Genomic DNA, 144179 nt, shown 5'->3' with positions numbered 1-144179 from the left:
TATTAGATTCAGATGCACCATTGCAGGTTTACTGTACCCCTTGGACCTTCAAATCTACGATGAAACACAGAAATTGCATCGATATTGAATACAAAAGGCAAAGTGTCGTCTTATTTATAAGAGGAGTAACTCTTCTAATAGTTCGTGCTTTGAACCTTTCCTGGGACAGCAGTTATAGATTCCGATGCACCATTGCAGGTTTACTGTATCCCTTGGACCTTCAAATCAACGATGAAACACAGAAATTGCATCGATTTGAATACAAAAGGCAAAATGTCGACTTATTTACAAGAGGAGTAACTCTTCTAATAGTTCGTGCTTTGAGCCTTTCCTGGGACAGCAGTATTAGATTCCGATGCACCATTGCAGGTTTACTGTATCCCTTGGACCTTCAAATCAACGACGAAACACAGAAATTTCATCGATATTGAATACAAAAGGCCAATGTCGACTTATTTACAAGAGGAGTAACTCTTCTAATAGTTCGTGCTTTGAGCCTTTCCTGGGACAGCTGTATTAGATTCTGATGCACCATTGCAGTTTTACTGTATCCCTTGGACCTTCAAATCAACGATGAAACACAGAAATTGCATCGATATTGAATACAAAAGGCAAAGTGTCGTCTTAGTTATAATAGGAGTAACTCTTCTAATAGTTCGTGCTTTGAGCCTTTTCTGGGACAGCAGTATTAGATTCCGATGCACCATTGCAGCTTTACTGTATCCCTTGGACCTTCAAAACAACTATGAAACACTGAACATGCATCGATATTGATTACAAAAGGCAAAATGTCGACTTATTTACAAGAGGAGTAACTCTTCTAATAGTTCGTGCTTATAGCCTTTCCTGGGACAGCAGTATTAGATTCCGATGCACCATTGCAGGTTTACTGTATCCCTTGGACCTTCAAATCAACGATGAAACACAGAAATTGCTTCGATATTGAATAAAAAAGGCAAAGTGTCGTCTTATTTATAAGAGGAGTAACTCTTCTAATAGTTTGTGCTTTGAGCCTTTCCTGGGACAGCAGTATTAGATTCCGATGCACCATTGCAGGTTTACTGTATCCCTTGGACCTTCAAATCAACGATGAAACACAGAAATTGCATCGATATTGAATACAAAAGGCAAAATGCCGATATATTTACAAGAGGAGTAACTCTTCTAATATTTCGTGCCTTGAGCCTTTCCTGGGACAGCAGTATTAGATTCCGATGCACCATTGCAGGTTTACTGTATCCCTTGGACCTTCAAAACAACGATGAAACACAGAAATTGCATCGATATTGAATACAAAAGGCAAAATGTCGACTTATTTACAAGGGGAGTAACTCTTCTAATAGTTCGTGCTTTGAGCCTTTCCTGGGACAGCAGTATTAGATTCCGATGCACCATTGCAGGTTTACTGTATCCCTTGGACCTTCCAAACAACTATGAAATACTGAAATTGCATCGATATTGAATACAAAAGGCAAAATGTCGACTTATTTACAAGAGGAGTAACTCTTCTAATAGTTCGTGCTTTTAGCGTCTCCTGGGACAGCAGTATTAGATTCCGTTGCACCATTGCAGGTTTACTGTATCCCTTGGACCTTCAAATCAACGATGAAACACAGAAATTGCAGCGATAATGAATACAAAAGGAAAAATGTCGACTTATTTACAAGAGGAGTAACTCTTCTAATAGTTCGTGCTTTGAGCCTTTCCTGGGACAGCATTATTAGATTCAGATGCACCATTGCAGGTTTACTGTACCCCTTGGACCTTCAAATCTACGATGAAACACAGAAATTGCATCGATATTGAATACAAAAGGCAAAGTGTCGTCTTATTTATAAGAGGAGTAACTCTTCTAATAGTTCGTGCTTTGAACCTTTCCTGGGACAGCAGTTATAGATTCCGATGCACCATTGCAGGTTTACTGTATCCCTTGGACCTTCAAATCAACGACGAAACACAGAAATTGCATCGATATTGAATACAAAAGGCAAAATGTCGACTTATTTACAAGAGGAGTAACTCTTCTAATAGTTCGTGCTTTGAGCCTTTCCTGGGACAGCAGTATTAGATTCCGATGCACCATTGCAGGTTTACTGTATCCCTTGGACCTTCAAATCAACGATGAAACACAGAAATTTCATCGATATTGAATACAAAAGGCCAATGTCGACTTATTTACAAGAGGAGTAACTCTTCTAATAGTTCGTGCTTTGAGCCTTTCCTGGGACAGCTGTATTAGATTCTGATGCTCCATTGCAGTTTTACTGTATCCCTTGGACCTTCAAATCAACGATGAAACACAGAAATTGCATCGATATTGAATACAAAAGGCAAAGTGTCGTCTTAGTTATAATAGGAGTAACTCTTCTAATAGTTCGTGCTTTGAGCCTTTTCTGGGACAGCAGTATTAGATTCCGATGCACCATTGCAGCTTTACTGTATCCCTTGGACCTTCAAAACAACTATGAAACACTGAAATTGCATCGATATTGATTACAAAAGGCAAAATGTCGACTTATTTACAAGAGGAGTAACTCTTCTAATAGTTCGTGCTTATAGCCTTTCCTGGGACAGCAGTATTAGATTCCGATGCACCATTGCAGGTTTACTGTATCCCTTGGACCTTCAAATCAACGATGAAACACAGAAATTGCTTCGATATTGAATAAAAGAGGCAAAGTGTCGTCTTATTTATAAGAGGAGTAACTCTTCTAATAGTTCGTGCTTTGAGCCTTTCCTGGGACAGCAGTATTAGATTCCGATGCACCATTGCAGGTTTACTGTATCCCTTGGACCTTCAAATCAACGATGAAACACAGAAATTGCATCGATATTGAATACAAAAGGCAAAATGCCGATATATTTACAAGAGGAGTAACTCTTCTAATATTTCGTGCTTTGAGCCTTTCCTGGGACAGCAGTATTAGATTCCGATGCACCATTGCAGGTTTACTGTATCCCTTGGACCTTCAAAACAACGATGAAACACAGAAATTGCATCGATATTGAATACAAAAGGCAAAATGTCGACTTATTTACAAGGGGAGTAACTCTTCTAATAGTTCGTGCTTTGAGCCTTTCCAGGGACAGTAGTATTAGATTCCGAAACACCATTGCAGGTTTACTGTATCCCTTGGACCTTCAAATCAACGATGAAACACAGAAATTGCATCGATATTGAATTCAAAAGGCAAAATGTCGACTCATTTATAAAAGGAGTAACTCTTCTAATAGGTCGTGCTTTGAGTCTTTCCTGGGACAGCAGTATTAGATTCCGATGCACCATTGCAGATTTACTGTATCCCTTGGACCTTCAAAACAACTATGAAACACAGAAATTGCATCGATATTGAATACAAAAGGCAAAATGTCGACTTATTTACAAGAGGAGTAACTCTTCTAATAGTTCGTGCTGTTAGCCTTTCCTGGAACAGTAGTATTAGATTCCGATGCACCATTGCAGGTTTAATGTATCCCTTGGACCTTCAAATTAACGATGAAACACTGAAATTGCATCGATATTGAATACAAAAGCAAAATGTCGACTTATTTACAAGAGGAGTAACTCTTCTAATAGTTCGTGCTTTTAGCGTTTCCTGGGACAGCAGTATTCGATTCCGATGCACCAATGCTGGTTTACTGTATCTCTTGGGCCTTCAAATCAACGATGAAACACAGAAATTGCATCGGTATTGAATACAAAAGGCAACATGTCGACTTATTTACAAGAGGAGTAACTCTTCTAATAGTTCGTGCTTTGAGCCTTTCCTGGGACAGCAGTATTAGATTCCGATGCACCATTGCAGCTTTACTGTATCCCTTGGACCTTCAAATCAACGATGAAACACAGAAATTGCATCGATATTGAATACAAAAGGCAAAATGTCGACTTATTTACAAGAGGAGTAACTCTTCTAATAGTTCGTGCTTTGAGCCTTTCCTGGGACAGCAGTATTAGATTCTGATGCACCATTGCAGGTTTACTGTATCCCTTGGACCTTCAAATCAACGATGAAACACAGAAATTGCATCGATATTGAATACAAAAGGCAAAGTGTCGTCTTAGTTATAACAGGAGTAACTCTTCTAATAGTTCGTGCTTTGAGCCTTTCCTGGGACAGCAGTATTAGATTCCGATGCACCATTGCAGGTTTACTGTATCCCTTGGACCTTCAAATCAACGATGAAACACAGAAATTCCATCGATATTGAATACAAAAGGCAACATGCCGATTTATTTACAAGAGGAGTAACTCTTCTAATATTCGTGCTTTGAGCCTTTCCTGGGATAGCAGTATTATATTCCGATCCACCATTGCAGGTTTACTGTATCCCTTGGACCTTCAAATCAACGATGAAACACAGAAATTGCATCGGTATTGAATACAAAAGGCAAAATGTCGATTTATTTACAAGAGGAGTAACTCTTCTAATATATCATGCTTTGAGCCTTTCCTGGGACAGCAGTATTAGATTCCGATGCAACATTGCAGTTTTACTGTATCCCTTGGACCTTCAAATCAACGATGAAACACAGAAAATGCATCGATATTGAATACAAAAGGCAAAGTGTCGTCTTATTTATAAGAGGAGTAACTCTTCTAATAGTTCGTGCTTTGAACCTTTCCTGGGACAGCAGTTATAGATTCCGATGCACCATTGCAGGTTTACTGTATCCCTTGGACCTTCAAATCAACGATGAAACACAGAAATTGCATCGATATTGAATACAAAAGGCAAAATGTCGACTTATTTACAAGAGGAGTAACTCTTCTAATAGTTCGTGCTTTGAGCCTTTCCTGGGACAGCAGTATTAGATTCCGATGCACCATTGCAGGTTTACTGTATCCCTTGGACTTTCAAATCAACGATGAAACACCGAAATTGCATCGATATTGAATACAAAAGGCAAAATGTCGACTTATTTACAAGAGGAGTAACTCTTCTAATAGTTCGTGCTTTGAGCCTTTCCTGGGACAGCAGTATTAGACTCCGATGCACCATTGCATGTTTACTGTATCCCTTGGACCTTCAAATCAACGATGAAACACAGAAATTGCATCGATATTGAATACAAAAGGCAAAGTGTCGTCTTATTTATAAGAGGAGTAACTCTTCTAATAGTTCGTGCTTTGAACCTTTCCTGGGACAGCAGTTATAGATTCCGAAGCACCATTGCTGGTTTACTGTATCCCATGGACCTTCAAATCAACGATGAAACACAGAAATTGCATCGATATTGAATACAAAAGGCAAAATGTCGACTTATTTACAAGAGGAGTAACTCTTCTAATAGTTCGTGCTTTGAGCCTTTCCTGGGACAGCTGTATTAGACTCCGATGCACCATTGCATGTTTACTGTATCCCTTGGACCTTCAAATCAACGATGAAACACAGAAATTGCATCGATATTGAATACAAAAGGCAAAGTGTCGTCTTATTTATAAGAGGAGTAACTCTTCTAATAGTTCGTGCTTTGAACCTTTCCTGGGACAGCAGTTATAGATTCCGATGCACCATTGCAGGTTTACTGTATCCCTTGGACCTTCAAATCAACGATGAAACACAGAAATTGCATCGATATTGAATACAAAAGGCAAAATGTCGACTTATTTACAAGAGGAGTAACTCTTCTATTAGTTCGTGTTTTGAGCCTTTCCTGGGACAGCTGTATTAGATTCTGATGCACCATTGCAGTTTTACTGTATCCCTTGGACCTTCAAATCAACGACGAAACACAGAAATTGCATCGATATTGAATACAAAAGGCAAAGTGTCGTCTTAGTTATAATAGGAGTAACTCTTCTAATAGTTCCTGTTTTGAGCCTTTTCTGGCACGGCAGTATTAGATTCCGATGCACCATTGCAGCTTTACTGTATCCCTTGGACCTTCAAAAGAACTATGAAACACTGAAATTGCATCGACATTGATTACAAAAGGCAAAATGTCGACTTATTTACAAGAGGAGTAACTCTTCTAATAGTTCGTGCTTATAGCCTTTCCTGGGACAGCAGTATTAGATTCCGATGCACCATTGCAGGTTTACTGTATCCCTTGGACCTTCAAATCAACGATGAAACACAGAAATTGCTTCGATATTGAATAAAAAAGGCAAAGTGTCGTCTTATTTATAAAAGGAGTAACTCTTCTAATAGTTCGTGCTTTGAGCCTTTCCTGGGACAGCAGTATTAGATTCCGATGCACCATTGCAGGTTTACTGTATCCCTTGGACCTTCAAATCAACGATGAAACACAGAAATTGCATCGATATTGAATACAAAAGGCAAAATACCGATATATTTACAAGAGGAGTAACTCTTCTAATATTTCGTGCTTTGAGCCTTTCCTGGGACAGCAGTATTAGATTCCGATGCACCATTGCAGGTTTACTGTATCCCTTGGACCTTCAAAACAACGATGAAACACAGAAATTGCATCGATATTGAATACAAAAGGCAAAATGTCGACTTATTTACAAGGGGAGTAACTCTTCTAATAGTTCGAGCTTTGAGCCTTTCCAGGGACAGCAGTATTAGATTCCGAAACACCATTGCAGGTTTACTGTATCCCTTGGACCTTCAAATCAACGATGAAACACAGAAATTGCATCGATATTGAATACAAAAGGCAAAATGTCGACTTATTTATAAAAGGAGTAACTCTTCTAATAGGTCGTACTTTGAGTCTTTCCTGGGACAGCAGTATTAGATTCCGATGCACCATTGCAGATTTACTGTATCCCTTGGACCTTCAAAACAACTATGAAATACTGAAATTGCATCGATATTGAGTACAAAAGGCAAAATGTCGACTTATTTACAAGAGGAGTAACTCTTCTAATAGTTCGTGCTGTTAGCCTTTCCTGGGACAGTAGTATTAGATTCCGATGCACCATTGCAGGTTTACTGTATCCCTTGGACCTTCAAATTAACGATGAAACACTGATATTGCATCGATATTGAATACAAAAGCAAAATGTCGACTTATTTACAAGAGGAGTAACTCTTCTAATAGTTCGTGCTTTTAGCGTTTCCACGGACAGCAGTATTCGATTCCGATGCACCATTGCAGGTTTACTGTATCTCTTGGGCCTTCAAATCAACGATGAAACACAGAAATTGCATCGGAATTGAATACAAAAGGCGACATGTCGACTTATTTACAAGAGGAGTAACTCTTCTAATAGTTCGTGCTTTGAGCCTTTCCTGGGACAGCAGTATTAGATTCCGATGCACCATTGCAGCTTTACTGTATCCCTTGGACCTTCAAATCAACGATGAAACACAGAAATTGCATCGATATTGAATACAAAAGGCAAAATGTCGACTTATTTACAAGAGGAGTAACTCTTCTAATAGTTCGTGCTTTGAGCCTTTCCTGGGACAGCAGTATTAGATTCTGATGCACCATTGCAGGTTTACTGTATCCCTTGGACCTTCAAATCAACGATGAAACACAGAAATTGCATCGATATTGAATACAAAAGGCAAAGTGTCGTCTTAGTTATAACAGGAGTAACTCTTCTAATAGTTCGTGCTTTGAGCCTTTCCTGGGACAGCAGTATTAGATTCCGATGCACAATTGCAGGTTTACTGTATCCCTTGGACCTTCAAATCAACGATGAAACACAGAAATTCCATCGATATTGAATACAAAAGGCAACATGCCGATTTATTTACAAGAGGAGTAACTCTTCTAATATTTCGTGCTTTAGCCTTTCCTGGGATAGCAGTATTATATTCCGATCCACCATTGCAGGTTTACTGTATCCCTTGGACCTTCAAATCAACGATGAAACACAGAAATTGCATCGGTATTGAATACAAAAGGCAAAATGTCGATTTATTTACAGGAGGAGTAACTCTTCTAATATATCATGCTTTGAGCCTTTCCTGGGACAGCAGTATTAGATTCCGATGCAACATTGCAGTTTTACTGTATCCCTTGGACCTTCAAATCAACGATGAAACACAGAAAATGCATCGATATTGAATACAAAAGGCAAAGTGTCGTCTTATTTATAAGAGGAGTAACTCTTCTAATAGTTCGTGCTTTGAACCTTTCCTGGGACAGCAGTTATAGATTCCGATGCACCATTGCAGGTTTACTGTATCCCTTGGACCTTCAAATCAACGATGAAACACAGAAATTGCATCGATATTGAATACAAAAGGCAAAATGTCGACTTATTTACAAGAGGAGTAACTCTTCTATTAGTTCGTGCTTTGAACCTTTCCTGGGACAGCTGTATTAGATTCTGATGCACCATTGCAGTTTTACTGTATCCCTTGGACCTTCAAATCAACGATGAAACACAGAAATTGCATCGATATTGAATACAAAAGGCAAAGTGTCGTCTTAGTTATAATAGGAGTAACTCTTCTAATAGTTCGTGTTTTGAGCCTTTTCTGGCACGGCAGTATTAGATTCCGATGCACCATTGCAGCTTTACTGTATCCCTTGGACCTTCAAAAGAACTATGAAACACTGAAATTGCATCGACATTGATTACAAAAGGCAAAATGTCGACTTATTTACAAGAGGAGTAACTCTTCTAATAGTTCGTGCTTATAGCCTTTCCTGGGACAGCAGTATTAGATTGCGATGCACCATTGCAGGTTTACTGTATCCCTTGGACCTTCAAATCAACGATGAAACACAGAAATTGCTTCGATATTGAATAAAAGAGGCAAAGTGTCGTCTTATTTATAAAAGGAGTAACTCTTCTAATAGTTCGTGCTTTGAGCCTTTCCTGGGACAGCAGTATTAGATTCCGATGCACCATTGCAGGTTTACTGTATCCCTTGGACCTTCAAATCAACGATGAAACACAGAAATTGCATCGATATTGAATACAAAAGGCAAAATACCGATATATTTACAAGAGGAGTAACTCTTCTAATATTTCGTGCTTTGAGCCTTTCCTGGGACAGCAGTATTAGATTCCGATGCACCATTGCAGGTTTACTGTATCCCTTGGACCTTCAAAACAACGATGAAACACAGAAATTGCATCGATATTGAATACAAAAGGCAAAATGTCGACTTATTTACAAGGGGAGTAACTCTTCTAATAGTTCGAGCTTTGAGCCTTTCCAGGGACAGCAGTATTAGATTCCGAAACACCATTGCAGGTTTACTGTATCCCTTGGACCTTCAAATCAACGATGAAACACAGAAATTGCATCGATATTGAATACAAAAGGCAAAATGTCGACTTATTTATAAAAGGAGTAACTCTTCTAATAGGTCGTGCTTTGAGTCTTTCCTGGGACAGCAGTATTAGATTCCGATGCACCATTGCAGATTTACTGTATCCCTTGGACCTTCAAAACAACTATGAAATACTGAAATTGCATCGATATTGAATACAAAAGGCAAAATGTCGACTTATTTACAAGAGGAGTAACTCTTCTAATAGTTCGTGCTGTTAGCCTTTCCTGGGACAGTAGTATTAGATTCCGATGCACCATTGCAGGTTTACTGTATCCCTTGGACCTTCAAATTAACGATGAAACACTGATATTGCATCGATATTGAATACAAAAGCAAAATGTCGACTTATTTACAAGAGGAGTAACTCTTCTAATAGTTCGTGCTTTGAGCCTTTCCTGGGACAGCAGTATTAGATTCCGATGCACCATTGCAGGTTTACTGTATCCCTTGGACTTTCAAATCAACGATGAAACACCGAAATTGCATCGATATTGAATACAAAAGGCAAAATGTCGACTTATTTACAAGAGGAGTAACTCTTCTAATAGTTCGTGATTTGAGCCTTTCCTGGGACAGCAGTATTAGACTCCGATGCACCATTGCATGTTTACTGTATCCCTTGGACCTTCAAATCAACGATGAAACACAGAAATTGCATCGATATTGAATACAAAAGGCAAAGTGTCGTCTTATTTATAAGAGGAGTAACTCTTCTAATAGTTCGTGCTTTGAACCTTTCCTGGGACAGCAGTTATAGATTCCGAAGCACCATTGCTGGTTTACTTTATCCCATGGACCTTCAAATCAACGATGAAACACAGAAATTGCATCGATATTGAATACAAAAGGCAAAATGTCGACTTATTTACAAGAGGAGTAACTCTTCTAATAGTTCGTGCTTTGAGCCTTTCCTGGGACTGCTGTATTAGACTCCGATGCACCATTGCATGTTTACTGTATCCCTTGGACCTTCAAATCAACGATGAAACACAGAAATTGCATCGATATTGAATACAAAAGGCAAAGTGTCGTCTTATTTATAAGAGGAGTAACTCTTCTAATAGTTCGTGCTTTGAACCTTTCCTGGGACAGCAGTTATAGATTCCGATGCACCATTGCAGGTTTACTGTATCCCTTGGACCTTCAAATCAACGATGAAACACAGAAATTGCATCGATATTGAATACAAAAGGCAACATGTCGACTTATTTACAAGAGGAGTAACTCTTCTATTAGTTCGTGCTTTGAGCCTTTCCTGGGACAGCTGTATTAGATTCTGATGCACCATTGCAGTTTTACTGTATCCCTTGGACCTTCAAATCAACGATGAAACACAGAAATTGCATCGATATTGAATACAAAAGGCAAAGTGTCGTCTTAGTTATAATAGGAGTAACTCTTCTAATAGTTCGTGTTTTGAGCCTTTTCTGGCACGGCAGTATTAGATTCCGATGCACCATTGCAGCTTTACTGTATCCCTTGGACCTTCAAAACAACTATGAAACACTGAAATTGCATCGACATTGATTACAAAAGGCAAAATGTCGACTTATTTACAAGAGGAGTAACTCTTCTAATAGTTCGTGCTTATAGCCTTTCCTGGGACAGCAGTATTAGATTCCGATGCACCATTGCAGGTTTACTGTATCCCTTGGACCTTCAAATCAACGATGAAACACAGAAATTGCTTCGATATTGAATAAAAAAGGCAAAGTGTCGTCTTATTTATAAAAGGAGTAACTCTTCTAATAGTTCGTGCTTTGAGCCTTTCCTGGGACAGCAGTATTAGATTCCGATGCACCATTGCAAGTTTACTGTATCCCTTGGACCATCCAATCAACGATGAAACACAGAAATTGCATCGATATTGAATACAAAAGGCAAAATACCGATATATTTACAAGAGGAGTAACTCTTCTAATATTTCGTGCTTTGAGCCTTTCCTGGGACAGCAGTATTAGATTCCGATGCACCATTGCAGGTTTACTGTATCCCTTGGACCTTCAAAACAACGATGAAACACAGAAATTGCATCGATATTGAATACAAAAGGCAAAATGTCAACTTATTTACAAGGGGAGTAACACTTCTAATAGTTCGAGCTTTGAGCCTTTCCAGGGACAGCAGTATTAGATTCCGAAACACCATTGCAGGTTTACTGTATCCCTTGGACCTTCAAATCAACGATGAAACACAGAAATTGCATCGATATTGAATACAAAAGGCAAAATGTCGACTTATTTATAAAAGGAGTAACTCTTCTAATAGGTCGTGCTTTGAGTCTTTCCTGGGACAGCAGTATTAGATTCCGATGCACCATTGCAGATTTACTGTATCCCTTGGACCTTCAAAAGAACTATGAAATACTGAAATTGCATCGATATTGAATACAAAAGGCAAAATGTCGACTTATTTACAAGAGGAGTAACTCTTCTAATAGTTCGTGCTGTTAGCCTTTCCTGGGACAGTAGTATTAGATTCCGATGCACCATTGCAGGTTTACTGTATCCCTTGGACCTTCAAATTAACGATGAAACACTGATATTGCATCGATATTGAATACAAACGCAAAATGTCGACTTATTTACAAGAGGAGTAACTCTTCTAATAGTTCGTGCTTTTAGCGTTTCCACGGACAGCAGTATTCGATTCCGATGCACCATTGCAGGTTTACTGTATCTCTTGGGCCTTCAAATCAACGATGAAACACAGAAATCGCATCGGAATTGAATACAAAAGGCGACATGTCGACTTATTTACAAGAGGAGTAACTCTTCTAATAGTTCGTGCTTTGAGCCTTTCCTGGGACAGCAGTATTAGATTCCGATGCACCATTGCAGCTTTACTGTATCCCTTGGACCTTCAAATCAACGATGAAACACAGAAATTGCATCGATATTGAATACAAAAGGCAAAATGTCGACTTATTTACAAGAGGAGTAACTCTTCTAATAGTTCGTGCTTTGAGCCTTTCCTGGGACAGCAGTATTAGATTCTGATGCACCATTGCAGGTTTACTGTATCCCTTGGACCTTCAAATCAACGATGAAACACAGAAATTGCATCGATATTGAATACAAAAGGCAAAGTGTCGTCTTAGTTATAACAGGAGTAACTCTTCTAATAGTTCGTGCTTTGAGCCTTTCCTGGGACAGCAGTAATAGATTCCGATGCACAATTGCAGGTTTACTGTATCCCTTGGACCTTCAAATCAACGATGAAACACAGAAATTCCATCGATATTGAATACAAAAGGCAACATGCCGATTTATTTACAAGAGGAGTAACTCTTCTAATATTTCGTGCTTTGAGCCTTTCCTGGGATAGCAGTATTATATTCCGATCCACCATTGCAGGTTTACTGTATCCCTTGGACCTTCAAATCAACGATGAAACACAGAAAATGCATCGATATTGAATACAAAAGGCAAAGTGTCGTCTTATTTATAAGAGGAGTAACTCTTCTAATAGTTCGTGCTTTGAACCTTTCCTGGGACAGCAGTTATAGATTCCGATGCACCATTGCAGGTTTACTGTATCCCTTGGACCTTCAAATCAACGATGAAACACAGAAATTGCATCGATATTGAATACAAAAGGTAAAATGTCGACTTATTTACAAGAGGAGTAACTCTTCTAATAGTTCGTGCTTTGAGCCTTTCCTGGGACAGCAGTATTAGATTCCGATGCACCATTGCAGGTTTACTGTATCCCTTAGACCTTCAAATCAACGATGAAACACCGAAATTGCATCGATATTGAATACAAAAGGCAAAATGTCGACTTATTTACAAAAGGAGTAACTCTTCTAATAGTTCGTGCTTTTAGCCTTTCCTGGGACAGCAGTATTAGATTCCGATGCACCATTGCAGGTTTACTGTATCCCTTGGACCTTCAAATCAGCGATGAAACACAGAAATTGCATCGATATTGAATACAAAAGGCAAAATGTCGATTTATTTACAAGAGGAGTAACTCTTCTAATAGTTCGTGCTTTGAGCCTTTCCAGGGACAGCAGTATTAGATTCCGAAACACCATTGCATGTTTACTGTATCCCTTGGACCTTCAAATCAACGATGAAACACAGAAATTGCATCGATATTGAATACAAAAGGCAAAATGTCGACTTATTTATAATAGGAGTAACTCTTCTAATAGGTCGTGCTTTGAGTCTTTCCTGGGACAGCAGTATTAGATTCCGATGCACCATTGCAGATTTACTGTATCCCTTGGACCTTCAAAACAACTATGAAATACTGAAATTGCATCGTTATTGAATACAAAAGGCAAAATGTCGACTTATTTACAAGTGGAGTAACTCTTCTAATAGTTCGTGCTTTTAGCCTTTCCTGGGACAGTAGTATTAGATTCCGATGCACCATTGCAGGTTTACTGTATCCCTTGGACCTTCAAATCAACGATGAAACACAGAAATTGCATCGATATTGAATACTAACGGCAAAATTTCGATTATTTGCAAGAGGAGAAACTCTTCTAATAGTTCATGCTTTGAGCCTTTCCTGGGACAGCAGTATTAGATTCCGATGCACCATTGCAGGTTTACTGTATCCCTTGGACCTTCAAATCAACGATGAAACACAGAAATTGCATCGATATTGAATACAAAAGGCAAAATGTCGACTTATTTATAAGAGGAGTAACTCTTCTAATAGTTCGTGCTTTGAGCCTTTCCTGGGACAGCAGTATTAGATTCCGATGCACCATTGCAGGTTTACTGTATCCCTTGGTCCTTCAAATCAACGATGAAACACCGAAATTGCATCGAAATTGAATACAAAAAGCAAAATGTCGACTTATTTACAAGAGGAGTAACTCTTCTAATAGTTCGTGCTTTTAGCCTTTCCTGGGACAGCAGTATTAGATTCCGATGCACCATTGCAGGTTTACTGTATCCCTTGGACCTTCAAATCAACGATGAAACACAGAAATTGCATCGATATTGAATACAAAAGGCAAAATGTCGACTTATTGACAAGGGGAGTAACTCTTTTAATAGTTCGTACTTTGAGCCTTTCCTGGGACAGCAGTATTAGATTCCGAAACACCATTGCAGCTTTACTGTATCCCTTGGACCTTCAAATCAACGATGACACACAGAAATTGCATCGACATTGAATACAAAAGGCAAAATGTCGACTTATTTATAAGAGGAGAAACTCTTCTAATAGTTCGTGCTTTGAGCCTTTCCTGGGACAGCAGTATTAGATTCCGATGCACCATTGCAGGTTTACTGTATCCCTTGGTCCTTCAAATCAACGGTGAAACACCGAAATTGCATCGATATTGAATACAAAAAGCAAAATGTCGACTTATTTACAAGAGGAGTAACTCTTCTAATAGTTCGTGCTTTTAGCCTTTCCTGGGACAGCAATATTAGATTCCGATGCACCATTGCAGGTTTACTGTATCCCTTGGACCTTCAAATCAACGATGAAACACAGAAATTGCATCGATATTGAATACAAAAGGCAAAATGTCGACTTATTTACAAGGGGTGTAACTCTTCTAATAGTTCGTGCTTTGAGCCTTTCCAGGGACAGCAGTATTAGATTCCGAAACACCATTGCAGGTTTACTGTATCCCTTGGACCTTCAAATCAACGATGAAACACAGAAATTGCATCGATATTGAATACAAAAGGCAAAATGTCGACTTATTTATAAAAGGAGTAACTCTTCTAATAGGTCGTGCTTTGAGTCTTTCCTGGGACAGCAGTATTAGATTCCGATGCACCATTGCAGATTTACTGTATCCCTTGGACCTTCAAAACAACTATGAAATACTGAAATTGCATCGATATTGAATACAAAAGGCAAAATGTCGACTTATTTACAAGAGGAGTAACTCTTCTAATAGTTCGTGCTGTTAGCCTTTCCTGGGACAGTAGTATTAGATTCCGATGCACCATTGCAGGTTTACTGTATCCCTTGGACCTTCAAATTAACGATGAAACACTGAAATTGCATCGATATTGAATACAAAAGCAAAATGTCGACTTATTTACAAGAGGAGTAACTCTTCTAATAGTTCGTGCTTTTAGCGTTTCCTGGGACAGCAGTATTAGATTCCGATGCACCATTGCAGGTTTACTGTATCTCTTGGGCCTTCAAATCAACGATGAAACACAGAAATTGCATCGGTATTGAATACAAAAGGCAACATGTCGACTTATTTACAAGAGGAGTAACTCTTCTAATAGTTCGTGCTTTGAGCCTTTCCTGGGACAGCAGTATTAGATTCCGATGCACCATTGCAGCTTTACTGTATCCCTTGGACTTTCAAATCAACGATGAAACACAGAAATTGCATCGATATTGAATACAAAAGGCAAAATGTCGACTTATTTACAAGAGGAGTAACTCTTCTAATAGTTCGTGCTTTGAGCCTTTCCTGGGACAGCAGTATTAGATTCTGATGCACCATTGCAGGTTTACTGTATCCCTTGGACCTTCAAATCAACGATGAAACACAGAAATTGCTTCGATATTGAATACAAAAGGCAAAGTGTCGTCATAGTTATAACAGGAGTAACTCTTCTAATAGTTCGTGCTTTGAGCCTTTCCTGGGACAGCAGTATTAGATTCCGATGCACCATTGCAGGTTTACTGTATCCCTTGGACCTTCAAATCAACGATGAAACACAGATATTCCATCGATATTGAATACAAAAGGCAACATGCCGATTTATTTACAAGAGGAGTAACTCTTCTAATATTTCGTGCTTTGAGAATTTCCTGGGATAGCAGTATTATATTCCGATCCACCATTGCAGGTTTACTGTATCCCTTGGACCTTCAAATCAACGATGAAACACAGAAATTGCATCGGTATTGAATACAAAAGGCAAAATGTCGATTTATTTACAAGAGGAGTAACTCTTCTAATATATCATGCTTTGAGCCTTTCCTGGGACAGCAGTATTAGATTCCGATGCAACATTGCAGTTTTTCTGTATCCCTTGCACCTTCAAATCAACGATGAAACACAGAAAATGCATCGATATTGAATACAAAAGGCAAAGTGTCGTCTTATTTATAAGAGGAGTAACTCTTCTAATAGTTCGTGCTTTGAACCTTTCCTGGGACAGCAGTTATAGATTCCGATGCACCATTGCAGGTTTACTGTATCCCTTGGACCTTCAAATCAACGATGAAACACAGAAATTGCATCGATATTGAATACAAAAGGCAAAATGTCGACTTATTTACAAGAGGAGTAACTCTTCTAATAGTTCGTGCTTTGAGCCTTTCCTGGGACAGCAGTATTAGATTCCGATGCACCATTGCAGGTTTACTGTATCCCTTGGACCTTCAAATCAACGATGAAACACCGAAATTGCATCGATATTGAATACAAAAGGCAAAATGTCGACTTATTTACAAAAGGAGTAACTCTTCTAATAGTTCGTGCTTTTAGCCTTTCCTGGGACAGCAGTATTAGATTCCGATGCACCATTGCAGGTTTACTGTATCCCTTGGACCTTCAAATCAGCGATGAAACACAGAAATTGCATCGATATTGAATACAAAAGGCAAAATGTCGACTTATTTACAAGGGGAGTAACTCTTCTAATAGTTCGTGCTTTGAGCCTTTCCAGGGACAGCAGTATTAGATTCCGAAACACCATTGCATGTTTACTGTATCCCTTGGACCTTCAAATCAACGATGAAACACAGAAATTGCATCGATATTGAATACAAAAGGCAAAATGTCGACTTATTTATAATAGGAGTAACTCTTCTAATAGGTCGTGCTTTCAGTCTTTCCTGGGACAGCAGTATTAGATTCCGATGCACCATTGCAGATTTACTGTATCCCTAGGACCTTCAAAACAACTATGAAATACTGAAATTGCATCGATATTGAATACAAAAGGCAAAATGTCGACTTATTTACAAGAGGAGTAACTCTTCTAATAGTTCGTGCTTTTAGCCTTTCCTGGGACAGTAGTATTAGATTCCGATGCACCATTGCAGGTTTACTGTATCCCTTGGACCTTCAAATCAACGATGAAACACAGAAATTGCATCGATATTGTATACAAAAGGCAAAATGTCGACTTATTTATAAGAGGAGTAACTCTTCTAATAGTTCGTGCTTTGAGTCTTTCCTGGGACAGCAGTATTAGATTCCGATGCACCATTGCAGGTATACTGTATCCCTTGGACCTTCAAAACAACTATGAAATACTGATATTGCATCGATATTGAATACAAAAGGCAAAATGTCGACCTATTTACAAGAGGAGTAACTCTTCTAATCGTTCGTGCTTTTAGCGTTTCCTGGGACAGCAGTATTAGATTCCGATGCACCATTGCAGGTTTACTGTATCCCTTGGACCTTCAAATCAACGATGAAACACAGAAATTGCATCGATATTGAATACAAAAGGCAATATGTCGATTATTTGCAAGAGGAGAAACTCTTCTAATAGTTCATGCTTTGAGCCTTTCCTGGGACAGCAGTATTAGATTCCGATGCACCATTGCAGGTTTACTGTATCCCTTAGACCTTCAAATCAACGATGAAACACAGAAATTGCATCGATATTGAATACAAAAGGCAAAATGTCGACATATTTACAAGAGGAGTAACTCTTCTTATAGTTCGTGCTTTGAGCCTTTCCTGGGACAGCAGTATTAGATTCCGATGCACCATTGCAGGTTTACTGTATCCCTTGGTCCTTCAAATCAACGATGAAACACCGAAATTGCATCGAAATTGAATACAAAAAGCAAAATGTCGACTTATTTACAAGAGGAGTAACTCTTCTAATAGTTCGTGCTTTTAGCCTTTCCTGGGACAGCAGTATAAGATTCCGATGCACCATTGCAGGTTTACTGTATCCCTTGGACCTTCAAATCAACGATGAAACACAGAAGTTGCATCGATATTGAATACAAAAGGCAAAATGTCGACTTATTTACAAGGGGAGTAACTCTTTTAATAGTTCGTACTTTGAGCCTTTCCTGGGACAGCAGTATTAGATTCCGAAACACCATTGCAGCTTTACTGTATCCCTTGGACCTTCAAATCAACGATGACACACAGAAATTGCATCGACATTGAATACAAAAGGCAAAATGTCGACTTATTTATAAGAGGAGTAACTCTTCTAATAGTTCGTGCTTTGAGCCTTTCCTGGGACAGCAGTATTAGATTCCGATGCACCATTGCAGGTTTACTGTATCCCTTGGACCTTCCAAACAACTATGAAATACTGAAATTGCATCGATATTGAATGCAAAAGGCAAAATGTCGACTTATTTACAAGAGGAGTAACTCTTCTAATAGTTCGTGCTTTTAGCCTTTCCTGGGACAGCAGTATTAGATTCCGATGCACCATTGCAGGTTTACTGTATCCCTTGGACCTTCAAAACAACTATGAAACACAGAAATTGCATCGATGTTGAATACAAAAGGCAAAATGTCGACTTATTTACAAGAGGAGTAACTCTTCTAATAGTTCATGCTTTGAGCCTTTCCTGGGACAGCAGTATTAGATTCCGATGCACCATTGCAGGTTTACTGTATCCTTTGGACCTTCAAATCAACGATGAAACACTGAAATTGCGTCGATATGGAATACAAAAGGCAAAATGTCGACTTATTTAGAAGAGGAGTAACTCTTCTAACAGTTCGTGCTTTGTGCCTTTCCTGGGACAGCAGTATAAGATTCCGATGCACCACTGCAGGTTTACTGTATCCCTTGGACCTTCAAATCAACGATGAAACACAGAAATTGCAGCGATATTGAATACAAAAGGCAAAATGTCGACTTATTTACAAGAGGAGTAACTCTTCTAATAGTTCGTGCTTTGAGCCTTTCCTGGGACAGCAGTATTAGATTCCGATGCACCATTGCAGGTTTACTGTACCCCTTGGACCTTCAAATCAACGATGAAACACAGAAATTGCATCGATATTGAATACAAACGGCAAAATGTCGATTATTTGCAAGAGGAGAAACTCTTCTAATAGTTCTTGCTTTGAGCCTTTCCTGGGACAGCAGTATTAGATTCCGATGCACCATTGCAGGTTTACTGTATCCCTTGGACCTTCAAATCAACGATGAAACACAGAAATTGCATCGATATTGAATACAAAAGGGAAAATGTCAGCTTATTTTCAAGAGGAGTAACTCTTCTTATAGTTCGTGCTTTGAGCCTTTCCTGGGACAGCAGTATTAGATTCCGATGCACCATTGCAGGTTTACTGTATCCCTTGGTCCTTCAAATCAACGGTGAAACACCGAAATTGCATCGATATTGAATACAAAAAGCAAAATGTCGACTTATTTACAAGAGGAGTAACTCTTCTAATAGTTCGTGCTTTTAGCCTTTCCGGGGACAGCAATATTAGATTCCGATGCACCATTGCAGGTTTACTGTATCCCTTGGACCTTCAAATTAACGATGAAACACTGAAATTGCATCGATATTGAATACAAAAGCAAAATGTCGACTTATTTACAAGAGGAGTAACTCTTCTAATGGTTCGTGCTTTTAGCGTTTCCTGGAACAGCAGTATTAGATTCCGATGCACCATTGCAGGTTTACTGTATCTCTTGGGCCTTCAAATCAACGATGAAACACAGAAATTGCATCGGTATTGAATACAAAAGCAAAATGTCGACTTATTTACAAGAGGAGTAACTCTTCTAATAGTTCGTGCTTTTAGCGTTTCCTGGGACAGCAGTATTAGATTCCGATGCACCATTGCAGGTTTACTGTATCTCTTGGGCCTTCAAATCAACGATGAAACACAGAAATTGCATCGGTATTGAATACAAAAGGCAACATGTCGACTTATTTACAAGAGGAGTAACTCTTCTAATAGTTCGTGCTTTGAGCCTTTCCTGGGACAGCAGTATTTGATTCCGATGCACCATTGCAGATTTACTGTATCCCTTGGACCTTCAAAACAACTATGAAATACTGAAATTGCATCGATATTGAATACAAAAGGCAAAATGTCGACTTATTTACAAGAGGAGTAACTCTTCTAATAGTTCGTGCTGTTAGCCTTTCCTGGGACAGTAGTATTAGATTCCGATGCACCATTGCAGGTTTACTGTATCCCTTGGACCTTCAAATTAACGATGAAACACTGAAATTGCATCGATATTGAATACAAAAGGCAAAATGTCGACTTATTTACAAGAGGAGTAACTCTTCTAAAAGTTCGTGCTTTTAGCGTTTCCTGGGACAGCAGTATTAGATTCCGATGCACCATTGCAGGTTTACTGTATCTCTTGGGCCTTCAAATCAACGATGAAACACAGAAATTGCCTCGGTATTGAATACAAAAGGCAACATGTCGACTTATTTACAAGAGGAGTAACTCTTCTAATAGTTCGTGCTTTGAGCCTTTCCTGGGACAGCAGTATTAGATTCCGATGCACCATTGCAGCTTTACTGTATCCCTTGGACCTTCAAATCAACGATGAAACACAGAAATTGCATCGATATTGAATACAAAAGGCAAAATGTCGACTTATTTACAAGAGGAGTAACTCTTCTAATAGTTCGTGCTTTTAGCCCTTCCTGGGACAGTAGTATTAGATTCCAATGCACCATTTAGGTTTACTGTATCCCTTGTACCTTCAAATCGACGATGAAACGCAGAAATTGCATCGATCTTCAATGCAAAAGGCAAAATGTCGACTTATTTATAAGAGGAGTAACTCTTCAAATAGTTCGTGCTTTGAGCCTTTCCTGGGACAGCAGTATTAGATTCTGATGCACCATTGCAGGTTTACTGTATCCCTTGGACCTTCAAATCAACGATGAAACACAGAAATTGCATCGATATTGAATACAAAAGGCAAAGTGTCGTCATAGTTATAACAGGAGTAACTCTTCTAATAGTTCGTGCTTTGAGCCTTTCCTGGGACAGCAGTATTAGATTCCGATGCACCATTGCAGGTTTACTGTATCCCTTGGACCTTCAAATCAACGATGAAACACAGAAATTCCATCGATATTGAATACAAAAGGCAACATGCCGATTTATTTACAAGAGGAGTAACTCTTCTAATATTTCGTGCTCTGAGCCTTTCCTGGGATAGCAGTATTATATTCCGATCCACCATTGCAGGTTTACTGTATCCCTTGGACCTTCAAATCAACGATGAAACACAGAAATTGCATCGGTATTGAATACAAAAGGCAAAATGTCGATTTATTTACAAGAGGAGTAACTCTTCTAATATATCATGCTTTGAGCCTTTCCTGGGACAGCAGTATTAGATTCCGATGCAACATTGCAGTTTTTCTGTATCCCTTGCACCTTCAAATCAACGATGAAACACAGAAAATGCATCGATATTGAATACAAAAGGCAAAGTGTCGTCTTATTTATAAGAGGAGTAACTCTTCTAATAGTTCGTGCTTTGAACCTTTCCTGGGACAGCAGTTATAGATTCCGATGCACCATTGCAGGTTTACTGTATCCCTTGGACCTTCAAATCAACGATGAAACACAGAAATTGCATCGATATTGAATACAAAAGGCAAAATGTCGACTTATTTACAAGAGGAGTAACTCTTCTAATAGTTCGTGCTTTGAGCCTTTCCTGGGACAGCAGTATTAGATTCCGATGCACCATTGCAGGTTTACTGTATCCCTTGGACCTTCAAATCAACGATGAAACACCGAAATTGCATCGATATTGAATACAAAAGGCAAAATGTCGACTTATTTACAAAAGGAGTAACTCTTCTAATAGTTCGTGCTTTTAGCCTTTCCTGGGACAGCAGTATTAGATTCCGATGCACCATTGCAGGTTTACTGTATCCCTTGGACCTTCAAATCAGCGATGAAACACAGAAATTGCATCGATATTGAATACAAAAGGCAAAATGTCGACTTATTTACAAGGGGAGTAACTCTTCTTATAGTTCGTGCTTTGGGCCTTTCCAGGGACAGCAGTATTAGATTCCGAAACACCATTGCATGTTTACTGTATCCCTTGGACCTTCAAATCAACGATGAAACACAGAAATTGCATCGATATTGAATACAAAAGGCAAAATGTCGACTTATTTATAATAGGAGTAACTCTTCTAATAGGTCGTGCTTTGAGTCTTTCCTGGGACAGCAGTATTAGATTCCGATGCACCATTGCAGATTTACTGTATCCCTAGGACCTTCAAAACAACTATGAAATACTGAAATTGCATCGATATTGAATACAAAAGGCAAAATGTCGACTTATTTACAAGAGGAGTAACTCTTCTAATAGTTCGTGCTTTTAGCCTTTCCTGGGACAGTAGTATTAGATTCCGATGCACCATTGCAGGTTTACTGTATCCCTTGGACCTTCAAATCAACGATGAAACACAGAAATTGCATCGATATTGAATACAAAAGGCAAAATGTCGACTTATTTATAAGAGGAGTAACTCTTCTAATAGTTCGTGCTTTGAGTCTTTCCTGGGACAGCAGTATTAGATTCCGATGCACCATTGCAGGTATACTGTATCCCTTGGACCTTCAAAACAACTATGAAATACTGATATTGCATCGATATTGAATACAAAAGGCAAAATGTCGACCTATTTACAAGAGGAGTAACTTTTCTAATCGTTCGTGCTTTTAGCGTTTCCTGGGACAGCAGTATTAGATTCCGATGCACCATTGCAGGTTTACTGTATCCCTTGGACCTTCAAATCAACGATGAAACACAGAAATTGCATCGATATTGAATACAAAAGGCGAAATGTCGATTATTTGCAAGAGGAGAAACTCTTCTAATAGTTCATGGTTTGAGCCTTTCCTGGGACAGCAGTATTAGATTCCGATGCACCATTGCAGGTTTACTGTATCCCTTGGACCTTCAAATCAACGATGAAACACAGAAATTGCATCGATATTGAATACAAAAGGCAAAATGTCGACATATTTACAAGAGGAGTAACTCTTCTTATAGTTCGTGCTTTGAGCCTTTCCTGGGACAGCAGTATTAGATTCCGATGCACCATTGCAGGTTTACTGTATCCCTTGGACCTTCAAATCAACGATGACACACAGAAATTGCATCGACATTGAATACAAAAGGCAAAATGTCGACTTATTTATAAGAGGAGTAACTCTTCTAATAGTTCGTGCTTTGAGCCTTTCCTGGGACAGCAGTATTAGATTCCGATGCACCATTGCAGGTTTACTGTATCCCTTGGACCTTCCAAACAACTATGAAATACTGAAATTGCATCGATATTGAATGCAAAAGGCAAAATGTCGACTTATTTACAAGAGGAGTAACTCTTCTAATAGTTCGTGCTTTTAGCGTCTCCTGGGACAGCAGTATTAGATTCCGTTGCACCATTGCAGGTTTACTGTATCCCTTGGACCTTCAAATCAACGATGAAACACAGAAATTGCAGCGATATTGAATACAAAAGGCAAAATGTCGACTTATTTACAAGAGGAGTAACTCTTCTAATAGTTCGTGCTTTGAGCCTTTCCTGGGACAGCAGTATTAGATTCCGATGCACCATTGCAGGTTTACTGTATCCCTTGGACCTTCAAATTAACGATGAAACACAGAAATTGCATCGATATTGAATACAAACGGCAAAATGTCGATTATTTGCAAGAGGTGAAACTCTTCTAATAGTTCTTGCTTTGAGCCTTTCCTGGGACAGCAGTATTAGATTCCGATGCACCATTGCAGGTTTACTGTATCCCTTGGACCTTCAAATCAACGATGAAACACAGAAATTGCATCGATATTGAATACAAAAGGGAAAATGTCAGCTTATTTTCAAGAGGAGTAACTCTTCTTATAGTTCGTGCTTTGAGCCTTTCCTGGGACAGCAGTATTAGATTCCGATGCACCATTGCAGGTTTACTGTATCCCTTGGTCCTTCAAATCAACGGTGAAACACCGAAATTGCATCGATATTGAATACAAAAAGCAAAATGTCGACTTATTTACAAGAGGAGTAACTCTTCTAATAGTTCGTGCTTTTAGCCTTTCCTGGGACAGCAATATTAGATTCCGATGCACCATTGCAGGTTTACTGTATCCCTTGGACCTTCAAATCAACGATGAAACACAGAAATTGCATCGATATTGAATACAAAAGGAAAAATGTCGACTTATTTACAAGGGGAGTAACTCTTCTAATAGTTCGTACTTTGAGCCTTTCCTGGGACAGCAGTATTAGATTCCGAAACACCATTGCAGGTTTACTGTATCCCTTGGACCTTCAAATCAACGATGACACACAGAAATTGCATCGACATTGAATACAAAAGGAAAAATGTCGACTTATTTATAAGAGGAGTAACTCTTCTAATAGTTCGTGTTTTGTGCCTTTCCTGGGACAGCAGTATTAGATTCCGATGCACCATTGCAGGTTTACTGTATCCCTTGGACCTTCAAAACAACTATGAAATACTGAAATTGCATCGATATTGAATACAAAAGGCAAAATGTCGACTTATTTACAAGAGGAGTAACTCTTCTAATAGTTCGTGCTTTTAGCGTCTCCTGGGACAGCAGTGTTAGATTCCGTTGCACCATTGCAGGTTTACTGTATCCCTTGGACCTTCAAATCAACGATGAAACACAGAAATTGCATCGATATTGAATACAAAAGGCAAAATGTCGACTTATTTACAAGAGGAGTAACTCTTCTAATAGTTCGTGCTTTGAGCCTTTCCTGGGACAGCAGTATTAGATTCCGATGCACCATTGCAGGTTTACTGTACCCCTTGGACCTTCAAATCAACGATGAAACACAGAAATTGCATCGATATTGAATACAAACGGCAAAATGTCGATTATTTGCAAGAGGAGAAACTCTTCTAATAGTTCATGCTTTGAGCCTTTCCTGGGACAGCAGTATTAGATTCCGATGCACCATTGCATGTTTACTGTATCCCTTGGACCTTCAAATCAACGATGAAACACAGAAATTGCATCGATATTGAATACAAACGCAAAATGTCGGCTTATTTACAAGAGGAGTAACTTTTCTTATAGTTCGTGCTTTGAGCCTTTCCTGGGACAGCAGTATTAGATTCCGATGCACCATTGCAGGTTTACTGTATCGCTTGGTCCTTCAAATCAACGATGAAACACCGAAATTGCATCGATATTGAATACAAAAGGCAAAATGTCGACTTATTTACAAGAGGAGTAACTCTTCTAAAAGTTCGTGCTTTTAGCCTTTCCTGGGACAGCAGTATTAGACTCCGATGCACCATTGCATGTTTACTGTATCCCTTGGACCTTCAAATCAACGATGAAACACAGAAATTGCATCGATATTGAATACAAAAGGCAAAATGTCGACTTATTTACAAGGGGAGTAACTCTTCTCATAGTTCGTGCTTTAGCCTTTTCTGGGACAGCAGTATTAGATTCCGAAACACCATTGCAGGTTTACTGTATCCCTTGGACCTTCAAATCAACGATGAAACACAGAAATTGCATCGATATTGAATACAAAAGGCAAAATGTCGACTTATTTATAAGAGGAGTAACTCTTCTAATAAATCGTGCTTTGACCCTTTGCTGGGACAGCAGTATTAGATTCCGATGCACCATTGCAGGTTTACTGTATCCCTTGGACCTTCAAAACAAATATGAAATACTGAAATTGCATCGATAATGAATACAGAAGGCAAAATGTCGACTTATTTACAAAAGGAGTAACTCTTCTAATAGTTCGTGCTTTTAGCCTTTCCTGGGACAGTAGTATTAGATTCCGATGCACCATTGCAGGTTTACTGTATCCCTTGGACCTTCAAATCAACGATGAAACACAGAAATTGCAACGATGTTGAATACAAAACGCAAAATGTCGACTTATTTACAAGAGGAGTAACTCTTCTAATAGTTCGTGCTTATAGCCTTTCCTGGGACAGCAGTATTAGATTCCGATGCACCATTGCAGGTTTACTGTATCCCTTGGACCTTCAAATCAACGATGAAACACAGAAATTGCATCGATATTGAATACAAAAGGCAAAATGTCGGCTTATTTACAAGAGGAGTAACTCTTCTTATAGTTCGAGCTTTGAGCCTTTCCTGGGACAGCAGTATTAGATTCCGATGCACCATTGCAGGTTTACTGTATCCCTTGGTCCTTCAAATCAACGATGAAACACCGAAATTGCATCGATATTGAGTACAAAAAGCAAAATGTCGACTTATTTACAAGAGGAGTAACTCTTCTAATAGTTCGTGCTTTTAGCCTTTCCTGGGACATTAATATTAAATTCCGATGCACCATTGCAGGTTTACTGTATCCCTTGGACCTTCAAATCAACGATGAAACACAGAAATTGCATCGATATTGAATACAAAAGGCAAAATGTCGACTTATTTACAAGGGGAGTAACTCTTCTAATAGTTCGTAATTTGAGCCTTTCCTGGGACAGCAGTATTAGATTCCGAAACACCATTGCAGGTTTACTGTGTCCCTTGGACCTTCAAATCAACGATGACACACATAAATTGCATCGACATTGAATACAAAAGGCAAAATGTCGACTTATTTATAAGAGGAGTAACTCTTCTAATAGTTCGTGCTTTGAGCCTTTCCTGGGACAGCAGTATTACATTCCGATGCACCATTGCAAGTTTACTGTACCCCTTGGACCTTCAAATCAACGATGAAACACAGAAATTGCATCGATATTGAATACAAACGGCAAAATGTCGATTATTTGCAAGAGGAGAAACTCTTCTAATAGTTCATGCTATGAGCCTTTCCTGGGACAGCAGTATTAGATTCCGAAGCACCATTGCAGGTTTACTGTATCCCTTGGACCTTCAAATCAACGATGAAACACAGAAATTGCATCGATATTGAATACAAATGGCAAAATGTCGGCTTATTTACAAGAGGAGTAACTCTTCTAAAAGTTCGTGCTTTTAGCCTTTCCTGGGACAGCATTATTAGACTCCGATGCACCATTGCATGTTTACTGTATCCCTTCGACCTTCAAATCAACGATGAAACACAGAAATTGCATCGATATTGAATACAAAAGGCAAAATGTCGACTTATTTACAAGGGGAGTAACTCTTCTAATAGTTCGTGCTTTGAGCCTTTCCTGGGACAGCAGTATTAGATTCCGAAACACCATTGCAGGTTTACTGTATCCCTTGGACCTTCAAATCAACGATGAAACACAGAAATTGCATCGATATTGAATACAAAAGGCAAAATGTCGTCTTATTTATAAGAGGAGTAACTCTTCTAATAGTTCGTGCTTTGAGCCTTTGCTGGGACAGCAGTATTAGATTCCGATGCACCATTGCAGGTTTACTGTATCCCTTGGACCTTCAAAACAACTATGAAATACTGAAATTGCATCGATATTGAATACAAAAGGCAAAATGTCGACTTATTTACAAAAGGAGTAACTCTTCTAATAGTTCGTGCTTTTAGCCTTTCCTGGGACAGTAGTATTAGATTCCGATGCACCATTGCAGGTTTACTGTATCCCTTGGACCTTCAAATCAACGATGAAACACAGAAATTGCATCGATGTTGAATACAAAACGCAAAATGTCGACTTATTTACAAGAGGAGTAACTCTTCTAATAGTTCGTGCTTTGAGCCTTTCCTGGGACAGCAGTATTAGATTCCGATGCACCATTGCTGGTTTACTGTATCCCTTGGACCTTCAAATCAACGATGAAACACAGAAATTGCATCGATATTGAATACAAAAGCAAAATGTCGATTTATTTACAAGAGGAGTAACTCTTCTAATAGTTCGTGTTTTGAGCCTTTCCTGGGACAGCAGTATTAGATTCCGATGCACCATTGCAGGTTTACTGTATCCCTTGGACCTTCAAATCAACGATGAAACACAGAAATTGCATCGATATTGAATACAAAAGGCAAAATGTCGACTTATTTATAAGAGGAGTAACTCTTCTAATAGTTCGTGCTTTGAGCCTTTCCTGGGACAGCAGTATTAGATTCCGATGCACCATTGCAGGTTTACTGTATCTTTTGGACCTTCAAATCAACGATGAAACACAGAAATTGCATCGATATTGAATACAAAAGGCAAAATGTCGACTTATTTACAAGAGTAGTAACTCTTCTTATAGTTCGTGCTTTGAGCCTTTCCTGGGACAGCAGTATTAGATTCCGATGCTCCATTGCAGGTTTACTGTATCCCTTGGACCTTCAAATCAGCGATGAAACACAGAAATTGCATCGATATTGAATACAAAAGGCAAAATGTCGACTTATTTACAAGGGGAGTAACTCTTCTAATAGTTCGTGCTTTGAGCCTTTCCAGGGACAGCAGTATTAGATTCCGAAACACCATTGCATGTTTACTGTATCCCTTGGACCTTCAAATCAACGATGAAACACAGAAATTGCATCGATATTGAATACAAAAGGCAAAATGTCGACTTATTTATAATAGGAGTAACTCTTCTAATAGGTCGTGCTTTGAGTCTTTCCTGGGACAGCAGTATTAGATTCCGATGCACCATTGCAGATTTACTGTATCCCTAGGACCTTCAAAACAACTATGAAATACTGAAATTGCATCGATATTGAATACAAAAGGCAAAATGTCGACTTATTTACAAGAGGAGTAACTCTTCTAATAGTTCGTGCTTTTAGCCTTTCCTGGGACAGTAGTATTAGATTCCGATGCACCATTGCAGGTTTACTGTATCCCTTGGACCTTCAAATCAACGATGAAACACAGAAATTGCATCGATATTGAATACAAAAGGCAAAATGTCGACTTATTTATAAGAGGAGTAACTCTTCTAATAGTTCGTGCTTTGAGTCTTTCCTGGGACAGCAGTATTAGATTCCGATGCACCATTGCAGGTATACTGTATCCCTTGGACCTTCAAAACAACTATGAAATACTGATATTGCATCGATATTGAATACAAAAGGCAAAATGTCGACCTATTTACAAGAGGAGTAACTCTTCTAATCGTTCGTGCTTTTAGCGTTTCCTGGGACAGCAGTATTAGATTCCGATGCACCATTGCAGGTTTACTGTATCCCTTGGACCTTCAAATCAACGATGAAACACAGAAATTGCATCGATATTGAATACAAAAGGCAAAATGTCGATTATTTGCAAGAGGAGAAACTCTTCTAATAGTTCATGCTTTGAGCCTTTCCTGGGACAGCAGTATTAGATTCCGATGCACCATTGCAGGTTTACTGTATCCCTTGGACCTTCAAATCAACGATGAAACACAGAAATTGCATCGATATTGAATACAAAAGGCAAAATGTCGACATATTTACAAGAGGAGTAACTCTTCTTATAGTTCGTGCTTTGAGCCTTTCCTGGGACAGCAGTATTAGATTCCGATGCACCATTGCAGGTTTACTGTATCCCTTGGACCTTCAAATCAACGATGACACACAGAAATTGCATCGACATTGAATACAAAAGGCAAAATGTCGACTTATTTATAAGAGGAGTAACTCTTCTAATAGTTCGTGCTTTGAGCCTTTCCTGGGACAGCAGTATTAGATTCCGATGCACCATTGCAGGTTTACTGTATCCCTTGGACCTTCCAAACAACTATGAAATACTGAAATTGCATCGATATTGAATGCAAAAGGCAAAATGTCGACTTATTTACAAGAGGAGTAACTCTTCTAATAGTTCGTGCTTTTAGCGTCTCCTGGGACAGCAGTATTAGATTCCGTTGCTCCATTGCAGGTTTACTGTATCCCTTGGACCTTCAAATCAACGATGAAACACAGAAATTGCAGCGATATTGAATACAAAAGGCAAAATGTCGACTTATTTACAAGAGGAGTAACTCTTCTAATAGTTCGTGCTTTGAGCCTTTCCTGGGACAGCAGTATTAGATTCCGATGCACCATTGCAGGTTTACTGTACCCCTTGGACCTTCAAATTAACGATGAAACACAGAAATTGCATCGATATTGAATACAAACGGCAAAATGTCGATTATTTGCAAGAGGAGAAACTCTTCTAATAGTTCTTGCTTTGAGCCTTTCCTGGGACAGCAGTATTAGATTCCGATGCACCATTGCAGGTTTACTGTATCCCTTGGACCTTCAAATCAACGATGAAACACAGAAATTGCATCGATATTGAATACAAAAGGGAAAATGTCAGCTTATTTTCAAGAGGAGTAACTCTTCTTATAGTTCGTGCTTTGAGCCTTTCCTGGGACAGCAGTATTAGATTCCGATGCACCATTGCAGGTTTACTGTATCCCTTGGTCCTTCAAATCAACGGTGAAACACCGAAATTGCATCGATATTGAATACAAAAAGCAAAATGTCGACTTATTTACAAGAGGAGTAACTCTTCTAATAGTTCGTGCTTTTAGCCTTTCCTGGGACAGCAATATTAGATTCCGATGCACCATTGCAGGTTTACTGTATCCCTTGGACCTTCAAATCAACGATGAAACACAGAAATTGCATCGATATTGAATACAAAAGGCAAAATGTCGACTTATTTACAAGGGGAGTAACTCTTCTAATAGTTCGTACTTTGAGCCTTTCCTGGGACAGCAGTATTAGATTCCGAAACACCATTGCAGGTTTACTGTATCCCTTGGACCTTCAAATCAACGATGACACACAGAAATTGCATCGACATTGAATACAAAAGGAAAAATGTCGACTTATTTATAAGAGGAGTAACTCTTCTAATAGTTCGTGTTTTGTGCCTTTCCTGGGACAGCAGTATTAGATTCCGATGCACCATTGCAGGTTTACTGTATCCCTTGGACCTTCAAAACAACTATGAAATACTGAAATTGCATCGATATTGAATACAAAAGGCAAAATGTCGACTTATTTACAAGAGGAGTAACTCTTCTAATAGTTCGTGCTTTTAGCGTCTCCTGGGACAGCAGTGTTAGATTCCGTTGCACCATTGCAGGTTTACTGTATCCCTTGGACCTTCAAATCAACGATGAAACACAGAAATTGCATCGATATTGAATACAAAAGGCAAAATGTCGACTTATTTACAAGAGGAGTAACTCTTCTAATAGTTCGTGCTTTGAGCCTTTCCTGGGACAGCAGTATTAGATTCCGATGCACCATTGCAGGTTTACTGTACCCCTTGGACCTTCAAATCAACGTTGAAACACAGAAATTGCATCGATATTGAATACAAACGGCAAAATGTCGATTATTTGCAAGAGGAGAAACTCTTCTAATAGTTCATGCTTTGAGCCTTTCCTGGGACAGCAGTATTAGATTCCGATGCACCATTGCAGGTTTACTGTATCCCTTGGACCTTCAAATCAACGATGAAACACAGAAATTGCATCGATATTGAATACAAAAGGCAAAATGTCGGCTTATTTACAAGAGGAGTAACTTTTCTTATAGTTCGTGCTTTGAGCCTTTCCTGGGACAGCAGTATTAGATTCCGATGCACCATTGCAGGTTTACTGTATCGCTTGGTCCTTCAAATCAACGATGAAACACCGAAATTGCATCGATATTGAATACAAAAGGCAAAATGTCGACTTATTTACAAGAGGAGTAACTCTTCTAAAAGTTCGTGCTTTTAGCCTTTCCTGGGACAGCAGTATTAGACTCCGATGCACCATTGCATGTTTACTGTATCCCTTGGACCTTCAAATCATCGATGAAACACAGAAATTGCATCGATATTGAATACAAAAGGCAAAATGTCGACTTATTTACAAGGGGAGTAACTCTTCTAATAGTTCGTGCTTTAGCCTTTCCTGGGACAGCAGTATTAGATTCCGAAACACCATTGCAGGTTTACTGTATCCCTTGGACCTTCAAATCAACGATGAAACACTGAAATTGCATCGATATTGAATACAAAAGGCAAAATGTCGACTTATTTATAAGAGGAGTAACTCTTCTAATAAATCGTGCTTTGACCCTTTGCTGGGACAGCAGTATTAGATTCCGATGCACCATTGCAGGTTTACTGTATCCCTTGGACCTTCAAAACAAATATGAAATACTGAAATTGCATCGATAATGAATACAGAAGGCAAAATGTCGACTTATTTACAAAAGGAGTAACTCTTCTAATAGTTCGTGCTTTTAGCCTTTCCTGGGACAGTAGTATTAGATTCCGATGCACCATTGCAGGTTTACTGTATCCCTTGGACCTTCAAATCAACGATGAAACACAGAAATTGCAACGATGTTGAATACAAAACGCAAAATGTCGACTTATTTACAAGAGGAGTAACTCTTCTAATAGTTCGTGCTTATAGCCTTTCCTGGGACAGCAGTATTAGATTCCGATGCACCATTGCAGGTTTACTGTATCCCTTGGACCTTCAAATCAACGATGAAACACAGAAATTGCATCGATATTGAACACAAACGGCAAAATGTCGATTATTTGCAAGAGGAGAAACTCTTTTAATAGTTCATGCTTTGAGCCTTTCCTGGGACAGCAGTATTAGATTCCGATGCACCATTGCAGGTTTACTGTATCCCTTGGACCTTCAAATCAACGATGAAACACAGAAATTGCATCGATATTGAATACAAAAGGCAAAATGTCGGCTTATTTACAAGAGGAGTAACTCTTCTTATAGTTCGTGCTTTGAGCCTTTCCTGGGACAGCAGTATTAGATTCCGATGCACCATTGCAGGTTTACTGTATCCCTTGGTCCTTCAAATCAACGATGAAACACCGAAATTGCATCGATATTGAGTACAAAAAGCAAAATGTCGACTTATTTACAAGAGGAGTAACTCTTCTAATAGTTCGTGCTTTTAGCCTTTCCTGGGACATTAGTATTAAATTCCGATGCACCATTGCAGGTTTACTGTATCCCTTGGACCTTCAAATCAACGATGAAACACAGAAATTGCATCGATATTGAATACAAAAGGCAAAATGTCGACTTATTTACAAGGGGAGTAACTCTTCTAATAGTTCGTACTTTGAGCCTTTCCTGGGACAGCAGTATTAGATTCCGAAACACCATTGCAGGTTTACTGTGTCCCTTGGACCTTCAAATCAACGATGACACACATAAATTGCATCGACATTGAATACAAAAGGCAAAATGTCGACTTATTTATAAGAGGAGTAACTCTTCTAATAGTTCGTGCTTTGAGCCTTTCCTGGGACAGCAGTATTACATTCCGATGCACCATTGCAAGTTTACTGTACCCCTTGGACCTTCAAATCAACGATGAAACACAGAAATTGCATCGATATTGAATACAAACGGCAAAATGTCGATTATTTGCAAGAGGAGAAACTCTTCTAATAGTTCATGCTATGAGCCTTTCCTGGGACAGCAGTATTAGATTCCGAAGCACCATTGCAGGTTTACTGTATCCCTTGGACCTTCAAATCAACGATGAAACACAGAAATTGCATCGATATTGAATACAAAAGGCAAAATGTCGGCTTATTTACAAGAGGAGTAACTCTTCTAAAAGTTCGTGCTTTTAGCCTTTCCTGGGACAGCATTATTAGACTCCGATGCACCATTGCATGTTTACTGTATCCCTTCGACCTTCAAATCAACGATGAAACACAGAAATTGCATCGATATTGAATACAAAAGGCAAAATGTCGACTTATTTACAAGGGGAGTAACTCTTCTAATAGTTCGTGCTTTGAGCCTTTCCTGGGACAGCAGTATTAGATTCCGAAACACCATTGCAGGTTTACTGTATCCCTTGGACCTTCAAATCAACGATGAAACACAGAAATTGCATCGATATTGAATACAAAAGGCAAAATGTCGACTTATTTATAAGAGGAGTAACTCTTCTAATAGTTCGTGCTTTGAGCCTTTGCTGGGACAGCAGTATTAGATTCCGATGCACCATAGCAGGTTTACTGTATCCCTTGGACCTTCAAAACAACTATGAAATACTGAAATTGCATCGATATTGAATACAAAAGGCAAAATGTCGACTTATTTACAAAAGGAGTAACTCTTCTAATAGTTCGTGCTTTTAGCCTTTCCTGGGACAGTAGTATTAGATTCCGATGCACCATTGCAGGTTTACTGCATCCCTTGGACCTTCAAATCAACGATGAAACACAGAAATTGCATCGATGTTGAATACAAAACGCAAAATGTCGACTTATTTACAAGAGGAGTAACTCTTCTAATAGTTCGTGCTTTGAGCCTTTCCTGGGACAGCAGTATTAGATTCCGATGCACCATTGCTGGTTTACTGTATCCCTTGGACCTTCAAATCAACGATGAAACACAGAAATTGCATCGATATTGAATACAAAAGCAAAATGTCGATTTATTTACAAGAGGAGTAACTCTTCTAATAGTTCGTGTTTTGAGCCTTTCCTGGGACAGCAGTATTAGATTCCGATGCACCATTGCAGGTTTACTGTATCCCTTGGACCTTCAAATCAACGATGAAACACAGAAATTGCATCGATATTGAATACAAAAGGCAAAATGTCGACTTATTTATAAGAGGAGTAACTCTTCTAATAGTTCGTGCTTTGAGCCTTTCCTGGGACAGCAGTATTAGATTCCGATGCACCGTTGCAGGTTTACTGTATCTTTTGGACCTTCAAATCAACGATGAAACACAGAAATTGCATCGATATTGAATACAAAAGGCAAAATGTCGACTTATTTACAAGAGTAGTAACTCTTCTTATAGTTCGTGATTTGAGCCTTTCCTGGGACAGCAGTATTAGATTCCGATGCTCCATTGCAGGTTTACTGTATCCCTTGGACCTTCAAATCAACGATGAAACACAGAAATTGCATCGATATTGAATACAAAAGGCAAAGTGTCGTCTTATTTATAAGAGGAGTAACTCTTCTAATAGTTCGTACTTTGAGCCTTTCCTGGGACAGCAGTTATAGATTCCGATGCACCATTGCAGGTTTACTGTATCCCGTGGACCTTCAAATCAACGATGAAACAATGAAATTGCATCGATATTGAATACAAAAGGCAAAATGTCGACTTATTTACAACAGGAGTAACTCTTCTAAGAGTTCGTGCTTTGAGCCTTTCCTGGGACAGCAGTATTAGATTCCGATGCACCATTGCAGGTTTACTGTATCCCTTGGTCCTTCAAATCAACGATGAAACACCGAAATTGCATCGATATTGAGTACAAAAGGCAAAATGTCGACTTATTTACAAGAGGAGTAACTCTTCTAATAGTTCGTGCTTTTAGCCTTTCCAGGGACAGCAGTATTAGATTCCGATGCACCATTGCAGGTTTACTGTATCCCTTGGACCTTCAAATCAACGATGAAACACAGAAATTGCATCGATATTGAATACAAAAGGCAAAATGTCGACTTATTTACAAGGGGAGTAACTCTTCTAATAGTTCGTGCTTTGAGCCTTTCCTGGGACAGCAGTATTAGATTCCGAAACACCATTGCAGGTTTACTGTATCCCTTGGACCTTCAAATCAACGATGAAACACAGAAATTGCATCGATATTGAATACAAAAGGCAAAATGTCGACTTATTTATAAGAGGAGTAACTCTTCTAATAGTTCGTGCTTTGAGCCTTTGCTGGGACAGCAGTATTAGATTCCGATGCACCATTGCAGGTTTACTGTATCCCTTGGACCTTCAAAACAACTATGAAATACTGAAATTGCATCGATATTGAATACAAAAGGCAAAATGTCGAATTATTTACAAAAGGAGTAACTCTTCTAATAGTTCGTGCTTTTAGCCTTTCCTGGGACAGTAGTATTAGATTCCGATGCACCATTGCAGGTTTACTGTATCCCTTGGACCTTCAAATCAACGATGAAACACAGAAATTGCATCGATGTTGAATACAAAACGCAAAATGTCGACTTATTTACAAGAGGAGTAACTCTTCTAATAGTTCGTGCTTTGAGCCTTTCCTGGGACAGCAGTATTAGATTCCGATGCACCATTGCTGGTTTACTGTATCCCTTGGACCTTCAAATCAACGATGAAACACAGAAATTGCATCGATATTGAATACAAAAGCAAAATGTCGATTTATTTACAAGAGGAGTAACTCTTCTAATAGTTCGTGTTTTGAGCCTTTCCTGGGACAGCAGTATTAGATTCCGATGCACCATTGCAGGTTTACTGTATCCCTTGGACCTTCAAATCAACGATGAAACACAGAAATTGCATCGATATTGAATACAAAAGGCAAAATGTCGACTTATTTATAAGAGGAGTAACTCTTCTAATAGTTCGTGCTTTGAGCCTTTCCTGGGACAGCAGTATTAGATTCCGATGCACCATTGCAGGTTTACTGTATCTTTTGGACCTTCAAATCAACGATGAAACACAGAAATTGCATCGATATTGAATACAAAAGGCAAAATGTCGACTTATTTACAAGAGTAGTAACTCTTCTTATAGTTCGTGCTTTGAGCCTTTCCTGGGACAGCAGTATTAGATTCCGATGCTCCATTGCAGGTTTACTGTATCCCTTGGACCTTCAAATCAACGATGAAACACAGAAATTGCATCGATATTGAATACAAAAGGCAAAGTGTCGTCTTATTTATAAGAGGAGTAACTCTTCTAATAGTTCGTACTTTGAGCCTTTCCTGGGACAGCAGTTATAGATTCCGATGCACCATTGCAGGTTTACTGTATCCCGTGGACCTTCAAATCAACGATGAAACAATGAAATTGCATCGATATTGAATACAAAAGGCAAAATGTCGACTTATTTACAACAGGAGTAACTCTTCTAAGAGTTCGTGCTTTGAGCCTTTCCTGGGACAGCAGTATTAGATTCCGATGCACCATTGCAGGTTTACTGTATCCCTTGGTCCTTCAAATCAACGATGAAACACCGAAATTGCATCGATATTGAGTACAAAAGGCAAAATGTCGACTTATTTACAAGAGGAGTAACTCTTCTAATAGTTCGTGCTTTTAGCCTTTCCTGGGACAGCAGTATTAGATTCCGATGCACCATTGCAGGTTTACTGTATCCCTTGGACCTTCAAATCAACGATGAAACACAGAAATTGCATCGATATTGAATACAAAAGGCAAAATGACGACTTATTTACAAGGGGAGTAACTCTTCTAATAGTTCGTACTTTGAGCCTTTCCTGGGACAGCAGTATTAGATTCCGAAACACCATTGCAGGTTTACTGTATCCCTTCGACCTTCAAATCAACGATGAAACACAGAAATTGCATCGATATTGAATACAAAAGGCAAAATGTCGATTTATTTACAAGAGGAGTAACTCTTCTAATAGTTCGTGCTGTGAGCCTTTCCTGGGACAGCAGTATTAAATTCCGATGCACCATTGCAGGTTTACTGTATCCCTTGGACCTTCAAATCAACGATGAAACACAGAAATTGCTACGATATTGAATACAAAAGGCAAAGTGTCGTCTTATTTACAAGAGGAGTAACTCTTCTAATAGTTCGTACTTTGAGCCTTTCCTGGGACAGCAGTTATAGATTCCGATGCACCATTGCAGGTTTACTGTATCGCTTGGACCTTCTAATCAACGATGAAACACCGAAATTGCATCGATATTGATTACAAAATGCAAAATGTCGACTTATTTACAAGAGGAGTAACTCTTCTAATTGTTCGTGCTTTGAGCCTTTCCTGGGACTGCAGTATTAGATTCCGATGCACCATTGCAGGTTTACTGTATCCCTTGGACCTTCAAATCAACGATGAAACACAGAAATTGCATCGATATTGAATACAAAAGCAAAATGTCGACTTATTCACAAGGGGAGTAACTCTTCTAATAGTTCGTGCTTTGAGCCTTTCCTGGGACAGCAGTATTAGATTCCGAAACACCATTGCAGGTTTACTGTATCCCTTGGACCTTCAAATCAACGATGAAACACAGAAATTGCATCGATATTGAATACAAAAGGCAAAATGTCGACTTATTTATAAGAGGAGTAACTCTTCTAATAGTTCGTGATTTGAGCCTTTGCTGGGACAGCAGTATTAGATTCCGATGCACCATTGCAGGTTTACTGTATCCCTTGGACCTTCAAAACAACTATGAAATACTGAAATTGCATCGATATTGAATACAAAAGGCAAAATGTCGACTTATTTACAAAAGGAGTAACTCTTCTAATAGTTCGTGCTTTGAGCCTTTCCTGGGACAGTAGTATTAGATTCCGATGCACCATTGCAGGTTTACTGTATCCCTTGGACCTTCAAATCAACGATGAAACACAGATATTGCAACGATGTTGAATACAAAACGCAAAATGTCGACTTATTTACAAGAGGAGTAACTCTTCTAATAGTTCGTGCTTATAGCCTTTCCTGGGACAGCAGTATTAGATTCCGATGCACCATTGCAGGTTTACTGTATCCCTTGGACCTTCAAATCAACGATGAAACACAGAATTTGCATTGATATTTAATACAAAAGGCAAAATGTCGACTTTTTTACAAGGGGAGTAACTCTTCTAATAGTTCGTGCTTTGAGCCTTTCCTGGGACAGCAGTATTAGATTCCGAAACAGCATTGCAGGTTTACTGTATCCCTTGGACCTTCAAATCAACGATGAAACACAGAAATTGCATCGATATTGAATACAAAAGGCAAAATGTCGACTTATTTATAAGAGGAGTAACTCTTCTAATAGTTCGTGCTTTGAGCCTTTCCTGGGACAGCAGTATTAGATTCCGATGCACCATTGCAGGTTTACTGTACCCCTTGGACCTTCAAAACTACTATGAAACAAAGAAATTGCATCGATATTGAATACAAAAGGCAAAATGTCGACTTATCTACAAGAGGAGTAACTCTTCTATAATTTCGTGATATGAGCCATTCCTGGGACAGCAGTATTAGATTCCGATGCACCATTGCAGGTTTACTGTATCCCTTGCACCTTCAAATCAACGGTGAAACACAGAAATTGCATCGATATTGAATACAAAAGGCAAAATGTCGATTTATTTACAAGAGGAGTAACTCTTCTAATAGTTCATGCTTTGAACCTTTCCTGGGACAGCAGTATTAGATTCCGATGCACCATTGCAGCTTTACTGTATCCCTTGGACCTCCAAATCAACGATGAAACACAGAAATTGCATCGATATTGAATACAAAAGGCAAAATGTCGACTTATTTACAAGACTAGAAACTCTTCTAATAGTTCGTGCTTTGAGACTTTCCTGGGACAGCAGTATTAGATTACGATGCACCATTGCAGGTTTACTGTATCCCTTGGACCTTCAAAACAACTATGAAATACTGAAACTGCATCGATATTGAATACAAAAGGCAAAATGTCGACTTATTTACAAGAGGAGTATCTCTTCTAGTAGTTCGTGCATTTATCCTTTCCTGGGACAGTAGTATTAGATTCCGATGCACCATTGCAGGTTTACTGTATCCCTTGTACCTTCAAATCAACGATGAAACACAGAAATTGCATCGATCTTCAATACGAAAGGCAAAATGACGACTTATTTATAAGAGGAGTAACTCTTCTAATAGTTCGTGCTTTGAGCCTTTCCTGGGACAGCAGTATTAGATTCCGATGCACCATTGCAGGTTTACTGTATCCCTTGGACCTTCAAAACAACTATGAAACACAGAAATTGCATCGATATTGAATTCATAAGACAAATTGTCGACTTATTTACTAGGGGAGTAACTCTTCTAATAGTTCGTGCTTTTAGCCTTTCCTGGGACAGCAGTATTAGATTCCGAAACACCATTGTAGGTTTACTGTCTCCCTTGGACCTTCAAATCAACGATGAAACACAGAAATTGCATCAATTATGAATACAAAAGGCAAAATGTCGATTTATTTACAAGAGGAGTAACTCTTCTAATATTTCGTGCTTTGAGCCTTTCCTGGGACAGCAGTATTAGATTCCGATGCACCAATGCAGGTTTACTGTATCCCGTGGACCTTCAAAACAACTATGAAACACAGAAATTGCATCGATATTGAATACAAAAAGCAAAATGTCGAGTTATTTATAAGAGGAGTAACTCTTCTAATTGTTCGTGCTTTGAGCCTTTCCTGGGGCAGCAGTATTAGATTCCGATGCACCATTGCAGGTATACTGTATCCCTTGGACCTTCAAAACAACTATGAAATACTGATATTGCATCGATATTGAATACAAAAGGCAAAATGTCGATTTATTTACAAGAGGAGTAACTCTTCTAATAGTTCGTGCTTTTAGCCTTTCCTGGGACTGTAGTATTAGATTCCGATGCACCATTGCAGGTTTACTGTATTCCTTGGATCTTCAAATCAACGATGAAACACAGAAATTGCATCGATATTGAATACAAAAGGGAAAATGTCGACTTATTTACAAGAGGAGTAACTCTTCTAACAGGGCGTGATTTGAGCCTTTCCTGGGACAGCAGTATTAGATTGCGATGCACCATTTCAGGTTTACTGTATCCCTTGGACCTTCAAATCAACGATGAAACACAGAAATTGCATCGATATTGAATACAAAACGCAAAATGTCGATTATTTACAAGAGGAGAAACTCTTCTAATAGTTCATGCTTTGAGCCTTTCCTGGGACAGCAGTATTATATTCCGATCCACCATTGCAGGTTTACTGTATCCCTTGGACCTTCAAATCAACGATGAAACACAGAAATTGCATCGATATTGAATACAAAAGGCAAAATGTCGATTTATTTACAAGAGGAGTAACTCTTCTAATATTTCATGCTTTGAGCCTTTCCTGGGACAGCAGTATTAGATTCCGATGCAACATTGCAGTTTTACTGTATCCCTTGGACCTTCAAATCAACGATGAAACACAGAAAATGCATCGATATTGAATACAAAAGGCAAAGTGTCGTCTTATTTATAAGAGGAGTAACTCTTCTAATAGTTCGTGCTTTGAACCTTTCCTGGGACAGCAGTTATAGATTCCGATGCACCATTGCAGGTTTACTGTATCCCTTGGACCTTCAAATCAACGATGAAACACAGAAATTGCATCGATATTGAATACAAAAGGCAAAATGTCGACTTATTTACAAGAGGAGTAACTCTTCTAATAGTTCGTGCTTTGAGCCTTTCCTGGGACAGCAGTATTAGATTCCGATGCACCATTGCAGGTTTACTGTATCCCTTGGACCTTCAAATCAACGATGAAACACCGAAATTGCATCGATATTGAATACAAAAGGCAAAATGTCGACTTATTTACAAAAGGAGTAACTCTTCTAATAGTTCGTGCTTTTAGCCTTTCCTGGGAGAGCAGTATTAGATTCCGATGCACCATTGCAGGTTTACTGTATCTCTTGGGCCTTCAAATCAACGATGAAACACAGAAATTGCATCGGTATTGAATACAAAAGGCAACATGTCGACTTATTTACAAGAGGAGTAACTCTTCTAATAGTTCGTGCTTTGAGCCTTTCCTGGGACAGCAGTATTAGATTCCGATGCACCATTGCAGGTTTACTGTATCCCTTGGACCTTCAAATCAACGATGAAACACAGAAATTGCATCGATATTGAATACAAAAGGCAAAATGTCGACTTATTTACAACAGGAGTAACTCTTCTAATAGTTCGTGCTTTGAGCCTTTCCTGGGACAGCAGTATTAGATTCTGATGCACCATTGCAGGTTTACTGTATCCCTTGGACCTTCAAATCAACGATGAAACACAGAAATTGCATCGATATTGAATACAAAAGGCAAAGTGTCGTCTTAGTTATAACAGGAGTAACTCTTCTAATGGTTCGTGCTTTGAGCCTTTCCTGGGACAGCAGTATTAGATTCCGATGCACCATTGCAGGTTTACTGTATCCCATGGACCTTCAAATCAACGATGAAACACAGAAATTGCATCGATATTGAATACAAAAGGCAAAATGTCGACTTATTTACAACAGGAGTAACTCTTCTAATAGTTCGTGCTTTGAGCCTTTCCTGGGACAGCAGTATTAGATTCTGATGCACCATTGCAGGTTTACTGTATCCCTTGGACCTTCAAATCAACGATGAAACACAGAAATTGCATCGATATTGAATACAAAAGGCAAAATGTCGACTTATTTACAACAGGAGTAACTCTTCTAATAGTTCGTGCTTTGAGCCTTTCCTGGGACAGCAGTATTAGATTCTGATGCACCATTGCAGGTTTACTGTATCCCTTGGACCTTCAAATCAACGATGAAACACAGAAATTGCATCGATATTGAATACAAAAGGCAAAGTGTCGTCTTAGTTATAACCGGAGTAACTCTTCTAATGGTTCGTGCTTTGAGCCTTTCCTGGGACAGCAGTTATAGATTCCGATGCACCATTGCAGGTTTACTGTATCCCTTGGACCTTCAAATCAACGATGAAACACAGAAATTGCATCGATATTGAATACAAAAGGCAAAATGTCGACTTATTTCCAAGGGAGTAACTCTTCTAATAGTTCGTGCTTTGAGCCTTTCCTGGGACAGCAGTATTAGATTCCGAAACACCATTGTAGGTTTACTGTATCCCTTGGACCTTCAAAACAACTATGAAACACAGAAATTGCATCGATATTGAATACAAAAGGCAAAATGTCGACTTATTTATAAGAGGAGTAACTCTTCTAATGGTTCGTGCTTTGAGCCTTTCCTGGGACAGCAGTGTTAGATTCCGATGCACCATTGCAGGTTTACTGTATCCCTTGGATCTTAAAAACTACTATGAAATACAGAAATTGCATCGATATTGAATACAAAAGGCAAAATGTCGACTTATCTACAAGAGGAGTAACTCTTCTATAAGTTCGTGATATGAGCCATTCCTGGGACAGCAGTATTAGATTCCGATGCACCATTGCAGGTTTACTGTATCCCTTGCACCTTCAAATCAACGGTGAAACACAGAAATTGCATCGATATTGAATACAAAAGGCAAAATGTCGACTTATTTACAAAAGGAGTAACTCTTCTAATAGTTCGTGTTTTAGCCTTTCCTGGGACAGTAGTATTAGATTCCGATGCACCATTGCAGGTTTACTGTATCCCTTGGACCTTCAAAACAACTATGAATTACTGAAACTGCATCGATATTGAATACAAAGGGCAAAATGTCGACTTATTTACAAGAGGAGTATCTCTTCAAATAGTTCGTGCATTTATCCTTTCCTGGGACAGTAGTATTAGATTCCGATGCACCATTGCAGGTTTACTGTATCCCTTGTACCTTCAAATCAACGATGAAACACAGAAATTGCATCGATCTTCAATACGAAAGGCAAAATGACGACTTATTTATAAGAGGAGTAACTCTTCTAATAGTTCGTGTTTTGAGCCTTTCCTGGGACAGCAGTATTAGATTCCGATGCACCATTGCAGGTTTACTGTATCCCTTGGACCTTCAAAACAACTATGAAACACAGAAATTGCATCGATATTGAATACAAAAGACAAAATGTCGACTTATTTACTAGGGGAGTAACTCTTCTAATAGTTCGTGCTTTTAGCCTCTCCTGGGACAGCAGTATTAGATTCCGAAACACCATTGTAGGTTTACTGTATCCCTTGGACCTTCAAATCAACGATGAAACACAGAAATTGCATCAATTATGAATACAATAGGCAAAATGTCGATTTATTTACAAGAGGAGTAACTCTTCTAATATTTCGTGCTTTGAGCCTTTCCTGGGACAGCAGTATTAGATTCCGATGCACCATTGCAGGTTTACTGTATCCCGTGGACCTTCAAAACAACTATGAAATACTGAATTTGCATCTATATTGAATACAAAAGGCAAAATGTCGACTTATTTACAAAAGGAGTAACTCTTCTAATAGTTCGTGTTTTAGCCTTTCCTGGGACAGTAGTATTAGATTCCGATGCACCATTGCAGGTTTACTGTATCCCTTGGACCTTCAAATCAACGATGAAACACAGAAATTGCATCGATATTGAATACAAAAGGCAAAATGTCGACTTATTTACAAGAGGAGTAACTCTTCTAATAGTTCGTGCTTTGAGCGTTTCCTGGGACAGCAGTATTAGATTCCGAAACAGCATTGCGGGTTTACTGTATCCCTTGGACCTTCAAATCAACGATGAAACACAGAAATTGCATCGATATTGAATACAAAAGGCAAAATGTCGACTTATTTATAAGAGGAGTAACTCTTCTAATAGTTCGTGCTTTGAGCCTTTCCTGGGACAGCAGTATTAGATTCCGATGCACCATTGCAGGTTTACTGTATCCCTTGGACCTTCAAAACAACTATGAAACACAGAAATTGCATCGATATTGAATACAAAAGGCAAAATGTCGACTTATCTACAAGAGGAGTTACTCTTCTATAAGTTCGTGATTTGAGCCATTCCTGGGACAGCAGTATTAGATTCCGATGCACCATTGCAGGTTTACTGTATCCCTTGCACCTTCAAATCAACGGAGAAATACAGAAATTGCATCGATATTGCATACAAAATGCAAAATGTCGACTTATTTACAAGAGGAGTAACTCTTCTAATTGTTCGTGCTTTGAGCCTTTCCTGGGGCAGCAGTATTAGATTCCGATGCACCATTGCAGGTATACTGTATCCCTTGGACCTTCAAAACAACTATGAAATACTGATATTGCATCGATATTGAATACAAAAGGCAAAATGTCGACTTATTTACAAGAGGAGTAACTCTTCTAATAGTTCGTGCTTTTAGCCTTTCCTGGGACAGTAGTATTAGATTCCGATGCACCATTGCAGGTTTACTGTATTCCTTGGATCTTCAAATCAACGATGACACACAGAAATTGCATCGATATTGAATACAAAAGGGAAAATGTCGACTTATTTACAAGAGGAGTAACCCTTCTAACAGTTCGTGATTTGAGCCTTTCCTGGGACAGCAGTATTAGATTGCGATGCACCATTGCAGGTTTACTGTATCCCTTGGACCTTCAAATCAACGATGAAACACAGAAATTGCATCGATATTGAATACAAAAGGCAACATGTCGATTATTAACAAGAGGAGAAACTCTTCTAATAGTTCATGCTTTGAGCTTTTCCTGGGACAGCAGTATTATATTCCGATCCACCATTGCAGGTTTACTGTATCCCTTGGACCTTCAAATCAACGATGAAACACAGAAATTGCATCGATATTGAATACAAAAGGCAAAATGGCGATTTATTTACAAGAGGAGTAACTCTTCTAATATTTCATGCTTTGAGCCTTTCCTGGGACAGCAGTATTAGATTCCGATCCAACATTGCAGTTTTACTGTATCCCTTGGACCTTCAAATCAACGATGAAACACAGAAAATGCATCGATATTGAATACAAAAGGCAAAGTGTCGTCTTATTTATAAGAGGAGTAACTCTTCTAATAGTTCGTGCTTTGAACCTTTCCTGGGACAGCAGTTATAGATTCCGATGCACCATTGCAGGTTTACTGTATCCCTTGGACCTTCAAATCAACGATGAAACACAGAAATTGCATCGATATTGAATACAAAAGGCAAAATGTCGACTTATTTACAAGAGGAGTAACTCTTCTAATAGTTCTTGCTTTGAGCCTTTCCTGGGACAGCAGTATTAGATTCCGATGCACCATTGCAGGTTTACTGTATCCCTTGGACCTTCAAATCAACGATGAAACACCGAAATTGCATCGATATTGAATACAAAAGGCAAAATGTCGACTTATTTACAAAAGGAGTAACTCTTCTAATAGTTCGTGCTTTTAGCCTTTCCTGGGACAGCAGTATTAGATTCCGATGCACCATTGCAGGTTTACTGTATCTCTTGGGCCTTCAAATCAACGATGAAACACAGAAATTGCATCGGTATTGAATACAAAAGGCAACATGTCGACTTATTTACAAGAGGAGTAACTCTTCTAATAGTTCGTGCTTTGAGCCTTTCCTGGGACAGCAGTATTAGATTCCGATGCACCATTGCAGCTTTACTGTATCCCTTGGACCTTCAAATCAACGATGAAACACAGAAATTGCATCGATATTGAATACAAAAGGCAAAATGTCGACTTATTTAAAAGAGGAGTAACTCTTCTAATAGTTCGTGCTTTGAGCCTTTCCTGGGACAGCAGTATTAGATTCTGATGCACCATTGCAGGTTTACTATATCCCTTGGACCTTCAAATCAACGATGAAACACAGAAATTGCATCGATATTGAATACAAAAGGCAAAGTGTCGTCTTAGTTATAACAGGAGTAACGCTTCTAATAGTTCGTGCTTTGAGCCTTTCCTGGGACAGCAGTATTAGATTCCGATGCACCATTGCAGGTTTACTGTATCCCTTGGACCTTCAAATCAACGATGAAACACAGAAATTGCATTGATATTGAATACAAAAGGCAAAATGTCGACTTATTTCCAAGGGGAGTAACTCTTCTAATAGTTCGTGCTTTGAGCCTTTCCTGGGACAGCAGTATTAGATTCTGATGCACCATTGCAGGTTAGTGTATCCCTTGGACCTTCAAATCAACGATGAAACACAGAAATTGCATCGATATTGAATACAAAAGGCAAAATGTCGACTTATTTACAACAGGAGTAACTCTTCTAATAGTTCGTGCTTTGAGCCTTTCCTGGGACAGCAGTATTAGATTCTGATGCACCATTGCAGGTTTACTGTATCCCTTGGACCTTCAAATCAACGATGAAACACAGAAATTGCATCGATATTGAATACAAAAGGCAAAGTGTCGTCTTAGTTATAACAGGAGTAACTCTTCTAATGGTTCGTGCTTTGAGCCTTTCCTGGGACAGCAGTTATAGATTCCGATGCACCATTGCAGGTTTACTGTATCCCTTGGACCTTCAAATCAACGATGAAACACAGAAATTGCATCGATATTGAATACAAAAGGCAAAATGTCGACTTATTTCCAAGGGAGTAACTCTTCTAATAGTTCGTGCTTTGAGCCTTTCCTGGGACAGCAGTATTAGATTCCGAAACACCATTGTAGGTTTACTGTATCCCTTGGACCTTCAAAACAACTATGAAACACAGAAATTGCATCGATATTGAATACAAAAGGCAAAATGTCGACTTATTTATAAGAGGAGTAACTCTTCTAATAGTTCGTGCTTTGAGCCTTTCCTGGGACAGCAGTGTTAGATTCCGATGCACCATTGCAGGTTTACTGTATCCCTTGGATCTTCAAAACTACTATGAAATACAGAAATTGCATCGATATTGAATACAAAAGGCAAAATGTCGACTTATCTACAAGAGGAGTAACTCTTCTATAAGTTCGTGATATGAGCCATTCCTGGGACAGCAGTATTAGATTCCGATGCACCATTGCAGGTTTACTGTATCCCTTGCACCTTCAAATCAACGGTGAAACACAGAAATTGCATCGATATTGAATACAAAAGGCAAAATGTCGACTTATTTACAAAAGGAGTAACTCTTCTAATAGTTCGTGTTTTAGCCTTTCCTGGGACAGTAGTATTAGATTCCGATGCACCATTGCAGGTTTACTGTATCCCTTGGACCTTCAAAACAACTATGAATTACTGAAACTGCATCGATATTGAATACAAAGGGCAAAATGTCGACTTATTTACAAGAGGAGTATCTCTTCAAATAGTTCGTGCATTTATCCTTTCCTGGGACAGTAGTATTAGATTCCGATGCACCATTGCAGGTTTACTGTATCCCTTGTACCTTCAAATCAACGATGAAACACAGAAATTGCATCGATCTTCAATACGAAAGGCAAAATGACGACTTATTTATAAGAGGAGTAACTCTTCTAATAGTTCGTGCTTTGAGCCTTTCCTGGGACAGCAGTATTAGATTCCGATGCACCATTGCAGGTTTACTGTATCCCTTGGACCTTCAAAACAACTATGAAACACAGAAATTGCATCGATATTGAATACAAAAGACAAAATGTCGACTTATTTACTAGGGGAGTAACTCTTCTAATAGTTCGTGCTTTTAGCCTCTCCTGGGACAGCAGTATTAGATTCCGAAACACCATTGTAGGTTTACTGTATCCCTTGGACCTTCAAATCAACGATGAAACACAGAAATTGCATCAATTATGAATACAATAGGCAAAATGTCGATTTATTTACAAGAGGAGTAACTCTTCTAATATTTCGTGCTTTGAGCCTTTCCTGGGACAGCAGTATTAGATTCCGATGCACCATTGCAGGTTTACTGTATCCCGTGGACCTTCAAAACAACTATGAAATACTGAAATTGCATCTATATTGAATACAAAAGGCAAAATGTCGACTTATTTACAAAAGGAGTAACTCTTCTAATAGTTCGTGTTTTAGCCTTTCCTGGGACAGTAGTATTAGATTCCGATGCACCATTGCAGGTTTACTGTATCCCTTGGACCTTCAAATCAACGATGAAACACAGAAATTGCATCGATATTGAATACAAAAGGCAAAATGTCGACTTATTTACAAGAGGAGTAACTCTTCTAATAGTTCGTGCTTTGAGCGTTTCCTGGGACAGCAGTATTAGATTCCGAAACAGCATTGCGGGTTTACTGTATCCCTTGGACCTTCAAATCAACGATGAAACACAGAAATTGCATCGATATTGAATACAAAAGGCAAAATGTCGACTTATTTATAAGAGGAGTAACTCTTCTAATAGTTCGTGCTTTGAGCCTTTCCTGGGACAGCAGTATTAGATTCCGATGCACCATTGCAGGTTTACTGTATCCCTTGGACCTTCAAAACAACTATGAAACACAGAAATTGCATCGATATTGAATACAAAAGGCAAAATGTCGACTTATCTACAAGAGGAGTAACTCTTCTATAAGTTCGTGATTTGAGCCATTCCTGGGACAGCAGTATTAGATTCCGATGCACCATTGCAGGTTTACTGTATCCCTTGCACCTTCAAATCAACGGAGAAATACAGAAATTGCATCGATATTGCATACAAAATGCAAAATGTCGACTTATTTACAAGAGGAGTAACTCTTCTAATTGTTCGTGCTTTGAGCCTTTCCTGGGGCAGCAGTATTAGATTCCGATGCACCATTGCAGGTATACTGTATCCCTTGGACCTTCAAAACAACTATGAAATACTGATATTGCATCGATATTGAATACAAAAGGCAAAATGTCGACTTATTTACAAGAGGAGTAACTCTTCTAATAGTTCGTGCTTTTAGCCTTTCCTGGGACAGTAGTATTAGATTCCGATGCACCATTGCAGGTTTACTGTATTCCTTGGATCTTCAAATCAACGATGACACACAGAAATTGCATCGATATTGAATACAAAAGGCAACATGTCGATTATTTACAAGAGGAGAAACTCTTCTAATAGTTCATGCTTTGAGCCTTTCCTGGGACAGCAGTATTAGATTCCGATCCAACATTGCAGTTTTACTGTATCCCTTCGACCTTCAAATCAACGATGAAACACAGAAAATGCATCGATATTGAATACAAAAGGCAAAGTGTCGTCTTATTTATAAGAGGAGTAACTCTTCTAATAGTTCGTGCTTTGAACCTTTCCTGGGACAGCAGTTATAGATTCCGATGCACCATTGCAGGTTTACTGTATCCCTTGGACCTTCAAATCAACGATGAAACACAGAAATTGCATCGATATTGAATACAAAAGGCAAAATGTCGACTTATTTACAAGAGGAGTAACTCTTCTAATAGTTCTTGCTTTGAGCCTTTCCTGGGACAGCAGTATTAGATTCCGATGCACCATTGCAGGTTTACTGTATCCCTTGGACCTTCAAATCAACGATGAAACACCGAAATTGCATCGATATTGAATACAAAAGGCAAAATGTCGACTTATTTACAAAAGGAGTAACTCTTCTAATAGTTCGTGCTTTTAGCCTTTCCTGGGACAGCAGTATTAGATTCCGATGCACCATTGCAGGTTTACTGTATCTCTTGGGCCTTCAAATCAACGATGAAACACAGAAATTGCATCGGTATTGAATACAAAAGGCAACATGTCGACTTATTTACAAGAGGAGTAACTCTTCTAATAGTTCGTGCTTTGAGCCTTTCCTGGGACAGCAGTATTAGATTCCGATGCACCATTGCAGCTTTACTGTATCCCTTGGACCTTCAAATCAACGATGAAACACAGAAATTGCATCGATATTGAATACAAAATACAAAATGTCGACTTATTTAAAAGAGGAGTAACTCTTCTAATAGTTCGTGCTTTGAGCCTTTCCTGGGACAGCAGTATTAGATTCTGATGCACCATTGCAGGTTTACTGTATCCCTTGGACCTTCAAATCAACGATGAAACACAGAAATTGCATCGATATTGAATACAAAAGGCAAAGTGTCGTCTTAGTTATAACAGGAGTAACGCTTCTAATAGTTCGTGCTTTGAGCCTTTCCTGGGACAGCAGTATTAGATTCCGATGCACCATTGCAGGTTTACTGTATCCCTTGGACCTTCAAATCAACGATGAAACACAGAAATTGCATTGATATTGAATACAAAAGGCAAAATGTCGACTTATTTCCAAGGGGAGTAACTCTTCTAATAGTTCGTGCTTTGAGCCTTTCCTGGGACAGCAGTATTAGATTCCGAAACACCATTGCAGGTTTGCTGTATCCCTTGGACCTTCAAATCAACGATGAAACACAGAAATTGCATCGATCTTCAATACGAAAGGCAAAATGTCGACTTATTTATAAGAGGAGTAACTCTTCTAATAGTTCGTGCTTTGAGCCTTTCCTGGGACAGCAGTATTAGATTCCGATGCACCATTGCAGGTTTACTGTATCCCTTGGACCTTCAAAACAACTATGAAAACAGAAATTGCATCGATATTTAATACAAAAGGCAAAATGTCGACTTATTTACAAGGGGAGTAACTCTTCTAATAGTTCGTGCTTTGAGCCTTTCCTGGGACAGCAGTATTAGATTCCGAAACAGCATTGCAGGTTTACTGTATCCCTTGGACCTTCAAATCAACGATGAAACACAGAAATTGCATCGATATTGAATACAAAAGGCAATATGTCGACTTATTTATAAGAGGAGTAACTCTTCTAATAGTTCGTGCTTTGAGCCTTTCCTGGGACAGCAGTATTAGATTCCGATGCACCATTGCAGGTTTACTGTATCCCTTGGACCTTCAAAACAACTATGAAACACAGAAATTGCATCGATATTGAATACAAAAGGCAAAATGTCGACTTATCTACAAGAGGAGTAACTCTTCTATAAGTTCGTGATTTGAGCCATTCCTGGGACAGCAGTATTAGATTCCGATGCACCATTGCAGGTTTACTGTATCCCTTGCACCTTCAAATCAACGGTGAAATACAGAAATTGCATCGATATTGCATACAAAAGGCAAAATGTCGATTTATTTACAAGAGGAGTAACTCTTCTAATAGTTCGTGCTTTGAGCCTTTCCTGGGACAGCAGTATTAGATTCCGATGCACCATTGCAGGTTTACTGTATCCCTTGGACCTTCAAATCAACGATGAAACACAGAAATTGCATCGATATTGAATACAAAATGCAAAATGTCGACTTATTTACAAGAGGAGTAACTCTTCTAATTGTTCGTGCTTTGAGCCTTTCCTGGGGCAGCAGTATTAGATTCCGATGCACCATTGCAGGTATACTGTATCCCTTGGACCTTCAAAACAACTATGAAATACTGATATTGCATCGATATTGAATACAAAAGGCAAAATATCGACTTATTTACAAGAGGAGTAACTCTTCTAATAGTTCGTGCTTTTAGCCTTTCCTGGGACAGTAGTATTAGATTCCGATGCACCATTGCAGGTTTACTGTATTCCTTGGATCTTCAAATCAACGATGACACACAGAAATTGCATCGATATTGAATACAAAAGGGAAAATGTCGACTTATTTACAAGAGGAGTAACTCTTCTAACAGTTCGTGATTTGAGCCTTTCCTGAGACAGCAGTATTAGATTGCGATGCACCATTGCAGGTTTACTGTATCCCTTGGACCTTCAAATCAACGATGAAACACAGAAATTGCATCGATATTGAATACAAAAGGCAAAATGTCGATTATTTACAAGAGGAGAAACTCTTCTAATAGTTCATGCTTTGAGCTTTTCCTGGGACAGCAGTTTTATATTCCGATCCACCATTGCAGGTTTACTGTATCCCTTGGACCTTCAAATCAACGATGAAACACAGAAATTGCATCGATATTGAATACAAAAAAGCAAAATGTCGATTTATTTTCAAGAGGAGTAACTCTTCTAATATTTCATGCTTTGAGCCTTTCCTGGGACAGCAGTATTAGATTCCGATGCAACATTGCCGTTTTACTGTATCCCTTGGACCTTCAAATCAACGATGAAACACAGAAAATGCATCGATATTGAATACAAAAGGCAAAGTGTCGTCTTATTTATAAGAGGAGTAACTCTTCTAATAGTTCGTGCTTTGAACCTTTCCTGGGACAGCAGTATTAGATTCCGATGCACCATTGCAGGTTTACTGTATCCCTTGGACCTTCAAATCAACGATGAAACACAGAAATTGCATCGATATTGAATACAAAAGGCAAAATGTCGACTTATTTACAAGAGGAGTAACTCTTCTAATAGTTCGTGCTTTGAGCCTTTCCTGGGACAGCAGTATTAGATTCCGATGCACCATTGCAGGTTTACTGTATCCCTTGGACCTTCAAATCAACGATGAAACACCGAAATTGCATCGATATTGAATACAAAAGGCAAAATGTCGACTTATTTACAAAAGGAGTAACTCTTCTAATAGTTCGTGCTTTTAGCCTTTCCTGGGACAGCAGTATTAGATTCCGATGCACCATTGCAGGTTTACTGTATCTCTTGGGCCTTTAAATCAACGTTGAAACACAGAAATTGCATCGGTATTGAATACAAAAGGCAAAATGTCGACTTATTTACAAGAGGAGTAACTCTTCTAATAGTTCGTGCTTTGAGCCTTTCCTGGGACAGCAGTATTAGATTCCGATGCACCATTGCAGCTTTACTGTATCCCTTGGACCTTCAAATCAACGATGAAACACAGAAATTGCATCGATATTGAATACAAAAGGCAAAATGTCGACTTATTTCAAAGAGGAGTAACTCTTCTAATAGTTCGTGCTTTGAGCCTTTCCTGGGACAGCAGTATTATATTCTGATGCACCATTGCAGGTTTACTGTATCCCTTGGACCTTCAAATCAACGATGAAACACAGAAATTGCATCGATATTGAATACAAAAGGCAAAGTGTCGTCTTAGTTATAACAGGAGTAACGCTTCTAATAGTTCGTGATTTGAGCCTTTCCTGGGACAGCAGTATTAGATTCCGATGCACCATTGCAGGTTTACTGTATCCCTTGGACCTTCAAATCAACGATGAAACACAGAAATTGCATCGATATTGAATACAAAAGGCAACAAGCCGATTTATTTACAAGAGGAGTAGCTCTTCTAATATTTCGTGCTTTGAGCCTTTCCTGGGACAGCAGTATTAGATTCCGATGCACCATTGCAGGTTTACTGTATCCCTTGGACCTTCAAATCAACGATGAAACACAGAAATTGCATCGATATTGAATACTAAAGGCAAAGTTTCGTCTTATTTATAAGAGGAGTAACTCTTCTAATAGTTCGTGCTTTCAGCCTTTCCTGGGACAGCAGTATTAGATTCCGATGCACCATTGCAGGTTTACTGTATCCCTTGGACCTTCAAATCAACGATGAAACACAGATATTTCATCGATATTGAATACAAAAGGCCAATGTCGACTTATTTACAAGAGGAGTAACTCTTCTAATAGTTCGTGCTTTGAGCCTTTCCTGGGACAGCAGTATTAGATTCCGATGCACCATTGCAGGTTTACTGTATCCCTTGGACCTTCAAATCAACGATGAAACACCGAAATTGCATCGATATTGAATACAAAAGGCAAAATGTCGACTTATTTACAAAAGGAGTAACTCTTCTAATAGTTCGTGCTTTTAGCCTTTCCTGGGACAGCAGTATTAGATTCCGATGCACCATTGCAGGTTTACTGTATCTCTTGGGCCTTCAAATCAACGTTGAAACACAGAAATTGCATCGGTATTGAATACAAAAGGCAAAATGTCGACTTATTTACAAGAGGAGTAACTCTTCTAATAGTTCGTGCTTTGAGCCTTTCCTGGGACAGCAGTATTAGATTCCGATGCACCATTGCAGCTTTACTGTATCCCTTGGACCTTCAAATCAACGATGAAACACAGAAATTGCATCGATATTGAATACAAAAGGCAAAATGTCGACTTATTTCAAAGAGGAGTAACTCTTCTAATAGTTCGTGCTTTGAGCCTTTCCTGGGACAGCAGTATTATATTCTGATGCACCATTGCAGGTTTACTGTATCCCTTGGACCTTCAAATCAACGATGAAACACAGAAATTGCATCGATATTGAATACAAAAGGCAAAGTGTCGTCTTAGTTATAACAGGAGTAACGCTTCTAATAGTTCGTGCTTTGAGCCTTTCCTGGGACAGCAGTATTAGATTCCGATGCACCATTGCAGGTTTACTGTATCCCTTGGACCTTCAAATCAACGATGAAACACAGAAATTGCATCGATATTGAATACAAAAGGCAACAAGCCGATTTATTTACAAGAGGAGTAACTCTTCTAATATTTCGTGCTTTGAGCCTTTCCTGGGACAGCAGTATTAGATTCCGATGCACCATTGCAGGTTTACTGTATCCCTTGGACCTTCAAATCGACGATGAAACACAGAAATTGCATCGATATTGAATACTAAAGGCAAAGTGTCGTCTTATTTATAAGAGGAGTAACTCTTCTAATAGTTCGTGCTTTCAGCCTTTCCTGGGACAGCAGTATTAGATTCCGATGCACCATTGCAGGTTTACTGTATCCCTTGGACCTTCAAATCAACGATGAAACACAGATATTTCATCGATATTGAATACAAAAGGCCAATGTCGACTTATTTACAAGAGGAGTAACTCTTCTAATAGTTCGTGCTTTGAGCCTTTCCTGGGACAGCAGAATTAGATTCCGAAACACCATTGCAGGTTTACTGTATCCCTTGGACCTTCAAATCAACGATGAAACACAGAAATTGCATCGATATTGAATACAAAAGGCAAAATGTCGACTTATTTATAAAAGGAGTAACTCTTCTAATAGGTCGTGCTTTGAGTCTTTCCTGGGACAGCAGTATTAGATTCCGATGCACCATTGCAGATTTACTGTATCCCTTGGACCTTCAAAACAACTATGAAATACTGAAATTGCATCGATATTGAATACTAAAGGCAAAGTGTCGTCTTATTTATAAGAGGAGTAACTCTTCTAATAGTTCGTGTTTTCAGCCTTTCCTGGTACAGCAGTATTAGATTCTGATGCACCATTGCAGGTTTACTGTATCCCTTGGACCTTCAAATCAACGATGAAACACAGAAGTTGCATCGATATTGAATACAAAAGGCATAGTGTCGTCTTAGTTATAACAGGAGTAACTCTTCTAATAGTTCGTGCTTTGAGCCTTTCCTGGGACAGCAGTATTAGATTCCGATGCACCATTGCAGGTTTACTGTATCCCTTGGACCTTCAAATCAACGATGAAACACAGAAATTGCATCGATATTGAATACAAAAGGCAACATGCCGATTTATTTACAAGAGGAGTAACTCTTCTAATATTTCGTGCTTTGTGCCTTTCCTGGGACAGCAGTATTAGATTCCGATGCACCATTGCAGGTTAACTTTATCCCTTGGACCTTCAAATCAACGATGAAACACAGAAATTGCATCGATATTGAATTCTAAAGGCAAAGTGTCGTCTTATTTATAAGAGGACTAACTCTTCTAATAGTTCGTGCTTTCAGCCTTTCCTGGGACAGCAGTATTAGATTCCGATGCACCATTGCAGGTTTACTGTATCCCTTGGACCTTCAAATCAACGATGAAACACAGAAATTTCATCGATATTGAATACAAAAGGCCAATGTCGACTTTTTACAAGAGGAGTAACTCTTCTAATAGTTCGTGATTTGAGCCTTTCCTGGGACAGCAGAATTAGATTCCGATGCACCATTGCAGGTTTACTGTATCCCTTGGACCTTCCAATCAACGATGAAACACAGAAATTGCATCGATATTGAATACAAAATGCAAAATGTCGACATATTTACAAGAGGAGTAACTCTTCTAATAGTTCGTGCTTTGAGCCTTTCCTGGGGCAGCGGTATTAGATTCCGATGCACCATTGCAGGTATACTGTATCCCTTGGACCTTCAAAACAACTATGAAATACTCATATTGCATCGATATTGAATACAAAACGCAAAATGTCAACTTATTTACAAGAGGAGTAACTCTTCTAATAGTTCGTGCTTTTAGCCTTTCCTGGGACAGTAGTATTAGATTCCGATGCACCATTGCAGGTTTACTGTATGCCTTGGATCTTCAAATCAACGATGAAACACAGAAATTGCATCGATATTGAATACAAAAGGCAAAATGTCGACTTATTTACAAGAGGAGTAACTCTTCTAACAGTTCGTGATTTGAGCCTTTCCTGAGACAGCAGTATTAGATTGCGATGCACCATTGCAGGTTTACTGTATCCCTTGGACCTTCAAATCAACGATGAAACACAGAAATTGCATCGATATTGAATACAAAAGGCAAAATGTCGATTATTTACAAGAGGAGAAACTCTTCTAATAGTTCATGCTTTGAGCCTTTCCTGGGACAGCAGTATTATATTCCGATCCACCATTGCAGGTTTACTGTATCCCTTGGACCTTCAAATCAACGATGAAACACAAAAATTGCATCGATATTGAATACAAAAGGCAAAATGTCGATTTATTTACAAGAGGAGTAACTCTTCTAATATATCATGCTTTGAGCCTTTCCTGGGACAGCAGTATTAGATTCCGATGCAACATTGCAGTTTTACTGTATCCCTTGGACCTTCAAATCAACGATGAAACACAGAAAATGCAACGATATTGAATACAAAAGGCAAAGTGTCGTCTTATTTATAAGAGGAGTAACTCTTCTAATAGTTCGTGCTATGAACCTTTCCTGGGACAGCAGTTATAGATTCCGATGCACCATTGCAGGTTTACTGTATCCCTTGGACCTTCAAATCAACGATGAAACACCGAAATTGCATCGATATTGAATACAAAAGGCAAAATGTCGACTTATTTACAAGGAGAGTAACTCTTCTAATAGTTCGTGCTTTTAGCCTTTCCTGGGACAGCAATATTAGATTCTGATGCACCATTGCAGGCTTACTGTATCCCTTGGACCTTCAAATCAACGATGAAACACAGAAATTGCTTCGATATTGAATACAAAAGGCAAAGTGTCGTCTTAGTTATAACTGGAGTAACTCTTCTAATAGTTCGTGCTTTGAGCCTTTCCTGGGACAGCAGTATTAGATTCCGATGCACCATTGCAGGTTTACTGTATCCCTTGGACCTTCAAATCAACGATGAAACACAGAAATTGCATCGATATTGAATACAAAATGCAAAATGACGACTTATTTACAAGGGGAGTAACTCTTCTAATAGTTCCTGCTTTGAGCCTTTCCAGGGACAGCAGTATTAGATTCCGAAACACCATTGCAGGTTTACTGTATCCCTTGGACCTTCAATACAACGATGAAACACAGAAATTGCATCGATATTGAATACAAAAGGCAAAATGTCGACTTATTTATAAAAGGAGTAACTCTTCTAATAGGTCGTCCTTTGAGTCTTTCCTGGGACAGCAGTATTAGATTCCGATGCACCATTGCAGATTTACCGTATCCCTTGGACCTTCAAAACAACTATGAAATACTGAAATTGCATCGATATTGAATACAAAAGGCAAAATGTCGACTTATTTACAAGAGGAGTAACTCTTCTAATAGTTCGTGCTTTTAGCCTTTCCTGGGATAGTAGTGTTAGATTCCGTGCACCATTGCAGGTTTACTGTATCCCTTGGACATTCAAATTAACGATGAAACACTGAAATTGCATCGATATTGAATTCAAAAGCAAAATGTCGACTTATTTACAAGAGGAGTAACTCATCTAATAGTTCGTGCTTTGAGTCTTTCCTGGGACTGCAGTGTTAGATTGCGATGCACCATTGCAGGTTTACTGTATCCCTTGGACCTTCAAATCAACGATGAAACTCAGACATTGCATCGATATTGAATACAAAAGGCAAAATGTCGACTTATTTACAAGAGGAGTAACTCTTCTAATAGTTCGTGCTTTGAGCCTTTCCTGGGACAGCAGTATTAGATTCCGATGCACCATCGCAGGTTTACTGTATCCCTTGGACCTTCAAATCAACGATGAAACACATAAATTGCATCGATGTTGAATACAAAACGCAAAATTTCGACTTATTTACGAGAGTAGTAACTCTTCTAATAGTTCGTGATTTGAGCCTTTCCTGCGACAGCAGTATTAGATTCCGATGCACCATTGCAGGTTTACTGTATCCCTTGTACCTTCAAATCAACGATGAAACATAGAAATTGCATCGATCTTGAATACAAAATGCAAAATGTTGACTTATTTATAAGAATAGTAACTCTTCTAATAGTTCGTGCTTTGAGCCTTTCCTGGGACAGCAGTATTATATTCCGATTCACCATTGCAGGTTTACTGTATCCCTTGGACCTTCAAATCAACGATGAAACACAGGAATTGCATCGATATTGAATACAAAAGGCAAAATGACGATTTATTTACAAGAGGAGTAACTCTTCTAATATATCATGCTTTGAGCCTTTCCTGGGACAGCAGTATTAGATTCCGATGCAACATTGCAGTTTTACTGTATCCCTTGGACCTTCAATTCAACGATGAAACACAGAAAAGGTATCGATATTGAATACAAAAGGCAAAGTGTCGTCTTATTTATAAGAGGAGTAACTCTTCTAATAGTTCGTGCTTTGAACCGTTCCTGGGACAGCAGTTATAGATTCCGATGCACCATTGCAGGTTTACTGTATCCCTTGGACCTTCAAATCAACGATGAAACACCGAAATTGCATCGATATTGAATACAAAAGGCAAAATGTCGACTTATTTTCAAAAGGAGTAACTTTTCTAATAGTTCGTGCTTTGAGCCTTTCCTGGGGCAGCGGTATTAGATTCCGATGCACCATTGCAGGTATACTGTATCCCTTGGACCTTCAAAACAACTATGAAATACTGATATTGCATCGATATTGAATACAAAACGCAAAATGTCAACTTATTTACAAGAGGAGTAACTCTTCTAATAGTTCGTGCTTTTAGCCTTTCCTGGGACAGTAGTATTAGATTCCGATGCACCATTGCAGGTTTACTGTATTCCTTGGATCTTCAAATCAACGATGAAACACAGAAATTGCATCGATATTGAATACAAAAGGGAAAATGTCGACTTATTTACAAGAGGAGTAACTCTTCTAACAGTTCGTGATTTGAGCCTTTCCTGGGACAGCAGTATTAGATTGCGATGCACCATTGCAGGTTTACTGTATCCCTTGGACCTTCAAATCAACGATGAAACACAGAAATTGCATCGATATTGAATACAAAAGGCAAAATGTCGATTATTTACAAGAGGAGAAACTCTTCTAATAGTTCACGCTTTGAGCCTTTCCTGGGACAGCAGTATTATATTCCGATCCACCATTGCAGGTTTACTGTATCCCTTGGACCTTCAAATCAACGATGAAACACAAAAATTGCATCGATATTGAATACAAAAGGCAAAATGTCGATTTATTTACAAGAGGAGTAACTCTTCTAATATATCATGCTTTGAGCCTTTCCTGGGACAGCAGTATTAGATTCTGATGCACCATTGCAGGCTTACTGTATCCCTTGGACCTTCAAATCAACGATGAAACACAGAAATTGCATCGATATTGAATACAAAAGGCAAAGTGTCGTCTTAGTTATAACTGGAGTAACTCTTCTAATAGTTCGTGCTTTGAGCCTTTCCTGGGACAGCAGTATTAGATTCCGATGCACCATTGCAGGTTTACTGTATCCCTTGGACCTTCAAATCAACGATGAAACTCAGTCATTGCATCGATATTGAATACAAAAGGCAAAATGTCGACTTATTTACAAGAGGAGTAACTCTTCTAATAGTTCGTGCTTTGAGCCTTTCCTGGGACAGCAGTATTAGATTCCGATGCACCATTGCAGGTTTACTGTATCCCTTGTACCTTCAAATCAACGATGAAACATAGAAATTGCATTGATATTGAATACAAAAGGCAAAATGTCGACTTATTTCCAAGGGGAGTAACTCTTCTAATAGTTCGTGCTTTGAGCCTTTCCTGGGACAGCAGTATTAGATTCTGATGCACCATTGCAGGTTTACTGTATCCCTTGGACCTTCAAATCAACGATGAAACACAGAAATTGCATCGATATTGAATACAAAAGGCAAAATGTCGACTTATTTACAACAGGAGTAACTCTTCTAATAGTTCGTGCTTTTAGTCTTTCCTGGGACAGCAGTATTAGATTCTGATGCACCATTGCAGGTTTACTATATCCCTTGGACCTTCAAATCAACGATGAAACACAGAAATTGCATCGATATTGAATACAAAAGGCAAAGTGTCGTCTTAGTTATAACAGGAGTAACGCTTCTAATAGTTCGTGCTTTGAGCCTTTCCTGGGACAGCAGTATTAGATTCCGATGCACCATTGCAGGTTTACTGTATCCCTTGGACCTTCAAATCAACGATGAAACACAGAAATTGCATTGATATTGAATACAAAAGGCAAAATGTCGACTTATTTCCAAGGGGAGTAACTCTTCTAATAGTTCGTGCTTTGAGCCTTTCCTGGGACAGCAGTATTAGATTCTGATGCACCATTGCAGGTTTACTGTATCCCTTGGACCTTCAAATCAACGATGAAACACAGAAATTGCATCGATATTGAATACAAAAGGCAAAATGTCGACTTATTTACAACAGGAGTAACTCTTCTAATAGTTCGTGCTTTGAGCCTTTCCTGGGACAGCAGTATTAGATTCTGATGCACCATTGCAGGTTTACTGTATCCCTTGGACCTTCAAATCAACGATGAAACACAGAAATTGCATCGATATTGAATACAAAAGGCAAAGTGTCGTCTTAGTTATAACAGGAGTAACTCTTCTAATGGTTCGTGCTTTGAGCCTTTCCTGGGACAGCAGTTATAGATTCCGATGCACCATTGCAGGTTTACTGTATCCCTTGGACCTTCAAATCAACGATGAAACACAGAAATTGCATCGATATTGAATACAAAAGGCAAAATGTCGACTTATTTCCAAGGGAGTAACTCTTCTAATAGTTCGTGCTTTGAGCCTTTCCTGGGACAGCAGTATTAGATTCCGAAACACCATTGTAGGTTTACTGTATCCCTTGGACCTTCAAAACAACTATGAAACACAGAAATTGCATCGATATTGAATACAAAAGGCAAAATGTCGACTTATTTATAAGAGGAGTAACTCTTCTAATAGTTCGTGCTTTGAGCCTTTCCTGGGACAGCAGTGTTAGATTCCGATGCACCATTGCAGGTTTACTGTATCCCTTGGATCTTCAAAACTACTATGAAATACAGAAATTGCATCGATATTGAATACAAAAGGCAAAATGTCGACTTATCTACAAGAGGAGTAACTCTTCTATAATTTCGTGATATGAGCCATTCCTGGGACAGCAGTATTAGATTCCGATGCACCATTGCAGGTTTACTGTATCCCTTGCACCTTCAAATCAACGGTGAAACACAGAAATTGCATCGATATTGAATACAAAAGGCAAAATGTCGACTTATTTACAAAAGGAGTAACTCTTCTAATAGTTCGTGTTTTAGCCTTTCCTGGGACAGTAGTATTAGATTCCGATGCACCATTGCAGGTTTACTGTATCCCTTGGACCTTCAAAACAACTATGAATTACTGAAACTGCATCGATATTGAATACAAAGGGCAAAATGTCGACTTATTTACAAGAGGAGTATCTCTTCAAATAGTTCGTGCATTTATCCTTTCCTGGGACAGTAGTATTAGATTCCGATGCACCATTGCAGGTTTACTGTATCCCTTGTACCTTCAAATCAACGATGAAACACAGAAATTGCATCGATCTTCAATACGAAAGGCAAAATGACGACTTATTTATAAGAGGAGTAACTCTTCTAATAGTTCGTGCTTTGAGCCTTTCCTGGGACAGCAGTATTAGATTCCGATGCACCATTGCAGGTTTACTGTATCCCTTGGACCTTCAAAACAACTATGAAACACAGAAATTGCATCGATATTGAATACAAAATACAAAATGTCGACTTATTTACTAGGGGAGTAACTCTTCTAATAGTTCGTGCTTTTAGCCTCTCCTGGGACAGCAGTATTAGATTCCGAAACACCATTGTAGGTTTACTGTATCCCTTGGACCTTCAAATCAACGATGAAACACAGAAATTGCATCAATTATGAATACAATAGGCAAAATGTCGATTTATTTACAAGAGGAGTAACTCTTCTAATATTTCGTGCTTTGAGCCTTTCCTGGGACAGCAGTATTAGATTCCGATGCACCATTGCAGGTTTACTGTATCCCGTGGACCTTCAAAACAACTATGAAATACTGAAATTGCATCTATATTGAATACAAAAGGCAAAATGTCGACTTATTTACAAAAGGAGTAACTCTTCTAATAGTTCGTGTTTTAGCCTTTCCTGGGACAGTAGTATTAGATTCCGATGCACCATTGCAGGTTTACTGTATCCCTTGGACCTTCAAATCAACGATGAAACACAGAAATTGCATCGATATTGAATACAAAAGGCAAAATGTCGACTTATTTACAAGAGGAGTAACTCTTCTAATAGTTCGTGCTTTGAGCGTTTCCTGGGACAGCAGTATTAGATTCCGAAACAGCATTGCGGGTTTACTGTATCCCTTGGACCTTCAAATCAACGATGAAACACAGAAATTGCATCGATATTGAATACAAAAGGCAAAATGTCGACTTATTTATAAGAGGAGTAACTCTTCTAATAGTTCGTGCTTTGAGCCTTTCCTGGGACAGCAGTATTAGATTCCGATGCACCATTGCAGGTTTACTGTATCCCTTGGACCTTCAAAACAACTATGAAACACAGAAATTGCATCGATATTGAATACAAAAGGCAAAATGTCGACTTATCTACAAGAGGAGTAACTCTTCTATAAGTTCGTGATTTGAGCCATTCCTGGGACAGCAGTATTAGATTCCGATGCACCATTGCAGGTTTACTGTATCCCTTGCACCTTCAAATCAACGGAGAAATACAGAAATTGCATCGATATTGCATACAAAATGCAAAATGTCGACTTATTTACAAGAGGAGTAACTCTTCTAATTGTTCGTGCTTTGAGCCTTTCCTGGGGCAGCAGTATTAGATTCCGATGCACCATTGCAGGTATACTGTATCCCTTGGACCTTCAAAACAACTATGAAATACTGATATTGCATCGATATTGAATACAAAAGGCAAAATGTCGACTTATTTACAAGAGGAGTAACTCTTCTAATAGTTCGTGCTTTTAGCCTTTCCTGGGACAGTAGTATTAGATTCCGATGCACCATTGCAGGTTTACTGTATTCCTTGGATCTTCAAATCAACGATGACACACAGAAATTGCATCGATATTGAATACAAAAGGGAAAATGTCGACTTATTTACAAGAGGAGTAACCCTTCTAACAGTTCGTGATTTGAGCCTTTCCTGGGACAGCAGTATTAGATTGCGATGCACCATTGCAGGTTTACTGTATCCCTTGGACCTTCAAATCAACGATGAAACACAGAAATTGCATCGATATTGAATACAAAAGGCAACATGTCGATTATTTACAAGAGGAGAAACTCTTCTAATAGTTCATGCTTTGAGCTTTTCCTGGGACAGCAGTATTATATTCCGATCCACCATTGCAGGTTTACTGTATCCCTTGGACCTTCAAATCAACGATGAAACACAGAAATTGCATCGATATTGAATACAAAATGCAAAATGTCGATTTATTTACAAGAGGAGTAACTCTTCTAATATTTCATGCTTTGAGCCTTTCCTGGGACAGCAGTATTAGATTCCGATCCAACATTGCAGTTTTACTGTATCCCTTGGACCTTCAAATCAACGATGAAACACAGAAAATGCATCGATATTGAATACAAAAGGCAAAGTGTCGTCTTATTTATAAGAGGAGTAACTCTTCTAGTAGTTCGTGCTTTGAACCTTTCCTGGGACAGCAGTTATAGATTCCGATGCACCATTGCAGGTTTACTGTATCCCTTGTACCTTCAAATCAACGATGAAACACAGAAATTGCATCGATATTGAATACAAAAGGCAAAATGTCGACTTATTTACAAGAGGAGTAACTCTTCTAATAGTTCTTGCTTTGAGCCTTTCCTGGGACAGCAGTATTAGATTCCGATGCACCATTGCAGGTTTACTGTATCCCTTGGACCTTCAAATCAACGATGAAACACCGAAATTGCATCGATATTGAATACAAAAGGCAAAATGTCGACTTATTTACAAAAGGAGTAACTCTTCTAATAGTTCGTGCTTTTAGCCTTTCCTGGGACAGCAGTATTAGATTCCGATGCACCATTGCAGGTTTACTGTATCTCTTGGGCCTTCAAATCAACGATGAAACACAGAAATTGCATCGGTATTGAATACAAAAGGCAACATGTCGACTTATTTACAAGAGGAGTAACTCTTCTAATAGTTCGTGCTTTGAGCCTTTCCTGGGACAGCAGTATTAGATTCCGATGCACCATTGCAGCTTTACTGTATCCCTTGGACCTTCAAATCAACGATGAAACACAGAAATTGCATCGATATTGAATACAAAAGGCAAAATGTCGACTTATTTAAAAGAGGAGTAACTCTTCTAATAGTTCGTGCTTTGAGCCTTTCCTGGGACAGCAGTATTAGATTCTGATGCACCATTGCAGGTTTACTGTATCCCTTGGACCTTCAAATCAACGATGAAACACAGAAATTGCATCGATATTGAATACAAAAGGCAAAGTGTCGTCTTAGTTATAACAGGAGTAACGCTTCTAATAGTTCGTGCTTTGAGCCTTTCCTGGGACAGCAGTATTAGATTCCGATGCACCATTGCAGGTTTACTGTATCCCTTGGACCTTCAAATCAACGATGAAACACAGAAATTGCATTGATATTGAATACAAAAGGCAAAATGTCGACTTATTTCCAAGGGGAGTAACTCTTCTAATAGTTCGTGCTTTGAGCCTTTCCTGGGACAGCAGTATTAGATTCCGAAACACCATTGCAGGTTTGCTGTATCCCTTGGACCTTCAAATCAACGATGAAACACAGAAATTGCATCGATCTTCAATACGAAAGGCAAAATGTCGACTTATTTATAAGAGGAGTAACTCTTCTAATAGTTCGTGCTTTGAGCCTTTCCTGGGACAGCAGTATTAGATTCCGATGCACCATTGCAGGTTTACTGTATCCCTTGGACCTTCAAAACAACTATGAAAACAGAAATTGCATCGATATTTAATACAAAAGGCAAAATGTCGACTTATTTACAAGGGGAGTAACTCTTCTAATAGTTCGTGCTTTGAGCCTTTCCTGGGACAGCAGTATTAGATTCCGAAACAGCATTGCAGGTTTACTGTATCCCTTGGACCTTCAAATCAACGATGAAACACAGAAATTGCATCGATATTGAATACAAAAGGCAATATGTCGACTTATTTATAAGAGGAGTAACTCTTCTAATAGTTCGTGCTTTGAGCCTTTCCTGGGACAGCAGTATTAGATTCCGATGCACCATTGCAGGTTTACTGTATCCCTTGGACCTTCAAAACAACTATGAAACACAGAAATTGCATCGATATTGAATACAAAAGGCAAAATGTCGACTTATCTACAAGAGGAGTAACTCTTCTATAAGTTCGGGATTTGAGCCATTCCTGGGACAGCAGTATTAGATTCCGATGCACCATTGCAGGTTTACTGTATCCCTTGCACCTTCAAATCAACGGTGAAATACAGAAATTGCATCGATATTGCATACAAAAGGCAAAATGTCGATTTATTTACAAGAGGAGTAACTCTTCTAATAGTTCGTGCTTTGAGCCTTTCCTGGGACAGCAGTATTAGATTCCGATGCACCATTGCAGGTTTACTGTATCCCTTGGACCTTCAAATCAACGATGAAACACAGAAATTGCATCGATATTGAATACAAAATGCAAAATGTCGACTTATTTACAAGAGGAGTAACTCTTCTAATTGTTCGTGCTTTGAGCCTTTCCTGGGGCAGCAGTATTAGATTCCGATGCACCATTGCAGGTATACTGTATCCCTTGGACCTTCAAAACAACTATGAAATACTGATATTGCATCGATATTGAATACAAAAGGCAAAATATCGACTTATTTACAAGAGGAGTAACTCTTCTAATAGTTCGTGCTTTTAGCCTTTCCTGGGACAGTAGTATTAGATTCCGATGCACCATTGCAGGTTTACTGTATTCCTTGGATCTTCAAATCAACGATGACACACAGAAATTGCATCGATATTGAATACAAAAGGGAAAATGTCGACTTATTTACAAGAGGAGTAACTCTTCTAACAGTTCGTGATTTGAGCCTTTCCTGAGACAGCAGTATTAGATTGCGATGCACCATTGCAGGTTTACTGTATCCCTTGGACCTTCAAATCAACGATGAAACACAGAAATTGCATCGATATTGAATACAAAAGGCAAAATGTCGATTATTTACAAGAGGAGAAACTCTTCTAATTGTTCATGCTTTGAGCTTTTCCTGGGACAGCAGTTTTATATTCCGATCCACCATTGCAGGTTTACTGTATACCTTGGACCTTCAAATCAACGATGAAACACAGAAATTGCATCGATATTGAATACAAAAAAGCAAAATGTCGATTTATTTTCAAGAGGAGTAACTCTTCTAATATTTCATGCTTTGAGCCTTTCCTGGGACAGCAGTATTAGATTCCGATGCAACATTGCAGTTTTACTGTATCCCTTGGACCTTCAAATCAACGATGAAACACAGAAAATGCATCGATATTGAATACAAAAGGCAAAGTGTCGTCTTATTTATAAGAGGAGTAACTCTTCTAATAGTTCGTGCTTTGAACCTTTCCTGGGACAGCAGTATTAGATTCCGATGCACCATTGCAGGTTTACTGTATCCCTTGGACCTTCAAATCAACGATGAAACACAGAAATTGCATCGATATTGAATACAAAAGGCAAAATGTCGACTTATTTACAAGAGGAGTAACTCTTCTAATAGTTCGTGCTTTGAGCCTTTCCTGGGACAGCAGTATTAGATTCCGATGCACCATTGCAGGTTTACTGTATCCCTTGGACCTTCAAATCAACGATGAAACACCGAAATTGCATCGATATTGAATACAAAAGGCAAAATGTCGACTTATTTACAAAAGGAGTAACTCTTCTAATAGTTCGTGCTTTTAGCCTTTCCTGGGACAGCAGTATTAGATTCCGATGCACCATTGCAGGTTTACTGTATCTCTTGGGCCTTCAAATCAACGTTGAAACTCAGAAATTGCATCGGTATTGAATACAAAAGGCAAAATGTCGACTTATTTACAAGAGGAGTAACTCTTCTAATAGTTCGTGCTTTGAGCCTTTCCTGGGACAGCAGTATTAGATTCCGATGCACCATTGCAGCTTTACTGTATCCCTTGGACCTTCAAATCAACGATGAAACACAGAAATTGCATCGATATTGAATACAAAAGGCAAAATGTCGACTTATTTCAAAGAGGAGTAACTCTTCTAATAGTTCGTGCTTTGAGCCTTTCCTGGGACAGCAGTATTATATTCTGATGCACCATTGCAGGTTTACTGTATCCCTTGGACCTTCAAATCAACGATGAAACACAGAAATTGCATCGATATTGAATACAAAAGGCAAAGTGTCGTCTTAGTTATAACAGGAGTAACGCTTCTAATAGTTCGTGCTTTGAGCCTTTCCTGGGACAGCAGTATTAGATTCCGATGCACCATTGCAGGTTTACTGTATCCCTTGGACCTTCAAATCAACGATGAAACACAGAAATTGCATCGATATTGAATACAAAAGGCAACAAGCCGATTTATTTACAAGAGGAGTAACTCTTCTAATATTTCGTGCTTTGAGCCTTTCCTGGGACAGCAGTATTAGATTCCGATGCACCATTGCAGGTTTACTGTATCCCTTGGACCTTCAAATCAACGATGAAACACAGAAATTGCATCGATATTGAATACTAAAGGCAAAGTTTCGTCTTATTTATAAGAGGAGTAACTCTTCTAATAGTTCGTGCTTTCAGCCTATCCTGGGACAGCAGTATTAGATTCCGATGCACCATTGCAGGTTTACTGTATCCCTTGGACCTTCAAATCAACGATGAAACACAGATATTTCATCGATATTGAATACAAAAGGCCAATGTCGACTTATTTACAAGAGGAGTAACTCTTCTAATAGTTCGTGCTTTGAGCCTTTCCTGGGACAGCAGTATTAGATTCCGATGCACCATTGCAGGTTTACTGTATCCCTTGGACCTTCAAATCAACGATGAAACACCGAAATTGCATCGATATTGAATACAAAAGGCAAAATGTCGACTTATTTACAAAAGGAGTAACTCTTCTAATAGTTCGTGCTTTTAGCCTTTCCTGGGACAGCAGTATTAGATTCCGATGCACCATTGCAGGTTTACTGTATCTCTTGGGCCTTCAAATCAACGTTGAAACACAGAAATTGCATCGGTATTGAATACAAAAGGCAAAATGTCGACTTATTTACAAGAGGAGTAACTCTTCTAATAGTTCGTGCTTTGAGCCTTTCCTGGGACAGCAGTATTAGATTCCGATGCACCATTGCAGGTTTACTGTATCCCTTGGACCTTCAAATCAACGATGAAACACAGAAATTGCATCGATATTGAATACAAAAGGCAAAATGTCGACTTATTTCAAAGAGGAGTAACTCTTCTAATAGTTCGTGCTTTGAGCCTTTCCTGGGACAGCAGTATTATATTCTGATGCACCATTGCAGGTTTACTGTATCCCTTGGACCTTCAAATCAACGATGAAACACAGAAATTGCATCGATATTGAATACAAAAGGCAAAGTGTCGTCTTAGTTATAACAGGAGTAACGCTTCTAATAGTTCGTGCTTTGAGCCTTTCCTGGGACAGCAGTATTAGATTCCGATGCACCATTGCAGGTTTACTGTATCCCTTGGACCTTCAAATCAACGATGAAACACAGAAATTGCATCGATATTGAATACAAAAGGCAACAAGCCGATTTATTTACAAGATGAGTAACTCTTCTAATATTTCGTGCTTTGAGCCTTTCCTGGGACAGCAGTATTAGATTCCGATGCACCATTGCAGGTTTACTGTATCCCTTGGACCTTCAAATCAACGATGAAACACAGAAATTGCATCGATATTGAATACTAAAGGCAAAGTGTCGTCTTATTTTCAAGAGGAGTAACTCTTCTAATAGTTCGTGCTTTCAGCCTTTCCTGGGACAGCAGTATTAGATTCCGATGCACCATTGCAGGTTTACTGTATCCCTTGGACCTTCAAATCAACGATGAAACACAGATATTTCATCGATATTGAATACAAAAGGCCAATGTCGACTTATTTACAAGAGGAGTAACTCTTCTAATAGTTCGTGCTTTGAGCCTTTCCTGGGACAGCAGAATTAGATTCCGAAACACCATTGCAGGTTTACTGTATCCCTTGGACCTTCAAATCAACGATGAAACACAGAAATTGCATCGATATTGAATACAAAAGGCAAAATGTCGACTTATTTATAAAAGGAGTAACTCTTCTAATAGGTCGTGCTTTGAGTCTTTCCTGGGACAGCAGTATTAGATTCCGATTTACCATTGCAGATTTACTGTATCCCTTGGACCTTCAAAACAACTATGAAATACTGAAATTGCATCGATATTGAATACTAAAGGCAAAGTGTCGTCTTATTTATAAGAGGAGTAACTCTTCTAATTGTTCGTGTTTTCAGCCTTTCCTGGTACAGCAGTATTAGATTCTGATGCACCATTGCAGGTTTACTGTATCCCTTGGACCTTCAAATCAACGATGAAACACAGAAGTTGCATCGATATTGAATACAAAAGGCATAGTGTCGTCTTAGTTATAACAGGAGTAACTCTTCTAATAGTTCGTGCTTTGAGCCTTTCCTGGGACAGCAGTATTAGATTCCGATGCACCATTGCAGGTTTACTGTATCCCTTGGACCTTCAAATCAACGATGAAACACAGAAATTGCATCGATATTGAATACAAAAGGCAACATGCCGATTTATTTACAAGAGGAGTAACTCTTCTAATATTTCGTGCTTTGTGCCTTTCCTGGGACAGCAGTATTAGATTCCGATGCACCATTGCAGGTTAACTTTATCCCTTGGACCTTCAAATCAACGATGAAACACAGAAATTGCATCGATATTGAATTCTAAAGGCAAAGTGTTGTCTTATTTATAAGAGGAGTAACTCTTCTAATAGTTCGTGCTTTCAGCCTTTCCTGGGACAGCAGTATTAGATTCCGATGCACCATTGCAGGTTTACTGTATCCCTTGGACCTTCAAATCAACGATGAAACACAGAAATTTCATCGATATTGAATACAAAAGGCCAATGTCGACTTTTTACAAGAGGAGTAACTCTTCTAATAGTTCGTGATTTGAGCCTTTCCTGGGACAGCAGAATTAGATTCCGATGCACCATTGCAGGTTTACTGTATCCCTTGGACCTTCCAATCAACGATGAAACACAGAAATTGCATCGATATTGAATACAAAATGCAAAATGTCGACATATTTACAAGAGGAGTAACTCTTCTAATAGTTCGTGCTTTGAGCCTTTCCTGGGGCAGCGGTATTAGATTCCGATGCGCCATTGCAGGTATACTGTATCCCTTGGACCTTCAAAACAACTATGAAATACTCATATTGCATCGATATTGAATACAAAACGCAAAATGTCAACTTATTTACAAGAGGAGTAACTCTTCTAATAGTTCGTGCTTTTAGCCTTTCCTGGGACAGTAGTATTAGATTCCGATGCACCATTGCAGGTTTACTGTATGCCTTGGATCTTCAAATCAACGATGAAACACAGAAATTGCATCGATATTGAATACAAAAGGCAAAATTTCGACTTATTTACAAGAGGTGTAACTCTTCTAACAGTTCGTGATTTGAGCCTTTCCTGGGACAGCAGTATTAGATTGCGATGCACCATTGCAGGTTTACTGTATCCCTTGGACCTTCAAATCAACGATGAAACACAGAAATTGCATCGATATTGAATACAAAAGGCAAAATGTCGATTATTTACAAGAGGAGAAACTCTTCTAATAGTTCATGCTTTGAGCCTTTCCTGGGACAGCAGTATTATATTCCGATCCACCATTGCAGGTTTACTGTATCCCTTGGACCTTCAAATCAACGATGAAACACAAAAATTGCATCGATATTGAATACAAAAGGCAAAATGTCGATTTATTTACAAGAGGAGTAACTCTTCTAATATATCATGCTTTGAGCCTTTCCTGGGACAGCAGTATTAGATTCCGATGCAACATTGCAGTTTTACTGTATCCCTTGGACCTTCAAATCAACGATGAAACACAGAAAATGCATCGATATTGAATACAAAAGGCAAAGTGTCGTCTTATTTATAAGAGGAGTAACTCTTCTAATAGTTCGTGCTATGAACCTTTCCTGGGACAGCAGTTATAGATTCCGATGCACCATTGCAGGTTTACTGTATCCCTTGGACCTTCAAATCAACGATGAAACACCGAAATTGCATCGATATTGAATACAAAAGGCAAAATGTCGACTTATTTACAAGGAGAGTAACTCTTCTAATAGTTCGTGTTTTAGCCTTTCCTGGGACAGCAATATTAGATTCTGATGCACCATTGCAGGCTTACTGTATCCCTTGGACCTTCAAATCAACGATGAAACACAGAAATTGCATCGATATTGAATACAAAAGGCAAAGTGTCGTCTTAGTTATAACTGGAGTAACTCTTCTAATAGTTCGTGCTTTGAGCCTTTCCTGGGACAGCAGTATTAGATTCCGATGCACCATTGCAGGTTTACTGTATCCCTTGGACCTTCAAATCAACGATGAAACACAGAAATTGCATCGATATTGAATACAAAATGCAAAATGACGACTTATTTACAAGGGGAGTAACTCTTCTAATGGTTCCTGCTTTGAGCCTTTCTAGGGACAGCAGTATTAGATTCCGAAACACCATTGCAGGTTTACTGTATCCCTTGGACCCTCAAATCAACGATGAAACACAGAAATTGCATCGATATTGAATACAAAAGGCAAAATGTCGACTTATTTATAAAAGGAGTAACTCTTCTAATAGGTCGTCCTTTGAGTCTTTCCTGGGACAGCAGTATTAGATTCCGATGCACCATTGCAGATTTACCGTATCCCTTGGACCTTCAAAACAACTATGAAATACTGAAATTGCATCGATATTGAATACAAAAGGCAAAATGTCGACTTATTTACAAGAGGAGTAACTCTTCTAATAGTTCGTGCTTTTAGCCTTTCCTGGGATAGTAGTGTTAGATTCCGTGCACCATTGCAGGTTTACTGTATCCCTTGGACATTCAAATTAACGATGAAACACTGAAATTGCATCGATATTGAATTCAAAAGCAAAATGTCGACTTATTTACAAGAGGAGTAACTCATCTAATAGTTCGTGCTTTGAGTCTTTCCTGGGACTGCAGTGTTAGATTGCGATGCACCATTGCAGGTTTACTGTATCCCTTGGACCTTCAAATCAACGATGAAACTCAGACATTGCATCGATATTGAATACAAAAGGCAAAATGTCGACTTATTTACAAGAGGAGTAACTCTTCTAATAGTTCGTGCTTTGAGCCTTTCCTGGGACAGCAGTATTAGATTCCGATGCACCATCGCAGGTTTACTGTATCCCTTGGACCTTCAAATCAACGATGAAACACATAAATTGCATCGATGTTGAATACAAAACGCAAAATTTCGACTTATTTACGAGAGTAGTAACTCTTCTAATAGTTCGTGATTTGAGCCTTTCCTGCGACAGCAGTATTAGATTCCGATGCACCATTGCAGGTTTACTGTATCCCTTGTACCTTCAAATCAACGATGAAACATAGAAATTGCATCGATCTTGAATACAAAATGCAAAATGTTGACTTATTTATAAGAATAGTAACTCTTCTAATAGTTCGTGCTTTGAGCCTTTCCTGGGACAGCAGTATTATATTCCGATTCAGCATTGCAGGTTTACTGTATCCCTTGGACCTTCAAATCAACGATGAAACACAGGAATTGCATCGATATTGAATACAAAAGGCAAAATGACGATTTATTTACAAGAGGAGTTACTCTTCTAATATATCATGCTTTGAGCCTTTCCTGGGACAGCAGTATTAGATTCCGATGCAACATTGCAGTTTTACTGTATCCCTTGGACCTTCAAATCAACGATGAAACACAGAAAAGGTATCGATATTGAATACAAAAGGCAAAGTGTCGTCTTATTTATAAGAGGAGTAACTCTTCTAATAGTTCGTGCTTTGAACCGTTCCTGGGACAGCAGTTATAGATTCCGATGCACCATTGCAGGTTTACTGTATCCCTTGGACCTTCAAATCAACGATGAAACACCGAAATTGCATCGATATTGAATACAAAAGGCAAAATGTCGACTTATTTTCAAAAGGAGTAACTCTTCTAATAGTTCGTGCTTTGAGCCTTTCCTGGGGCAGCGGTATTAGATTCCGATGCACCATTGCAGGTATACTGTATCCCTTGGACCTTCAAAACAACTATGAAATACTGATATTGCATCGATATTGAATACAAAACGCAAAATGTCAACTTATTTACAAGAGGAGTAACTCTTCTAATAGTTCGTGCTTTTAGCCTTTCCTGGGACAGTAGTATTAGATTCCGATGCACCATTGCAGGTTTACTGTATTCCTTGGATCTTCAAATCAACGATGAAACACAGAAATTGCATCGATATTGAATACAAAAGGGAAAATGTCGACTTATTTACAAGAGGAGTAACTCTTCTAACAGTTCGTGATTTGAGCCTTTCCTGGGACAGCAGTATTAGATTGCGATGCACCATTGCAGGTTTACTGTATCCCTTGGACCTTCAAATCAACGATGAAACACAGAAATTGCATCGATATTGAATACAAAAGGCAAAATGTCGATTATTTACAAGAGGAGAAACTCTTCTAATAGTTCACGCTTTGAGCCTTTCCTGGGACAGCAGTATTATATTCCGATCCACCATTGCAGGTTTACTGTATCCCTTGGACCTTCAAATCAACGATGAAACACAAAAATTGCATCGATATTGAATACAAAAGGCAAAATGTCGATTTATTTACAAGAGGAGTAACTCTTCTAAAATATCATGCTTTGAGCCTTTCCTGGGACAGCAGTATTAGATTCTGATGCACCATTGCAGGCTTACTGTATCCCTTGGACCTTCAAATCAACGATGAAACACAGAAATTGCATCGATATTGAATACAAAAGGCAAAGTGTCGTCTTAGTTATAACTGGAGTAACTCTTCTAATAGTTCGTGCTTTGAGCCTTTCCTGGGACAGCAGTATTAGATTCCGATGCACCATTGCAGGTTTACTGTATCCCTTGGACCTTCAAATCAACGATGAAACTCAGTCATTGCATCGATATTGAATACAAAAGGGAAAATGTCGACTTATTTACAAGAGGAGTAACTCTTCTAATAGTTCGTGCTTTGAGCCTTTCCTGGGACAGCAGTATTAGATTCCGATGCACCATTGCAGGTTTACTGTATCCCTTGTACCTTCAAATCAACGATGAAACATAGAAATTGCATCGATCTTGAATACAAAATGCAAAATGTTGATTTATTTATAAGAATAGTAACTCTTCTAATAGTTCGTGCTTTTAGCCTTTCCTGGGTTAGTAGTGTTAGATTCCGATGCACCATTGCAGGTTTACTGTATCCCTTGGACATTCAAATTAACGATGAAACACTGAAATTGCATCGATATTGAATTCAAAAGCAAAATGTCGACTTATTTACAAGAGGAGTAACTCATCTAATAGTTCGTGCTTTGAGTCTTTCCTGGGACTGCAGTGTTAGATTGCGATGCACCATTGCAGGTTTACTGTATCCCTTGGACCTTCAAATCAACGATGAAACTCAGACATTGCATCGATATTGAATACAAAAGGCAAAATGTCGACTTATTTACAAGTGGAGTAACTCTTCTAATAGTTCGTGCTTTGAGCCTTTCCTGGGACAGCAGTATTAGATTCCGATGCACCATCGCAGGTTTACTGTATCCCTTGGACCTTCAAATCAACGATGAAACACATAAATTGCATCGATATTGAATACAAAACGCAAAATTTCGACTTATTTACGAGAGTAGTAACTCTTCTAATAGTTCGTGATTTGAGCCTTTCCTGCGACAGCAGTATTAGATTCCGATGCACCATTGCAGGTTTACTGTATCCCTTGGACCTTCAAATCAACGATGAAACACAGAAATTGAATCGATATTGAATACAAAAGGCAACATGCCGATTTATTTACAAGAGGAGTAACTCTTCTAATTTTTCGTGCTTTGAGCCTTTCCTGGGACAGCAGTATTATATTCCGATTCACCATTGCAGGTTTACAGTATCCCTTGGACCTTCAAATCAACGATGAAACACAGAAATTGCATCGATATTGAATACAAAAGGCAAAATGACGATTTATTTACAAGAGGAGTAACTCTTCTAATATATCATGCTTTGAGCCTTTCCTGGGACAGCAGTATTAGATTCCGATGCAACATTGCAGTTTTACTGTATCCCTTGGACCTTCAAATCAACGATGAAACACAGAAAATGCATCGATATTGAATACAAAAGGCAAAGTGTCGTCTTATTTATAAGAGGAGTAACTCTTCTAATAGTTCGTGCTTTGAACCTTTCCTGGGTCTGCAGTTATAGATTCCGATGCACCATTGCAGGTTTACTGTATCCCTTGGACCTTCAAATCAACGATGAAACACCGAAATTGCATCGATATTGAATACAAAAGGCAAAATGTCAACTTATTTTCAAAAGGAGTAACTCTTCTAATAGTTCGTGCTTTTAGCCTTTCCTGGGACAGCAGTAATAGATTCCGATGCACCATTGCAGGTTTACTGTATCCCTTGGACCTTCAAATCAACGATGAAACACAGAAATTGCATCGATATTGAATACAAAATGCAAAATGACGACTTATTTACAAGGGGAGTAACTCTTCTAATAGTTCCTGCTTTGAGCCTTTCCAGGGACAGCAGTATTAGATTCCGAAACACCATTGCAGGTTTACTGTATCCCTTGGACCTTCAAATCAACGATGAAACACAGAAATTGCATCGATATTGAATACAAAAGGCAAAATGTCGACTTATTTATAAAAGGAGTAACTCTTCTAATAGGTCGTGCTTTGAGTCTTTCCTGGGACAGCAGTATTAGATTCCGATGCACCATTGCAGATTTACTGTATCCCTTGGACCTTCAAAACAACTATGAAATACTGAAATTGCATCGATATTGAATACAAAGGGCAAAATGTCGACTTATTTACAAGAGGAGTAACTCTTCTAATAGTTCGTGCTTTTAGCCTTTCCTGGGACAGTAGTGTTAGATTCCGATGCACCATTGCAGGTTTACTGTATCCCTTGGACATTCAAATTAACGATGAAACACTGAAATTGCATCGATATTGAATTCAAAAGCAAAATGTCGACTTATTTACAAGAGGAGTAACTCTTCTAATAGTTCGTGCTTTTAGCGTTTCCTGGGACAGCAGTATTAGATTCCGATGCACCATTGCAGGTTTACTGTATCTCTTGGGCCTTCAAATCAACGATGAAACACAGAAATTGCATCGGTATTGAATACAAAAGGCAACATGTCGACTTATTTACAAGAGGAGTAACTCTTCTAATAGTTCGTGCTTTGAGTCTTTCCTGGGACAGCAGTATTAGATTCCGATGCACCATTGCAGCTTTACTGTATCCCTTGGACCTTCAAATCAACGATGAAACACAGAAATTGCATCGATATTGAATACAAAAGGCAAAATGTCGACTTATTTAAAAGAGGAGTAACTCTTCTAATAGTTCGTGCTTTGAGCCTTTCCTGGGACAGCAGTATTAGATTCTGATGCACCATTGCAGGTTTACTGTATCCCTTGGACCATCAAATCAACGATGAACCACAGATATTGCATCGATATTGAATACAAAAGGCAAAGTGTCGTCTTAGTTATAACAGGAGTAACTCTTCTAATGGTTCGTGCTTTGAGCCTTTCCTGGGACAGCAGTATTAGATTCCGATGCACCATTGCAGGTTTACTGTATCCCTTGGACCTTCAAATCAACGATGAAACACAGAAATTGCATCGATATTGAATACAAAAGGCAACATGCCGATTTATTTACAAGAGGAGTAACTCTTCTAATATTTCGTGCTTTGAGCCTTTCCTGGGACAGCAGTATTAGATTCCGATGCACCATTGCAGGTTTACTGTATCCCTTGGACCTTCAAATCAACGATGAAACACAGAAATTGCATCGATATTGAATACTAAAGGCAAAGTGTCGTCTTATTTATAAGAGGAGTAACTCTTCTAATAGTTCGTGCTTTCAGCCTTTCCTGGGACAGCAGTATTAGATTCCGATGCACCATTGCAGGTTTACTGTATCCCTTGGACCTTCAAATCAACGATGAAACACAGAAAATGCATCGATATTGAATACAAAAGGCAAAGTGTCGTCTTATTTATAAGAGGAGTAACTCTTCTAATAGTTCGTGCTTTGAACCTTTCCTGGGACTGCAGTTATAGATTCCGATGCACCATTGCAGGTTTACTGTATCCCTTGGACCTTCAAATCAACGATGAAACACCGAAATTGCATCGATATTGAATACAAAAGGCAAAATGTCAACTTATTTTCAAAAGGAGTAACTCTTCTAATAGTTCGTGCTTTTAGCCTTTCCTGGGACAGCAGTAATAGATTCCGATGAACCATTGCAGGTTTACTGTATCCCTTGGACCTTCAAATCAACGATGAAACACAGAAATTGCATCGATATTGAATACAAAATGCAAAATGACGACTTATTTACAAGGGGAGTAACTCTTCTAATAGTTCCTGCTTTGAGCCTTTCCAGGGACAGCAGTATTAGATTCCGAAACACCATTGCAGGTTTACTGTATCCCTTGGACCTTCAAATCAACGATGAAACACAGAAATTGCATCGATATTGAATACAAAAGGCAAAATGTCGACTTATTTATAAAAGGAGTAACTCTTCTAATAGGTCGTGCTTTGAGTCTTTCCTGGGACAGCAGTATTAGATTCCGATGCACCATTGCAGATTTACTGTATCCCTTGGACCTTCAAAACAACTATGAAATACTGAAATTGCATCGATATTGAATACAAAGGGCAAAATGTCGACTTATTTACAAGAGGAGTAACTCTTCTAATAGTTCGTGCTTTTAGCCTTTCCTGGGACAGTAGTGTTAGATTCCGATGCACCATTGCAGGTTTACTGTATCCCTTGGACATTCAAATTAACGATGAAACACTGAAATTGCATCGATATTGAATTCAAAAGCAAAATGTCGACTTATTTACAAGAGGAGTAACTCTTCTAATAGTTCGTGCTTTTAGCGTTTCCTGGGACAGCAGTATTAGATTCCGATGCACCATTGCAGGTTTACTGTATCTCTTGGGCCTTCAAATCAACGATGAAACACAGAAATTGCATCGGTATTGAATACAAAAGGCAACATGTCGACTTATTTACAAGAGGAGTAACTCTTCTAATAGTTCGTGCTTTGAGTCTTTCCTGGGACAGCAGTATTAGATTCCGATGCACCATTGCAGCTTTACTGTATCCCTTGGACCTTCAAATCAACGATGAAACACAGAAATTGCATCGATATTGAATACAAAAGGCAAAATGTCGACTTATTTAAAAGAGGAGTAACTCTTCTAATAGTTCGTGCTTTGAGCCTTTCCTGGGACAGCAGTATTAGATTCTGATGCACCATTGCAGGTTTACTGTATCCCTTGGACCATCAAATCAACGATGAACCACAGATATTGCATCGATATTGAATACAAAAGGCAAAGTGTCGTCTTAGTTATAACAGGAGTAACTCTTCTAATGGTTCGTGCTTTGAGCCTTTCCTGGGACAGCAGTATTAGATTCCGATGCACCATTGCAGGTTTACTGTATCCCTTGGACCTTCAAATCAACGATGAAACACAGAAATTGCATCGATATTGAATACAAAAGGCAACATGCCGATTTATTTACAAGAGGAGTAACTCTTCTAATATTTCGTGCTTTGAGCCTTTCCTGGGACAGCAGTATTAGATTCCGATGCACCATTGCAGGTTTACTGTATCCCTTGGACCTTCAAATCAACGATGAAACACAGAAATTGCATCGATATTGAATACTAAAGGCAAAGTGTCGTCTTATTTATAAGAGGAGTAACTCTTCTAATAGTTCGTGCTTTCAGCCTTTCCTGGGACAGCAGTATTAGATTCCGATGCACCATTGCAGGTTTACTGTATCCCTTGGACCTTCAAATCAACGATGAAACACAGAAAATGCATCGATATTGAATACAAAAGGCAAAGTGTCGTCTTATTTATAAGAGGAGTAACTCTTCTAATAGTTCGTGCTTTGAACCTTTCCTGGGACTGCAGTTATAGATTCCGATGCACCATTGCAGGTTTACTGTATCCCTTGGACCTTCAAATCAACGATGAAACACCGAAATTGCATCGATATTGAATACAAAAGGCAAAATGTCAACTTATTTTCAAAAGGAGTAACTCTTCTAATAGTTCGTGCTTTTAGCCTTTCCTGGGACAGCAGTAATAGATTCCGATGAACCATTGCAGGTTTACTGTATCCCTTGGACCTTCAAATCAACGATGAAACACAGAATTTGCATCGATATTGAATACAAAATGCAAAATGACGACTTATTTACAAGGGGAGTAACTCTTCTAATAGTTCCTGCTTTGAGCCTTTCCAGGGACAGCAGTATTAGATTCCGAAACACCATTGCAGGTTTACTGTATCCCTTGGACCTTCAAATCAACGATGAAACACAGAAATTGCATCGATATTGAATACAAAAGGCAAAATGTCGACTTATTTATAAAAGGAGTAACTCTTCTAATAGGTCGTGCTTTGAGTCTTTCCTGGGACAGCAGTATTAGATTCCGATGCACCATTGCAGATTTACTGTATCCCTTGGACCTTCAAAACAACTATGAAATACTGAAATTGCATCGATATTGAATACAAAGGGCAAAATGTCGACTTATTTACAAGAGGAGTAACTCTTCTAATAGTTCGTGCTTTTAGCCTTTCCTGGGACAGTAGTGTTAGATTCCGATGCACCATTGCAGGTTTACTGTATCCCTTGGACATTCAAATTAACGATGAAACACTGAAATTGCATCGATATTGAATTCAAAAGCAAAATGTCGACTTATTTACAAGAGGAGTAACTCTTCTAATAGTTCGTGCTTTTAGCGTTTCCTGGGACAGCAGTATTAGATTCCGATGCACCATTGCAGGTTTACTGTATCTCTTGGGCCTTCAAATCAACGATGAAACACAGAAATTGCATCGGTATTGAATACAAAAGGCAACATGTCGACTTATTTACAAGAGGAGTAACTCTTCTAATAGTTCGTGCTTTGAGTCTTTCCTGGGACAGCAGTATTAGATTCCGATGCACCATTGCAGCTTTACTGTATCCCTTGGACCTTCAAATCAACGATGAAACACAGAAATTGCATCGATATTGAATACAAAAGGCAAAATGTCGACTTATTTAAAAGAGGAGTAACTCTTCTAATAGTTCGTGCTTTGAGCCTTTCCTGGGACAGCAGTATTAGATTCTGATGCACCATTGCAGGTTTACTGTATCCCTTGGACCATCAAATCAACGATGAAACACAGATATTGCATCGATATTGAATACAAAAGGCAAAGTGTCGTCTTAGTTATAACAGGAGTAACTCTTCTAATGGTTCGTGCTTTGAGCCTTTCCTGGGACAGCAGTATTAGATTCCGATGCACCATTGCAGGTTTACTGTATCCCTTGGACCTTCAAATCAACGATGAAACACAGAAATTGCATCGGTATTGAATACAAAAGGCAACATGTCGACTTATTTATAAGAGGAGTAACTCTTCTAATAGTTCGTGCTTTCAGCCTTTCCTGGGACAGCAGTATTAGATTCCGATGCACCATTGCAGGTTTACTGTATCCCTTGGACCATCAAATCAACGATGAAACACAGATATTGCATCGATATTGAATACAAAAGGCAAAGTGTCGTCTTAGTTATAACAGGAGTAACTCTTCTAATGGTTCGTGCTTTGAGCCTTTCCTGGGACAGCAGTATTAGATTCCGATGCACCATTGCAGGTTTACTGTATCCCTTGGACCTTCAAATCAACGATGAAACACAGAAATTGCATCGATATTGAATACAAAAGGCAACATGCCGATTTATTTACAAGAGGAGTAACTCTTCTAATATTTCGTGCTTTGAGCCTTTCCTGGGACAGCAGTATTAGATTCCGATGCACCATTGCAGGTTTACTGTATCCCTTGGACCTTCAAATCAACGATGAAACACAGAAATTGCATCGATATTGAATACTAAAGGCAAAGTGTCGTCTTATTTATAAGAGGAATAACTCTTCTAATAGTTCGTGCTTTCAGCCTTTCCTGGGACAGCAGTATTAGATTCCGATGCACCATTGCAGGTTTACTGTATCCCTTGGACCTTCAAATCAACGATGAAACACAGAAATTTCATCGATATTGAATACAAAAGGCCAATGTCGACTTATTTACAAGAGGAGTAACTCTTCTAATAGTTCGTGCTTTGAGCCTTTCAGGGACAGCAGTATTAGATTCCGAAACACCATTGCAGGTTTACTGTATCCCTTGGACCTTCAAATCAACGATGAAACACAGAAATTGCATCGATATTGAATACAAAAGGCAAAATGTCGACTTATTTATAAAAGGAGTAACTCTTCTAATAGGTCGTGCTTTGAGTCTTTCCTGGGACAGCAGAATTAGATTCCGATGCACCATTGCAGATTTACTGTATCCCTTGGACCTTCAAAACAACTATGAAATACTGAAATTGCATCGATATTGAATACAAAAGGCAAAATGTCGACTTATTTACAAGAGGAGTAACTCTTCTAATAGTTCGTGCGTTTAGCCTTTCCTGGGACAGTAGTATTAGATTCCGATGCACCATTGCAGGTTTACTGTATCCCTTGGACCTTCAAATTAACGATGAAACACTGAAATTGCATCGATATTGAATACAAAAGCAAAATGTCGACTTATTTACAAGAGGAGTAACTCTTCTAATAGTTCGTGCTTTTAGCGTTTCCTGGGACAGCAGTATTAGATTCCGATGCACCATTGCAGGTTTACTGTATCTCTTGGGCCTTCAAATCAACGATGAAACACAGAAATTGCATCGGTATTGAATACAAAAGGCAACATGTCGACTTATTTACAAGTGGAGTAACTCTTCTAATAGTTCGTGCTTTGAGCCTTTCCTGGGACAGCAGTATTAGATTCCGATGCACCATTGCAGCTTTACTGTATCCCTTGGACCTTCAAATCAACGATGAAAAACAGAAATTGCATCGATATTGAATACAAAAGGCTAAATGTCGACTAATTTACAAGAGGAGTAACTCTTCTAATAGTTCGTGCTTTGAGCCTTTCCTGGGACAGCAGTATTAGATTCTGATGCACCATTGCAGGTTTACTGTATCCCTTGGACCTTCAAATCAACGATGAAACACAGAAATTGCATCGATATTGAATACAAAAGGCAAAGTGTCGTCTTAGTTATAACAGGAGTAACTCTTCTAATAGTTCGTGCTTTGAGCCTTTCCTGGGACAGCAGTATTAGATTCCGATGCACCATTGCAGGTTTACTGTATCCCTTGGACCTTCAAATCAACGATGAAACACAGAAATTGCATCGATATTGAATACAAAATGCAACATGCCGATTTATTTACAAGAGCAGTAACTCTTCTAATATTTCGTGCTTTGAGCCTTTCCTGGGACAGCAGTATTAGATTCCGATGCACCATTGCAGGTTTACTTTATCCCTTGGACCTTCAAATCAACGATGAAACACAGAAATTGCATCGATATTGAATACAAAAGGCAAAATGTCGACTTATTTACAAGAGGAGTAACTCTTCTAATAGTTCGTGCTTTGAGCCTTTCCTGGGACAGCAGTATTAGATTCCGATGCACTATTGCAAGTTTACTGTATCCCTTGGACCTTCAAATCAACGATGAAACACCGAAATTGCATCGATATTGAATACAAAAGGCAAAATGTCGACTTATTTACAAAAGGAGTAACTATTCTAATAGTTCGTGCTTTTAGCCTTTCCTGGGACAGCAGTATTAGATTCCGATGCACCATTGCAGGTATACTGTATCCCTTGGACCTTCAAAACAACTATGAAATACAGATATTGCATCGATATTGAATACAAAACGCAAAATGTCAACTTATTTACAAGAGGAGTAACTCTTCTAATAGTTCGTGCTTTTAGCCTTTCCTGGGACAGTAGTATTAGATTCCGATGCACCATTGCAGGTTTACTGTATTCCTTGGATCTTCAAATCAACGATGAAACACAGAAATTGCATCGATATTGAATACAAAAGGGAAAATGTCGACTTATTTACAAGAGGAGTAACTCTTCTAACAGTTCGTGATTTGAGCCTTTCCTGGGACAGCAGTATTAGATTCCGATGCAACATTGCAGTTTTACTGTATCCCTTGGACCTTCAAATCAACGATGAAACACAGAAAATGCATCGATATTGAATACAAAAGGCAAAGTGTCGTCTTATTTATAAGAGGAGTAACTCTTCTAATAGTTCGTGCTTTGAACCTTTCCTGGGACAGCAGTTATAGATTCCGATGCACCATTGCAGGTTTACTGTATCCCTTGGACCTTCAAATCAACGATGAAACACCGAAATTGCATCGATATTGAATACAAAAGCAAAATGTCGACTTATTTACAAGGAGAGTAACTCTTCTAATAGTTCGTGCTTTTAGCCTTTCCTGGGACAGCAGTATTAGATTCTGATGCACCATTGCAGGCTTACTGTATCCCTTGGACCTTCAAATCAACGATGAAACACAGAAATTGCATCGATATTGAATACAAAAGGCAAAGTGTCGTCTTAGTTATAACTGGAGTAACTCTTCTAATAGTTCGTGCTTTGAGCCTTTCCTGGGACAGCAGTATTAGATTCCGATGCACCATTGCAGGTTTACTGTATCCCTTGGATCTTCAAATCAACGATGAAACACACAAATTGCATCGATATTGAATACAAAAGGCAACATGTCAATTTATTTACAAGAGGAGTAACTCTTCTAATTTTTCGTGCTTTGAGCCTTTCCTGGGACAGCAGTATTATATTCCGATTCACCATTGCAGGTTTACTGTATCCCTTGGACCTTCAAATCAACGATGAAACACAGAAATTGCATCGATATTGAATACAAAAGGCAAAATGTCGATTTATTTACAAGAGGAGTAACTCTTCTAATATATCATGCTTTGAGCCTTTCCTGGGACAGCAGTATTAGATTCCGATGCAACATTGCAGTTTTACTGTATCCCTTGGACCTTCAAATCAACGATGAAACACAGAAAATGCATCGATATTGAATACAAAAGGCAAAGTGTCGTCTTATTTATAAGAGGAGTAACTCTTCTAATAGTTCGTGCTTTGAACCTTTCCTGGGACAGCAGTTATAGATTCCGATGCACCATTGCAGGTTTACTGTATCCCTTGGACCTTCAAATCAACGATGAAACACAGAAATTGCATCGATATTGAATACAAAAGGCAAAATGTCGACTTATTTACAAGAGGAGTAACTCTTCTAATAGTTCGTGCTTTGAGCCTTTCCTGGGACAGCAGTATTAGATTCCGATGCACCATTGCAGGTTTACTGTATCCCTTGGACCTTCAAATCAACGATGAAACACCGAAATTGGATCGATATTGAATACAAAAGGCAAAATGTCGACTTATTTACAAGAGGAGTAACTCTTCTAATAGTTCGTGCTTTGAGCCTTTCCTGGGACAGCAGTATTAGATTCCGATGCACCATTGCAGGTTTACTGTATCCCTTGGACCTTCAAATCAACGATGAAACACAGTAATTGCATCGATATTGAATACAAAAGGCAAAATGTCGACTTATTTACAAAAGGAGTAACTATTCTAATAGTTCGTGCTTTTAGCCTTTCCTGGGACAGCAGTATTAGATTCCGATGCACCATTGCAGGTTTACTGTATCCCTTGGACCTTCAAATCAACGATGAAACACAGAAATTGCATCGATACTGAATACAAAATGCAAAATGACGACTTATTTACAAGGGGAGTAACGCTTCTAATAGTTCGTGCTTTGAGCCTTTCCAGGGACAGCAGTATTAGATTCCGAAATACCATTGCAGGTTTACTGTATCCCTTGGACCTTCAAATCAACGATGAAACACAGTAATTGCATCGATATTGAATACAAAAGGCAAAATGTCGACTTATTTATAAAAGGAGTGACTCTTCTAATAGGTCGTGCTTTGAGTCTTTCCTGGGACAGCAGTATTAGATTCCGATGCACCATTGCAGATTTACTGTATCCCTTGGACCTTCAAAACAACTATGAAATACTGAAATTGCATCGATATTGAATACAAAAGGCAAAATGTCGACTTATTTACAAGAGGAGTATTTCTTCTAATAGTTCGTGCTTTTAGCCTTTCCTGGGACAGTAGTGTTAGATTCCGATGCACCATTGCAGGTTTACTGTATCCCTTGGACCTTCAAATTAACGATGAAACACTGAAATTGCATCGATATTGAATTCAAAAGCAAAATGTCGACTTATTTACAAGAGGAGTAACTCTTCTAATAGTTCGTGCTTTGAGCCTTTGCTGGGACAGCAGAATTAGATTCCGATGCACCATTGCAGGTTTACTGTATCCCTTGGACCTTCCAATCAACGATGAAACACAGAAATTGCATCGATATTGAATACAAAATGCAAAATGTCGACATATTTACAAGAGGAGTAACTCTTCTAATAGTTCGTGCTTTGAGCCTTTCCTGGGGCAGCAGTATTAGATTCCGATGCACCATTGCAGGTATACTGTATCCCTTGGACCTTCAAAACAACTATGAAATACAGATATTGCATCGATATTGAATACAAAACGCAAAATGTCAACTTATTTACAAGAGGAGTAACTCTTCTAATAGTTCGTGCTTTTAGCCTTTCCTGGGACAGTAGTATTAGATTCCAATGCACCATTGCAGGTTTACTGTATTCCTTGGATCTTCAAATCAACGATGAAACACAGAAATTGCATCGATATTGAATACAAAAGGGAAAATGTCGACTTATTTACAAGAGGAGTAACTCTTCTAACAGTTCGTGATTTGAGCCTTTCCTGGGACAGCAGTATTAGATTCCGATGCAACATTGCAGTTTTACTGTATCCCTTGGACCTTCAAATCAACGATGAAACACAGAAAATGCATCGATATTGAATACAAAAGGCAAAGTGTCGTCTTATTTATAAGAGGAGTAACTCTTCTAATAGTTCGTGCTTTGAACCTTTCCTGGGACAGCAGTTATAGATTCCGATGCACCATTGCAGGTTTACTGTATCCCTTGGACCTTCAAATCAACGATGAAACACCGAAATTGCATCGATATTGAATACAAAAGCAAAATGTCGACTTATTTACAAGGAGAGTAACTCTTCTAATAGTTCGTGCTTTTAGCCTTTCCTGGGACAGCAGTATTAGATTCTGATGCACCATTGCAGGCTTACTGTATCCCTTGGACCTTCAAATCAACGATGAAACACAGAAATTGCATCGATATTGAATACAAAAGGCAAAGTGTCGTCTTAGTTATAACTGGAGTAACTCTTCTAATAGTTCGTGCTTTGAGCCTTTCCTGGGACAGCAGTATTAGATTCCGATGCACCATTGCAGGTTTACTGTATCCCTTGGATCTTCAAATCAACGATGAAACACACAAATTGCATCGATATTGAATACAAAAGGCAACATGTCAATTTATTTACAAGAGGAGTAACTCTTCTAATTTTTCGTGCTTTGAGCCTTTCCTGGGACAGCAGTATTATATTCCGATTCACCATTGCAGGTTTACTGTATCCCTTGGACCTTCAAATCAACGATGAAACACAGAAATTGCATCGATATTGAATACAAAAGGCAAAATGTCGATTTATTTACAAGAGGAGTAACTCTTCTAATATATCATGCTTTGAGCCTTTCCTGGGACAGCAGTATTAGATTCCGATGCAACATTGCAGTTTTACTGTATCCCTTGGACCTTCAAATCAACGATGAAACACAGAAAATGCATCGATATTGAATACAAAAGGCAAAGTGTCGTCTTATTTATAAGAGGAGTAACTCTTCTAATAGTTCGTGCTTTGAACCTTTCCTGGGACAGCAGTTATAGATTCCGATGCACCATTGCAGGTTTACTGTATCCCTTGGACCTTCAAATCAACGATGAAACACAGAAATTGCATCGATATTGAATACAAAAGGCAAAATGTCGACTTATTTACAAGAGGAGTAACTCTTCTAATAGTTCGTGCTTTGAGCCTTTCCTGGGACAGCAGTATTAGATTCCGATGCACCATTGCAGGTTTACTGTATCCCTTGGACCTTCAAATCAACGATGAAACACCGAAATTGGATCGATATTGAATACAAAAGGCAAAATGTCGACTTATTTACAAGAGGAGTAACTCTTCTAATAGTTCGTGCTTTGAGCCTTTCCTGGGACAGCAGTATTAGATTCCGATGCACCATTGCAGGTTTACTGTATCCCTTGGACCTTCAAATCAACGATGAAACACAGAAATTGCATTGATATTGAATACAAAAGGCAAAATGTCGACTTATTTAAAAGAAGAGTAACTCTTCTAATAGTTCGTGCTTTGAGCCTTTCCTGGGACAGCAGTATTAGATTCTGATGCACTATTGCAGGTTTACTGTATCCCTTGGACCTTCAAATCAACGATGAAACACAGAAATTGCATCGATATTGAATACAAAAGGCAAAGTGTCGTCTTAGTTATAACAGGAGTAACTCTTCTAATGGTTCGTGCTTTGAGCCTTTCCTGGGACAGCAGTATTAGATTCCGATGCACCATTGCAGGTTTACTGTATCCCTTGGACCTTCAAATCAACGATGAAACACAGAAATTGCATCGATATTGAATACAAAAGGCAACATGCCGATTTATTTACAAGAGGAGTAACTCTTCTAATATTTCGTGCTTTGAGCCTTTCCTGGGACAGCAGTATTAGATTCCGATGCACCATTGCAGGTTTACTGTATCCCTTGGACCTTCAAATCAACGATGAAACACAGAAATTGCATCGATATTGAATACTAAAGGCAAAGTGTCGTCTTATTTATAAGAGGAGTAACTCTTCTAATAGTTCGTGCTTTCAGCCTTTCCTGGGACAGCAGTATTAGATTCCGATGCACCATTGCAGGTTTACTGTATCCCTTGGACCTTCAAATCAACGATGAAACACAGAAATTTCATCGATATTGAATACAAAAGGCCAATGTCGACTTATTTACAAGAGGAGTAACTCTTCTAATAGTTCGTGCTTTGAGCCTTTCCAGGGACAGCAGTATTAGATTCCGAAACACCATTGCAGGTTTACTGTATCCCTTGGACCTTCAAATCAACGATGAAACACAGAAATTGCATCGATATTGAATACAAAAGGCAAAATGTCGACTTATTTATAAAAGGAGTAACTCTTCTAATAGTTCGTGCTTTGAGCCTTTCCTGGGGCAGCAGTATTAGATTCCGATGCACCATTGCAGGTATACTGTATCCCTTGGACCTTCAAAACAACTATGAAATACAGATATTGCATCGATATTGAATACAAAACGCAAAATTTCAACTTATTTACAAGAGGAGTAACTCTTCTAATAGTTCGTGCTTTTAACCTTTCCTGGGACAGTAGTATTAGATTCCGATGCACCATTGCAGGTTTACTGTATTCCTTGGATCTTCAAATCAACGATGAAACACAGAAATTGCATCGATATTGAATACAAAAGGGAAAATGTCGACTTATTTACAAGAGGAGTAACTCTTCTAACAGTTCGTGATTTGAGCCTTTCCTGGGACAGCAGTATTAGATTCCGATGCAACATTGCAGTTTTACTGTATCCCTTGGACCTTCAAATCAACGATGAAACACAGAAAATGCATCGATATTGAATACAAAAGGCAAAGTGTCGTCTTATTTATAAGAGGAGTAACTCTTCTAATAGTTCGTGCTTTGAACCTTTCCTGGGACAGCAGTTATAGATTCCGATGCACCATTGCAGGTTTACTGTATCCCTTGGACCTTCAAATCAACGATGAAACACCGAAATTGCATCGATATTGAATACAAAAGCAAAATGTCGACTTATTTACAAGGAGAGTAACTCTTCTAATAGTTCGTGCTTTTAGCCTTTCCTGGGACAGCAGTATTAGATTCTGATGCACCATTGCAGGCTTACTGTATCCCTTGGACCTTCAAATCAACGATGAAACACAGAAATTGCATCGATATTGAATACAAAAGGCAAAGTGTCGTCTTAGTTATAACTGGAGTAACTCTTCTAATAGTTCGTGCTTTGAGCCTTTCCTGGGACAGCAGTATTAGATTCCGATGCACCATTGCAGGTTTACTGTATCCCTTGGATCTTCAAATCAACGATGAAACACACAAATTGCATCGATATTGAATACAAAAGGCAACATGCCGATTTATTTACAAGAGGAGTAACTCTTCTAATTTTTCGTGCTTTGAGCCTTTCCTGGGACAGCAGTATTATATTCCGATTCACCATTGCAGGTTTACTGTATCCCTTGGACCTTCAAATCAACGATGAAACACAGAAATTGCATCGATATTGAATACAAAAGGCAAAATGTCGATTTATTTACAAGAGGAGTAACTCTTCTAATATATCATGCTTTGAGCCTTTCCTGGGACAGCAGTATTAGATTCCGATGCAACATTGCAGTTTTACTGTATCCCTTGGACCTTCAAATCAACGATGAAACACAGAAAATGCATCGATATTGAATACAAAAGGCAAAGTGTCGTCTTATTTATAAGAGGAGTAACTCTTCCAATAGTTCGTGCTTTGAACCTTTCCTGGGACAGCAGTTATAGATTCCGATGCACCATTGCAGGTTTACTGTATCCCTTGGACCTTCAAATCAACGATGAAACACAGAAATTGCATCGATATTGAATACAAAAGGCAAAATGTCGACTTATTTACAAGAGGAGTAACTCTTCTAATAGTTCGTGCTTTGAGCCTTTCCTGGGACAGCAGTATTAGATTCCGATGCACCATTGCAGGTTTACTGTATCCCTTGGACCTTCAAATCAACGATGAAACACCGAAATTGGATCGATATTGAATACAAAAGGCAAAATGTCGACTTATTTTCAAAAGGAGTAACTCTTCTAATAGTTCGTCCTTTTAGCCTTTCCTGGGACAGCAGTATTAGATTCCGATGCACCATTGCAGGTTTACTGTATCCCTTGGACCTTCAAATCAACGATGAAACACAGAAATTGCATTGATATTGAATACAAAATGCAAAATGACGACTTATTTTCAAAGGGGAGTAACTCTTCTAATAATTCCTGCTTTGAGCCTTTCCAGGGACAGCAGTATTAGATTCCGAAACACCATTGCAGGTTTACTGTATCCCTTGGACCTTCAAATCAACGATGAAACACAGAAATTGCATCGATATTGAATACAAAAGGCAAAATGTCGACTTATTTAAAAGAGGAGTAACTCTTCTAATAGTTCGTGCTTTGAGCCTTTCCTGGGACAGCAGTATTAGATTCTGATGCACTATTGCAGGTTTACTGTATCCCTTGGACCTTCAAATCAACGATGAAACACAGAAATTGCATCGATATTGAATACAAAAGGCAAAGTGTCGTCTTAGTTATAACAGGAGTAACTCTTCTAATGGTTCGTGCTTTGAGCCTTTCCTGGGACAGCAGTATTAGATTCCGATGCACCATTGCAGGTTTACTGTATCCCTTGGACCTTCAAATCAACGATGAAACACAGAAATTGCATCGATATTGAATACAAAAGGCAACATGCCGATTTATTTACAAGAGGAGTAACTCTTCTAATATTTCGTGCTTTGAGCCTTTCCTGGGACAGCAGTATTAGATTCCGATGCACCATTGCAGGTTTACTGTATCCCTTGGACCTTCAAATCAACGATGAAACACAGAAATTGCATCGATATTGAATACTAAAGGCAAAGTGTCGTCTTATTTATAAGAGGAGTAACTCTTCTAATAGTTCGTGCTTTCAGCCTTTCCTGGGACAGCAGTATTAGATTCCGATGCACCATTGCAGGTTTACTGTATCCCTTGGACCTTCAAATCAACGATGAAACACAGAAATTTCATCGATATTGAATACAAAAGGCCAATGTCGACTTATTTACAAGAGGAGTAACTCTTCTAATAGTTCGTGCTTTGAGCCTTTCCAGGGACAGCAGTATTAGATTCCGAAACACCATTGCAGGTTTACTGTATCCCTTGGACCTTCAAATCAACGATGAAACACAGAAATTGCATCGATATTAAATACAAAAGGCAAAATGTCGACTTATTTATAAAAGGAGTAACTCTTCTAATAGGTCGTGCTTTGAGTCTTTCCTGGGACAGCAGAATTAGATTCCGATGCACCATTGCAGATTTACTGTATCCCTTGGACCTTCAAAACAACTATGAAATACTGAAATTGCATCGATATTGAATACAAAAGGCAAAATGTCGACTTATTTACAAGAGGAGTAACTCTTCTAATAGTTCGTGCGTTTAGCCTTTCCTGGGACAGTAGTATTAGATTCCGATGCACCATTGCAGGTTAACTGTATCCCTTGGACCTTCAAATTAACGATGAAACACTGAAATTGCATCGATATTGAATACAAAAGCAAAATGTCGACTTATTTACAAGAGGAGTAACTCTTCTAATAGTTCGTGTTTTAGCGCTTCCTGGGACAGCAGTATTAGATTCCGATGCACCATTGCAGGTTTACTGTATCTCTTGGGCCTTCAAATCAACGATGAAACACAGAAATTGCATCGGTATTGAATACAAAAGGCAAAATGTCGACTTATTTACAAGTGGAGTAACTCTTCTAATAGTTCGTGCTTTGACCCTTTCCTGGGACAGCAGTATTAGATTCCGATGCACCATTGCAGCTTTACTGTATCCCTTGGACCTTCAAATCAACGATGAAAAACAGAAATTGCATCGATATTGAATACAAAAGGCAAAATTTCGACTTATTTACAAGAGGAGTAACTCTTCTAATAGTTCGTGCTTTGAGCCTTTCCTGGGACAGCAGTATTAGATTCTGATGCACCATTGCAGGTTTACTGTATCCCTTGGACCTTCAAATCAACGATGAAACACAGAAATTGCATCGATATTGAATACAAAAGGCAAAGTGTCGTCTTAGTTATAACAGGAGTAACTCTTCTAATAGTTCGTGCTTTGAGCCTTTCCTGGGACAGCAGTATTAGATTCCGATGCACTATTGCAGGTTTACTGTATCCCTTGGACCTTCAAATCAACGATGAAACACAGAAATTGCATCGATATTGAATACAAAATGCAACATGCCGATTTATTTACAAGAGGAGTAACTCTTCTAATATTTCGTGCTTTGAGCCTTTCCTGGGACAGCAGTATTAGATTCCGATGCACCATTGCAGGTTTACTTTATCCCTTGGACCTTCAAATCAACGATGAAACACAGAAATTGCATCGATATTGAATACAAAAGGCAAAATGTCGACTTATTTACAAGTGGAGTAACTCTTCTAATAGTTCGTGCTTTGAGCCTTTCCTGGGACAGCAGTATTAGATTCCGAAACACCATTGCAGGTTTACTGTATCCCTTGGACCTTCAAATCAACGATGAAACACAGTAATTGCATCGATATTGAATACAAAAGGCAAAATGTCGACTTATTTATAAAAGGAGTAACTCTTCTAATAGGTCGTGCTTTGAGTCTTTCCTGGGACAGCAGTATTAGATTCCGATGCACCATTGCAGATTTACTGTATCCCTTGGACCTTCAAAACAACTATGAAATACTGAAATTGCATCGATATTGAATACAAAAGGCAAAATGTCGACTTATTTACAAGAGGAGTAACTCTTCTAATAGTTCGTGCTTTTAGCCTTTCCTGGGACAGTAGTGTTAGATTCCGATGCACCATTGCAGGTTTACTGTATCCCTTGGACCTTCAAATTAACGATGAAACACTGAAATTGCATCGATATTGAATTCAAAAGCAAAATGTCGACTTATTTACAAGAGGAGTAACTCTTCTAATAGTTCGTGCTTTGAGCCTTTCCTGGGACAGCAGAATTAGATTCCGATGCACCATTGCAGGTTTACTGTATCCCTTGGACCTTCCAATCAACGATGAAACACAGAAATTGCATCGATATTGAATACAAAATGCAAAATGTCGACATATTTACAAGAGGAGTAACTCTTCTAATAGTTCGTGCTTTGAGCCTTTCCTGGGGCAGCAGTATTAGATTCCGATGCACCATTGCAGGTATACTGTATCCCTTGGACCTTCAAAACAACTATGAAATACTGATATTGCATCGATATTGAATACAAAACGCAAAATGTCAACTTATTTACAAGAGGAGTAACTCTTCTAATAGTTCGTGCTTTGAGCCTTTCCTGGGACAGTAGTATTAGATTCCGATGCACCATTGCAGGTTTACTGTATTCCTTGGATCTTCAAATCAACGATGAAACAAAGAAATTGCATCGATATTGAATACAAAAGGGAAAATGTCGACTTATTTACAATAGGAGTAACTCTTCTAACAGTTCGTGATTTGAGCCTTTCCTGGGACAGCAGTATTAGATTCCGATGCAACATTGCAGTTTTACTGTATCCCTTGGACCTTCAAATCAACGATGACACACAGAAAATGCATCGATATTGAATACAAAAGGCAAAGTGTCGTCTTATTTATAAGAGGAGTAACTCTTCTAATAGTTCGTGCTTTGAACCTTTCCTGGGACAGCAGTTATAGATTCCGATGCACCATTGCAGGTTTACTGTATCCCTTGGACCTTCAAATCAACGATGAAACACCGAAATTTCATCGATATTGAATACAAAAGGCAAAATGTCGACTTATTTACAAGGAGAGTAACTCTTCTAATAGTTCGTGCTTTTAGCCTTTCCTGGGACAGCAGTATTAGATTCTGATGCACCATTGCAGGCTTACTGTATCCCTTGGACCTTCAAATCAACGATGAAACACAGAAATTGCATCGATATTGAATACAAAAGGCAAAGTGTCGTCTTAGTTATAACTGGAGTAACTCTTCTAATAGTTCGTGCTTTGAGCCTTTCCTGGGACAGCAGTATTAGATTCCGATGCACCATTGCAGGTTTACTGTATCCCTTGGACCTTCAAATCAACGATGAAACACAGAAATTGCATCGATATTGAATACAAAAGGCAAAATGTCGATTTATTTACAAAAGGAGTAACTCTTCTAATATATCATGCTTTGAGCCTTTCCTGGGACAGCAGTATTAGATTCCGATGCAACATTGCAGTTTTACTGTATCCCTTGGACCTTCAAATCAACGATGAAACACAGAAAATGTATCGATATTGAATACAAAAGGCAAAGTGTCGTCTTATTTATAAGAGGAGTAACTCTTCTAATAGTTCGTGCTTTGAACCTTTCCTGGGACAGCAGTTATAGATTCCGATGCACCATTGCAGGTTTACTGTATCTCTTGGACCTTCAAATCAACGATGAAACACAGAAATTGCATCGATATTGAATACAAAAGGCAAAATGTCGACTTATTTACAACAGGAGTAACTCTTCTAATAGTTCGTGCTTTGAGCCTTTCCTGGGACAGCAGTATTAGATTCCGATGCACCATTGCAGGTTTACTGTATCCCTTGGACCTTCAAATCAACGATGAAACACCGAAATTGCATCGATATTGAATACAAAAGGCAAAATGTCAACTTATTTATAAACGGAGTAACTCTTCTAATAGGTCGTGCTTTGAGTCTTTCCTGGGACAGCAGTATTAGATTCCGATGCACCATTGCAGATTTACTGTATCCCTTGGACCTTCAAAACAACTATGAAATACTGAAATTGCATCGATATTGAATACAAAAGGCAAAATGTCGACTTATTTACAAGAGGAGTAACTCTTCTAATAGTTCGTGTTTTTAGCCTTTCCTGGGACAGTAGTGTTAGATTCCGAAGCACCATTGCTGGTTTACTGTATCCCTTGGACCTTCAAATTAACGATGAAGCACTGAAATTGCATCGATATTGAATTCAAAAGCAAATTGTCGACTTATTTACAAGAGGAGTAACTCTTCTAATAGTTCGTGCTTTTAGCGTTTCCTGGGACAGCAGTATTAGATTCCGATGCACCATTGCAGGTTTACTGTATCTCTTGGGCCTTCAAATCAACGATGAAGCACAGATATTGCATCGGTATTGAATACCAAAGGCAACATGTCGACTTATTTACAAGAGGAGTAACTCTTCTAATAGTTCGTGCTTTGAGCCTTTCCTGGGACAGCAGTATTAGATTCCGATGCACCATTGCAGCTTTACTGTATCCCTTGGACCTTCAAATCAACGATGAAACACAGAAATTGCATCGATATTGAATACAAAAGGCAAAATGTCGACTTATTTACAACAGGAGTAACTCTTCTAATAGTTCGTGCTTTGAGCCTTTCCTGGGACAGCAGTATTAGATTCTGATGCACCATTGCAGGTTTACTGTATCCCTTGGACCTTCAAATCAACGATGAAACACAGAAATTGCATCGATATTGAATACAAAAGGCAAAGTGTCGTCTTAGTTATAACAGGAGTAACTCTTCTAATGGTTCGTGCTTTGAGCCTTTCCTGGGACAGCAGTATTAGATTCCGATGCACCATTGCAGGTTTACGGTATCCCTTGGACCTTCAAATCAACGATGAAACACAGAAATTGCATCGATATTGAATAAATAAGGCAACATGCCGATTTATTTACAAGAGGAGTAACTCTTCTAATATTTCGTGCTTTGAGCCTTTCCTGGGACAGCAGTATTAGATTCCGATGCACCATTGCAGGTTTACTGTATCCCTTGGACCTTCAAATCAACGATGAAACACAGAAATTGCATCGATATTGAATACAAAAGGCAAAATGTCGACTTATTTATAAACGGAGTAACTCTTCTAATAGTTCGTGCTTTGAGCCTTTCCAGGGACAGCAGTATTAGATTCCGAAACACCATTGCAGGTTTACTGTATCCCTTGGACCTTCAAATCAACGATGAAACACAGAAATTGCATCGATATTGAATACAAAAGGCAAAATGTCGACTTATTTATAAAAGGAGTAACTCTTCTAATAGGTCGTGCTTTGAGTCTTTCCTGGGACAGCAGAATTAGATTCCGATGCACCATTGCAGATTTACTGTATCCCTTGGACCTTCAAATTAACGATGAAACACTGAAATTGCATCGATATTGAATACAAAAGCAAAATGTCGACTTATTTACAAGATGAGTAACTCTTCTAATAGTTCGTGCTTTTAGCGTTTCCTGGGACAGCAGTATTAGATTCCGATGCACCATTGCAGGTTTACTGTATCTCTTGGGCCTTCAAATCAACGATGAAACACAGAAATTGCATCGGTATTGAATACAAAAGGCAACATGTCGACTTATTTACAAGTGGAGTAACTCTTCTAATAGTTCGTGCTTTGAGCCTTTCCTGGGACAGCAGTATTAGATTCCGATGCACCATTGCAGCTTTACTGTATCCCTTGGACCTTCAAATCAACGATGAAAAACAGAAATTGCATCGATATTGAATACAAAAGGCAAAATATCGACTTATTTACAAGAGGAGTAACTCTTCTAATAGTTCGTGCTTTGAGCCTTTCCTGGGACAGCAGTATTAGATTCTGATGCACCATTGCAGGTTTACTGTATCCCTTGGACCTTCAAATCAACGATGAAACACAGAAATTGCATCGATATTGAATACAAAAGGCAAAGTGTCGTCTTAGTTATAACAGGAGTAACACTTCTAATAGTTCGTGCTTTGAGCCTTTCCTGGGACAGCAGTATTAGATTCCGATGCACCATTGCAGGTTTACTGTATCCCTTGGACCTTCAAATCAACGATGAAACACAGAAATTGCATCGATATTGAATACAAAATGCAACATGCCGATTTATTTACAAGAGGAGTAACTCTTCTAATATTTCGTGCTTTGAGCCTTTCCTGGGACAGCAGTATTAGATTCCGATGCACCATTGCAGGTTTACTTTATCCCTTGGACCTTCAAATCAACGATGAAACACAGAAATTGCATCGATATTGAATACAAAAGGCAAAATGTCGACTTATTTACAAGAGGAGTAACTCTTCTAATAGTTCGTGCTTTGAGCCTTTCCTGGGACAGCAGTATTAGATTCCGATGCACCATTGCAGGTTTACTGTATCCCTTGGACCTTCAAATCAACGATGAAACACCGAAATTGCATCGATATTGAATACAAAAGGCAAAATGTCGACTTATTTACAAAAGGAGTAACTATTCTAATAGTTCGTGCTTTTAGCCTTTCCTGGGACAGCAGTATTAGATTCCGATGCACCATTCAGGTTTACTGTATCCCTTGGACCTTCAAATCAACGATGAAACACAGAAATTGCATCGATATTGAATACAAAATGCAAAATGACGACTTATTTACAAGGGGAGTAACTCTTCTAATAGTTCGTGTTTTGAGCCTTTCCAGGGACAGCAGTATTAGATTCCGAAACACCATTGCAGGTTTACTGTATCCCTTGGACCTTCAAATCAACGATGAAACACAGTAATTGCATCGATATTGAATACAAAAGGCAAAATGTCGACTTATTTACAAGAGGAGTAACTCTTCTAATAGTTCGTGATTTTAGCCTTTCCTGGGACAGTAGTGTTAGATTCCGATGCACCATTGCAGGTTTACTGTATCCCTTGGACCTTCAAATTAACGATGAAACACTGAAATTGCATCGATATTGAATTCAAAAGCAAAATGTCGACTTATTTACAAGAGGAGTAACTCTTCTAATAGTTCGTGCTTTTAGCGTTTCCTGGGACAGCAGTATTAGATTCCGATGCACCATTGCAGGTTTACTGTATCTCTTGGGCCTTCAAATCAACGATGAATCACAGAAATTGCATCGGTATTGAATACAAAAGGCAACATGTCGACTTATTTACAAGAGGAGTAACTCTTCTAATAGTTCGTGCTTTGAGCCTTTCCTGGGACAGCAGTATTAGATTCCGATGCACCATTGCGGCTTTACTGTATCCCTTGGACCTTCAAATCAACGATGAAACACAGAAATTGCATCGATATTGAATACAAAAGGCAAAATGTCGACTTATTTACAACAGGAGTAACTCTTCTAATAGTTCGTGCTTTGAGCCTTTCCTGGGACAGCAGTATTAGATTCTGATGCACCATTGCAGGTTTACTGTATCCCTTGGACCTTCAAATCAACGATGAAACACAGAAATTGCATCGATATTGAATAGAAAAGGCAAAGTGTCGTCTTAGTTATAACAGGAGTAACTCTTCTAATGGTTCGTGCTTTGAGCCTTTCCTGGGACAGCAGTATTAGATTCCGATGCACCATTGCAGGTTTACTGTATCTCTTGGGCCTTCAAATCAACGATGAAACACAGAAATTGCATCGGTATTGAATACAAAAGGCAAAATGTCGACTTATTTACAAAAGGAGTAACTATTCTAATAGTTCGTGCTTTTAGCCTTTCCTGGGACAGCAGTATTAGATTCCGATGCACCATTCAGGTTTACTGTATCCCTTGGACCTTCAAATCAACGATGAAACACAGAAATTGCATCGATACTGAATACAAAATGCAAAATGACGACTTATTTACAAGGGGAGTAACTCTTCTAATAGTTCGTGCTTTGAGCCTTTCCAGGGACAGCAGTATTAGATTCCGAAACACCATTGCAGGTTTACTGTATCCCTTGGACCTTCAAATCAACGATGAAACACAGTAATTGCATCGATATTGAATACAAAAGGCAAAATGTCGACTTATTTATAAAAGGAGTAACTCTTCTAATAGGTCGTGCTTTGAGTCTTTCCTGGGACAGCAGTATTAGATTCCGATGCACCATTGCAGATTTACTGTATCCCTTGGACCTTCAAAACAACTATGAAATACTGAAATTGCATCGATATTGAATACAAAAGGCAAAATGTCGACTTATTTACAAGAGGAGTAACTCTTCTAATAGTTCGTGTTTTTAGCCTTTCCTGGGACAGTAGTGTTAGATTCCGAAGCACCATTGCTGGTTTACTGTATCCCTTGGACCTTCAAATTAACGATGAAACACTGAAATTGCATCGATATTGAATTCAAAAGCAAATTGTCGACTTATTTACAAGAGGAGTAACTCTTCTAATAGTTCGTGCTTTTAGCGTTTCCTGGGACAGCAGTATTAGATTCCGATGCACCATTGCAGGTTTACTGTATCTCTTGGGCCTTCAAATCAACGATGAAGCACAGATATTGCATCGGTATTGAATACCAAAGGCAACATGTCGACTTATTTACAAGAGGAGTAACTCTTCTAATAGTTCGTGCTTTGAGCCTTTCCTGGGACAGCAGTATTAGATTCCGATGCACCATTGCAGCTTTACTGTATCCCTTGGACCTTCAAATCAACGATGAAACACAGAAATTGCATCGATATTGAATACAAAAGGCAAAATGTCGACTTATTTACAACAGGAGTAACTCTTCTAATAGTTCGTGCTTTGAGCCTTTCCTGGGACAGCAGTATTAGATTCTGATGCACCATTGCAGGTTTACTGTATCCCTTGGACCTTCAAATCAACGATGAAACACAGAAATTGCATCGATATTGAATACAAAAGGCAAAGTGTCGTCTTAGTTATAACAGGAGTAACTCTTCTAATGGTTCGTGCTTTGAGCCTTTCCTGGGACAGCAGTATTAGATTCCGATGCACCATTGCAGGTTTACGGTATCCCTTGAACCTTCAAATCAACGATGAAACACAGAAATTGCATCGATATTGAATAAATAAGGCAACATGCCGATTTATTTACAAGAGGAGTAACTCTTCTAATATTTCGTGCTTTGAGCCTTTCCTGGGACAGCAGTATTAGATTCCGATGCACCATTGCAGGTTTACTGTATCCCTTGGACCTTCAAATCAACGATGAAACACAGAAATTGCATCGATATTGAATACAAAAGGCAAAATGTCGACTTATTTATAAACGCAGTAACTCTTCTAATAGTTCGTGCTTTGAGCCTTTCCAGGGACAGCAGTATTAGATTCCGAAACACCATTGCAGGTTTACTGTATCCCTTGGACCTTCAAATCAACGATGAAACACAGAAATTGCATCGATATTGAATACAAAAGGCAAAATGTCGACTTATTTATAAAAGGAGTAACTCTTCTAATAGGTCGTGCTTTGAGCCTTTCCTGGGACAGCAGAATTAGATTCCGATGCACCATTGCAGATTTACTGTATCCCTTGGACCTTCAAATTAACGATGAAACACTGAAATTGCATCGATATTGAATATAAACGCAAAATGTCGACTTATTTACAAGATGAGTAACTCTTCTAATAGTTCGTGCTTTTAGCGTTTCCTGGGACAGCAGTATTAGATTCCGATGCACCATTGCAGGTTTACTGTATCTCTTGGGCCTTCAAATCAACGATGAAACACAGAAATTGCATCGGTATTGAATACAAAAGGCAACATGTCGACTTATTTACAAGTGGAGTAACTCTTCTAATAGTTCGTGCTTTGAGCCTTTCCTGGGACAGCAGTATTAGATTCCGATGCACCATTGCAGCTTTACTGTATCCCTTGGACCTTCAAATCAACGATGAAAAACAGAAATTGCATCGATATTGAATACAAAAGGCAAAATATCGACTTATTTACAAGAGGAGTAACTCTTCTAATAGTTCGTGCTTTGAGCCTTTCCTGGGACAGCAGTATTAGATTCTGATGCACCATTGCAGGTTTACTGTATCCCTTGGACCTTCAAATCAACGATGAAACACAGAAATTGCATCGATATTGAATACAAAAGGCAAAGTGTCGTCTTAGTTATAACAGGAGTAACACTTCTAATAGTTCGTGCTTTGAGCCTTTCCTGGGACAGCAGTATTAGATTCCGATGCACCATTGCAGGTTTACTGTATCCCTTGGACCTTCAAATCAACGATGAAACACAGAAATTGCATCGATATTGAATACAAAATGCAACATGCCGATTTATTTACAAGAGGAGTAACTCTTCTAATATTTCGTGCTTTGAGCCTTTCCTGGGACAGCAGTATTAGATTCCGATGCACCATTGCAGGTTTACTTTATCCCTTGGACCTTCAAATCAACGATGAAACACAGAAATTGCATCGATATTGAATACAAAAGGCAAAATGTCGACTTATTTACAAGAGGAGTAACTCTTCTAATAGTTCGTGCTTTGAGCCTTTCCTGGGACAGCAGTATTAGATTCCGATGCACCATTGCAGGTTTACTGTATCCCTTGGACCTTCAAATCAACGATGAAACACCGAAATTGCATCGATATTGAATACAAAAGGCAAAATGTCGACTTATTTACAAAAGGAGTAACTATTCTAATAGTTCGTGCTTTTAGCCTTTCCTGGGACAGCAGTATTAGATTCCGATGCACCATTCAGGTTTACTGTATCCCTTGGACCTTCAAATCAACGATGAAACACAGAAATTGCATCGATATTGAATACAAAATGCAAAATGACGACTTATTTACAAGGGGAGTAACTCTTCTAATAGTTCGTGCTTTGAGCCTTTCCAGGGACAGCAGTATTAGATTCCGAAACACCATTGCAGGTTTACTGTATCCCTTGGACCTTCAAATCAACGATGAAACACAGTAATTGCATCGACATTGAATACAAAAGGCAAAATGTCGACTTATTTACAAGAGGAGTAACTCTTCTAATAGTTCGTGATTTTAGCCTTTCCTGGGACAGTAGTGTTAGATTCCGATGCACCATTGCAGGTTTACTGTATCCCTTGGACCTTCAAATTAACGATGAAACACTGAAATTGCATCGATATTGAATTCAAAAGCAAAATGTCGACTTATTTACAAGAGGAGTAACTCTTCTAATAGTTCGTGCTTTTAGCGTTTCCTGGGACAGCAGTATTAGATTCCGATGCACCATTGCAGGTTTACTGTATCTCTTGGGCCTTCAAATCAACGATGAATCACAGAAATTGCATCGGTATTGAATACAAAAGGCAACATGTCGACTTATTTACAAGAGGAGTAACTCTTCTAATAGTTCGTGCTTTGAGCCTTTCCTGGGACAGCAGTATTAGATTCCGATGCACCATTGCGGCTTTACTGTATCCCTTGGACCTTCAAATCAACGATGAAACACAGAAATTGCATCGATATTGAATACAAAAGGCAAAATGTCGACTTATTTACAACAGGAGTAACTCTTCTAATAGTTCGTGCTTTGAGCCTCTCCTGGGACAGCAGTATTAGATTCTGATGCACCATTGCAGGTTTACTGTATCCCTTGGACCTTCAAATCAACGATGAAACACAGAAATTGCATCGATATTGAATAGAAAAGGCAAAGTGTCGTCTTAGTTATAACAGGAGTAACTCTTCTAATGGTTCGTGCTTTGAGCCTTTCCTGGGACAGCAGTATTAGATTCCGATGCACCATTGCAGGTTTACTGTATCTCTTGGGCCTTCAAATCAACGATGAAACACAGAAATTGCATCGGTATTGAATACAAAAGGCAAAATGTCGACTTATTTACAAAAGGAGTAACTATTCTAATAGTTCGTGCTTTTAGCCTTTCCTGGGACAGCAGTATTAGATTCCGATGCACCATTCAGGTTTACTGTATCCCTTGGACCTTCAAATCAACGATGAAACACAGAAATTGCATCGATACTGAATACAAAATGCAAAATGACGACTTATTTACAAGGGGAGTAACTCTTCTAATAGTTCGTGCTTTGAGCCTTTCCAGGGACAGCAGTATTAGATTCCGAAACACCATTGCAGGTTTACTGTATCCCTTGGACCTTCAAATCAACGATGAAACACAGTAATTGCATCGATATTGAATACAAAAGGCAAAATGTCGACTTATTTATAAAAGGAGTAACTCTTCTAATAGGTCGTGCTTTGAGTCTTTCCTGGGACAGCAGTATTAGATTCCGATGCACCATTGCAGATTTACTGTATCCCTTGGACCTTCAAAACAACTATGAAATACTGAAATTGCATCGATATTGAATACAAAAGGCAAAATGTCGACTTATTTACAAGAGGAATAACTCTTCTAATAGTTCGTGCTTTTAGCCTTTCCTGGGACAGTAGTGTTAGATTCCGATGCACCATTGCAGGTTTACTGTATCCCTTGGACCTTCAAATTAACGATGAAACACTGAAATTGCATCGATATTGAATTCAAAAGCAAAATGTCGGCTTATTTACAAGAGGAGTAACTCTTCTAACAGTTCGTGCTTTTTAGCCTTTCCTGGGACAGCAGAATTAGATTCCGATGCACCATTGCAGGTTTACTGTATCCCTTGGACCTTCCAATCAACGATGAAACACAGAAATTGCATCGATATTGAATACAAAATGCAAAATGTCGACATATTTACAAGAGGAGTAACTCTTCTAATAGTTCGTGCTTTGAGCCTTTCCTGGGGCAGCAGTATTAGATTCCGACGCACCATTGCAGGTATACTGTATCCCTTGGACCTTCAAAACAACTATGAAATACTGATATTGCATCGATATTGAATACAAAACGCAAAATGTCAACTTATTTACAAGAGGAGTAACTCTTCTAATAGTTCGTGGTTTTAGCCTTTCCTGGGACAGTAGTATTAGATTCCGATGCACCATTGCAGGTTTACTGCCTTCCTTGGATCATCAAATCAACGATGAAACACAGAAATTGCATCGATATTGAATACAAAAGGGAAAATGTCGACTTATTTACAAGAGGAGTAACTCTTCTAACAGTTCGTGATTTGAGCCTTTCCTGGGCCAGCAGTATTAGATTGCGATGCACCATTGCAGGTTTACTGTATCCCTTGGACCTTCAAATCAACGATGAAACACAGAAATTGCATCGATATTGAATACAAAAGGCAAAATGTCGATTATTTACAAGAGGAGAAACTCTTCTAATAGTTCATGCTTTGAGCCTTTCCTGGGACAGCAGTATTATATTCCGATCCACCATTGCAGGTTTACTGTATCCCTTGGACCTTCAAATCAACGATGAAACACAGAAATTGCATCGATATTGAATACAAAAGGCAAAATGTCGATTTATTTACAAGAGGAGTAACTCTTCTAATATATCATGCTTTGAGCCTTTCCTGGGACAGCAGTATTAGATTCCGATGCAACATTGCAGTTTTACTGTATCCCTTGGACCTTCAAATCAACGATGAAACACAGAAAATGCATCGATATTGATTACAAAAGGCAAAGTGTCGTCTTATTTATAAGAGGAGTAACTCTTCTAATAGTTCGTGCTTTGAACCTTTCCTGGGACAGCAGTTATAGATTCCGATGCACCATTGCAGGTTTACTGTATCCCTTGGACCTTCAAATCAACGATGAAACACCGAAATTGCATCGATATTGAATACAAAAGGCAAAATGTCGACTTATTTACAAGGAGAGTAACTCTTCTAATACTTCGTGCTTTTAGCCTTTCCTGGGACAGCAGTATTAGATTCTGATGCACCATTGCACGTTTACAGTATCCCTTGGACCTTCAAATCAACGATGAAACACAGAAATTGCATCGATATTGAATACAAAAGGCAAAGTGTCGTCTTATTTATAAGAGGAGTAACTCTTCTAATAGTTCGTGCTTTGAACCTTTCCTGGGACAGCAGTTATAGATTCCGATGCACCATTGCAGGTTTACTGTATCCCTTGGACCTTCAAATCAACGATGAAACACAGAAATTGCATCGATATTGAATACAAAAGGCAAAATGTCGACTTATTTACAAGAGGAGTAACTCTTCTAATAGTTCGTGCTTTGAGCCTTTCCTGGGACAGCAGTATTAGATTCCGATGCACCATTGCAGGTTTACTGTATCCCTTGGACCTTCAAATCAACGATGAAACACCGAAATTGCATCGATATTGAATACAAAAGGCAAAATGTCGACTTATTTTCAAAAGGAGTAACTCTTCTAATAGTTCGTGCTTCTAGCCTTTCCTGGGACAGCAGTATTAGATTCCGATGCACCATTGCAGGTTTACTGTATCCCTTGGACCTTCAAATCAACGATGAAACACAGAAATTGCATCGATATTGAATACAAAAGGCAAAATGTCGATTTATTTACAAGAGGAGTAACTCTTCTAATATATCATGCTTCGAGCCTTTCCTGGGACAGCAGTATTAGATTCCGATGCACCATTGCAGATTTACTGTATCCCTTGGACCTTCAAAACAACTATGAAATACTGAAATTGCATCGATATTGAATACAAAAGGCAAAATGTCGACTTATTTACAAGAGGAGTAACTCTTCTAATACTTCGTGCTTTTAGCCTTTCCTGGGACAGTAGTGTTAGATTCCGATGCACCATTGCAGGTTTACTGTATCCCTTGGACCTTCAAATTAACGATGAAACACTGAAATTGCATCGATATTGAATTCAAAAGCAAAATGTCGACTTATTTACAAGTGGAGTAACTCTTCTAATAGTTCGTGCTTTAAGCGTTTCCTGGGACAGCAGTATTAGATTCCGATGCACCATTGCAGGTTTACTGTATCTCTTGGGCCTTCAAATCAACGATGAAACACAGAAATTGCATCGGTATTGAATACAAAAGGCAACATGTCGACTTATTTACAAGAGGAGTAACTCTTCTAATAAATCGTGCTTTGAGCCTTTCCTGGGACAGCAGTATTAGATTCCGATGCACCATTGCAGCTTTACTGTATCCCTTGGACCTTCAAATCAACGATGAAACACAGAAATTGCATCGATATTGAATACAAAAGGCAAAATGTCGACTTATTTACAACAGGAGTAACTCTTCTAATAGTTCGTGCTTTGAGCCTTTCCTGGGACAGCAGTATTAGATTCTGATGCACCATTGCAGGTTTACTGTATCCCTTGGACCTTCAAATCAACGATGAAACACAGAAATTGCATCGATATTGAATACAAAAGGCAAAGTGTCGTCTTAGTTATAACAGGAGTAACTCTTCTCATGGTTCGTGCTTTGAGCCTTTCCTGGGACAGCAGTATTAGATTCCGATGCACCATTGCAGGTTTACTGTATCCCTTGGACCTTCAAATCAACGATGAAACACAGAAATTGCATCGATATTGAATACAAAAGGCAACATGCCGATTTATTTACAAGAGGAGTAACTCTTCTAATATTTCGTGCTTTGAGCCTTTCCTGGGACAGCAGTATTAGATTCCGATGCACCATTGCAGATTTACTGTATCCCTTGGACCTTCAAATCAACGATGAAACACAGAAATTGCATCGATATTGAATACTAAAGGCAAAGTGTCGTCTTATTTATAAGAGGAGTAACTCTTCTAATAGTTCGTGCTTTCAGCCTTTCCTGGGACAGCAGTATTAGATTCCGATGCACCATTGCAGGTTTACTGTATCCCTTGGACCTTCAAATCAACGATGAAACACAGAAATTTCATCGATATTGAATACAAAAGGCCAATGTCGACTTATTTACAAGAGGAGTAACTCTTCTAATTGTTCGTGCTTTGAGCCTTTCCAGGGACAGCAGTATTAGATTCCGAAACACCATTGTAGGTTTACTGTATCCCTTGGACCTTCAAATCAACGATGAAACACAGAAATTGCATCGATATTGAATACAAAAGGCAAAATGTCGACTTATTTATAAAAGGAGTAACTCTTCTAATAGGTCGTGCTTTGAGTCTTTCCTGGGACAGCAGAATTAGATTCCGATGCACCATTGCAGATTTACTGTATCCCTTGGACCTTCAAAACAACTATGAAATACTGAAATTGCATCGATATTGAATACAAAAGGCAAATTGTCGACTTATTTACAAGAGGAGTAACTCTTCTAATAATTCGTGCTTTTAGCCTTTCCTGGGACAGTAGTATTAGATTCCGATGCACCATTGCAGGTTTACTGTATCCCTTGGACCTTCAAATTAACGATGAAACACAGAAATTGCATCGGTATTGAATACAAAAGGCAACATGTCGACTTATTTACAAGTGGAGTAACTCTTCTAATAGTTCGTGCTTTGAGCCTTTCCTGGGACAGCAGTATTAGATTCCGATGCACCATTGCAGCTTTACTGTATCCCTTGGACCTTCAAATCAACGATGAAAAACAGAAATTGCATCGATATTGAATACAAAAGGCAAAATGTCGACTTATTTACAAGAGGAGTAACTCTTCTAATAGTTCGTGCTTTGAGCCTTTCCTGGGACAGCAGTATTAGATTCTGATGCACCATTGCAGGTTTACTGTATCCCTTGGACCTTCAAATCAACGATGAAACACAGAAATTGCATCGATATTGAATACAAAAGGCAAAGTGTCGTCTTAGTTATAACAGGAGTAACTCTTCTAATAGTTCGTGCTTTGAGCCTTTCCTGGGACAGCAGTATTAGATTCCGATGCACCATTGCAGGTTTACTGTATCCCTTGGACCTTCAAATCAACGATGAAACACAGAAATTGCATCGATATTGTATACAAAATGCAACATGCCGATTTATTTACAAGAGGAGTAACTCTTCTAATATTTCGTGCTTTGAGCCTTTCCTGGGACAGCAGTATTAGATTCCGATGCACCATTGCAGGTCTACTTTATCCCTTGGACCTTCAAATCAACGATGAAACACAAAAATTGCATCGATATTGAATACAAAAGGCAAAATGTCGACTTACTTACAAGAGGAGTAACTCTTCTAATAGTTCGTGCTTTGAGCCTTTCCTGGGACAGCAGTATTAGATTCCGATTCACCATTAGAGGTTTACTGTATCCCTTGGACCTTCACATCAACGATGAAACACCGAAATTGCATCGATATTGAATACAAAAGGCAAAATGTCGACTTATTTACAAGGAGAGTAACTCTTCTAATAGTTCGTGCTTTTAGCCTTTCCTGGGACAGTAGTGTTAGATTCCGATGCACCATTGCAGGTTTACTGTATCCCTTGGACCTTCAAATTAACGATGAAACACTGAAATTGCATCGATATTGAATTCAAAAGCAAAATGTCGACTTATTTACAAGAGGAGTAACTCTTCTAATAGTTCGTGCTTTTAGCGTTTCCTGGGACAGCAGTATTAGATTCCGATGCACCATTGCAGGTTTACTGTATCTCTTGGGCCTTCAAATCAACGATGAAACACAGAAATTGCATCGGTATTGAATACAAAAGGCAACATGTCGACTTATTTACAAGAGGAGTAACTCTTCTAATAGTTCGTGCTTTGAGCCTTTCCTGGGACAGCAGTATTAGATTCTGATGCACCATTGCAGGTTTACTGTATCCCTTGGACCTTCAAATCAACGATGAAACACAGAAATTGCATCGATATTGAATAGAAAAGGCAAAGTGTCGTCTTAGTTATAACAGGAGTAACTCTTCTAATGGTTCGTGCTTTGAGCCTTTCCTGGGACAGCAGTATTAGATTCCGATGCACCATTGCAGGTTTACTGTATCCCTTGGACCTTCAAATCAACGATGAAACACAGAAATTGCATCGATATTGAATACTAAAGGCAAAGTGTCGTCTTATTTATAAGAGGAGTAACTCTTCTAATAGTTCGTGCTTTCAGCCTTTCCTGGGACAGCAGTATTAGATTCCGATGCACCATTGCAGGTTTACTGTATCCCTTGGACCTTCAAATCAACGATGAAACACAGAAATTTCATCGATATTGAATACAAAAGGCCAATGTCGACTTATTTACAAGAGGAGTAACTCTTCTAATAGTTCGTGCTTTGAGCCTTTCCAGGGACAGCAGTATTAGATTCCGAAACACCATTGCAGGTTTACTGTATCCCTTGGACCTTCAAATCAACGATGAAACACAGAAATTGCATCGATATTGAATACAAAAGGCAAAATGTCGACTTATTTACAAGAGGAGTAACTCTTCTAATAGTTCGTGCTTTTAGCGTTTCCTGGGACAGCAGTATTTGATTCCGATGCACCATTGCTGGTTTACTGTATCTCTTGGGCCTTCAAATCAACGATGAAACACAGAAATTGCATCGGTATTGAATACAAAAGGCAACATGCCGACTTATTTACAAGTGGAGTAACTCTTCTAATAGTTCGTGCTTTGAGCCTTTCCTGGGACAGCAGTATTAGATTCCGATGCACCATTGCAGCTTTACTGTATCCCTTGGACCTTCAAATCAACGATGAAAAACAGAAATTGCATCGATATTGAATACAAAAGGCAAAATGTCGACTTATTTACAAGAGGAGTAACTCTTCTAATAGTTCGTGCTTTGAGCCTTTCCTGGGACAGCAGTATTAGATTCTGATGCACCTTTGCAGGTTTACTGTATCCCTTGGACCTTCAAATCAACGATGAAACACAGAAATTGCATCGATATTGAATACTAAAGGCAAAGTGTCGTCTTATTTATAAGAGGAGTAACTCTTCTAATAGTTCGTGCTTTCAGCCTTTCCTAGGACAGCAGTATTAGATTCCGATGCACCATTGCAGGTTTACTGTATCCCTTGGACCTTCAAATCAACGATGAAACACAGAAATTGCATCGATATTGAATACAAAAGGCAAAATGTCGACTTATTTATAAAAGGAGTAACTCTTCTAATAGGTCGTGCTTTGAGTCTTTCCTTGGACAGCAGTATTAGATTCCGATGCACCATTGCAGATTTACTGTATCCCTTGGACCTTCAAAACAACTATGAAATACTGAAATTGCATCGATATTGAATACAAAAGGCAAAATGTCGACTTATTTACAAGAGGAGTAACTCTTCTAATAGTTCGTGCTTTTAGCCTTTCCTGGGACAGTAGTGTTAGATTCCGATGCACCATTGCAGGTTTACTGTATCCCTTGGACCTTCAAATTAACGATGAAACACTGAAATTGCATCGATATTGAATTCAAAAGCAAAATGTAGACTTATTTACAAGAGGAGTAACTCTTCTAATAGTTCGTGCTTTTAGCGTTTCCTGGGACAGCAGTATTAGATTCCGATGCACCATTGCAGGTTTACTGTATCTCTTGGGCCTTCAAATCAACGATGAAACACAGAAATTGCATCGGTATTGAATACAAAAGGCACATGTCGACTTATTTACAAGAGGAGTAACTCTTCTAATAGTTCGTGGTTTGAGCCTTTCCTGGGACAGCAGTATTAGATTCCGATGCACCATTGCAGGTTTACTGTATCCCTTGGACCTTCAAAACAACTATGAAACACTGAAATTGCATCGATATTGATTACAAAATGCAAAATGTCGACTTATTTACAAGAGGAGTAACTCTTCTAATAGTTCGTGCTTATAGCCTTTCCTGGGACAGCAGTATTAGATTCCGATGCACCATTGCAGGTTTACTGTATCCCTTGGACCTTCAAATCAACGATGAAACACAGAAATTGCTTCGATATTGAATAAAAAAGGCGAAGTGTCATCTTATTTATAAGAGGAGTAACTCTTCTAATAGTTCGTGCTTTGAGCCTTTCCTGGGACACCAGTATTAGATTCCGATGCACCATTGCAGGTTTACTGTATCCCTTGGACCTTCAAATCAACGATGAAACACAGAAATTGCATCGATATTGAATACAAAAGGCAAAATGCCGATATATTTACAAGAGGAGTAACTCTTCTAATATTTCGTGCTTTGAGCCTTTCCTGGGACAGCAGTATTAGATTCCGATGCACCATTGCAGGTTTACTGTATCCCTTGGACCTTCAAATCAACGATGAAACACAGAAATTGCATCGATATTGAATACAAAAGGCAAAATGTCGACTTATTTACAAGGGGAGTAACTCTTCTAATAGTTCGTGCTTTGAGCCTTTCCAGGGACAGCAGTATTAGTTTCCGAAACACCATTGCAGGTTTACTGTATCCCTTGGACCTTCAAATCAACGATGAAACACAGAGATTGCATCGATATTGAATACAAAAGGCAAAATGTCGACATATTTATAAAAGGAGTAACTCTTCTAATAGGTCGTGCTTTGAGTCTTTCCTGGGACAGCAGTATTAGATTCCGATGCACCATTGCAGATTTACTGTATCCCTTGGACCTTCAAAACAACTATGACATACTGAAATTGCATCGATATTGAATACAAAAGGCAGAATGTCGACTTATTTACAAGAGGAGTAACTCTTCTAATAGTTCGTGCTGTTAGCCTTTCCTGGGACAGTAGTATTAGATTCCGATGCACCATTGCAGGTTTACTGTATCCCTTGGACCTTCAAATTAACGATGAAACACTGAAATTGCATCGATATTGAATACAAAAGCAAAATGTCTACTTATTTACATGAGGAGTAACTCTTCTAATAGTTCGTGCTTTTAGCGTCTCCTGGGACAGCAGTATTAGATTCCGATGCACCATTGCAGGTTTACTGTATCTCTTGGGCCTTCAAATCAACGATGAAACACAGAAATTGCATCGGTATTGAATACAAAAGGCAACATGTCGACTTATTTACAAGAGGAGTAACTCTTCTAATAGTTCGTGCTTTGAGCCTTTCCTGGGACAGCAGTATTAGATTCCGATCCACCATTGCAGGTTTACTGTATCCCTTGGACCTTCAAATCAACGATGAAACACAGAAATTGCATCGATATTGAATACAAAAGGAAAATGTCGATTTATTTACAAGAGGAGTAACTCTTCTAATATATCATGCTTTGAGCCTTTCCTGGGACAGCGGTATTAGATTCCGATGCAACATTGCAGTTTTACTGTATCCCTTGGACCTTCAAATCAACGATGAAACACAGAAAATGCATCGATATTGAATACAAAAGGCAAAGTGTCGTCTTATTTATAAGAGGAGTAACTCATCTAATAGTTCGTGCTTTGAACCTTTCCTGGGACAGCAGTTATAGATTCCGATGCACCATTGCAGGTTTACTGTATCCCTTGGACCTTCAAATCAACGATGAAACACAGAAATTGCATCGATATTGAATACAAAAGGCAAAATGTCGACTTATTTACAAGAGGAGTAACTCTTCTAATAGTTCGTGCTTTGAGCCTTTCCTGGGACAGCAGTATTAGATTCCGATGCACCATTGCAGGTTTACTGTATCCCTTGGACCTTCAAATCAACGATGAAACACCGAAATTGCATCGATATTGAATACAAAAGGCAAAATGTCGACTTATTTACAAAAGGAGTAACTCTTCTAATAGTTCGTGCTTTTAGCCTTTCCTGGGACAGCAGTATTAGATTCCGATGCACCATTGCAGGTTTACTGTATCCCTTGGACCTTCAAATCAACGATGAAACACAGAAATTGCATCGATATTGAATACAAAAGGCAAAATGTCGACTTATTTACAAGGGGAGTAACTCTTCTAATAGTTCGTGCTTTGAGCCTTTCCAGGGACAGCAGTATTAGACTCCGAAACACCATTGCAGGTTTACTGTATCCCTTGGCCCTTCAAATCAACGATGAAACACAGAAATTGCATCGATATTGAATACAAAAGGCAAAATGTCGACTTATTTATAAAAGGAGTAACGCTTCTAATAGGTCGTGTTTTGAGTCTTTCCTGGGACAGCAGTATTAGATTCCGATGCACCATTGCAGATTTACTGTATCCCTTGGACCTTCAAAACAACTATGAAATACTGAAATTGCATCGATATTGAATACAAAAGGCAAAATGTCGACTTATTTACAAGAGGAGTAACTCTTCTAATAGTTCGTGTTTTTGCCTTTCCTGGGACAGTAGTATTAGATTCCGATGCACCATTGCAGGTTTACTGTATCCCTTGGACCTTCAAATTAACGATGAAACACTGAAATTGCATCGATATTGAATACAAAAGCAAAATGTCGACTTATTTACAAGAGGAGTAACTCTTCTAATAGTTCGTGCTTTTAGCGTTTCCTGGGACAGCAGTATTAGATTCCGATGCACCATTGCAGGTTTACTGTATCTCTTGGGCCTTCAAATCAACGATGAAACACAAAAATTGCATCGGTATTGAATACAAAAGGCAACATGTCGACTTATTTACAAGAGGAGTAACTCTTCTAATATTTCGTGCTTTGAGCCTTTCCTGGGACAGCAGTATTAGATTCCGATGCACCATTGCAGCTTTACTGTATCCCTTGGACCTTCAAATCAACGATGAAACACAGAAATTGCATCGATATTGAATACAAGAAACATAATGTCGACTTATTTACAAGAGGAGTAACTCATCTAATAGTTCGTGCTTTGAGCCTTTCCTGGGACAGCAGTATTAGATTCTGATGCACCATTGCAGGTTTACTGTATCCCTTGGACCTTCAAATCAACGATGAAACACATAAATTGCATCGATATTGAATACAAAAGGCAAAGTGTCGTCTTAGTTATAACAGGAGTAACTCTTCTAATGGTTCGTGCTTTGAGCCTTTCCTGGGACAGCAGTATTAGATTCCGATGCACCATTGCAGGTTTACTGTATCCCTTGGACCTTCAAATCAACGATGAAACACAGAAATTGCATCGATATTGAATACAAAAGGCAACATGCCGATTTATTTACAAGAGGAGTAACTCTTCTAATATTTCGTGCTTTGAGCCTTTCCTTGGACAGCAGTATTAGATTCCGATGCACCATTGCAGGTTTACTGTATCCCTTGGACCTTCAAATCAACGATGAAACACAGAAATTGCATTGATATTGAATACTAAAGGCAAAGTGTCGTCTTATTTATAAGAGGAGTAACTCTTCTAATAGTTCGTGCTCTCTGCCTTTCCTGGGACAGCAGTATTAGATTCCGATGCACCATTGCAGGTTTACTGTATCCCTTGGACCTTCAAATCAACGATGAAACACAGAAATTTCATCGATATTGAATACAAAAGGCCAATGTCGGCTTATTTACAAGAGGAGTAACTCTTCTAATAGTTCGTGCTTTGAGCCTTTCCTGGGATACCAGAATTAGATTCCGAAACACCATTGCAGGTTTACTGTATCCCTTGGACCTTCAAATCAACGATGGAACACAGAAATTGCATCGATTTTGAATACAAAAGGCAAAAATGTCGACTTATTTATAAAAGGAGTAACTCTTCTAATAGGTCGTGCTTTGAGTCTTTCCTGGGACAGCAGTATTAGATTCCGTTGCACCATTGCAGATATACTGTATCCCTTGGACCTTCAAAACAACTATGAAATACTGAAATTGCATCGATATTGAATACAAAAGGCAAAATGTCGACTTATTTACAAGAGGAGTAACTCTTGTAATAGTTCGTGCTTTTAGCCTTTCCTGGGACAGTAGTATTAGATTCCGATGCACCATTGCAGGTTTACTGTATCCTTTGGACCTTCAAATTAACGATGAAACACTGAAATTGCATCGATATTGAATACAGAAGCAAAATGTCGACTTATTTACAAGAGGAGTAACTCTTCTAATAGTTCGTGCTTTTAGCGTTTCCTGGGACAGCAGTATTAGATTCCGATGCACCATTGCAGGTTTACTGTATCTCTTGGGCCTTCTCATCAACGATGAAACACCGAAATTGCATCGATATTGAATACAAAAGGCAAAATGTCGACTTATTTACAAGGAGAGTAACTCTTCTAATAGTTCGTGCTTTTAGCCTTTCCTGGGACAGTAGTGTTAGATTCCGATGCACCATTGCAGGTTTACTGTATCCCTTGGACCTTCAAATTAACGATGAAACACTGAAATTGCATCGATATTGAATTCAAAAGCAAAATGTCGACTTATTTACAAGAGGAGTAACTCTTCTAATAGTTCGTGCTTTTAGCGTTTCCTGGGACAGCAGTATTAGATTCCGATGCACCATTGCAGGTTTACTGTATCTCTTGGGCCTTCAAATCAACGATGAAACACAGAAATTGCATCGGTATTGAATACAAAAGGCCAATGTCGGCTTATTTACAAGAGGAGTAACTCTTCTAATATTTCGTGCTTTGAGCCTTTCCTGGGACAGCAGTATTATATTCCGATCCACCATTGCAGGTTTACTGTATCCCTTGGACCTTCAAATCAACGATGAAACACAGAAATTGCATCGATATTGAATACAAAAGGAAAATGTCGATTTATTTACAAGAGGAGTAACTCTTCTAATATATCATGCTTTGAGCCTTTCCTGGGACAGCAGTATTAGATTCCGATGCAACATTGCAGTTTTACTGTATCCCTTGGACCTTCAAATCAACGATGAAACACAGAAAATGCATCGATATTGAATACAAAAGGCAAAGTGTCGTCTTATTTATAAGAGGAGTAACTCTTCTAATAGTTCGTGCTTTGAACCTTTCCTGGGACAGCGGTTATAGATTCCGATGCACCATTGCAGGTTTACTGTATCCCTTGGACCTTCAAATCAACGATGAAACACAGAAATTGCATCGATATTGAATACAAAAGGCAAAATGTCGACTTATTTACAAGAGGACTAACTCTTCTAATAGTTCGTGCTTTGAGCCTTTCCTGGGACAGCAGTATTAATTTCCGATGCACCATTGCAGGTTTACTGTATCCCTTGGACCTTCAAATCAACGATGAAACACCGAAATTGCATCGATATTGAATACAAAAGGCAAAATGTCGACTTATTTACAAAAGGAGTAACTCTTCTAATAGTTCGTGCTTTTAGCCGTTCCTGGGACAGCAGTATTAGATTCCGATGCACCATTGCAGGTTTACTGTATCCCTTGGACCTTCAAATCAACGATGAAACACAGAAATTGCATCGATATTGAATACAAAAGGCAAAATGTCGACTTATTTACAAGGGGAGTAACTCTTCTAATAGTTCGTGCTTTGAGCCTTTCCAGGGACAGCAGTATTAGACTCCGAAACACCTTTGCAGGTTTACTGTATCCCTTGGCCCTTCAAATCAACGATGAAACACAGAAATTGCATCGATATTGAATACAAAAGGCAAAATGTCGACTTATTTATAAAAGGAGTAACGCTTCTAATAGGTCGTGTTTTGAGTCTTTCCTGGGACAGCAGTATTAGATTCCGATGCACCATTGCAGATTTACTGTATCCCTTGGACCTTCAAAACAACTATGAAATACTGAAATTGCATCGATATTGAATACAAAAGGCAAAATGTCGACTTATTTACAAGAGGAGTAACTCTTCTAATAGTTCATGTTTTTGCCTTTCCTGGGACAGTAGTATTGGATTCCGATGCACCATTGCAGGTTTACTGTATCCCTTGGACCTTCAAATTAACGATGAAACACTGAAATAGCATCGATATTGAATACAAAAGCAAAATGTCGACTTATTTACAAGAGGAGTAACTCTTCTAATAGTTCGTGCTTTTAGCGTTTCCTGGGACAGCAGTATTAGATTCCGATGCACCATTGCAGGTTTACTGTATCTCTTGGGCCTTCAAATCAACGATGAAACACAGAAATTGCATCGGTATTGAATACAAAATGCAACATGTCGACTTATTTACAAGAGGAGTAACTCTTCTAATATTTCGTGCTTTGAGCCTTTCCTGGGACAGCAGTATTAGATTCCGATGCACCATTGCAGCTTTACTGTATCCCTTGGACCTTCAAATCAACGATGAAACACAGAAATTGCATCGATATTGAATACAAGAGGCATAATGTCGACTTATTTACAAGAGGAGTAACTCATCTAATAGTTCGTGCTTTGGGCCTTTCCTGGGACAGCAGTATTAGATTCTGATGCACCATTGCAGGTTTACTGTATCCCTTGGACCTTCAAATCAACGATGAAACACAGAAATTGCATCGATATTGAATACAAAAGGCAAAGTGTCGTCTTAGTTATAACAGGAGTAACTCTTCTAATGGTTCGTGCTTTGAGCCTTTCCTGGGACAGCAGTATTAGATTCCGATTCACCATTAGAGGTTTACTGTATCCCTTGGACCTTCACATCAACGATGAAACACCGAAATTGCATCGATATTGAATACAAAAGGCAAAATGTCGACTTATTTACAAGAGGAGTAACTCTTCTAATAGTTCGTGCTTTGAGCCTTTCCTGGGACAGCAGTATTAGATTCCGATTCACCATTAGAGGTTTACTGTATCCCTTGGACCTTCACATCAACGATGAAACACCGAAATTGCATCGATATTGAATACAAAAGGCAAAATGTCGACTTATTTACAAGGAGAGTAACTCTTCTAATAGTTCGTGCTTTTAGCCTTTCCTGGGACAGTAGTGTTAGATTCCGATGCACCATTGCAGGTTTACTGTATCCCTTGGACCTTCAAATTAACGATGAAACACTGAAATTGCATCGATATTGAATTCAAAAGCAAAATGTCGACTTATTTACAAGAGGAGTAACTCTTCTAATAGTTCGTGCTTTTAGCGTTTCCTGGGACAGCAGTATTAGATTCCGATGCACCATTGCAGGTTCACTGTATCTCTTGGGCCTTCAAATCAACGATGAAACACAGAAATTGCATCGGTATTGAATACAAAAGGCAACATGTCGACTTATTTACAAGAGGAGTAACTCTTCTAATAGTTCGTGCTTTGAGCCTTTCCTGGGACAGCAGTATTAGATTCTGATGCACCATTGCAGGTTTACTGTATCCCTTGGACCTTCAAATCAACGATGAAACACAGAAATTGCATCGATATTGAATAGAAAAGGCAAAGTGTCGTCTTAGTTATAACAGGAGTAACTCTTCTAATGGTTCGTGCTTTGAGCCTTTCCTGGGACAGCAGTATTAGATTCCGATGCACCATTGCGGGTTTACTGCATCCCTTGGACCTTCAAATCAACGATGAAACACAGAAATTGCATCGATATTGAATACAAAAGGCAACATGCCGATTTATTTACAAGAGGAGTAACTCTTCTAATATTTCGTGTTTGAGCCTTTCCTGGGACAGCAGTATTAGTTTCCGATGCACCATTGCAGGTTTACTGTATCCCTTGGACCTTCAAATCAACGATGAAACACAGAAATTGCATCGATATTGAATACTAAAGGCAAAGTGTCGTCTTATTTATAAGAGGAGTAACGCTTCTAATAGTTCGTGCTTTCAGCCTTTCCTGGGACAGCAGTATTAGATTCCGATGCACCATTGCAGGTTTACTGTATCCCTTGGACCTTCAAATCAACGATGAAACACAGAAATTTCATCGATATTGAATACAAAAGGCCAATGTCGACTTATTTACAAGAGGAGTAACTCTTCTAATAGTTCGTGCTTTGAGCCTTTCCAGGGACAGCAGTATTAGATTCCGAATCACCATTGCAGGTTTACTGTATCCCTTGGACCTTCAAATCAACGATGAAACACAGAAATTGCATCGATATTGAATACAAAAGGCAAAATGTCGACTTATTTACAAGAGGAGTAACTCTTCTAATAGTTCGTGCTTTTAGCGTTTCCTGGGACAGCAGTATTAGATTCCGATGCACCATTGCTGGTTTACTGTATCTCTTGGGCCTTCAAATCAACGATGAAACACAGAAATTGCATCGGTATTGAATACAAAAGGCAACATGCCGACTTATTTACAAGTGGAGTAACTCTTCTAATAGTTCGTGCTTTGAGCCTTTCCTGGGACAGCAGTATTAGATTCCGATGCACCATTGCAGCTTTACTGTATCCCTTGGACCTTCAAATCAACGATGAAAAACAGAAATTGCATCGATATTGAATACAAAAGGCAAAATGTCGACTTATTTACAAGAGGAGTAACTCTTCTAATAGTTCGTGCTTTGAGCCTTTCCTGGGACAGCAGTATTAGATTCTGATGCACCTTTGCAGGTTTACTGTATCCCTTGGACCTTCAAATCAACGATGAAACACAGAAATTGCATCGATATTGAATACTAAAGGCAAAGTGTCGTCTTATTTATAAGAGGAGTAACTCTTCTAATAGTTCGTGCTTTCAGCCTTTCCTAGGACAGCAGTATTAGATTCCGATGCACCATTGCAGGTTTACTGTATCCCTTGGACCTTCAAATCAACGATGAAACACAGAAATTGCATCGATATTGAATACAAAAGGCAAAATGTCGACTTATTTATAAAAGGAGTAACTCTTCTAATAGGTCGTGCTTTGAGTCTTTCCTTGGACAGCAGTATTAGATTCCGATGCACCATTGCAGATTTACTGTATCCCTTGGACCTTCAAAACAACTATGAAATACTGAAATTGCATCGATATTGAATAGAAAAGGCAAAATGTCAACTTATTTACAAGAGGAGTAACTCTTCTAATAGTTCGTGCTTTTAGCCTTTCCTGGGACAGTAGTGTTAGATTCCGATGCACCATTGCAGGTTTACTGTATCCCTTGGACCTTCAAATTAACGATGAAACACTGAAATTGCATCGATATTGAATTCAAAAGCAAAATGTAGACTTATTTACAAGAGGAGTAACTCTTCTAATAGTTCGTGCTTTTAGCGTTTCCTGGGACAGCAGTATTAGATTCCGATGCACCATTGCAGGTTTACTGTATCTCTTGGGCCTTCAAATCAACGATGAAACACAGAAATTGCATCGGTATTGAATACAAAAGGCAACATGTCGACTTATTTACAAGAGGAGTAACTCTTCTAATAGTTCGTGGTTTGAGCCTTTCCTGGGACAGCAGTATTAGATTCCGATGCACCATTGCAGGTTTACTGTATCCCTTGGACCTTCAAAACAACTATGAAACACTGAAATTGCATCGATATTGATTACAAAATGCAAAATGTCGACTTATTTACAAGAGGAGTAACTCTTCTAATAGTTCGTGCTTATAGCCTTTCCTGGGACAGCAGTATTAGATTCCGATGCACCATTGCAGGTTTACTGTATCCCTTGGACCTTCAAATCAACGATGAAACACAGAAATTGCTTCGATATTGAATAAAAAAGGCAAAGTGTCGTCTTATTTATAAGAGGAGTAACTCTTCTAATAGTTCGTGCTTTGAGCCTTTCCTGGGACACCAGTATTAGATTCCGATGCACCATTGCAGGTTTACTGTATCCCTTGGACCTTCAAATCAACGATGAAACACAGAAATTGCATCGATATTGAATACAAAAGGCAAAATGCCGATATATTTACAAGAGGAGTAACTCTTCCAATATTTCGTGCTTTGAGCCTTTCCTGGGACAGCAGTATTAGATTCCGATGCACCATTGCAGGTTTACTGTATCCCTTGGACCTTCAAATCAACGATGAAACACAGAAATTGCATCGATATTGAATACAAAAGGCAAAATGTCGACTTATTTACAAGGGGAGTAACTCTTCTAATAGTTCGTGCTTTGAGCCTTTCCAGGGACAGCAGTATTAGTTTCCGAAACACCATTGCAGGTTTACTGTATCCCTTGGACCTTCAAATCAACGATGAAACACAGAGATTGCATCGATATTGAATACAAAAGGCAAAATGTCGACATATTTATAAAAGGAGTAACTCTTCTAATAGGTCGTGCTTTGAGTCTTTCCTGGGACAGCAGTATTAGATTCCGATGCACCATTGCAGATTTACTGTATCCCTTGGACCTTCAAAACAACTATGAAATACTGAAATTGCATCGATATTGAATACAAAAGGCAGAATGTTGACTTATTTACAAGAGGAGTAACTCTTCTAATAGTTCGTGCTGTTAGCCTTTCCTGGGACAGTAGTATTAGATTCCGATGCACCATTGCAGGTTTACTGTATCCCTTGGACCTTCAAATTAACGATGAAACACTGAAATTGCATCGATATTGAATACAAAAGCAAAATGTCTACTTATTTACATGAGGAGTAACTCTTCTAATAGTTCGTGCTTTTAGCGTCTCCTGGGACAGCAGTATTAGATTCCGATGCACCATTGCAGGTTTACTGTATCTCTTGGGCCTTCAAATCAACGATGAAACACAGAAATTGCATCGGTATTGAGTACAAAAGGCAACATGTCGACTTATTTACAAGAGGAGTAACTCTTCTAATAGTTCGTGCTTTGAGCCTTTCCTGGGACAGCAGTATTAGATTCCGATCCACCATTGCAGGTTTACTGTATCCCTTGGACCTACAAATCAACGATGAAACACAGAAATTGCATCGATATTGAATACAAAAGGCAAAGTGTCGTCTTAGTTATAACAGGAGTAACTCTTCTAATAGTTCGTGCTTTGAGCCTTTCCTGGGACAGCTGTATTAGATTTCGATGCACCATTGAAGGTTTTCTGTATCCCTTGGACCTTCAAATCAACGATGAAACACAGAAATTGCATCGATATTGAATACAAAAGGACACATGCCGATTTATTTAAAGAGGAGTAACTCTTCTAATATTTCGTGCTTTGAGCCTTTCCTGGGACAGCAGTATTATATTCCGATCCACCATTGCAGGTTTACTGTATCCCTTGGACCTTCAAATCAACGATGAAACACAGAAATTGCATCGATATTGAATACAAAAGGAAAATGTCGATTTATTTACAAGAGGAGTAACTCTTCTAATATATCATGCTTTGAGCCTTTCCTGGGACAGCAGTATTAGATTCCGATGCAACATTGCAGTTTTACTGTATCCCTTGGACCTTCAAATCAACGATGAAACACAGAAAATGCATCGATATTGAATACAAAAGGCAAAGTGTCGTCTTATTTATAAGAGGAGTAACTCATCTAATAGTTCGTGCTTTGAACCTTTCCTGGGACAGCAGTTATAGATTCCGATGCACCATTGCAGGTTTACTGTATCCCTTGGACCTTCAAATCAACGATGAAACACAGAAATTGCATCGATATTGAATACAAAAGGCAAAATGTCGACTTATTTACAAGAGGAGTAACTCTTCTAATAGTTCGTGCTTTGAGCCTTTCCTGGGACAGCAGTATTAGATTCCGATGCACCATTGCAGGTTTACTGTATCCCTTGGACCTTCAAATCAACGATGAAACACCGAAATTGCATCGATATTGAATACAAAAGGCAAAATGTCGACTTATTTACAAAAGGAGTAACTCTTCTAATAGTTCGTGCTTTTAGCCTTTCCTGGGACAGCAGTATTAGATTCCGATGCACCATTGCAGGTTTACTGTATCCCTTGGACCTTCAAATCAACGATGAAACACAGAAATTGCATCGATATTGAATACAAAAGGCAAAATGTCGACTTATTTACAAGGGGAGTAACTCTTCTAATAGTTCGTGCTTTGAGCCTTTCCAGGGACAGCAGTATTAGACTCCGAAACACCATTGCAGGTTTACTGTATCCCTTGGCCCTTCAAATCAACGATGAAACACAGAAATTGCATCGATATTGAATACAAAAGGCAAAATGTCGACTTATTTATAAAAGGAGTAACGCTTCTAATAGGTCGTGTTTTGAGTCTTTCCTGGGACAGCAGTATTAGATTCCGATGCACCATTGCAGATTTACTGTATCCCTTGGACCTTCAAAACAACTATGAAATACTGAAATTGCATCGATATTGAATACAAAAGGCAAAATGTCGACTTATTTACAAGAGGAGTAACTCTTCTAATAGTTCTTGTTTTTGCCTTTCCTGGGACAGTAGTATTAGATTCCGATGCACCATTGCAGGTTTACTGTATCCCTTGGACCTTCAAATTAACGATGAAACACTGAAATTGCATCGATATTGAATACAAAAGCAAAATGTCGACTTATTTACAAGAGGAGTAACTCTTCTAATAGTTCGTGCTTTTAGCGTTTCCTGGGACAGCAGTATTAGATTCCGATGCACCATTGCAGGTTTACTGTATCTCTTGGGCCTTCAAATCAACGATGAAACACAAAAATTGCATCGGTATTGAATACAAAAGGCAACATGTCGACTTATTTACAAGAGGAGTAACTCTTCTAATATTTCGTGCTTTGAGCCTTTCCTGGGACAGCAGTATTAGATTCCGATGCACCATTGCAGCTTTACTGTATCCCTTGGACCTTCAAATCAACGATGAAACACAGAAATTGCATCGATATTGAATACAAGAAACATAATGTCGACTTATTTACAAGAGGAGTAACTCATCTAATAGTTCGTGCTTTGAGCCTTTCCTGGGACAGCAGTATTAGATTCTGATGCACCATTGCAGGTTTACTGTATCCCTTGGACCTTCAAATCAACGATGAAACACATAAATTGCATCGATATTGAATACAAAAGGCAAAGTGTCGTCTTAGTTATAACAGGAGTAACTCTTCTAATGGTTCGTGCTTTGAGCCTTTCCTGGGACAGCAGTATTAGATTCCGATGCACCATTGCAGGTTTACTGTATCCCTTGGACCTTCAAATCAACGATGAAACACAGAAATTGCATCGATATTGAATACAAAAGGCAACATGCCGATTTATTTACAAGAGGAGTAACTCTTCTAATATTTCGTGCTTTGAGCCTTTCCTGGGACAGCAGTATTAGATTCCGATGCACCATTGCAGGTTTACTGTATCCCTTGGACCTTCAAATCAACGATGAAACACAGAAATTGCATTGATATTGAATACTAAAGGCAAAGTGTCGTCTTATTTATAAGAGGAGTAACTCTTCTAATAGTTCGTGCTTTCAGCCTTTCCTGGGACAGCAGTATTAGATTCCGATGCACCATTGCAGGTTTACTGTATCCCTTGGACCTTCAAATCAACGATGAAACACAGAAATTTCATCGATATTGAATACAAAAGGCCAATGTCGACTTATTTACAAGAGGAGTAACTCTTCTAATAGTTCGTGCTTTGAGCCTTTCCTGGGATACCAGAATTAGATTCCGAAACACCATTGCAGGTTTACTGTATCCCTAGGACCTTCAAATCAACGATGGAACACAGAAATTGCATCGATTTTGAATACAAAAGGCAAAAATGTCGACTTATTTATAAAAGGAGTAACTCTTCTAATAGGTCGTGCTTTGAGTCTTTCCTGGGACAGCAGTATTAGATTCCGATGCACCATTGCAGGTTTACTGTATCCCTTGGACCTTCAAATCAACGATGAAACACAGAAATTGCATCGATATTGAATACAAAAGGCAAAATGTCGACTTATTTACAAGGGGAGTAACTCTTCTAATAGTTCGTGCTTTGAGCCTTTCCAGGGACAGCAGTATTAGTTTCCGAAACACCATTGCAGGTTTACTGTATCCCTTGGACCTTCAAATCAACGATGAAACACAGAGATTGCATCGATATTGAATACAAAAGGCAAAATGTCGACATATTTATAAAAGGAGTAACTCTTCTAATAGGTCGTGCTTTGAGTCTTTCCTGGGACAGCAGTATTAGATTCCGATGCACCATTGCAGATTTACTGTATCCCTTGGACCTTCAAAACAACTATGAAATACTGAAATTGCATCGATATTGAATACAAAAGGCAGAATGTCGACTTATTTACAAGATGAGTAACTCTTCTAATAGTTCGTGCTGTTAGCCTTTCCTGGGACAGTAGTATTAGATTCCGATGCACCATTGCAGGTTTACTGTATCCCTTGGACCTTCAAATTAACGATGAAACACTGAAATTGCATCGATATTGAATACAAAAGCAAAATGTCTACTTATTTACATGAGGAGTAACTCTTCTAATAGTTCGTGCTTTTAGCGTCTCCTGGGACAGCAGTATTAGATTCCGATGCACCATTGCAGGTTTACTGTATCTCTTGGGCCTTCAAATCAACGATGAAACACAGAAATTGCATCGGTATTGAATACAAAAGGCAACATGTCGACTTATTTACAGGAGGAGTAACTCTTCTAATAGTTCGTGCTTTGAGCCTTTCCTGGGACAGCAGTATTAGATTCCGATCCACCATTGCAGGTTTACTGTATCCCTTGGACCTTCAAATCAACGATGAAACACAGAAATTGCATCGATATTGAATACAAAAGGCAAAGTGTCGTCTTAGTTATAACAGGAGTAACTCTTCTAATAGTTCGTGCTTTGAGCCTTTCCTGGGACAGCTGTATTAGATTTCGATGCACCATTGAAGGTTTTCTGTATCCCTTGGACCTTCAAATCAACGATGAAACACAGAAATTGCATCGATATTGAATACAAAAGGACACATGCCGATTTATTTAAAGAGGAGTAACTCTTCTAATATTTCGTGCTTTGAGCCTTTCCTGGGACAGCAGTATTATATTCCGATCCACCATTGCAGGTTTACTGTATCCCTTGGACCTTCAAATCAACGATGAAACACAGAAATTGCATCGATATTGAATACAAAAGGAAAATGTCGATTTATTTACAAGAGGAGTAACTCTTCTAATATATCATGCTTTGAGCCTTTCCTGGGACAGCAGTATTAGATTCCGATGCAACATTGCAGTTTTACTGTATCCCTTGGACCTTCAAATCAACGATGAAACACAGAAAATGCATCGATATTGAATACAAAAGGCAAAGTGTCGTCTTATTTATAAGAGGAGTAACTCATCTAATAGTTCGTGCTTTGAACCTTTCCTGGGACAGCAGTTATAGATTCCGATGCACCATTGCAGGTTTACTGTATCCCTTGGACCTTCAAATCAACGATGAAACACAGAAATTGCATCGATATTGAATACAAAAGGCAAAATGTCGACTTATTTACAAGAGGAGTAACTCTTCTAATAGTTCGTGCTTTGAGCCTTTCCTGGGACAGCAGTGTTAGATTCCGATGCACCATTGCTGGTTTACTGTATCCCTTGGACCTTCAAATCAACGATGAAACACCGAAATTGCATCGATATTGAATACAAAAGGCAAAATGTCGACTTATTTACAAAAGGAGTAACTCTTCTAATAGTTCGTGCTTTTAGCCTTTCCTGGGACAGCAGTATTAGATTCCGATGCACCATTGCAGGTTTACTGTATCCCTTGGACCTTCAAATCAACGATGAAACACAGAAATTGCATCGATATTGAATACAAAAGGCAAAATGTCGACTTATTTACAAGGGGAGTAACTCTTCTAATAGTTCGTGCTTTGAGCCTTTCCAGGGACAGCAGTATTAGACTCCGAAACACCATTGCAGGTTTACTGTATCCCTTGGCCCTTCAAATCAACGATGAAACACAGAAATTGCATCGATATTGAATACAAAAGGCAAAATGTCGACTTATTTATAAAAGGAGTAACGCTTCTAATAGGTCGTGTTTTGAGTCTTTCCTGGGACAGCAGTATTAGATTCCGATGCACCATTGCAGATTTACTGTATCCCTTGGACCTTCAAAACAACTATGAAATACTGAAATTGCATCGATATTGAATTAAAAAGGCAAAATGTCGACTTATTTACAAGAGGAGTAACTCTTCTAATAGTTCGTGTTTTTGCCTTTCCTGGGACAGTAGTATTAGATTCCGATGCACCATTGCAGGTTTACTGTATCCCTTGGACCTTCAAATTAACGATGAAACACTGAAATTGCATCGATATTGAATACAAAAGCAAAATGTCGACTTATTTACAAGAGGAGTAACTCTTCTAATAGTTCGTGCTTTTAGCGTTTCCTGGGACAGCAGTATTAGATTCCGATGCACCATTGCAGGTTTACTGTATCTCTTGGGCCTTCAAATCAACGATGAAACACAAAAATTGCATCGGTATTGAATACAAAAGGCAACATGTCGACTTATTTACAAGAGGAGTAACTCTTCTAATATTTCGTGCTTTGAGCCTTTCCTGGGACAGCAGTATTAGATTCCGATGCACCATTGCAGCTTTACTGTATCCCTTGGACCTTCAAATCAACGATGAAACACAGAAATTGCATCGATATTGAATACAAGAAACATAATGTCGACTTATTTACAAGAGGAGTAACTCATCTAATAGTTCGTGCTTTGAGCCTTTCCTGGGACAGCAGTATTAGATTCTGATGCACCATTGCAGGTTTACTGTATCCCTTGGACCTTCAAATCAACGATGAAACACATAAATTGCATCGATATTGAATACAAAAGGCAAAGTGTCGTCTTAGTTATAACAGGAGTAACTCTTCTAATGGTTCGTGCTTTGAGCCTTTCCTGGGACAGCAGTATTAGATTCCGATGCACCATTGCAGGTTTACTGTATCCCTTGGACCTTCAAATCAACGATGAAACACAGGAATTGCATCGATATTGAATACAAAAGGCAACATGCCGATTTATTTACAAGAGGAGTAACTCTTCTAATATTTCGTGCTTTGAGCCTTTCCTGGGACAGCAGTATTAGATTCCGATGCACCATTGCAGGTTTACTGTATCCCTTGGACCTTCAAATCAACGATGAAACACAGAAATTGCATTGATATTGAATACTAAAGGCAAAGTGTCGTCTTATTTATAAGAGGAGTAACTCTTCTAATAGTTCGTGCTTTCAGCCTTTCCTGGGACAGCAGTATTAGATTCCGATGCACCATTGCAGGTTTACTGTATCCCTTGGACCTTCAAATCAACGATGAAACACAGAAATTTCATCGATATTGAATACAAAAGGCCAATGTCGACTTATTTACAAGAGGAATAACTCTTCTAATAGTTCGTGCTTTGAGCCTTTCCTGGGATACCAGAATTAGATTCCGAAACACCATTGCAGGTTTACTGTATCCCTTGGAACTTCAAATCAACGATGGAACACTGAAATTGCATCGATTTTGAATACAAAAGGCAAAAATGTCGACTTATTTATAAAAGGAGTAACTCTTCTAATAGGTCGTGCTTTGAGTCTTTCCTGGGACAGCAGTATTAGATTCCGATGCACCATTGCAGATATACTGTATCCCTTGGACCTTCAAAACAACTATGAAATACTGAAATTGCATCGATATTGAATACAAAAGGCAAAATGTCGACTTATTTACAAGAGGAGTAACTCTTCTAATAGTTCGTGCTTTTAGCCTTTCCTGGGACAGTAGTATTAGATTCCGATGCACCATTGCAGGTTTACTGTATCCTTTGGACCTTCAAATTAACGATGAAACACTGAAATTGCATCGATATTGAATACAGAAGCAAAATGTCGACTTATTTACAAGAGGAGTAACTCTTCTAATAGTTCGTGCTTTTAGCGTTTCCTGGGACAGCAGTATTAGATTCCGATGCACCATTGCAGGTTTACTGTATCTCTTGGGCCTTCAAATCAACGATGAAACACAGAAATTGCATCGGTATTGAATACAAAAGGCAACATGTCGACTTATTTACAAGAGGAGTAACTCTTCTAATAGTTCGTGCTTTGAGCCTTTCCTGGGACAGCAGTATTAGATTCCGATGCACCACTGCAGCTTTACTGTATCCCTTGGACCTTCAAATCAACGATGAAACACAGAAATTGCATCGATATTGAATACAAAAGGCAAAGTGTCGTCTTAGTTATAACAGGAGTAACTCTTCTAATAGTTCGTGCTTTGAGCCTTTCCTGGGACAGCTGTATTAGATTTCGATGCACCATTGAAGGTTTACTGTATCCCTTGGACCTTCAAATCAACGATGAAACACAGAAATTGCATCGATATTGAATACAAAAGGACACATGCCGATTTATTTAAAGAGGAGTAACTCTTCTAATATTTCGTGCTTTGAGCCTTTCCTGGGACAGCAGTATTATATTCCGATCCACCATTGCAGGTTTACTGTATCCATTGGACCTTCAAATCAACGATGAAACACAGAAATTGCATCGATATTGAATACAAAAGGAAAATGTCGATTTATTTACAAGAGGAGTAACTCTTCTAATATATCATGCTTTGAGCCTTTCCTGGGACAGCAGTATTAGATTCCGATGCAACATTGCAGTTTTACTGTATCCCTTGGACCTTCAAATCAACGATGAAACACAGAAAATGCATCGATATTGAATACAAAAGGCAAAGTGTCGTCTTATTTATAAGAGGAGTAACTCTTCTAATAGTTCGTGCTTTGAACCTTTCCTGGGACAGCGGTTATAGATTCCGATGCACCATTGCAGGTTTACTGTATCCCTTGGACCTTCAAATCAACGATGAAACACAGAAATTGCATCGATATTGAATACAAAAGGCAAAATGTCGACTTATTTACAAGAGGACTAACTCTTCTAATAGTTCGTGCTTTGAGCCTTTCCTGGGACAGCAGTATTAATTTCCGATGCACCATTGTAGGTTTACTGTATCCCTTGGACCTTCAAATCAACGATGAAACACCGAAATTGCATCGATATTGAATACAAAAGGCAAAATGTCGACTTATTTACAAAAGGAGTAACTCTTCTAATAGTTCGTGTTTTAGCCGTTCCTGGGACAGCAGTATTAGATTCCGATGCACCATTGCAGGTTTACTGTATCCCTTGGACCTTCAAATCAACGATGAAACACAGAAATTGCATCGATATTGAATACAAAAGGCAAAATGTCGACTTATTTACAAGGGGAGTAACTCTTCTAATAGTTCGTGCTTTGAGCCTTTCCAGGGACAGCAGTATTAGACTCCGAAACACCTTTGCAGGTTTACTGTATCCCTTGGCCCTTCAAATCAACGATGAAACACAGAAATTGCATCGATATTGAATACAAAAGGCAAAATGTCGACTTATTTATAAAAGGAGTAACGCTTCTAATAGGTCGTGTTTTGAGTCTTTCCTGGGACAGCAGTATTAGATTCCGATGCACCATTGCAGATTTACTGTATCCCTTGGACCTTCAAAACAACTATGAAATACTGAAATTGCATCGATATTGAATACAAAAGGCAAAATGTCGACTTATTTACAAGAGGAGTAACTCTTCTAATAGTTCGTGTTTTTGCCTTTCCTGGGACAGTAGTATTGGATTCCGATGCACCATTGCAGGTTTACTGTATCCCTTGGACCTTCAAATTAACGATGAAACACTGAAATAGCATCGATATTGAATACAAAAGCAAAATGTCGACTTATTTACAAGAGGAGTAACTCTTCTAATAGTTCGTGCTTTTAGCGTTTCCTGGGACAGCAGTATTAGATTCCGATGCACCATTGCAGGTTTACTGTATCTCTTGGGCCTTCAAATCAACGATGAAACACAGAAATTGCATCGGTATTGAATACAAAAGGCAACATGTCGACTTATTTACAAGAGGAGTAACTCTTCTAATATTTCGTGCTTTGAGCCTTTCCTGGGACAGCAGTATTAGATTCCGATGCACCATTGCAGCTTTACTGTATCCCTTGGACCTTCAAATCAACGATGAAACACAGAAATTGCATCGATATTGAATACAAGTGGCATAATGTCGACTTATTTACAAGAGGAGTAACTCATCTAATAGTTCGTGCTTTGGGCCTTTCCTGGGACAGCAGTATTAGATTCTGATGCACCATTGCAGGTTTACTGTATCCCTTGGACCTTCAAATCAACGATGAAACACAGAAATTGCATCGATATTGAATACAAAAGGCAAAGTGTCGTCTTAGTTATAACAGGAGTAACTCTTCTAATGGTTCGTGCTTTGAGCCTTTCCTGGGACAGCAGTATTAGATTCCGATGCACCATTGCAGGTTTACTGTATCCCTTGGACCTTCAAATCAACGATGAAACACAGAAATTGCATCGAGATTGAATACAAAAGGCAACATGCCGATTTATTTACAAGAGGAGTAACTCTTCTAATATTTCGTGCTTTGAGCCTTTCCTGGGACAGCAGTATTAGATTCCGACGCACCATTGCAGGTTTACTGTATCCCTTGGACCTTCAAATCAACGATGAAACACAGAAATTGCATTGATATTGAATACTAAAGGCAAAGTGTCGTCTTATTTATAAGAGGAGTAACTCTTCTAATAGTTCGTGCTTTCAGCCTTTCCTGGGACAGCAGTATTAGATTCCGATGCACCATTGCAGGTTTACTGTATCCCTTGGACCTTCAAATCAACGATGAAACACAGAAATTTCATCGATATTGAATACAAAAGGCCAATGTCGACTTATTTACAAGAGGAGTAACTCTTCTAATAGTTCGTGCATTGAGCCTTTCCTGGGATACCAGAATTAGATTCCGAAACACCATTGCAGGTTTACTGTATCCCTTGGACCTTCAAATCAACGATGGAACACAGAAATTGCATCGATTTTGAATACAAAAGGCAAAATTGTCGACTTATTTATAAAAGGAGTAACTCTTCTAATAGGTCGTGCTTTGAGTCTTTCCTGGGACAGCAGTATTAGATTCCGATGCACCATTGCAGATATACTGTATCCCTTGGACCTTCAAAACAACTATGAAATACTGAAATTGCATCGATATTGAATACAAAAGGCAAAATGTCGACTTATTTACAAGAGGAGTAACTCTTCTAATAGTTCGTGCTTTTAGCCTTTCCTGGGACAGTAGTATTAGATTCCGATGCACCATTGCAGGTTTACTGTATCCTTTGGACCTTCAAATCAACGATGAAACACAGAAAATGCATCGATATTGAATACAAAAGGCAAAGTGTCGTCTTATTTATAAGAGGAGTAACTCTTCTAATAGTTCGTGTTTTGAACCTTTCCTGGGACAGCGGTTATAGATTCCGATGCACCATTGCAGGTTTACTGTATCCCTTGGACCTTCAAATCAACGATGAAACACAGAAATTGCATCGATATTGAATACAAAAGGCAAAATGTCGACTTATTTACAAGAGGACTAACTCTTCTAATAGTTCGTGCTTTGAGCCTTTCCTGGGACAGCAGTATTAATTTCCGATGCAGCATTGCAGGTTTACTGTATCCCTTGGACCTTCAAATCAACGATGAAACACCGAAATTGCATCGATATTGAATACAAAAGGCAAAATGTCGACTTATTTACAAAAGGAGTAACTCTTCTAATAGTTCGTGCTTTTAGCCGTTCCTGGGACAGCAGTATTAGATTCCGATGCACCATTGCAGGTTTACTGTATCCCTTGGACCTTCAAATCAACGATGAAACACAGAAATTGCATCGATATTGAATACAAAAGGCAAAATGTCGACTTATTTACAAGGGGAGTAACTCTTCTAATAGTTCGTGCTTTGAGCCTTTCCAGGGACAGCAGTATTAGACTCCGAAACACCTTTGCAGGTTTACTGTATCCCTTGGCCCTTCAAATCAACGATGAAACACAGAAATTGCATCGATATTGAATACAAAAGGCAAAATGTCGACTTATTTATAAAAGGAGTAACGCTTCTAATAGGTCGTGTTTTGAGTCTTTCCTGGGACAGCAGTATTAGATTCCGATGCACCATTGCAGATTTACTGTATCCCTTGGACCTTCAAAACAACTATGAAATACTGAAATTGCATCGATATTGAATACAAAAGGCAAAATGTCGACTTATTTACAAGAGGAGTAACTCTTCTAATAGTTCGTGTTTTTGCCTTTCCTGGGACAGTAGTATTGGATTCCGATGCACCATTGCAGGTTTACTGTATCCCTTGGACCTTCAAATTAACGATGAAACACTGAAATAGCATCGATATTGAATACAAAAGCAAAATGTCGACTTATTTACAAGAGGAGTAACTCTTCTAATAGTTCGTGATTTTAGCGTTTCCTGGGACAGCAGTATTAGATTCCGATGCACCATTGCAGGTTTACTGTATCTCTTGGGCCTTCAAATCAACGATGAAACACAGAAATTGCATCGGTATTGAATACAAAAGGCAACATGTCGACTTATTTACAAGAGGAGTAACTCTTCTAATATTTCGTGCTTTGAGCCTTTCCTGGGACAGCAGTATTAGATTCCGATGCACCATTGCAGCTTTACTGTATCCCTTGGACCTTCAAATCAACGATGAAACACAGAAATTGCATCGATATTGAATACAAGAGGCATAATGTCGACTTATTTACAAGAGGAGTAACTCATCTAATAGTTCGTGCTTTGGGCCTTTCCTGGGACAGCAGTATTAGATTCTGATGCACCATTGCAGGTTTACTGTATCCCTTGGACCTTCAAATCAACGATGAAACACAGAAATTGCATCGATATTGAATACAAAAGGCAAAGTGTCGTCTTAGTTATAACAGGAGTAACTCTTCTAATGGTTCGTGCTTTGAGCCTTTCCTGGGACATCAGTATTAGATTCCGATGCACCATTGCAGGTTTACTGTATCCCTTGGACCTTCAAATCAACGATGAAACACAGAAATTGCATCGATATAGAATATAAAAAGCAACATGTCGACTTATTTACAAGGGGGGTAACTCTTCTAATATTTCGTGCTTTGAGCCTTTCCTGGTACAGCAGTATTAGATTCCGATGCACCATTGCAGGTTTACTGTATCCCTTGGACCTTCAAATCAACGATGAAACACAGAAATAGCATCGATATTGAATACAAAAGGCAAAAAGTCGTCTTATTTATAAGAGGAGTAACTCTACTAATAGTTCGTGATTTGAGCCTTTCCTGGGACAGCAGTTATAGATTGCGATGCACCATTGCAGGTTTACTGTATCCCTTGGACCTTCAAATCAACGATGAAACACAGAAATTGCATCGATATTGAATACAAAAGGCAAAATGTCGACTTATTTACAAGAGGAGAAACTCTTCTAATAGTTCGTGCTTTGAGCCTTTCCTGGGATACCAGAATTAGATTCCGAAACACCATTGCAGGTTTACTGTATCCCTTGGACCTTCAAATCAAGACGAAACACAGAAATTGCATCGATATTGAATACAAAAGGCAAAATGTCGACTTATTTACAAGGGGAGTAACTCTTCTAATAGTTCGTGATTTTAGCCTTTCCTGGGACAGCAGTATTAGATTCCGATGCACCATTGCAGCTTTACTGTATCCCTTACACCTTCAAATCAACGATGAAACACAGAAATTGCATAGATATTGAATACAAAAGGCAAAATATCGACTTATTTACAAGGGGGTAACTCTTCAAATAGTTCGTACTTTGAGCCTTTCCTGGGACAGCAGTATTAGTTTCCGAAACACCATTGCAGGTTTACTGTATCCCTTGGACCTTCAAATCAACGATGAAACACAGAAATTGCATCGATATTGAATACAAAAGGCAAAATGTCGACTTATTTATAAGAGGAGTAACTCTTCTAATAATTCGTGCTTTGAGCCTTTCCTGGGACAGCAGTATTAGATTCCGATGCACCATTGCAGGTTTACTGTATCTATTGGATCTTCAAAACAACTATGAAATAATGAAATTGCATCGATATTGAATACAAAAGGCAAAATGTCGACTTATTTACAAGAGGAGTAACTCTTCTAATAGTTCGTGCTTTTAGCCTTTCCTGGGACAGTAGTATTAGATTCCGATGCACCATTCAGGTTTACTGTATCCCTTGGACCTTCAAATCAACGATGAAACACAGAAATTGCATCGATATTGAATACAAAATGCAAAATGTCGACTTATTTATAAGAGGAGTAACTCTTCTAATAGTTTGTGCTTTGAGCCTTTCCTGGGACAGCAGTATTAGATTGCGATGCACCATTGCAGGTTTACTGTATCCCTTGGACCTTCAAATCAACGATGAAACACAGAAATTGCATCGATATTGAATACAAAAGGCAAAATGTCGTCTTATTTACAAGAGGAGTAACTCTTCTAATAGTTCGTGCTTTTAGCGTTTCCTGGGACAGCAGTATTAGATTCCGATGCACCATTGCAGGTTTACTGTATCCCTTGGACCTTCAAATCAACGATGAAACATAGAAATTGCATCGATATTGAATACAAAAGGCAAAATGTCGACTTATTTACAAGAGGAGTAACTCTTCTAAGAGTTCGTGCTTTGAGCCTTTCCTGGGACTGCAGTATTAGATTCCGATGCACCATTGCAGGTTTACTGTATCCCTTGGACCTTCAAATCAACGATGAAACACAGAAATTGCATCGATATTGAATACAATATTCAAAATGTCGACTTCTTTACAAGAGGAGTAACTCTTCTAATAGTTCGTGCTTTTAGCCTTTCCTGGGACAGTAGTATTAGATTCCGATGCACCATTGCAGGTTTACTGTATCCCTTGTACCGTCAAATCAACGATGAAACACAGAAATTGGATCGATCTCAATACAAAAGGCAAAATGTCGTCTTATTTATAAGAGGAGTAACTGTTCTAACAGTTCGTGCTTTGAGCCTTTCCTGGGACAGCAGTATTAGACTCCGATGCACCATTGCAGCTTTACTGTATCCCTTGGACCTTCAAATCAACGATGAAACACAGAAATTGCATCGATATTGAATACAAAAGGCAAAATGTCGACTTATTTACAAGAGGAGAAACTCTTCTAATAATTCATGCTTTGAGCCTTTCCTGGGACAGCAGTATTAGATTTCGATGTACCATTGCAGGTTTACTGTATCCCTTGGACCTTCCAATCAACGATGAAACACAGAAACTGCATCGATATTGAATACAAAAGGCAAAATGTCGACTTATTTACAAGTGGAGTAACTCTTCTAATAGTTCGTGCTTTGAGCCTCTCCTGGGACAGCAGTATTAGATTCCGATGCACCATTGCAGCATTACTGTATCCCTTGGACCATCAAATCAACGATGAAAGACAGAAATTGCACCGATATTGAATACAAAAGGCAAAATGTCGACTTATTTACAAGAGGAGAAACTCTTCTAATAGTTCATGCTTTGAGCCTTTCCAGGGACAGCAGTATTAGATTCCGATGCACCATTGCAGGTTTATTGTATCCCTTGGACCTTCAAATCAACGTTGAAACACAGAAATTGCATCAATATTGAATACAAAATGCAACATGTCGACTTATTTACAAGAGGAGTAACTCTTCTAATAGTTCGTGCTTTGAGCCTTTCCTGGGACAGCAGTATTAGATTCCGATGCACCATTGCAGGTTTACTGTATCCCTTGGACCTTCAAATCAACGATGAAACACAGAAATTGATCCGATATTGAATACAAAAAGCAAAATGTCGACTTATTTACAAGAGGAGTAACTCTTCTAATAGTTCGTGCTTTGAGATTTCCTGGGACAGCAGTATTAGATTCAGATGCACCATTGCAGGTTTACTGTATCCCTTGGACCTTCAAATCAACGATGAAACACTGAAATTGCATCGATATTGAATACAAAAGGCAAAATGTCGACTTATTAACAAGAGGAGTAACTCTTCTAATACTTCGTGCTTTTAGCCTTTTCTGGGACAGCAGTATTAGATTCCGATGCACCATTGCAGGTTTACTGTATCCTTTGGACCTTCAAATCAACGATGAAACACAGAAATTGCATCGATATTGAATACAAAAGGCAAAATGTCGACTTATTTACAAGAGGAGAAACTCTTCTAATAGTTCATACTTGAGCCTTTCCTGGGACAGCAGTATTAGATTCCGATGCACCATTGCTGGTTTACTGTATCCCTTGGACCTTCAAATCAACGATGAAACACAGAAATTGCATCGATATTGAATACAAAAGGCAAAATGTCGACTTATTTACAAGAGGAGTAACTCTTCTTATAGTTCGTGCTTTGAGCCTTTCCTGGGACAGCAGTATTAGATTCCGATGCACCATTGCAGGTTTACTGTATCCCTTGGACCTTCAAATCAACGATGAAACACAGAAATTGCATCGATATTGAATACAAATGGCAAAATGTCGACTTATTTACAAGAGGAGTAACTCTTCTAATATTTCGTGATTTGAGCCTTTCCTGGGACAGCAGTATTAGATTCCGACGCACCATTGCAGGTTTACTGTATCCCTTGGAACTTCAAATCAACGATGAAACACAGAAATTGCATCGATATTGAATACAAAAGGCAAAGTGTCGTCTTATTTATAAGAGGAGTAACTCTTCTAATAGTTCGTGCTTTGAGCCTGTCCTGGGACAGCAGTTATAGATTCCGATGCACCATTGCAGGTTTACTGTATCCCTTGGACCTTCAAATCAAGGATGAAACACAGAAATTGCATCGATATTGAATACAAAAGGCAAAATGTCGACTTATTTACAAGTGGAGTAACTCTTCTAATAGTTCGTGCTTTGAGCCTTTCCTGGGACAGCAGTATTAGATTCCGATGCACCATTGCAGCTTTACTGTATCCCTTGGACCTTCAAATCAACGATGAAACACAGAAATTGCACCGATATTGAATACAAATGGCAAAATGTCGACTTATTTACAAGAGGAGAAACTCTTCTAATAGTTCATGCTTTGAGCCTTTCCAGGGACAGCAGTATTAGATTCCGATGCACCATTGCAGGTTTACTGTATCCCTTGGACCTTCAAATCAACGATGAAACACTGAAATTGCATCGATATTGAATACAAAAGGCAAAATGTCGACTTATTTACAAGAGGAGTAACTCTTCTAATAGTTCGTGCTTTTAGCCTTTCCTGGGACAGCAGTATTAGATTCCGATGCACCATTGCAGGTTTACTGTATCCCTTGGACCTTCAAATCAACGATGAAACACAGAAATTGCATCGATAATGAATACAAAAGGCAAAATGTCGTCTTATATACAAGAGGAGTAACTCTTCTAATAGTTCGTGCTTTTAGCGTTTCCTGGGACAGCAGTATTAGATTCCGATGCACCATTGCAGGTTTACTGTATCCCTTGGATCTTCAAATCAACGATGAAACATAGAAATTGCATCGATATTGAATACAAAAGGCAAAATGTCGACTTATTTGCAAGAGGAGTAACTCTTCTAAGAGTTCATGCTTTGAGCCTTTCCTGGGACTGCAGTATTACATTCCGATGCACCATTGCAGGTTTACTGTATCCCATGGACCTTCAAATCAACGATAAAACACAGAAATTGCATCGATATTGAATACAATATTCAAAATGTCGACTTCTTTACAAGAGGAGTAACTCTTCTAATAGTTCGTGCTTTTAGCCTTTCCTGGGACAGTAGTATTAGATTCCGATGCACCATTGCAGGTTTACTGTATCCCTTGTACCGTCAAATCAACGATGAAACACAGAAATTGGATCGATCTTCAATACAAAACGCAAAATGTCGTCTTATTTATAAGAGGAGTAACTGTTCTACCAGTTCGTGCTTTGAGCCTTTCCTGGGACAGCAGTATTAGATTCCGATGCACCATTGCAGCTTTACTGTATCCCTTGGACCTTCAAATCAACGATGAAACACAGAAATTGCATCGATATTGAATACAAAAGGCAAAATGTCGACTTTTTTACAAGAGGAGAAACTCTTCTAATAGTTCATGCTTTGAGCCTTTCCTGGGACAGCAGTATTAGATTTCGATGCACCATTGCAGGTTTACTGTATCCCTTGGACCTTCCAATCAACGATGAAACACAGAAACTGCATCGATATTGAATACAAAAGGCAAAATGTCGACTTATTTACTAGTGGAGTAACTCTTCTAATAGTTCGTGCTTTGAGCCTCTCCTGGGACAGCAGTATTAGATTCCGATGCACCATTGCAGCATTACTGTATCCCTTGGACCTTCAAATCAACGATGAAAGACAGAAATTGCACCGATATTGAATACAAAAGGCAAAATGTCGACTTATTTGCAAGAGGAGAAACTCTTCTAATAGTTCATGCTTTGAGCCTTTCCAGGGACAGCAGTATTAGATTCCGATGCACCATTGCAGGTTTACTGTATCCCTTGGACCTTCAAATCAACGATGAAACACAGAAATTGCATCGATATTGAATACAAAATGCAACATGTCGACTTATTTACAAGAGGAGTAACTCTTCTAATAGTTCGTGCTTTGAGCCTTTCCTGGGACAGCAGTATTAGATTCCGATGCACCATTGCAGGTTTACTGTATCCCTTGGACCTTCAAATCAACGATGAAACACAGAAATTGATCCGATATTGAATACAAAAAGCAAAATGTCGACTTATTTACAAGAGGAGTAACTCTTCTAATAGTTCGTGCTTTGAGCCTTTCCTGGGACAGCAGTATTAGATTCTGATGCACCATTGCAGGTTTACTGTATCCCTTGGACCTTCAAATCAACGATGAAACACTGAAATTGCATCGATATTGAATACAAAAGGCAAAATGTCGACTTATTAACAAGAGCAGTAACTCTTCTAATAGTTCGTGCTTTTAGCCTTTTCTGGGACAGCAGTATTAGATTCCGATGCACCATTGCAGGTTTACTGTATCCTTTGGACCTTCAAATCAACGATGAAACACAGAAATTGCATCGATATTGAATACAAAAGGCAAAATGTCGACTTATTTACAAGAGGAGTAACTCTTCTAATAGTTCGTGCTTTTAGCGTTTCCTGGGACAGCAGTATTAGATTCCGATGCACCATTGCAGGTTTACTGTATCCCTTGGACCTTCAAATCAACGATGAAACATAGAAATTGCATCGATATTGAATACAAAAGGCAAAATGTCGACTTATTTACAAGAGGAGTAACTCATCTAATAGTTCGTGATTTGAGCCTTTCCTGGGACAGCAGTATTAGATTCCGATGCACCATTGCAGGTTTACTGTATCCCTTGGACCTTCAAATCAACGATGAAACACTGAAATTGCATCGATATTGAATACAATATTCAAAATGTCGACTTCTTTACAAGAGGATTAACTCTCCTAATAGTTCGTGCTTTTAGCGTTTCCTGGGACAGTAGTATTAGATTCCGATGCACCATTGCAGGTTTACTGTATCCCTTGTACCGTCAAATCAACGATGAAACACAGAAATTGCATCGATCTTCAATTCAAAAGGCAAAATGTCGTCTTATTTATAAGAGGAGTAACTCTTCTAATAGTTCGTGTTTTGAGCCTTTCCTGGGACAGCAGTATTAGATTTCGATGCACCATTGCAGGTTTACTGTATCCCTTGGACCTTCAAAACAACTATGAAAAACAGAAATTGCTTCGATATTGAATACAAAAGGCAAAATGTCGACTTATTTACAAGAGGCGAAACTCTTCTAATAGTTCATACTTGAGCCTTTCCTGGGACAGCAGTATTAGATTCCGATGCACCATTGCAGGTTTACTGTATCCCTTGGACCTTCAAATCAACGATGAAACACTGAAATTGCATCGATATTGAATACAAAAGGCAAAATGTCGACTTATTAACAAGAGGAGTAACTCTTCTAATAGTTCGTGCTTTTAGCCTTTTCTGGGACAGCAGTATTAGATTCCGATGCACCATTGCAGGTTTACTGTATCCTTTGGACCTTCAAATCAACGATGAAACACAGAAATAGCATCGATATTGAATACAAAAGGCAAAATGTCGACTTATTTACAAGAGGAGTAACTCTTCTAATAGTTCGTGCTTTTAGCGTTTCCTGGGACAGCAGTATTAGATTCCGATGCACCATTGCAGGTTTACTGTATCCCTTGGACCTTCAAATCAACGATGAAACACAGAAATTGCATCGATATTGAAATCAAAAGTCAAAATTTCGACTTATTTACAAGAGGAGAAACTCTTCTAATAGTTCATGCTTTGAGCCTTTCCTGGGACAGCAGTATTAGATTTCGATGCACCATTGCAGGTTTACTGTATCCCTTGGACCTTCCAATCAACGATGAAACACAGAAACTGCATAGATATTGAATACAAAAGGCAAAATGTCGACTTATTTACAAGTGGAGTAACTCTTCTAATAGTTCGTGCTTTGAGCCTCTCCTGGGACAGCAGTATTAGATTCCGATGCACCATTGCAGCATTACTGTATCCCTTGGACCTTCAAATCAACGATGAAAGACAGAAATTGCACCGATATTGAATACAAAAGGCAAAATGTCGACTTATTTACAAGAGGAGAAACTCTTCTAATAGTTCATGCTTTGAGCCTTTCCAGGGACAGCAGTATTAGATTCCGATGCACCATTGCAGGTTTACTGTATCCCTTGGACCTTCAAATCAACGATGAAACACAGAAATTGCATCGATATTGAATACAAAATGCAACATGTCGACTTATTTACAAGAGGAGTAACTCTTCTAATAGTTCGTGCTTTGAGCCTTTCCTGGGACAGCAGTATTAGATTCCGATGCACCATTGCAGGTTTACTGTATCCCTTGGACCTTCAAATCAACGATGAAACACAGAAATTGATCCGATATTGAATACAAAAAGCAAAATGTCGACTTATTTACAAGAGGAGTAACTCTTCTAATAGTTCGTGCTTTGAGCCTTTCCTGGGACAGCAGTATTAGATTCTGATGCACCATTGCAGGTTTACTGTATCCCTTGGACCTTCAAATCAACGATGAAACACAGAAATTGCATCGATATTGAATACAAAAGGCAAAATGTCGACTTATTAACAAGAGGAGTAACTCTTCTAATAGTTCGTGCTTTTAGCCTTTTCGGGTACAGCAGTATTAGATTCCGATGCACCATTGCAGGTTTACTGTATCCCTTGGACCTTCAAATCAACGATGAAACACAGAAATTGCATCGATAATGAATACAAAAGGCAAAATGTCGTCTTATATACAAGAGGAGTAACTCTTCTAATAGTTCGTGCTTTTAGCGTTTCCTGGGACAGCAGTATTAGATTCCGATGCACCATTGCAGGTTTACTGTATCCCTTGGATCTTCAAATCAACGATGAAACATAGAAATTGCATCGATATTGAATACAAAAGGCAAAATGTCGACTTATTTGCAAGAGGAGTAACTCTTCTAAGAGTTCATGCTTTGAGCCTTTCCTGGGACTGCAGTATTACATTCCGATGCACCATTGCAGGTTTACTGTATCCCATGGACCTTCAAATCAACGATAAAACACAGAAATTGCATCGATATTGAATACAATATTCAAAATGTCGACTTCTTTACAAGAGGAGTAACTCTTCTAATAGTTCGTGCTTTTAGCCTTTCCTGGGACAGTAGTATTAGATTCCGATGCACCATTGCAGGTTTACTGTATCCCTTGTACCGTCAAATCAACGATGAAACACAGAAATTGGATCGATCTTCAATACAAAAGGCAAAATGTCGTCTTATTTATAAGAGGAGTAACTGTTCTACCAGTTCGTGCTTTGAGCCTTTCCTGGGACAGCAGTATTAGATTCCGATGCACCATTGCAGCTTTACTGTATCCCTTGGACCTTCAAATCAACGATGAAACACAGAAATTGCATCGATATTGAATACAAAAGGCAAAATGTCGACTTTTTTACAAGAGGAGAAACTCTTCTAATAGTTCATGCTTTGAGCCTTTCCTGGGACAGCAGTATTAGATTTCGATGCACCATTGCAGGTTTACTGTATCCCTTGGACCTTCCAATCAACGATGAAACACAGAAACTGCATCGATATTGAATACAAAAGGCAAAATGTCGACTTATTTACTAGTGGAGTAACTCTTCTAATAGTTCGTGCTTTGAGCCTCTCCTGGGACAGCAGTATTAGATTCCGATGCACCATTGCAGCATTACTGTATCCCTTGGACCTTCAAATCAACGATGAAAGACAGAAATTGCACCGATATTGAATACAAAAGGCAAAATGTCGACTTATTTGCAAGAGGAGAAACTCTTCTAATAGTTCATGCTTTGAGCCTTTCCAGGGACAGCAGTATTAGATTCCGATGCACCATTGCAGGTTTACTGTATCCCTTGGACCTTCAAATCAACGATGAAACACAGAAATTGCATCGATATTGAATACAAAATGCAACATGTCGACTTATTTACAAGAGGAGTAACTCTTCTAATAGTTCGTGCTTTGAGCCTTTCCTGGGACAGCAGTATTAGATTCCGATGCACCATTGCAGGTTTACTGTATCCCTTGGACCTTCAAATCAACGATGAAACACAGAAATTGATCCGATATTGAATACAAAAAGCAAAATGTCGACTTATTTACAAGAGGAGTAACTCTTCTAATAGTTCGTGCTTTGAGCCTTTCCTGGGACATCAGTATTAGATTCTGATGCACCATTGCAGGTTTACTGTATCCCTTGGACCTTCAAATCAACGATGAAACACTGAAATTGCATCGATATTGAATACAAAAGGCAAAATGTCGACTTATTAACAAGAGCAGTAACTCTTCTAATAGTTCGTGCTTTTAGCCTTTTCTGGGACAGCAGTATTAGATTCCGATGCACCATTGCAGGTTTACTGTATCCTTTGGACCTTCAAATCAACGATGAAACACAGAAATTGCATCGATATTGAATACAAAAGGCAAAATGTCGACTTATTTACAAGAGGAGTAACTCTTCTAATAGTTCGTGCTTTTAGCGTTTCCTGGGACAGCAGTATTAGA

Source organism: Schistocerca cancellata, chromosome 4 (assembly GCF_023864275.1).
Source record: "Schistocerca cancellata isolate TAMUIC-IGC-003103 chromosome 4, iqSchCanc2.1, whole genome shotgun sequence".
Taxonomy (NCBI): Eukaryota; Metazoa; Arthropoda; class Insecta; order Orthoptera; family Acrididae; genus Schistocerca; species Schistocerca cancellata.
The sequence above is the reverse complement of the archived record's forward strand: the minus strand, read 5'-3'. Positions refer to the sequence as shown.